The following is a 144179-nucleotide window of genomic DNA, read 5'->3' as shown; positions in this document are numbered from 1 at the left end:
AAATTAGTACTATGGTTATGTAAGAGAATGTCCTTATTTTAGGAAAATCATATTGAGGCCTCTAGAGGTAAAAGGATGTCCTATGTACAACTTACACTCAAACTTTTGGAAAAAAAATATAGAGGTAGAGAAATAAGAAGAGGATACTAAGTCAAGTGGGACAACATTTTAGTATTTGGACAATTGGGGTGAACAACATATAGGGATATTTGGACTATTTTTGTATTTGTCTGAAATCTGAAATTCTTTCACAATAAGAAATAGAATGTCTGGAGCCCCAAAGAGTTTGTTCAAAACCTCTGTAAGTCAGTGTGTACAGAAAAAGGAGATGTCAAATGAGGCCCTTCCTTAGTGTAGATAAGTGAGAAATTCTTTCTCCACTGTTGAAAGTATATAAGGGTTCCAACTGCACTTTTAAATGCACTGATTGCCAATACTGCTTTGAATCACCACCTTCCAGAAGCATCTGCATTCTGATTTTCCAGGGCTTTCCTTTTTTTTCTTGCTCCCTTGGTGAGCATGAGGTCAAACAACATTAACATCATTTTGTGACTTTTCAGATTGTGCTTGGGTTGAGTTTATTAGTCATCAAGAAAACCTTGATGTAGGAAAGATCTTTTCATTATTGCCAATTGGAAGGGAGTGGAGGAGGCAGCCCTAGCCTACAGGCAGATCCCATATTCAGACTCAGTTTTCCTTTTTCATTATTTTATTAACTTCTTATGATTTTACCTCTTACATTTATATCTCTTTGTACTAGAAGAAAATAAGTTACCAGGAAGAGCATTTCTGAGGAATTCTTTAAAAGCAGGATAAAGAAGGAAAATCAATATTTCTCTTAGGAAGCAGGGTTTAGAATAAACATGATATGAGACAGGAGTATAGTCACTTTTTTTACCATATCATCACCTAGTTGTCCTCAAAATTTTCTATTAAAGTGACTCTCCTTTCCTACCTGTTTTTCAATGTTGTTTTGAAAAAAAAATCTAGAGTCCCTATATGGGTATGTTTCTGGACACTTCCAGACCATAGATGCATTCCATTTCATTGTTCTATTTGTTCCTTGAAGCAGTACCATGCTTTCCCTATATCATATCATTTAATATGCCCTGCTACCTTGTGAAAAAGCTCTTATCACTTTGTTTTTCTTTAGGTGGGTATTTGCTATTCTTGACCCTTTTCATTTCCATACAGATTGTGGAATCAGTTATTAATTTCCACTTAAAAACTGCTAGAATTTTTGTAGGAATTATATCAGATCTATAGATCAACTTAGTAACAACTGACATCTTCACAATTTTAGGCAGTTAGCTTCTTTTTTTAACAGTACAACAATATAGAGAAGGTTATTTAGTTCACACAAATAAAAAATATGGAATGCTTCCCGAATTTACAATGTCATTCTTGCACAAGGGCTAATCTTCTCTGTATTGTTCCAATTTTAGTATACATGCTGCCAAATTGAGCCACCAGAGTTAGCTTTTTGATTGCTGATAATATTCCAGATATAGTCTTATCTGAAGTAGCCCAAAATACCAGAAAAAGGAACTGTAGAGAAAAGTATCTCCCAGGAATCCTCTCAAAAGGAAAAAAAAAAAAAAGGAAGAAAATAAACATGTTTCCTTAAGGGACTAGAATTTAAGAGAAACCATGGTTTTGTACATGAAATAGTTTATTTATCAGAGTCCAGACTGGAAAATGAAACCAATAAAGGGAATTTGACACAGGAAATAGCAGGGATTAGAAACATTGAAAAAGCAAATAGGAAAAGGCAAGGAAAGCCAGAGATTAGCAACCCCAGGCAGCTGCTTCACCCCTAGGGATGGAAGGATTAAGGAAGGATGTGTCCTCCCTGCTTCCCAGAAACACAGACCACTTTGTAGAATTGGTAAGCTCTGCCAGCCAGGAAGGCAAGATTCATGGGGAGGAAGAGTTGTCTGACAGGAGCTAGAAACAGAGAAGAGAAGCAGCTCCTGCTATCGATGCATCCTCTTCCTCCCAAGAAGAGAAAGGGGGAGAAACACCTTGGCTTTTCCTTCTTTTCACTGTTAGTGCTTCTTAGTGACTGAACCTATCTGGGACTGAACCTATCCGGGACCTACTGACAAAAGTCTGAAAAATACAGTTTGCAAGGCCAGTTCTCCTATTCCCCAATGATGCAGAATGGCGCAGAGGAGAAAAGTGGAAAGCAAACAGACAAATGAATGGCATATAGATCAAAACCACCCAGGAGTATAGGTATCACTAGTTCATTTTATTTGCTTATATGAATGCTGACTATGTGTCAAATACTGTGATTACATAGTCAACACAAACATTAATGGCACAAGGGCGTATACTCCAACTGCGCTAGCAGAGTCTAGCAGCCAGTTAGGGAGAAAGGCTGTGCGAGGTGTGGAGTAGACTCCATTCGGTTCCAGTGATGAAGGGTGAGAAAGCATAGCATGTTGGGGGACTGATAATTACTATGGAAACTGCCTCCCTGCAAACAGAATTCCCTGTGTTTGTGACCAATGAGACAAACACTTATCTCTTGTGACTATGGTTCTTGTTTTTCCCCCTAATAAAGAGCACCATGTCAACAAGTAATTTTCCTGGGGTAGTTTTGTCCTGGAATACATTTAGAACCTGGTTTCTTATGTCAGGTGAGACTCTTGATGCACTTAGAAATATTTATAAAATCACAAACCAAACCCTCCTCTCAAGAGAGGATAGAAACTTTTTTTTTAATCTACCAAATTGTGGATAATGTAACTCCATACACTTGCATGTAGATATGTATTAACAAAAATTAGCACTTCTCAAGAGAAGTCAAGAGGTAAAGCCACAATCATTGGAGTGTGACAAAGCAGGGAATGTTCCTTTTCAGTTTGAAGTTTACATATAATGGAATATGGCAGATGAATATATATATATATATATACATATATATGAAAAATTAAGATTCTGACATTAGAAAGCTGGCAGGATAATTATACTTTGGGCCTAATGAGTTGATAAGACCATCAGGTTCTTGACAAATTCTAGAGTTAGCAAAACATCACGTGATATGGAACTAGAATGGAGGGCACTTAATGTTCTTTTATATGTCCCCCTCCAAGACATGCTCACTAGGTAGAGTATCATTTCCAAAGCACTTTCACAAATGCTGCACAGTGGATGTTTAAAGAAAACAAATTATGAGGCAGACTGCTTAGGTCTCCGACATTCATTTCACAGGTGAGAAAAATGAGGATAAAATAAAATACAAACTTTCTTGTCCATGGTCACATATTGGTAAGAGGCAGGACTGAAATTTCTTTTTGGTTAACTTCTTAAAATTATTTTTCACGACTTTTTTCTAAAAATTGAGTGTATTAACATAGAACCAAGTGTAAAGCACACAAATATTTAGTGCATAAATCATTAGAGTTTTACACATGTATATACCCACATAGTCCCCATCCAGATCCAGAACATTCCCAGAAACCCAGAAGGCTCCCTCATTTCTCCCCATCAACACTGCCACCATACATAGCCACTCTTCTGATGTCTACCACCAGAGATTATTTTAGCCTGTCAAAATTTTGTATAAATGACATCATACAGTTTGTGCTCTTTTGTATCTATTTTCATTTGATTTTAAGTCTTCTGTATAGCAAAAATTCATTTTTAAAATTGCTGTATAGTATCCCATAGTATGAACATGGAAGAATATGTTTATGTATTCCATTGCTGATGGATATTTGGAATGTTCCCAGTTTGAAAATATCATGAATAAACATGCTTGGTAGACCTAGGCACTTTTTTCTAATGAATATACTCTTATATGTATAGTTAGTAAGTCAGATCTAGCAGACACTACTAGTTTTCTGAAATGGCTACACCAGAGACTGGGTTTCAAATCTGGGTCGTTTAGATGTCACATGGTGCTCTTCTGTGATATAACACTTACCCTGGTGCAAACACCCTGGAGTTGAGGGTGGGACATTTCATTCCAGGATGCCTTGAGTAGAAAAAGACCAAACCACATTTCACTCTCTTCACCTATGTGCTCAAGACTTGGACTTAAAGACAGAAGTTATTCAGTACTAATGCAGAGTCAATGAAGGAAGTGTACTGAAACCCACTGGGAGAATACTTGATTAATTTTCTTCATTTCCTTAACATCTTTTGCTTTAGTATTTATTTCTAGAATTGACAGCAGAAAGACTAGATCAATGTGGCAGAATGAGAGGATGCTTCTGTCTCCTTCAACTTTAGGCTCCACAAGAGACCAGAGAGATGCTTCACACACATGCATCTGCATGGAAGTCCAGGGTTTGATAAGTCTGTTGGGATGGTCCAGAGTTAATGAAAAGACTGAATCATTGTTCTAGGATCAGGAGGGGAGATCCTTCAAGAACATGCTTGAAGGAGGTTGTGAGAGAAGAGTCAAAGATGTTTCCTGTGTGTACCTTCCAAATTCAGCATATGCTGTACGCATAATACAGGATTTAAAAAATGTTTACATAGTTTACAAATATTGGTGCTACAATATAAGAGGAAGTACTCTGAGAACACCCCCAGAATAAAAGTAGATGAATTCATACCAAAGGAAAAAGATCTCAGACCCTCAGATAGGACTAATGCATAAGATTTGGGGAGCTTTGGGGTTCCTTCAAGCCCAGAAGCAGAAGGAGACTTAAAGGTAACTGTTGGGAAGTCTGGGTGGGGTCCCTGGTGGAAGTACAAGTGTGTGGCCCTTCCCTCCTCCAATTTTAGCTGAATGGAGGATATCCCTCATCCCATTCTGCTGGGGTTCTTTCCACCTCTGAGCAGCAACTACTCTGTATCTCTGGTGCCTTGAAACTCACAGCCTCTTTCTCCTCTTCCTCTGAGACAAACCTTCTCTTTATGGCACTCTTCCTAGCGTTTTTTGAAATTTGAGCTCATCCCACAATATGTATTTAAATATGTCACATTTGCAGCACCCAGCCAGAATTGATGGCCTTGATCCAGAAATCACACCACTTGGCAGTCAAATATGGCTGATATTAAGAATCTGAAGCAGATTTATGTTGATTGTTTTGAGGTCTCCCTCTCCTGCTCTGCCTGCTGAATTCCTTCAGCCCTCCTCTCTGCACTCATCCTCAGGAGTCATGAAATGTTAGTTGGTTCTGCCTCTGTGATTTTGAGAGATTTGGCTGACTTTGCTCTGAGAGGAGGCATCCCGCTGATGCAGAATTTTTAATTATTTATGGAGAATATTAGAGCATACTAACTCCCAGGCAGGCCTCTCCTCAACAAAAATGCTTTCTGTAGAGGTAAACTCCAGGAAAACTTCATGTAGGCTAATTTCAATTTTACACCTATGAATATTTTATTTCCCAATAATTCATAATGGTCCTTGAGGAGCCATTATTGTTAAGTAAATATTCATAGTCTGAAATCTACCACAATGTAATTGCCCATATTTTTGTTCTGGGTAACAAAGATAGAGATGTACTGTGGGTCACTTCTAATAAGTTTTGTTAAAAGATTGTTTCTCTCTCTCTCTCTCTCTCTCTCTCTCTCTCTCTCTCTCTATCCATCTATCTATCTATCTCTCTCCTGCTCAGAAAAGCTCAGGAAAGAGTGCCAAGTAATTGTATCCTTCCATAGAAACATGGTCTTCTCTGAAACTGTTAAATTACCAATAAATGAAACCGTCTTAACTTAATATTTTTGTTTTTTTATAAGGTATATTATCTTAAGTGGCATTAAAAAATTAAGAGATTTGCTGAATATGGTTTTCCCCCCACCTCCCAGAAGCACAGTAGAGATAGAATTTACATCTAGCTTTGGAAAGGACGAAAAACATTTGCAGGAATGTGACCCAAGGTGTGGAGTGGTACCCCAGGATTTACAGACTAAAGCAAAATCATCAGAATTCAACAGACCTGGACTCTGCTGGAAGATGAATTGATTTCCAGGTCAGAGGTAAACACAACCCCAGCCCCCCTCATTTCTTAAATTTACCTAAAGCCTCCATGAGATGGACAGACAGCATCCTTCAAAAACTATGAAATGGTTTGTTTGTACAGTAATTCATAATATTTCATTATAAAATTTTGGACAGCATTTTGACAGTGGGATTGTGAAGGGAAAAAGGAAGCAGAGAGTGTATGTAAGAGGCAGAATGTAGAACAGAGTTCCCTTTCTCTGCTCTTGGTAAACATGATCTTCTTGGGAGCCACTCTTCTTACTTTGAGGGTCGCATAGAAGGTGATACAAGGCTCAGAGCCAGTGTTGAAATGCCAAGGCAGTCAGTCATCCCCAATCTGTTTCTTTTCATGTTCTTTTCTTCCATTTCTCCTGGCCTTTCCCAGTGAAAGGAAAATGCCAAGACAACTTGAAGGGATGATGGAGTAACTCAGAGACTATGCTCTGTCTCCTTGTCATTCTGCTCCAGAGGAAGCATCCAAATGAGCCCAGTTGCATCAACTGCCTGCCCCTTGAGAATCTGATTAACATCCACCATACCATATCCAAAGGTGAAAAGGTAATTAGCACAAAATGTGCTATTATGAAGTGCTAATGAATGCTGGGAGGCTCCAAACCCAAATTATCCCTGGAGTCATTTCAGAACAACCTGTTTCAGAAGACATCCAAAGTGGAAGGAGAACATGAGTAGAATTTCAGACTCAGTGCAGAGGTTCTACCAGGGACACCCTTTAATTAAGAAACTTCTTAGGATACTTCAGCTCATAACCTGTGGGTCATGCCCCACTTAGTGGGTCAACTTCACTCTGACTTTACCTGGAAATGATAACTCTCATGGTAACAACCTTGAGACACCTGCTCAAGGGGACATTTCTGTGAGTAGTATAGAGTAGATGATGGGTTGGAAGACCTTCCAGAACTCCTAGGAAGAGGGTATGGGTTCTTGTTTATCTCTGAAGCATCTGACCCCACCTCAGAGATGATTGTTTGGATCAGGTGATCTGCGTGTTAGCAGGCTTAAGAAGGTATTGATCTTAGAGCATCACTTGATTGCTTCTTCGGTTTTCATTTGTCCAAAACTAACACATTTTACCTGACACTTATGAGCTTCATCACATCTGAGTCTTGGAATATCCTGTAGTTTCTGTTAGGAGAGACAAAGAATTCAGCATCAGGTCACACTTGTAGGTGGTCTGGCCCAATCTGGAATCTGAGTTCTTATACCAAGTCTTGTTTCTGATTCATCTCTGTCCTGTTCCTAGTAAACCTCCATTCTAATCCAAGATTATGTCATGTGCAGTTAAGAGTTTGAGACCTCAGACCAAATCGCATTTAGGCTACTCATCAGCTGTGTGTCTGTGGACAAGTAACTTAACTTTGAAACTTGCCTTCCTTATCTATAAAAGGAGGGTAACAAGGGCCAGCCTCAGAGGCCTGGACTGTGCACCAAATAGGCTAGTTTTTGTAAACTTTCTAGCACTGGGTCTGGTATGTGCTAGCACTCAAGACATGGTAGCTTCTATTATGTTTTAAGAAATAACAACTTTATTGGGACAAAACTTACATATAACAAAATTTATCCCTTGAAAGCATACAAGTTGGTGAGTTTTTAAAAGTATTTTTTCAGAGTTGTACCACCAGTGCCAAAAGTCACCACCATCCTTCATAAATGAACAGCCTCTTCACTGGTCTCCCTGCTTTTGCTCTTGTCTCTTTATGCTCTATCCTCCACACGGAGCCAGATGGGGCATCCTAGAATGATGAGGCAGGTATTGTCACTCCTCTGCTGGAGATGCTTCAAAGGCTTCCATCTCACTCACAAAGTAAGTCTTTATGGTAGCTACCACTCTTTATCTCCACCATAAAACACCATACATGATTAACTTATTTGTTTGTTTCCCATCCCTCCTAGAAGAGCATAAGCTTCATAAGGGCATGGAGTTAATCATGCCTGTTTCATTCTACACTCTATTCCCAGTACCTAGAATAGGACTTGGCTTATAGTGGCTCCACAGTGCCTGTTGTTGAGTGAAGCATCATATATAAGCAGATATGGGAACTGTAATTAGGGAATGCATTCAACCAAGAGGTGGTCTAGTGTTGGGGCCAAAACTCTGACATTGAGTGTTTTGGGGAAAGGTGGACATTTAGTACCCACATAAAACAAGATATGGACCCTAGCCCCTTAGCTCAATTCGGTTTGATAAGAAAGTACCTGCTAAAAGTCTGATATTGCATGTATTGTTGGGGTTCAAGGACAATTAGGTCATATAGTCTCTGACCTCAATGAACCTATCAGGAATTTGAGAAGCAGATAAATACCAATGCTCCTTGTTTTATGATGAGATTACTCATGATAAACCTCTGGTAAATTGAAAATCTCACAGGTTGGAAATGCATTTAAAACACTTAATCTGCAGAATACCCTAGCTTAGCAACACAGTCCACTGTGGAAAATCAGTTGTTTTCCATCATAATCATGTGACTGGGAGCTGTGCTTCATGGCTGCTGCCCAGTATTGCAAGAGAGAATTGCACTGCACATGGGTAGCCTGGGAAAAGACCAAATTTCAAAATATGTTTTCTATGGAATGTGTATTGCTTATATATCATCATAAAGTTGAAAAACTATAGGTCGAACTATCATTGGAGTTCAGGGACTGCCTGAAATTATAATACAGGATTCTGAGTGCTACCTTAGAGGAAAACACAAAATATAGGTTGGGACCAATAGAGATGTCGAAGGTTGGCACAGGGACTCTCAAGGTTTCCACTGGTGGTGATTCTGAGCTGACTTTTCAATAAACATATCAGAGAAGTTTATTATTTCATAGGATGCATAACATGGAAGATAAAATAGCAGTTTTCAGGCAGTGGACCACTGGTACTGGATCTGGCTCATATCAGTTGGAGAGCCGAGTGAAACATTTTCAGGGATTTCAAGAGAGGGTTAATATCACATTGGTAGCTTGAACTTTGCTATGATGGGAGAGCACAGAAACTAACTGTTTGAATATCAGGGTTTCCCATGCCTGCCCAAGGCAGGTGATTGCTAAATATTTATCAGCAGATCCCCTAGACACAAGATAGTTATGCTACTGTGACTTGTTTGAGGAGAAGGTTATAGCAGCTGTCAATCAGGGATGGTACATCTGCTGATAGAATGTGAGCAGGGCCTTTATGGCAGGTGACATTGGACAAGTCAAAGTGAATGTACTGGTGGAATAGAGTGCCCCGCTTCTGGTGGCTTATGTTTGCACTGGTTGACTGTTTTAAATGTTCAAATTTAAGCCCTAAACTGTAGCTGAAACTCTTGTGTCTGCCACATTCTATCTCTTTATGGTCTTACATCCACTCAATTCTTATAGTTGGTTACCTATGTGACCTTTGAAATCACTTGCTTCTGTGATCCTTGAAGGGAAGGCTTTGGGTTGTTTTTCCCCACATTTGCAGAATTACTTACATTATCTTGATTATGCTTCTAATCACCAAGAGAGACATTAGTTCTTCATGACTCAGGGTGAAATGATGAGTGGAATTGTTTTTCTCCTCAAGTCCAAAGCCAACCTAGAAGGAACTGAAGCCTCGCTGGTGGGGAGGCTTAAATCTTGGAGGCAAAAATGATGCAGGTGAAAGGTCAAATTGAGTGAGACCAGGTGAAAAAGGACTTGGAGCAATCAGAGCACAGAACCAGGAGAGAGGGAGTTCCCACTAATGAATGATGAGTAGTGTTGCCATGAGAGAAATTTCTTCCCAGCATTTCTTGGGCAATTCATATACTTTTTCTAGTCTCAAATTATGAGCCAAATCAGTGGACAAAATGGGAAAGCATTTCAATTCTCTTTCTTTTTTTTGCAGTGTTGGGGATTGAACCCAGGGCCTTGGGCAGATTGGGCAAGTGTTCTACACTGAATTACATCCCCAACCTCCAGAGAAATTGAAAGCTTAACAATTAATAGAGACACTACTTGTTTGAAGGAATCCACTGAAAGTAAAATCAGGAAACACTGATCCAGGAGTTGAAGGCGGAGGGGAACATTTTTGGCAACCAGAGGGAGAATGTCAGAGAGATCATGGGGTGATGTCTTGCTCATAACTGTTACCCCATTAGAAGCATGTTTTCCTGGCTGTGATATCCACAACTCAGTTGGACCAGGGAGTGGGAGGTGGCTGAAAGGCCGAAGAAAGTGCCTGGAAATAGCATGCAAGACGTGTTATTTACTGGGGAATTGTTACAAGGCAGCAGTTACTGCTCCAAGAAGAGCTCAGGGGTGACAGGTTGAACAGATAGTACCTCCATTGCTCAAGGTGCTTCTCCAAGCAGTCTTCCTCAGTGTTTGGTCCAATGGTGGCCTTGGACCAGCAACACATATCCTTTCCACGGTGCCCACCGTTTCATCCCAGTCACCACTGACAGGGGTTTGTTTATGTTAGGCTGCAGGAGCATCATCAGCATTAACTTACTTAGTTTGCTTGTATTACCAGCATCCCAAGGAGCGACTGTCCTGGTGTACATGCAAGAAAGTAGCTTTCTACAGATAACACTAATCTGCCCTAGTTCCCAGTGTGCATAAGAGAAAGCCAGTGTCTTTCAAAATAGTACGTATCTGGACATCCAGGCCCAGGCTCGCTCTCATTGTTCCATTAATTTGCCTAGGTTTTTGGGAAAAGAAAGGGAGCATTCAGGGACACAGTGTTTTTATGTCCCCCTTTTCTTTAAGGATGAAGCACTGGTCCTGTCTGCTGCTAACTGGGAGTCATACTTGAATGTAAAATAAATCTTAATAACTTCATACTTTTTATAGCATGCCTTACACAGATCCTAAGAGTGGTGTTCCCAGAAATAACTTTTGGAAGCAAAAATGTCCACATATCAGTGACTTTGAAATGTGATTTTTGTACAATGCTATTAACTTGGCTTAATTAGATTCAAATGCTGGATTATTAAAAAATTATTCAATAACGTTTGCTGGCATTTTACAATGCTTGCATATTTGCTATAGGCTAAAGTTCTTTGTAAATGCTACTAAGCAGAATATGTCTTATTTATTTTAAAATGTTAAGAAACTTATAATAATGGGTAGAAAAATTTCTGACTTCTCTTTCAAGCCCCAAGGATTTGGGAAAATTACAGCAGATGAGGACATAAAAAGGTGAGCGAGAGTCTGTTTTGAAACTTTGCCTAAGGCCAGTCTTGTTCTGGGAGGAAAAATAATGGTCTCCAGGAGGCAGCGGATTTCTACAGGAAAGCAAAGTTATCTAGCAAATGTCACAGGCTACAGAAACCACAGGGATTTGTTCTTGCTTATCTTCCATGTTATCAGTTTCATCTAGAAACATCATTTAACTTTAGTCTTGGCTGACAAGTCAGCTCACTTGCCTAAGGAGTCTTAAGTGAAGGTGGCAAACTGGGTTGCCCTTTTGGTCATGGAATCAGATGTCTTTTACTACTCTGAGGCCCAAAGAGCCCGGGGTGAAATAGTAGGTTCTGCAGTGTCCCATGAACCAACTGCATATGTTCTAGCCCCAGCCAATTTGGGTGGAACAAGATGTGATCAAACCATATCAGTTTCTCAAAGTGCAGTGATTGTTCTTTTGAAAAGAAATTATTCTTTATCTCTAGTGTGATAAACTGTAGGACGACATGTCTGTACCAGATGCCCTCTGGTCCTGGGAGGCTGGCAGAAAATGTGAATGAAATTCTTCAGACATGTGCTTACCTTCTCACTCCAATCCAAGTCATATTGGGAGTCTTTTGGTGGCTTATCAGAGCCCATAAGCAATAGGGTTGGAATGTTTAGTAATAAACAAAAAACCAGCAAGATGTGTATTATCATCTTGCCTATGACGGTTGTAGATCACCCATGATATTCTGCAGAGCAAATCTTTGCAGGAATAAAGAAGTCACCATGATATTTGCTTATAATTTTAATCTGGAACTCATGCAAGCATAAGCCCAGTTTATTAAGGATGGACCCTGAGAATAGGCAAACTATGGCATTTCTCCAACCCCTCTTTTGGAAGAGTCTTCAGACCATGGATACCTGTCAGGAATGGTTTAAGTGTGGTGTTGTCTGGAGGGAGAGAAACTGATTGAGATGATCTATGAAGGTCCTTTTTGTTAGAGTCACCCAATCCTGAAATATCTCAGTTTATACTAATACTCAGTTTATACTTGGGTAAAAGAAAAGAGAAATGAATGAAAACCCAAAAGATATCAGATTTCAAGATACCTCCTCATTAATATGAGATCACATAGCAAACTTCAGATGGTCTTTCAACTCATTTGGTAAATGTTAGTAGGCTGTTCATACACCAGACAAAACTGAGCACTTAGCAAGTGTGTTCACATTCACCAACATCCCAGTCTTTTTCTCCAACCTTGCCAGGTTATTAACCCATAACTGACTGACCCATGGTTTAAATAAATGCTACCCATAGTCCTGAAGGAACTCAGTCTCTTTCCCTGGAGAAGAAACATATTCTATTCCATCAAGATCACAGTTCTCCACTGATCTTGAACTCATCATTTTTAGCAAATCATAAATCTCTTCAAATCTGTCAAGGCTGACAAGGACAGGCTGAAAGCACATTGGCTGTGGACTACAGGATTTTGAAGTGGGCAGGACATTAGCCAAATGGAGAAAGTGGGATTTAGTCAGCCAGTGAGCATTTATTCAGTTACTCCAGGGCTGATGTCATAGTCGGTGGGCTGCTAATGAGTTATTGGGTTTGAAGGACAAGTAAACAACACAGTGACCCTGCAATGTGGTGGAGAGTTACTAAGATGTAAGTAGTGAGATAAGCAATCTGTACCCATTGAAAATTTGGTTTTGGGGGTGGTTGAGGATGTGAACCTCCTGACTGATTCTGAGGAGGCTCATGCTGGGCTTCAAATGAGTAGGGGACTGAAAGTTTGTCCATGTGTGGAGGACGAGAGTGGTGACAGTATAGCAGATGCTGAGGGGGTCCCTGGAGCCCCCTTGGGTCTTGGCAGTTTGTACAGTTTAGCCTTACTTCCAACTGGCATCATCTGCCTCTTTGCACCAAGGCTTTGTCTAGTGGTCAAGGACTGCTCTGCCCATGCACATAGTAGGCCAACCACTGTGGAGAAGTAGCCCCCTGCTATTTACAGCTTTCAACCAAAGACTGATGGGAATTGGCATTTAAATTCCCCAGCTCCTCATTTCTTGTGCACGATAACTCGAAGATTTACATTCTGCCCTGGCTGCACTTTCCCAGTGAGATCAATCTCCAGGTCGGGTAAGGTGGCACATGCCTGTAATCCCAGCAATTCAGGAAGCTGAGGCAGGAGGATCGCAGGTTCGAAGCCAGCCTGAGCAATTTAGTGAGGCCTAAGCAACCTCGTGAGGCTCTGTCTCAAAATAGAAAATAAAGAGGGCTAGAGATATGGCCCAGCGATGAGTGCCCCTGGGTTCAATCCCTGAAACAAAAAATAAATAAATAAATAAAATTTTTAAAAAAATCAATCTCCAGTTGTTCACAGTGGTAACTTGCTTGATTGCTTGATAAAGCTCCTCCTATGGACTTCCTTCCTGCTCTGTCTCAGTTCCCCATTCCTCTACTCGGATAAACTATTTGCACTTGAATTTGTGCCTCAGGGTTTTTGTATGAGGGGAACCTAAACTAGACACACAGTCAGGGGGCAAACATTCTGACTCATTATTTTCCATCTTGTAATCTGTGAAGGCATTCAGAAAGCAGAGAAAATGGGGTCTGACGAACAGTGTTACCTCCACCCAGAATATTCAAGGGCATCTTCTCCTAGTAACAAAGAAACCCTGTGCCTTTGGGAACAGCCGTCACAGTGTCAGCTCTGGCCTTGTATTACTTAATCGCACACCATCACCTCCCATTATGGAATTTGAGAGTCATCAGGAAAACGCTGAAAGAATGGTGGCGGAATTCTTGCTGTTGGCTCAACAAATCTCCTTTGTGCCAGTTCATCTCTGACCCAATCTGATATGAAGGAGCATGAAATACTTTTAAGTGCAGATCTAATCGCTAATGGAACCCTTATAGAACAAGGTTTAATGCTCCTGGAAGCTAATGTGCTCGCACTGAGCACCTCAGCACAAGTCAAGTGGATAGATTGATTTTTGGTGTTCCTCCAAGATTGGGCCAAGTGACAATCACAGAACCATGAAGACACATGGAGAAACTATTTCCCCTTTAATGAGGTTAAAGTCCTTGCAAATTCAGCACTCAGAATAGTGCTATTTGGAGGTATAATGCATTTGGCCTTGCTTGGGATAGCAAATGTTGGCTATGTCCATATGCGAACGGAAGTTCAAGTGGGGAGTTAGGGTGGTCATTTGGCATCGTGGGTGGTTGTTATTTAGCATCCTAATGCCCTCCCTTCCGTGATGTGGATCATAATGGGAGGCAGGATCTACTTCCTACTATAGATGGGAGTCAAGCCAGATGCCCTTTCCCTGATCCTGGACCACTAGAGGACAGTCATATAATCCAGACTCAGCAAATTACATGCTCACTCCAGGACTTTTCATCTGGACACAGGGACAATTTACAGTTCCATAGCAGCTGTGGCATCTGGCTCTATGCTCAGCTGTGGTGATGTCCAACAGCCACAATGGCAGCAGGGCCAGAGTTTGAGACATCCTAACCAGATTGTTCTTAAAGCATGACTTTGGCTGTGTCCCTGCTGCCCAGTTTCCCTCAGAACCAGTCTATCATCCTTCTAGTCAGCTACCCACTGTCTCTCCATTAGAGAACCCAGAGTCCAATTCTCTCATGTGCAATTCAGAATCCTGACAAGTACAGAAATTGATATCCCATAGTGTGCAGAGTCTCCTCTGGAGGTCAGAGACCTGGGCTTTTGTCCAGGAAGCATCTAGATGTTGGTGGGGAGGACTTTGTCTCCTTCCCTTTAGCAGGACTAACCACTTAATTGCTTAGGTTTCTTTCCTACTCTAAAGTTTTGGGTTCTACATGAAGTGTTGACCAATTACATCCTTAGTGGTGGTGGGTGGGGATATAGAAAAACATGTCATTATGTGAAAACCACAGCTAGATCAAGCCCAAATCAATCACTTAACTGTCTTTAGTCACTATATGTGCATAGGTCCCCAAAGCAGTGAATATACCTGCTAAACACCACTTGGATATATTGAAGGTAAGAAAATTCATGTTCAATTAATAAAGTTCACAGATGGCTATTATACAAATAGGCCCACTGAAGACAAAGAGAATTGGAGATGATAAGACAGTAAGAGGGACTGGCACTTTTACATCACAGCAATCTAAATAGTTGTGTGGCCCTGAAAACAAATGTGGGGAGTGAGAGTGTGATTGTTAGTATGCACAAATCATGGGACAGGGGTGGTTGTGGATAGGGAGTCATTTTTTTAAAGCCTTCCTATAAGCAAAGGGAAGATCACTCTGTAGCAAATGCAGGAAAAACCAGTGGAAATATGAGTCAGGAAAACTTACGGTTAAGGGCAAACCAATCTATTTGGAGGGTGGTTCTAAAATGGCTTTTGAAGGAGAGGGGAACTACTACAGCTTGAAAGATGCATAAGAAGTATTTCAACCAAACACAATGGTAAATCCTTACATGGCTCCTGATGCAAACAAATCAACTATAAAAGAGGCATTTTGGAGACAATTGGGGACATTTGAGCTTGGACTAAATATTAGATGATGTTAAGGAATTATTGATGATTTCCTTGGGAGTATTCATGGTATTTTAGTTGTTTAAAAAAGTCCTTTTCCATTAGACATACAGAATGAATTTACAGATGCAATAAAAGAAAGCCCAAGGCTTGCATTAGAATACTCTAGAGCAGTACAATTCCAAGCATGGTCCATGGGTTGGTGCGAGTTTGCAAACTGTGTTCTCTTGGTCTGTAATAAGTATAGGAACTGGCAACAAGTACTTTGAAATGTATTTTGAAATCCTTTAACATTGTCATGGCATCCAAGCTGTGATTGGTGGACTCATCTCTTGACCAGGATGGAACTTAGTTTGGGTGCTGTCAAACTCGCATGCCGAGTTGTGTGTGGCATGGACCTGAGCTGTGTACTGGTGTGAGTCCATGACAAACTGCAGATCAAACGAGAGCATCTCTTCCATTGACAGCCTTAGAAATAGTGCTTTAGCATACACACAAGAAGGGAGGGAGGGAGACTGAAGGAAAAGACCATCAGAAAGCTGATGACTGTGGATGCTGGGTGATGTGCACGAGGGGCTCAGTACTCTTCCCTCTACTTTTGTGAATATTTGAAAATCTACATCATTTGGTAGATTTAAAAAGTTTGAAAAAACGGCCTGTTCATGAAGATATTTTAAATATATATGTTTTAAGCGTATCTTTATGTTTAAGCATATATTAAGTGTATATTTGTAACTAAACGTAGAGTACATCCGTGTGTTTCAAATGAAATAACATGGAAATGATGTGTGGAACCTATAGTCCACATAAAGATGATATGTAATGATTTAAGTAAACTTTGTTTTCCAGAAGAAATTTTAGGTAAACAAAGAGTAATTTGCTGCATCATGAGCTTGGTAAGTTTTATTATATAATAAACTCTGATTATATAACAAACTCCTCCGGGCAATGGATCCTGTGTGATACTACTTCTGTATCTCCATAGCACTCAGCTCAGACTATCACAGAGTAAATGGTGCTTAATAAATATTGGTTGATAGGCTGAACTCAGGAAATGAATTGTTAAGAACAGCAGTTTAGTTCTTCCTACAGTAACTCCATGCTGCTCAATCAATTTGAAAATCAGTCTCCTGAATCCACCCTCTTGGAGATTTGTCACAGAGTGTTTGAGCTTGATGGGGATTTGGAGTTATGTTAATGCCCTCATTTTGCAGACACAAAAATGAGGTCCAGTACACGAGCCTCTCTGGACATACTGCTTGTTAATGGTGATGTTGTTGCCTCTCACGCCTACAGTTGAACGCCTCCTTCTGCCAAAATCTCTCTCAGAGGGTGCAAACCTACCTCCTACTCTGGCAATTGCCCTTGGTTTTAAAATTATATGGTTTTAGTTGTAGAAAGAAAGAAGTTGTCAAACTGGTTCTACCAGGAGGTTGAACATGAGACTCGAATACAGAGCAAATTCAAGTCAAAATCAATATTTACCTGGCACTGGTCCATGCCTGGCCTTGGTAGGATAAGCTCTCTAACCTTCAGGAACTTTCTGTCTATTCAGGGAAGGAAAACATACACATGTGAATAGCTAAAAAGATGGTCCTGCAACTAAAAATGCAAATGAATTTTGGTTAGAGCACTGGGGATCAAAGAATGGAATGTTCTGGAGGGTCAGGTCCCAGAAACGTGGAAAGGACAGATCACCTGGGTTAGATCCATGTGTATTTGGGTTTTGTTTCATCCTGTTGGTATGAAGCAGCTTGGGAGGTTTCTGTGGGGCACTGAATGGGATCTCGTCAGAGATCTGGGAAGATCAATGTGGCAGCAATGGTGTATAGGAGAACCTTGAACAGGAAGAGCTGGAGGCAGGGAGAAAATCAGGAGGAAGAAAACTTGAAGCTGGGAATGACAGTTGGAAGGGAAAGAAAAGATAAATGCAAGAGTTTTGGCTTCTTTTTTTTTGCGGTGCTGGGGATCGAACCCAGGGCCTTGTGCTTGCAAGGCAAGCACTCTACCGACTGAGCTATCTCCCCAGTCCTGGCTTCTTTTTTAAAAAAAAAAATTTATTTGTTCTAATTGGTTATACATGACAGTAGATTGCATTTATGCATTTGATAAATCATACATAAATGGGGTATAATTTCTCATTTTTCTTAATGTACAAGTTGTAGAATCACATCAGTCATGCAGTTATATATGTACATAAGATAATAACATCTGTTTCATTCTACTATCCTTCCTATCCCCATATCTCCTCACCTCCCTTCCTTCCCCTCTATTCTTACCTAGTGCCCCCACTCCCTTATCGTGAATTAGCATCTGCCTATCAGAGAAAACATTTGGCCTTTGGTTTTTTGGAACTGGCTTATTTTGCTTAGCATGATGTTCTCCAACTCCATCTATTTACTGGCAAATGCCATAATTTCATTCTTCTTTAAAGCTGAGTAATATCCCATCAATATATATACTACATTTTCTTTATCCATTCATCTATTGAAGAGCACCTAGTTGGTTTCATAGTTTCCTATTGTGAATTGAGCTGCTATAAACATTGATATGGCTTTGTCACTAGTTTTGTCTTCTTAAGATGTGAAAAACCACACCACAAAGTCAAGTGCCAAATAAACCTGAACTGATTTGCATCTCCTGGATTGAGTACAACTGATATTCCTATTTTACATATGAGTAAACTGAGGCACAATAAGGTTAAATAACATGCCCGAGGACATACACTAATAAATGGCAGTCAAAATTCACACCCAGGCAGTTTGTGTCCCACGTCTCTGCCTAAACCATCACTCTGTGCTATAGATGGTGAGATATTTAGAAGTCAGTCATAATGAGTCTACACTTTGTCCATCATGAGTGACATAGGAAATATTAATGTTGATGATGGATTAGACACATCCAATGAGAATATCAACCTGTGGGAAAGAGGATACACTTGACTTTTTAAATATATCTTGTTTAAGGTGGCATGGACACATCTGAATAGAATGTCTCATGGGAAGTTAGAGCTATCAGACAGGAGCTTGGTCAAGACTGGAATATTGGCAAATGGATAATTGAGGTTGTGAGAGAGGATCAGTTCAAAAGAATGGCATGTGTGAAGTTGAACCCTATGAAATTGCAGGTACATGGCTATTTGGACCAACAAATATGGTGGTTTCATATGAATCCGTCAGGGCTCAAGGTTGTGCTTTGGGGCAAGAAAGAGGAGAGGTTCAAGTCAGGAGAGAGAGGAACTGTTTAGTGGAGGGGGAGATTTTGTACAAACACATGCATCCACATTCTTTTACACTATTTATTTTTAAATTGCATTTTTGTTTATTTTTGAATAAGCAAGATGGCCATATTATGGCTGATAATTCAAAAAGGAATTTTATCCATTAGCATTACAAGGTACAGAAAACAGAACCTACTCCAGCTAGTTTAAGCAGAATGGGATTTGCTAGAAATGCATCAAAATGTAGCAAGATCTGGGGGAATAAGCTGTAAACTGAGGTTCTAGCAACAATCCCTCTAGTCACAACATAGAACTAGAGAGAACCAGGGAGGTATGGCTGTCCACCTTCTGTGCCAGGGTTCCTCCACTATGGTCAGCAAATCTCTCCCCTCACCATCACCAAGCCCAGAGTCACACTGCAGCTGCCTCAGTCAAGAAGATATTGCCACTCCTCGTAACCTCAGAAATATGCTGTCTTTTCCTCCACTCTTAACAAAATGGATACCCCTCTGCCTGTTTCTTTGTAAGTCATTTTGAGTCTCACACTTATGTCTGGTTGGTGGAACCCAAGTCACATGCCTGTAACAATAGCAAGGGAAGCTGGGAAAGGTGTATTCTCAAGGCTGGGGGAATCTCTAAATATAGAGAGGTATTAAAAAATATCTGGGCAGACGCAAATGATAGTTGAGCATGAAGAAATACAGTTGAAAAATCCTTCTCACCCTTGGTGGATGGTCATTTAAAAAATGGCACCCAATGAGTCATGACCCTTTATGTTCATGCCCTTATGTAGTCATTTCCCACAATGACTCTGACTGTGGTCATGTGACTTGCTTTGGCCAATGGGACATCAGCAATGTAATGCAAGCAGAGGGTTGAAGAATATTTTGTGCAGTGGGGTGGGGGTGCTCAATGCTCTAAACTGATCTTGGGATGTCTAGCATTTGGGGCTGGCTGTTGTCTGGAACTCTCTACCTCCAGGTAACACCACCAGCCAGTCCCAACCGCTAGTCATCCCAAGGTCATCTTATAGCATTTGGCACCAATTGATCAGCCAGTTGACTGAAGCTACATGAGTAGCCTCTAGCTAACTGATCAACTAAGTCTGGCACAAGTTGATACCCTAAAAAATTAGTAACTAAACCTTTAATTTTGAGGTAACTAGATGTATGTGCAGTTGTAAGAAATAGTAGAAATCCTGTATATCCTTTACCCAGCTTCCATTAATACCAGTATGCAAAACTATAGTATAATACAACCAGGGTGTTATCACTGAGACCAACAGATTTTGTTCAGATCTTTCTATTTGACTTGTACTCATTTGTGTATATTTAGTTCTATGTATTTTTTCTTTATCTTTTGTTTTGTTTGGTTTTTGTGGTACTAGGGACTGAACCCAGGGGTGCTGTACCACTGAGCTACATCCCCAGCCTTTTTTATTCTTTTATTCTGAGTCAGGGTCTCACTAAGTTGCCAAGTCCTTACTCGAACTTGCCATCCTCCTGCCTCAGCCTCCCGAGTTGCTGGGATTACAGGCATGGGCCACTGTGACCCGCGGTTTCATGCAGTTGTGCTACATGTGTAGATTCTTTATCCACCACCACACAGAACAGTGATACTGGTGATTCATAAGGTTTATTTATTTAATTCTTTTGATACTTTTGAAGAATCAGGGTTTTATTTTGTTTCATTGATTTTCTGTATTATTGTTCCCAGTTTCATTGATTTCTTCTCTTAATTATATTATTTCCTACTTTTTGCCTTATCACGTCCTTTTTTATTTATTTATTTATTTTTACAGACTGCATTTTGATTCATTGTACACAAATGGGGTACAAGTTTTCGTTTCTGTGGTTGTGCACGATGTAGATTCACACCATTCATGTAATCATACATGTACGTAAGGTAATGTGTTCTTCTTTTTCTAATTTCTTTCTTTCTTTCTTTTGTGATACTGGGGAATGAACTCAGGGATGCTCTACCACTGACTTTCATCCCAAGTCCTTTTTTATTTTGAGACAGGATCTCACTAAGTTGCGGAGGCTGGCCTTGCATTTGTGATCCTCCTGCCTCAGCCTCCTGAGTCACTGGGATTACAGGCATGCACCACTGTGCTCAGCTGTTTCTAATTTCCTGAAGTAGGAACTTAAATTTTGCATTTGTTGCCTGGTTTCTAATGTAAATATTTACTCTCATGTGTTTGCCACTCAACACGGTCAGTCACACCCCACTCTTGTATTTTTTTTTTTTTATTTTTCCTTCATTCATGTGTCCTTTCGTCTCATATGTGTCTCTTTGACTTTTAGGTTTAGACATTTTTGTTTATTTTGTTTGGAAGGGTTCTGTTTAATTTTCAAGTATTCGAAGATATTTCTGCTGTTCTGTTATTGATTTTCAGTTTGATTCCATTATGGAAGTTCTTTAAAAAGTCCTTCTAGGATTTGAGGAGTTAACTTGTGAAGCCCTTATTTTTAAGGGAGATGGCAGCTGATCACTGTCATGGATGTGAGGGGCTTCAACTGGGGAGTAGTGACCGCAGAGGCTGGAGTAGAAAAAGATAAGAAACTGCTGAGCATGGAACAAATGGGGCCATCTCACAATTTCACTACACCCCACAATTTACAAAGCATTTTCAGGCATATTTTGCATATATACATGTTACATAGTTATTAACATATAAAAGCCTCATGAGGTCTCAGACATAGCAATTACCTCATAATGATAATTTGCAGATAAGGAAACTCAGGCTCAGAGACGTCAAGTGACTTGCCTGAGGATGCACAGTGGCAGAGATGGATCTCCAACCTAGGTGGTCTTTGTCTCCAAATTATGGTGTCTTGTTGTGTCATAGCTATTTCCTGATACAGAAGATGGGAACAAAGGGAAGAGGAGGAGCTGGAGAGAAGATGCAAATTATGATTAAATAAAGGCTGTTTTGAAGGAAAGGGTGTGTGTGTGTGTTGTAAAGGTGTGTGCAATTATTATTTTTAAGATAAAGGAGATCTGTAAATATGTGATAGGAAAGGGAGAGGACAAGGGAGAGGGGTTAGAATGTGAAAATCAGAGGTTTAGGCATTATTTCATCTTTACTGCCAAGGATTCTAACCAGAGCATCCAACAATTGCACTGCAGATGTTCCGCACACTATCTAGAGAGCCAATGCAGCAAGCATGGATCAGGATCTTAGAGGAACTTGCAAAGGCAACCAGGAAATTTTCAAAGTTTGAATATACATCAATTACACTCTCAGGAAATAATACAGGGTGTTGAAAGCATCGGACAGTAAGCTGCAAATACTGAAGGAAGCAGAAGAGAAAATAACAGAGAGCAGAGATGCTAAATCTAGTCTTCTGAGAATGTACTGCCCACTGAGACAGCAGCTGGAAAGGATTCACTTGGGGGATTTGGAGGATTCTTGGATCGGTTGCTGGTAGAAACACTATCTGTAATGCACAGCTCTCAGGGATTAAGAAAAAAGTAATGAAAGAATAAGGCCAGTGGGTCTCAGACAAGCACACAGGCCTGCTCTGGTTCCAAGCACAGCTGCCAAGAGGATCATTTATGCTGGAGAGATTGTCATTCGGATTGCCTTAATAGGTTCTTTTCTCTGAATGTGAACTTGCTCTGGGTGAGGACTGAGTTCTCAGATGTGCAAGGAAGACAATTATCCCCTAGAGAAGAAAACAGCCTAAGAAAGACAAGCACAGTGACATGACCTAAGTATGAACAGCAATGGAGAGAGGAAAAATAAATAAATAAGTACTTTGGGTTGAAATGCAGGAAAAAAGGCATATCTGTCATTTATTTGAATATACACAGACCAATGTGCACATGAAATTGATCGTATCTGCTTCATTTTGCTTCTGTTGAAGTATTTTAAAGTAAGTCACATGACAATTTTTTACCTCTAAATCTTTCAGTAGATATCGCTAAAAATAAGGACATCTTCCTACATTTTGGTTAATAAATATAAATGGTTGAGCATCAGTGTTTGCTGGACTGGGTTTGCTAGGCAAGGGTGAACCTAACAGAGCTCATGTTCCTTGGATGGGGTGGGGGATATGAGGTGGGGACACTCAAAGCACATGGGGCATTATTACCTTTTTTTGGTATAATTAAGTTACAAAGGTGATGCTCATGGTGCTGTGGGGCTTATAAAAAGGAGATTCTCCTCAGGGGGTGAAGAAGTGGTCTGGTAAGACCTTTCTCAGGAAGGGACCCTTCAGGCAGAGGGAACTACATGTGGTATGGCCCTGAGGGGTGAAGAGGGGCAACATCGTGGACGGGAGAATTAAGTTTGGGTTCTGGGGCCACCTCTGCCACCTATAGCTCTCTGTATTTCAATTTCCCCTGTCTAAGTGGGCATAACTGTGGTGTTTGAAATGCTGGCTGGCACTTGGTATGTACTCAACCATACTATCCTAAGACATGTTGGCTAAGGAAGTGGCATGTGGGCAGAGGCTGCCAGTAGCCAAGGGCAACAAGGAGCATGGAAAGGACTATGTCACAAGTCAGGTTGTACATTTTCAATTTTCAGGTGTTTACTACATTAAGAAGGTGATGTACACTTGCACATTAGAGTACCCATGTGCCCACATCTTTGTCAACACTGGTTAGGATTGAACTTTTCAATATTTGGCTAGCCATAGGAATTTAAAAACTCTATTTCTTTATGCTAGGTTGACTGACTATTCATAGTTATTGACAATTTGCATTTCTTCTGTGAAATGCCTGTTCCTTCTCTTAGTTTGTTTTTCAACTTGTCCACCATTTTAATATCTATTTACAGAAGTTCTTCAAATATGACATTGAACTCGTTTGTTAATGTCTGTAGCAAAATTTTGTCTCCCAGTCTGGCTCTGTCTTTCGACATTTTTCTCCCTTCAAAAACTTTTTTTTTTTTAACTTTAAAACTTCATATATAAAAGATTAAAAAGAAAGCACACCTCCACGTACTCATCACTTTGTGATGACTCAGTACTTTGTGAACATTTTGTGTATGTGTTTTATCTCATTTCTATTGAACTATTTTTTTAAAAATTTTAATTATTTATTTGGTATTGGGCATTGAAACCAGGGGCTTTTTGCCACCGAGCTACATCCCCAGTCCTTTTTATTTTTTTATTTGGAGACAAAGCCTCCCTAAGTTGCCCAGGCTGGCCTTGAACTTGTGATCCTTCTGCCTCAGCCTCTTGAGTCACTAGGATACTAGGATAATAGGATGGTAGGTCACTATTTGTGCCACTGCACCAGGTTATTGAAGTATTTTAAAGGAAATTATAGACATTAAGATAATTTATCCTAAATACTTGAGTATTTTGTCTCTAAAAAATATCACAAAAACATACTACCATTATCACAGATTTATAGCTTTGAGTCCAAGTTTTTTCATTTTTATGTAGTCAAAATTGTCAGTCTTTTCTTCTACTGTTCTACATTGCCATCTGTTTTAGGAAAGACCTCTTCATGCAAAGATCATAGAAGCGCTTACCTATATTTTATCTGTAACTTTTATACTATTATTTTTATATCAGGATCCTTAATCCATCAGGAATTTATTTTGGTATATCATTTGAGATGGGAACCTCCCCATTTATTGGATATTTAGGTAAGTCATTCTTTCTAAGCAATTGAAATGTTATCCTTAACAAATACAAAATTTCCATGAATATGGTAACTTATCTTCTTCTCTTGCTTAAAATCCTCTTATCATTTCCCATTGCTCTTAGAATAAAATTCACATTCTTTACCCTGGCCTAAAGGGCCACAGTCTGTAATTCTGAAATTCATCCACAACTCTGTCCTCAGCAGACTGTGTGCCAGATAGACACTTGGGACTTCCTTATGTCCAGAGGTTTCGAGCTTATTTTGGACTGAGTTTCACAGGAACTCTACACATACTGTTCCCTCTGCCTGGATTCTCCAGCCACTGTGCCAAGGCTCCTGTGATTCCTGCAGTTCTCACCTTGAATGCCACTTCTTCAGTCTTCCTTAGACCACCTACATCAGAGAGTCCACCCCAGTCACCACCATGTCATTCTTTATTCTCCCAGAATACTTCTTACTCTTCAAAACCATCTTGCCTTTGTCTCTAAGTGCCATGAGAGCAGGAGACCTTTTGGGTCTGCCTCACTGCTCTATGGCTACTCAGTCCCAGCTGAGGAATGGATGGGATGTTGGGTCAAAAAGGTGTGGTTTTATAATTTTGATAAAGGCTGCTGAATTGCCCTGAGAAAGGCTAGCCCAATTTACTCTCCAATTGTTGCTAACCAGTGCACCTGTCTCCCTGAAACTTCTCATACACTAGATATCTTCCAACTTTTTTTTCTTATTTTATTTTTCCAGATATATTCAATTTATTTATTTTTAAATTTATTCATTAATTTTTACAGTACTGGGATTGAACCCAGGGGCTAACTACTGCTGAGCTACATTCCCAGTTCTTTTTACTTTTTTCTTTTTTGAGACAATGTCTTGCTAAATGCTGAGAGTCTCACTAAATTGCTGAGACTGACCTTAAACTTGCAATTTTCCTGCCTTAACCTCCCCAGTTGCTGGGATTATAGGCATGTGCCATCATGCCTGGCTCCTGTCAACTTTTGATCATTCTTTAAAATAAAGAAAAAATCAAGACACAAAACAAAAAAACAACAAAGCATATCATTGTTTTCTACATGTCAGTTTTTTACTTTTAAGTGTAATTAGGCATGGTTTCATGTTTATTAACCATATCCATGTGTGTGTATACACATACACACAGATGGTCCCCAACTTACGATGGTTTGACTTAACAATATTCTAAATTTTTGATGGTGCAAAAGTGAAACTGTATTTAATTCACATTCTATACACATTCATTAGAAACCAAACTTCAAATTTTGAATTTCTGTCTTTTGCAAAATCAACAACTTATGATACTCCCTTAAGATGCTGGGCAGAGGTAGGTAGTTAGCCACAGCTCCCAACCAACCAACTGGTCCTGAGGGAAAACAACCAGTACTTTACAACATACTGTGTTGTTGCTAAGTATGATGATTGGTAGGTTAGGTGTAGTAAATGCATTTCTGACTTCCAATATTTTCAGCTTAAGGATGGATTTATCAGGGCATATCACAAATTAATGAACTTACCAGGTATATCAGGATCTGCTATACACTGAGAAGCATCTCTACAGTTTTCCTAACTGTTCATATCCTTTGCCATTTTTTTCTCTTTGATTCTTTTTCTAATGATTTTTTAAGAATTCTGTTTGTTGAAGAAAAAGTCTGTTATATGAATTCCAAGTGTTTTTCCTACTTTTGATCTTGTTATGCATTTTTTTTTGCCCATAGAATTTTATGTTTTTAGGCAGCCAACTTTAGCAAATTTTTCCTACATAATTTTTAGGCTCTTCCATTCTTAGAAAGATCTTCCCTATGCCAAGATATCCTGCTCTCTCTCTACATACTTATGTTTTAATCTAGGATTTTTATGATTTGGGTTTTTTTTACTTTGAAATCTTTAACCCATCCAGCATTCATTTTGATAAGAGAAGATGGGGAATCCAGTCTCTTTTACTCTCCTTTCCCCAAAGTGGGGAGCCGATTTCTCTAAGATCATTTGCTTAAAACTACCTTTTCCTTATAGATTTTAAATGCCCCCTTCATGTTCTATTATTAATTTTTGGATTAATTCAGTTTATTTAAAAATTGTTAGACACATTAAGCTTATCCTTCCTAGTATTTATGCAAGTATGGATTAAACATAGTAGTTGTATTTTTCAATATATGAAACTGAACAAATTCATATTTAAAATAAACATTGTCCATAGGGCATCAAAAGTGATTTTGTGCGCTAACAGCTGTTTGAGGAAATTGGTCAGAGCACTGCTATTAGTTCTCCAGATGAAAACCTCCACTTGGAAGCAGGCTGTGGGGCCTGGCAGGTAATTGGATCTGCCGCCTGAGCAGAATGCTGGTTGCCCAGTGGGCTCATTTAATGAAAATCACCCAGAGGTTCAGTGATATGATATATGCATTTTTTCTGAATAATTAAAATCTAATGAAAAGCCTTCCAAGCTTTAAAAAGTTTAAAAGTATCACTGTACTGTTTTATGCTAATTACTGGTAATACAATTTGTTGCATGTGCCCTTAAATACAAAGACAGAGTTAGGGGGCAGGTAGCTCAGGGCAAGAGGGGCAGGTAGTTCAGAGCAAGCATGCAGGCTTAGCAAGTGAGAGACTCCAGCTGGGTTCCACCCCCAGCACTGATTACCTAAAGAAATAGCCTAATGAAAGGAATAATGCTACACAAACTTAAAACACCAGTAGAAGTTCTCTTCTTTAGAGTTCTGATGTTTCTAAAAGCAGATTCATCCTCACAAAGGCCCTGATAGGTCTGAAAAGGGCCACAGATGATATCAGAGGCTGGTCACAATGTTCGTGGGATGAAGAGATGTCAGTGAATTTATCTGCAAGATGGAATCAGACAATAATGCCAAAGGCCAGAGTCTCAGTATTCTTATCTGTTAATCTTTATTAAAGGTTCACAGAGATAAATGGAAAATTCTATCCTAACCTCCTGGAGATCAAATTAAGGAGCATGATTGCAGGGAATCAAATATCTTACACTGACCTGTCACAAATACTTACTTAGAAGCAAGTAAACATGTACCATGACGTTTTACCCTAAGGTGATTCTGGCTTTTAGGCTTCCACGTTCTCTGCTCTCAGAGTCCACCTCTTGCTCGGCACTGATAGTCATGAAGAGTACACACTTTGATACTAAGATCTCCCTGTGAAATAGAAGCTGCTGATTCCCAACATGGAGATTCAATTACTTGTATTTTTTTGTCCTTTAAAAACAGTATAAAGTAACCCAGTTTCCTTCTGTTGGTAGCCATGGAGACTAATTGCAAATATTTCAGTGGCTGAATAATACTAAAAATGACAACATTCTTCAAGGGCATCTATTAATATGTTTCACATTAAAAAACAATAAAGCTAGCAACCTTAAAATTCCACTGGCGGGTGTTCAGTTATAAGTCCCACTGGTTTCACAACTATTTGGGGGCCTGTTGATTAGGAGAAAGAGGCAGATGATGCTTGTCAAAGGAAAAGCTGGAGTCTTACTTTCTTGAGTACCTCTCAAAGGCCTATTCATTTCCAATTTTCTACAATGTAGGTCTGCTTCCACTGGTGTCTCTGCCCTTCAACTTGGAAGTTTCTCACCTCTGATCCTCCCTGAACTGGTAGACTGAGTATGTCATTGCTAACATTTAAAAGGCTCCTCTCTCCATCTAAGAATCCTCAAAAGACCATCCTGAGATGGTGCACTCACTTTTAATGTACACTTTTAGGCTGCCCCATTTGCATAATCTGCTTTCTGGAAAGCTTTTGGAGCCTTAGCGCCAATTAAATCACACCTTGAGTTTCTCAAAATGTAATGGTAGCAGGTTGCCAGCTTTTGTTGTTTCCCAAAACAAATGATATAACCCTTTCTGTCAAGGTAATTTGCTTGAAGAACTGTCAAAGCAGGGATTAGTATGAGGCTTCCAATTATACTTCAAGAGAGCTCTGTGCCAGGTGATGTAATTCTACCAACAAAGTCTCAAACCAGCATTCAGGACACGACCCGCAGAGTGGAGCATCTGCCAGTGCAAGCCTGCATGGGCTATTTAAAGAGCTCCAGGCCTGGCGGACAGGGGCAGGGTGGTAGCGAGGCCCTGTTCTGGGCAAGTATTTGTAATGGAGCCCAGAATGTTGGAGACAAGGATAGGAGAGGGTTGGGGCAGGGGACTGTTCAGAGGATGACAGAGGATGCTGGCAGGCAGAAGAAAAAATAAGAGAAGGACCCTCTACTTGGGTAAAGGATTCTTTATTCTCTTCAAGCACAAACTGACAAGCCCACATGGTGTCAGGCTAGAAGATTATAACTTCACTTACACATATTTTAGTGGGTGTTTGTTTCTCACCTTTCAGATTGCAATATTGGAGACAAAGAAACCATTTTTCTTTAATTTGTGAATTTTAGTTGTTATTTTAGATGGTACAAATTTTCCTTCCATATTCCCTTAGTATTATAAAATGGAATTCTGGCTCTTAGAGAAGGGGCAAGGCAAGTGTGGTTTACTTTTTAGAACCATATTTAAAGGCCAGGCATGGTGGTGCATGCCTCAATCACAGCAACTAGGGAGGCAGAAGCAGGAGGATTGTGAGTTCAAAACCAGCTTTAGTAACTTATCAACGCCCTAAGCAACTTAGCAAGACCCTGTCCCCAATTAAAACATAAAAAGGGCTGGGGATGTGGCTCAGTGGCTAAGTGCCCTTGGGTTGAATCCCTGGTACCAGAAACAACCAACCAACCAAAACAACACCATATTTAAATCTCTATATTATTTTAGGACTTATGATCTCAAACATGTGGTCTCCATCTTACAACTTGATTTAATTTTATACTTGATTCAGTACAGAGCATTGTCCCTACATAAAACTTACCCCACTAAAGTCTGTTCTCTTAGGTTGGACTCTGCCAGGGGTAGACCCTGAGTCAAGGATTCAGATATAAGAGGTTTATTAAGGAAAGGCTCCCAGAGACACCAGTAGGTGGAGTGGGAGGAGGAGGATGGGGAAAGGGATGAAGTAGAGCAAGGGTGTGATATCCTGCAAAGTCCCAGTCTTGGCCTGATCCGGAGAAGAGAGAACTCTGGAGCATAGATTGAGGCAAGGAAGCCAGGCTTCTGACTCCTAACCCTGACAGTCAGTGGCCTTGGTCAGGGTGAGTGGTAGGTGGCAAGGGAGGTGGGGTAGCCACAGGGTTCTCCATAGAGGCCGACTGGCTTCAGGACAGGTTGCAGGGGCCAGTGTTTAACTGCAAAGCATTTAGCTGGGAGTTGGGCACACACAGCTGGCAAGAGGCCCCAAGGGTTCCAGGGAGGTGGGTACCAACAGCACTGATCACAGTGCTGCACCTACAATGCTGCCTGCTCTCACTGCCAGCACCAGTTATGGATCTTTCATCACATTCTGTTGCAAGAGGAAATAAATAATATCTTTTGAAAGTCCTGGGGTGGGCTTTTCATTATCTAGAGAAGCACTTGCCTCCCCCAGTGGGTAGAAGTGTGTGTCCCTGGAATGTCTCTGTAAGACTGAGCAGCCATCCCGGTTGAAGATGACCCGGGCCATCTGGAAACAGCGAAGGGCATACTTTTGGCTCTCCTGGTCCTCCAGTTCAGTGATTTTCTGAGACAGGCAATGGCAGACAGATGCAGAGAGTGGATTCCCAGAGACTGACGGCAGATGGCCAAACACTTCATAGAATCTATCCAGGGATTTCCGAAGTTCATCTTCCTCTTCTGTGGTCTCTGACTGGCCTTTCACAGAAGGGTCAAACCAGATGTTCTCAGAAGTCCAGGAGGCTTTCTGTTCAGTATTTGAATTACTGCTTTCTGCAAGACAAAATACATTCCAATACTGAGCACACAATAAAAAATATTGGAAAGCAAGCCAAGAGCAGATGATGTCTCTTTTCAGTTCAACACACATGCTACTCCTGGGGAACTGGCAGTGGCAGAATCAGCTGATTTCAGAATCTGTTCCTACCAGCCTCAGGCCATGCCACTTGCTTGCTCACCACAAGAGCACTTTCCTTGCATGTATCAGGGGTTCTTAACCTGGGGTTCCTGCATGGCAAGGCAGGTGGTTGTGAGCTTGGACAGGAAAGAATCATTTTTATTTTCATCAATGCCTACCTGAAATTACGCATCTCCTTCCATGATGAATGCAGGCAACAAACCACATTATTAGTAGCAATCCTTATCACTTTGTCACCAATAGATCACATATATTTTCATTTCACATTGTAATCTGTTAAAGATGTTTCGAAATATTTATTCTTATCACTATGCTACAGACTGAATTGTATTAACACAAAATTCATGTGTTAAAGCTCCAACCCCTCAAGGGATGGTATTCAGAGAGGCCTTTTAGGAGGTAATTAAGGTTCAATGAAATCATAAGGATGGGGTTCTAATCCAATGGGATTGGTGGCCTTATATGAAGAGGAGAAGGTGGAGGAAGAGGGAGGGGAAGAAGAAATAGACCAAGGAAAGACATGAGCACACAGTGAGAAGGTGGCCATCTGAAAGCCAGGAGAAGAGCCCTTGCCAGAAACCAACCATCCTGTATCCTGATCTTAGACTTCCAGCCTCTGGTACTGCTGTTTAAGCCACCTAGTTATGGAATTTTACTATGTCAGTCTAAGGAGACCAAGACACACTACTTTGAAATGATCATTTTATATCCTTCAACAGATGAATGGATAAAGACAATGGAGTTTTAGTCAACCATAAATAAAACTGAAATTATGTCATTTGCAGGAAAATGGATGGAACTAGAAACCATTATGTTAAGTGAAATAAACCAAACTCAGAAGGTCAAGGGTCATAATTTTTCTCTCATATGTAGAAGCTAGAGAGGAAAAAGGAAAAGAAAGTGGGTGTGTGGGTGGGTGGCAGTGTGGATCTCATAGAGGAGAGAGGACGAGAGGGAAAGGGAAAATACTGGGAAATTATATTGGCCAAATTACATTTTTATATTGTGTGCATGTATGAAAATGTAGCAGCAAATCCCATCACTATGTACAACTATAATGCACCAATCGAAAAAAATGTAAGCTACAGTATTTTTAGAAATTACCACAATTATTAGTCCTGATATTAGATCTTATGATTTATGCATTAACTGAAAGCATATATTCATTATAGGAGCATACATTTGTTTAAAAAATATTCCAATATTTTTTTCTTGGTTATCCTATATTCAGTATTTTACTTTATGTATTAAAAAATATTATTCTGAGAAAGAGTTGACAGGCTTCAGCAGACACTAAAGGGGTCCATGGCACAAATACTGTGCAGTCCCTCGATTAAACAGTTCTGAGCATTTACACAATTCAGATATTCTCTTTCCTGACATCCTATAATAATTCTAGAGGCTATTTATTTCTAAATTAAAATCACCATCTTTGGGCTGGGGTTATGGTTCAGTAGTAGAGTGTTTGACTAGCATGTATGAGGCACGGGGTTTGAGTCTCAGCACCACATATAAATAAATAAATAAAATAAAGGTCCATCGACAATTAAAAAAATCATTTAAAAAATCACCATCTTTGTGTTTTTTCAAAGGCACATAAAAAATAAACTGAGTCCTTTAACCATAGACAATAAGATATCAGAATGAAGCCAAATCCTAGTCTTTTATTTATCTTTCTAACCTCTCTGACCACTGTGATTCTTAACATAGGGATCTCTTAGGTCTTTTGAAACACAGGGTTTTCTTTCCTATCAATGAATTCAAGAAAAGATTTTGTACAAATAATTAATCTGCATTATACTTTGAAAAATTTTATTTATTTTTATTTTTACAGACTGCATTTTGATTCATTGTACACCAATGGAGTACAACATTTCATTTCCATGGTTTTACACAATGTAGATTCACACCATTCATGTAATCATACATGTACATAATCTGAATTATTTCATTTGCAGAGTTCCTTATGTATCTGTTTTATTCTATAACATTTTATACTTTAAATCAATATGTTATGTTTTCCCTTTTGTATAGATAAAAGCTTTCATAAAAAGCTTGGAAGTTCCTTGCTTCTGTTAATGACTATGATTAAAATATTTGTATTAACTAATGATGAAGGGTGTAGTGCTTGGTGTAGTGGGTGGAGCTTTAGAAAAAGGGAGGATTTGGAGTTTTGCCCTAGTTTTTCCAACAGATATGTCACCTTAGCCAAGTCATTCAACCTTTCTGAGTCTTAGTATTCTCATCTTCAAACCAATGTTTTACTAAATCATCTCTCTCTCTTCTAGCATGTCTATGGTAATATAAGGATCAGAGAAGTAGATAATCTGAAAAGAATGTGGAGACATGTTCTGAGACACGCACACCTGGGCAAGCATTTATGATCCAACACACATTTATAGAAAGCAAATATTAAGGCAAATTATTGCAAGTTGCTGCAAGACAACTTACAGAGCAAAGGATGGCAATATGGTTTGGATCTGGACTGATATACTTCTCGATATCAAACAACTGAAAAGTAAACACAGGACATACAAAGATACATAATAATGTGATGACATTAACTGGAACAGTGTGGGTTCAATAGATAAATGCAGTGCAAGGCCACTTGGAAACTTATCCTGAAAGAACCAAAAATCAGAGACCACAGAAACAGAGGAAGGCTAATAAAGACCAATTTGCAAAAAGAAACAAAAACTACTCTGTGACTGGTTCCAGTTCTCCTTGTTTACCAGCTGACCATGTTTCCAGCACCCTGAGACAGCCTGGAGGCAGGAAAGTGAGAACTCAGAGCTTGCCTGACAAACTACTGTGAACAAGATAGAAAGCACAGCTTTAAAAGAATTCACTAGTAAGGGATGGTATTCCCACCACGCTGGCTCCCAGAAAGCCTAAAACCATGTTGCATGCCCCTCAATCATGGAAGGAAGGGAGGAAAGAAGAGAAGAAGAAGCAAAAGGAGAAAGAGGAAGAGAAAGAGGATGTTTAGGAAACTTCCCTTGACCTTGATAGGTCTGGAGCTTCTGCCCAGTTCTCCTGCCTGTTTCTCCCAATAATCCTATTGCTGAACTGATGTGTCATGGATGGGTGGAAGGAGAGGGAGGCAGACACTGGTCTCTTGATGGTCCTAATGTCAGAGAAACAACAACTGCTTGTATTTTTCAGAAGTGCCAAGTTCATGAAAACCCAGGAAAGATTGAGCAACTACCCAAGAAAGCAAGAGACTAAAAAGAGACATGAAAACTCAATGCAGCAGGTGATTCTGAACTGGATCCTTTTCTACAAAGTACATTTTGGAACAACTGGAGCACCAGGAGTGGGGCTGGATGATTAGATGGTAGTAACGTATCACTACTAATTTCCTGATGTTGCTATTTCAATTTCATTCTGTCTGAGAGTATCTTTGTTGCATAATCAAGAGGTCAGGAGCATCAGGTTGGCAATTTACTCTCAAATAATCCATAAAAAGTTATTTGTATTGTATTTGCAAATTTTCTATGAGTTTGAGGTTGTTTTTAATAAAATTTTTTAAATTTGGAGGGATAATTGTGAAAACTTCCCTTGGTATTCTATTTTAAAATTAAACAACTTAATAGAAAAAGCCTAGGAACTTGGCAAAAAGCACTTGCCTAATGAATGGTATTGCTATTAAAGAACCAAAAAGAGAAGGGAGGGGGATAAGGGCCCACAATAGCAGGAGGAGGTTTCCCTTGCCACCTTCTTCTCCACAGATGATCTGGCCTTAGGAAGGTAAGAAGATGGAGCCGAGAGGAGAGAGATCCCTGGAAATTCTGGGGAATTTGAAGAATTCCTGAAATTTACCCACCCAAGGTAGTCACTTATATAGAACATTCCAAATAGCCCAGCATGTCCTGGTGAGTAACTGGTCAATAATATTTTCACATAAAAGACGTCAAATATTCATGAGAGTTTCATTTTTAGATTTAATTTCATTTTAATTCTCAAATCGAGTGTCTACAAAAAAAAGCCTCAAAACTAGCTTGCCTCTTGAATTTTTCATAAAAATGTCAAGCAGAATGAAAGAAACAGCCCTTCCCCTTTCAAAAGAACAATAACATATGGTTTGAGTCATTTACTATGTCAGTCATTTACTGTATCAGTTCTTTCTAACGCTGCCTCCGGTCCATTTTAACCTTTGATTCCCTTTAAAACTGTGCTTTACTATAGCTACAAAGCCCTCTCTCTAGTCATATGGCTGTTGTGGTCTTTCAGATGTCACTGCTTCTTTGTCAGCGAGTGAAGTTCATCACCTATCCCTTCCTGATACAATTGAGCATGAGGAGAAAGGTGGATCTTCCATAACCTGGTCAGTTCCTGCTCAGAGGTCCATCCTCCCAACTGTTCAAACCCCATTTTTTCCCACCTGCAAATTTTCAGGGCTCTCAATTGGCGACAGACAACTACAATAGGGAGAGTCTGGAAAAGTTTTGGTGTCAGTGATTGCAAAGTGCTGCTTGCATTGAGGGGGTTCAAGGATGTAAACATCCTGCAGTGCATAAGTCAGTCCCACACAACAGAGAAGTGGTCTTCCCCCAAATACCAATAATGTCCCCACCTCCGTTTACTCCTATCCTGAAGAGGAACACTGATGCAAAGGATGGATTTTTGGAAAGAGAAGGAAGTGAGTGCTGAGTCCCACCACACTGTAATAGACTGGCCTTGAACTCCCAAGGCAGCTTTGCCATTGCTCCTCCTTTGCTGCCCAACACCCTTATTACTGGTCCCCATTCACATTACGTGTTCTTCCCTTCTCTGATCTTGAGATAGTTTTTGTTTCCTTCTTAGCAAGGACCTCATTCCCAATGATCCTGGCATTACCTAAATTAGATGGAACTTCCCTTTCTCTTTCAACATGCTTTCCATCATGAGCAAGATTTCTTTAGAAAATAACGAGGAGAAAAGGAGGATGGCAGGGCTTGATATCACAATGCCTTTGCATGCACTGTTTCAAGGTACAGCATCCATTTGTTAATTTTCCTCTTGGGGTCGGGGGAGGGAGAATACATAGATGTTTGAGATGCTTATAAAAGTAAAAATAGTTTATGGCTTTAGGAATTACCAATGATAATTTGAATTTGGTAATGTAAGACAATCAATTAGCACAGTTGTATACTGTGAGAGATGTCATTAGCCTTCAGACACCTATATATCTAATTGGGGAATTCTTCCAGAGAACCTTCCATGGCTACATCTGTGGTTGATAAATGCACAGCAGGATTTTATCTCTGTAAAGTTTAGCCTTCAACTTTAACATGTTTCTACTAAATAGATTTGATATTTAGGATTTTGTCTACATGTATCTTTATGGATAGCCATCCACTCACCTTTTCCCCATTTCTTTTACTCGCAACAGTTCATTAGGAGAATCTGTAGTTTCAAGGCTGTAAGAGCTAAAAGAATCTAAGACTTAATTTAAAAAGCTGGGGAAGCATGACAATCTAAGGAAAGAAGGACTACGTGGTTTCTAAGTCTCTTTCTGTGCTGCTCGATGGGAATCTGCTCATTTCAGGGTGCTATCTGGCACACTCCCAAGTTCCCAGGCCTGGATGCCCTGGTTTTTCTGCTGGAGGCTCCCTGGGTTTTGTGTGGTTTTAAAAGAAAGTCCTGGGCATAAAACAAGGTGAATAGGGGTGTGGGGTGCATTTCCTGAGAGTCAAATCATTTATTAGTACACTTTGATACGCCACTCATCTTTGGGACAGAAGTTAGACTTTGGAAGCTTCAAGCTGCCCTGGACAACATTATGGGCTATGGCCCAGAGATCAGGCTCTCTGCTCTGCTACACTGCATCTTCCTACTCTGGACCTTGCTTTCTTTTCCTTCATACTCTTTTCTGTTCCTCTTACTCCTGCTACCCTACTCCATACTCCATGGAGGAAAGGATCATAGAATGAGCACAATTCAGTGCGACCTCAAGCCCAGCCCTATAAAGCTGCACGAGTGTCTAACTGGCACTCACACCTCTGACTGCATTACCACCTTGAGAAACCTGGTTTCTTTCCTGGCCCTTGAATACATTAAGCAAGCTCCCCTTTAGAATCTTCACATTTGCAGTTCCTCTGCATGCAATATGTTTTCTTCGTAAGTCTACACGATTTGTTCCCTCATCTCCTTTCAGTTTCTTTTTAGTAAACTTTCAGTATCAGTCAGAATGGGCTAAGTTATACTGCATAACAAATAAGCACCGAATCTCAGGGGTGTGAAATAACAAAGGAATAGTTACCACTACCTATAGAACTGTACCACACCACAAATGTACACATATACAAATAGATCTGTTCACCTTACCCTTAATCCAGAACCCAGTCTGAAGGAGCGGCTACTCTCCTAATTGCTCAGTGATTGTATGTAACAGAGCTAAAAGAGCACATTGAAGCAGGCAGTGTGTGAGGAAGCTCTTTACTTCTTGTTTCCTGCTATATCCTGATGGCCTAATATGATGCCTAGTACATGGCAAATACTCAGTTCATTAAAATATTTTTCCTTTTATTTGATGAGTTTCATTTTCAAAGACATAATTAACCTTTAGTATACAAAGACCTATGTATTCTATGTTTAATAAATCCAGAGCCCCATACACTAGTACATTTGTGGAATAAATAAACAAGTGAATGAAATTAAGGTTAACAAAATTCTAAATGAGACATGTAAGCCAAGAAAGTATGAGCAGTTGAATTTCTACTCCCCACATACCTACAATTCAAGGTCATTTCCACACAGCATAATGAAGGCTGATCTGGAAATATACATCTCTCTGTGCTATGCAATGCACTAGCTACTAGCCACAGGCTGCTATCCAGCACTTGCAAAGCAGTTAGTCTGAATGGAGATGCAAGCATAAAATCATATCAAATCCAAAGGATTTAACGTGAAAAAATATATACCTCAATAATTTAAAAATATTTTGCTGAAAATGTTCAATGTATTGAGTTAAATAAAATCTATTATGAAAACTTTATGTTTTTTAATGTGGCTACTAGAGATTTTAAAATTATATCAGATTGTATTTCTGTTGGACAATGGCTGGTCTACCCATTCTTTATAGTTGTGATTTAAGAAGACTGGTTCCATATTTATCTTTACTGAAGATTTTTGTTGATTCTCTTGGAGATCAGGTGATATCCTGAAGGCAGGCTGTATTAGTCTGTGTTTTTTTTTTTTTTTTTGGTGGTGCTGGGGATTGAACCCAGGGCTTTGTATTTGCGAGGCAAGCACTCTACCAACTGAGCTATATCCGCAGCCCCTATTAGTCTATTTTATGTTACTATAATGAAAATACCTGAGGGTAGGTAACTTTATAAAGAAAAGAGGTTTATTTACCTCACAGTTCTGGGGGTAAAAGGGCTCACATCAGATGATGGCCTTCTTGCTGGCAGAGGTCTAAGGTATTTCAGGGAATCACATAGCAAGAGACAGGGAGAGCCAGTGAGAGTCTCTTGTGTGTGACTTTCTTTTCAGGTCTCTCTCCCTCTTCTCATAAAGCCACCAGTATTCAATCATGGGGGCTCCTCTCTGATGACCTTGCCTAATCCCAATCACCTCCTAATGGCCTCACCTTTAAACACCATAGATGGATTTAGATTCCACCCTCTTAACCCCTCACAAATGAAGCTGAATGTCAACACACAAACCCTTGGACAAACTCAAACCATTCAAACCATAGCAAAGGCGCTGTCCCATACTGTTAGAGAAGCATGAGATGTCCACACCCAGGTGATCCGTGTTGTGTTATACTCCTCTGCCAGCTGTCCCTGCAGAACACTCCTACAAGGAAGTAAGGACCAGCTTTCTAAAGTGGCCCAGATGTCTCTGCCTTTCAGATTCAATAATTACAGACCATCTACCACCTAAGGCACAGAGTTTGGCCCAGTGATGGCTACTGATGTCCAGGAGGCAAAAGCTGAGTAAGGCCAGGATGAACAGGAAATACTGAGATGGAAAGATGAGTCATCTTCAGACAGAGGAAGGAAAGCCATGCCAGTTGGGGGAAGGCCTGAAGCAAAGATGTCCAAGAGCCTAGGGTGCATCGATCTGGCAGGGGCAGAGAATTCTTACAAGAGAGCAGATTAGGCTCTGGAGGCGTGTGTCAGGTGGAGAAGCCAGGAAGCACTTCTGATAATCAGCCAGCTTCAGCCATTCCCTACTGTAAAAGCATGCTATTATTGAGGTGACCAGTACTAACTTGGGGTACTAACTTGGAGGTTTATCCAGGACAGTCCTGGTTTATGCTTATTGTCTCAATGAGTTATTAATAGTGCCCTCTTTCACTCTGGGGGGGGGGCCCAGATTACATTATTCACAACACATGTATAAGCATCATGACACATTGATGGGCAGATACAGCTGGGTTAAAATGACATGTTCCAGCTGGGAATGTGGCTCAGTGGTACAGTGCTTGCTTAGCATGTGTGAAGCATTGAGTTCGATTCTCAGCACCACATAAAAAATGAAAAAAAAAAAAAAAGTGACATGTTCCTACCACACATCCTATGTTACTGGGTAGGGCGGGGGCGCTGAGATGGAAGCTGGAATAATCCCAGTCCATGGTGTAAATATATAAGGTGTGTACAGATTTTGCTTTTTCTGATAATCTTGGATTTGTTCTACAACTCCAAGACAATCTTCCTTTCCTTTTCCCGCTTTTCATAACTGGTATTTCTTCTAGTTCCTTGCTGCCTGAGAACCTGGTTACTACCAGTAAGTGAAGGCCCCCAGTCACTCTACCCATCTGCCCCTGGCAGCATTCCTCTTTCTGGTTTCACCTGCCTCTCCCGATTCCCTTCTGTGCAAGAGCAGCAGCGTTGGCACTCTAAGGCACCTTATAGCCTTTCTTATTAATAATAAACTTAATGATCCAAACATCAATAAGCTTAAGCTTCCTTTTTCCTGATAGCAATCCTGCCAAGCACAGTTTATACCTTTTAGAATTTGCAACTGTTCCTTTAAAGGACAAAAACCACATAGTCACAAAGAGAGGGTGTGTGGCTATCAAGATAATTTAATTCAAATTAACACTTCAAAAGGATGGATGCTTTTGTCAGGTGCTTTTGAAGCCACTGTGTCTGTCTGTACTTGTTTACATCTGAAAGCTAAAAGTGGATGAATCACCTAGAGGGAAGTGGCATATGCTGTCACCCTTCATCCTAATGACAAACAGATGCAATGCAAGAGGATGAGGTCCTCTAAGAGGCCACTGTTGAGGAATAAAATGAACGCTGGAAAAAAACAGAGATATGTATGGACAGTAAAGACCCCCCACAAATCAGGTGCCAGGATCATTTAGTGATGCCAATGGTCTGATTTATAAGTTATTTTACTTTTGCAAATTTTATATTTTCTTAAGAAATTAAAATGTTTCTTTTTCCATATTTTTGCTAGCACATTATAATCATACACAATAGTGGGATTCATTGTTACATATTTGTACATGCACACAATATAATAATATAATTTGGTCAATATTGTTCTCAAGTAAGACATAAAATGTTCTAAAAATTACAGAGAACTAAAATATCCAAGTTCAACTTCCCCCAGTTGACAATTTCCATAATGTCACATTTGCTTCAAATCTTTTTCTTACTAAGTATTTTAATTAAAATTGACTGCTCTCTTACAGATATGAATGTTTCCTTTCAGTCCATTTTTATCTATCTGCCATACAGTATTGTTTGCATATGGTGGTCATTTTAATTTTACTTTCAATACACAAAGTTTTGCATCTTGCTTTCAAGTTTTTTACTTTCCATATGCAAAGTTTTGCATCCTAGTTTTTTAAAGATAAATGTTTCCTCTTCTTTTTATTTTTTAGAAATTTATTTTACTTATTTATTTATGTAGTGCTGAGGATTGAACCCAGTGCCTCACATGTGCCTGGCAAGCACTCTACCACTGAGCCACAAACCCAGCCCCTGCATCCTGCTTTTGATACACAAATACTTGCTTCCAACTTTATAATTTTTTACTTCTAGCCTTTGTTGATAGATATGAATCTCCTTTATAGTATTCTAATATAGAAACATGCTATTATTTTTCATCCATTCTCTTGCTGATGGACATATAGTTTGCTAATTTTTCACAGTCATGAACAAAGCCTCAGTGAGCTTCCTTACACATACTTCTTTGTGCACACTTGCAAGACTTTCTCTGGAAATACATTCAGAAGTGGAATTACTGAGTCAAGGGGAATATGCATTTTTAGTTTTACTAGACCCTGCCAAACTGCTCTCCAAAGTGATTGTAGCAATTACACTCCCACCTGCAAGGTCTGGGTTTTCCTGTTTCTCCACATCTTTGCCAAACCCTGATATCGTCAGACATTTTGGATTATACTGCTTTATTTGGTTTGCGTTTCCCTGATTACTAGCATGGTTGAGCTGCTTTCCCCACACTTATGGGCCCTTTGAGTTTCCTATTCGGTGAACTGCTTATTCATATTTTGTACCATTTTTCTTTTTTTTGTTCTCTCCTTTTATCTTCTTTTTTTACTGGCATACAAAATGAATTATTAAGAAAACATTTTTGTTTGACTTTTCTTTGATTAATCTCATAAATAGATTACTCCAGTCTCATACAAGGAAGGGGATAAAAAGAATGTGAGGGAAAAATAAAGACTTCTGAGAAGATACAAGTTTGTTTTTGTTTTAATGACAAATCTGAAGCAATACATGGCTCACAGTGTCAGCTTATCACTAGCAAAAGGTGATGATATTGTGTTTCAGCTTCATTTAATACAAGAGTCAGTACCAAGCTGGATCCAAGGGCAGGGAAAACATCTGGCTCAATCAGGACTGGTTTTTCAAAGAAAACTGAGACAAGGACCAAATTTCCAGATTCACTGGATGAAGGGGCAGACAATTAAAACATAAAAAGGTCTATCTGCTCATTGATTTTCCTAATTCATGGAACCTTCATATGGTTATCATTTGCCATAATGAGAACCAGAGGCAGGGTTACATGTTGGTAATAGTGGGCCGGGCAGTGGAAAAACAGGGCCCCTGTTGATGATTCAGATAATAAAAGTTTAGGAATTACTGGCTTGGATCATAAAAATATTTTAACAATTCTCTTCTTTGTTATGAGATTGAAACTTACCCTGAAACTAGATTTGAAACAGCCTGGTTTTATATTTTATCATAAATTAGTAGGACCAGAATTTATTTATGTATGTATGTATGTATGTATTTTTGTGGTATAAGTGATTGAATCCACAGTCTTGCACATACAAAGCACACACTCTGCCACTGAGTTCCACCCCAGCCCTATAGAATCAGACACCTTTGTACCTAAAAAAGCCATTGAAAATTATCTGGTTCAACTCTTCTGCACTAGAATCTTGTAGCTAGAGTTAAGACAAAGAACTATAATCCCCAGACCAGACCTTGTGCCGGGGAATAGTTCTTGGGCGCTTCTTTACCTCATATCCTAAGAAGAAACAATGAGGGAGGTTGTCAAACAAGGGGAAAAGAGACAATTTCCTCTAGGAGTCATTTGGAGTTCAGAGCATCATCAAAACACTTAAAACAATAATTTAAAAATATGTGCCCTCAAATGGTTTTTATACTTTAATTTCACATAGGAGGTTTCTGCAGATTTGTTTCATATCCTGGCCTAGATGGTAAGGAGCCCTTGTGAGCAGAAAGGAAAAGCCAGTGATTTGGATCTTGGTTGCTATGGCAACATTGCTATTTTGATTATGACTGTTTACTGTAGCAGAGTTAAGTTAAATGTGAGCAGCCAACTAAGATGAGGCTTGAAAATTTAGCCTTAACTGTAAGAAAAATATAAGCACTTTAAAAATGATGCTTGAAGCATGGTTGATGGATATATTAAATTTAGCAAGGAGATTATTCCTCTTTTCTGAGGAAGCAGAAACATGATCCTTTCTTGAAGAGGAATGGGGGGCTCACACAATTTGCTCAAATCAACAAGTCAATATTTGGCAATTTTAAAACCTAAAGAAAAACTGAACAAAATTTCAATCCATGTCGACATTCACTATAGGGGTTTCCAAGAGAATATAACATCTGGGATAAACCAGGGAAGTCTGACATTTCTACCTGCAGTGGGATTTTTGTTAGAAAGATTTTTGTAAATGGATCTCCACATTGATCTAAGAAATCACAGACTGAATTGTAAACAAATATACCAAGGGCTGGGAATATAGCTCAGTGGTGGAGTGACCTTCAGCACTGCAAACAAAAACAAAAACAAACACCCCCTCCCTACTGCCAGAATGTACTTATACAGTTCAGAGTTCCCCCTCCAAAAGCATCACCCTAGGGGTCAGGTCTTATTTATAAAATGCTAACGCTGCTCAGAGCATGTCAGGAAATGTCTTCACTCCTTCTGGAAATTTCCTCCAAATGTCCTCCCTGGTGACAAATCTCCATTCTCAGAGGACAGAGTTGCCTTTTTGGAAACTGTCAAGAGGCATCAGCAATGACATCTGGTAAATAATGTAGGTGACTGAGCAGAGTAACATGGCACGGGGTCAAATGCAAGGTTTATCTACAAAAGGAAATGATTTTCTTACGTTTCACGAGCTGGTTTTAAAAACGATCCTCACAAAAGAATTCTAAAATGTTCTGTGCAACAGCAGCACAGTTTTAGCATGTATAAACTTTCAAATTGTTGCATTGCAAGTTCTGGTCTTGTAAAAGTTCATGGTCACAGATCACAGACATTTGTGCCCTTGCTGAAGAGATGTTTGCAAACACTGACTTTGGGTTTACGAGATGAGCTACGTGACCTGAGCAAGTTACTTAAACATCTCTGAAACTCATATCCTCATCTATATAATTTATATACTAATAGCTCTTATCTCATAGGACTATTGTAAGAATTAAATGATTTGTTAGCATAAAGCTTAGCACATAGTAAACACTCAATAAATATTTTGTAATCATTACCATAGTAACAAGTGTAGTACCCATAGCAGAGTTGTTATATCTAGGTATTAAAGTGTTGATCATTTAACATCAGGGGTTTAAGAAAATAAATTATAAGTGCTTTTGTATTTCTACTACATAGCGATAGATGCACATTATATGGAAAGTCCAGATGGACAAACGGTTATGTGTGACTAGAAGGAACATCACCTTTACCAATAGCTATAGCTCCACTCTGGTAACACAATTGAAGGGATGAATCACAGTGAACACTACCCATCTCATAGCAGTGAGACTATGACTACAGAGAGGTCCCAAGTGCACCCACTACAAAGCAAACACGATCCCAGTGTGGGCAGAACAGCAGGTGCCTCACCGTGTGGGAGTGTCAAATATTGAAGCTCAAGCTGGTGGAGCCCTCCAGCTGTCCCCAAACACATCCTCCCAAGGGGACCAGCACCAGAGTGTGGGTGGGTCTGAAATGATTCAATCTCCAGAGCTTGATGGTGGTAGAAGTTTTTGTAAGTTGAGGGTAACTACAAATCAGGCAAAGAGCTTCAGGGAAGTTTGGGATAGTAAATACACCAAAGTAGAATCAGGCTATATTAAAACAAAACAAAACAAAACAAAAAAGATTGTGAAATTTGGTAGAAAAGATCCAGGGTTCACAGAATGATTGCAGACTGAGTCAGAAATGCAGTGGAGTTAAATTTAAAAAGGCAAGATGAGACTGGAAAATACAAGAATAGATATAGGAGTCAATTCTGAACCCCTCCCCCTATTTACACTTGAATTTGAGGAGAGGAAAGCTTTGAGCCTTCTCTTCTACAGCACATAACTGCAGATAACATGGAAAACTCAGAGAAATTGGAAAAAAAGTTTCAAATTTAAAACTTCCATAAAACAACCTATGCAGAAACTCATTATAGAGAGCAGAGAAGTATAAACCTGGGTTGCCTAAACAACAGAAAATATCAGCCAGGATGGGTTTGGGATGTATTTGTGTTGAAAACATTTCTAATGAGGATTTCAAATATAGAGTTGAATTTCTACCTTTGAAAAAACACGTGTAGCAAGGTTTTAGAGGTGTTATAAAGTTTTGACAAATATGGTGGATAAGATATCATGAAAATCTCTGTTACCAAACATCTAAAAGTATTATATAAAATATTTTTAAAAGTCTTTCAAGTCAGATACAGTGGCTCATGTCTATAAACCCAGAGCTCAGAAGTCCAAGACAGGAGGATCACAAGTTCGAGGTCAGCCTCAGAAACTTAGCAAGCCCCTATGAAACTTGGTGAAACCTCATCTCAAAATTAAAATTAAAAAAGGGCTGGGAATGTGGCTCAGTGGTTAGGCACTATGGGTCCAATTCCTGGTACCAAAAAAAAAAAAAAAAGTCTTTCAAGATACATGACTGAGCTAGCAATTAAGTAAGGACAGTCCTTAGAGACCAGAAGCAAAACAAAAGTGGGAATTCCAAGAGGTTACTCAGACCTAACATGTCAGCTTTGATGGCTATACGGAGCTTAGGACATGAAGTCTAGAGCCATGGCAAGATAGGGTGCTTAGAAGAAGATTGATAAAAGCCAAGAGTCCTTAAGGTACACCTTCAAAGAAAAGGTGAACCAGAAAAACAAAAAACAAAAAGCATAGCTCTTGCAAAGGGTCATAGTAGGAAAACTTGTCTTGGCCTTGATCTAGGAGGAGAGAGAAAAAAAAAAAAAAAAAAGAAAGAAACAACTCCCCTGAGGTTTAACCACAAGCCAGAACTCACATTTGTGACCTGAATTGAGACTGTTTTTGTGGTCTAAAAACCTCCAAGCCAGGTATTTATTTTAATAGGAATCCGGATTGATGTGCCTTCATATGTCCAGTGAAAGCAAATTTTAATCTTAGAGTAATGTGCTTCCAACCTGCAGCTCAAAGACCCTACACATGAAATTCCACTAACCAGAAGCTCACAATAAAAACAATATTCACAAAATCTACACTGTAAAAAACCTTTATGGAGAGAGGGAATAAGCAAAAAGAGTCAACACTAGAATGAGACCCACAGAAACTTAAGATATTGGAGTTAATGAATGTAGAATATAAAACATATGTGCTCAATAGGTTGAAGAAATAAAATAGAGAATTGGAGGTTTGAGTAAGGAATAAGAGACTACAAAAAGTGAAGAGGTAAATGAGGAAAAGAAACAAAAAGAACAATTAAAAAAGGCAATTATAGAAAAAGCGAAAAATTACAGTACTAGATATGTATTCAAATGGGTAAAACAGAAGTCTAGACATAGTTGGAAGGAGAAAAATAGAAATCAGAGTTAAAGATATTACTAAGAATTTAGCATAGACACAAGGTGATGGAGGAAAAAAGTAAGTAGTATGTTAGTCAAAGTGAGATAGTCTAATATGCATCTAATTGAAATTTCAGAAAGAGAATATGGAGAGGCAGTGCACAATGAGTCTTGGCCCTGATCTAGGAGGCCGTCCACAATGGATGGGAATTTTCCAGAAACAATGAAAAGCATAAATTCTCAGATTTAGTAATATGATGTTTTGGAAGCAGGATAAAAGAAAATTTATAGCTAGGTACTAGATAAAACAAAATATTACTAAAGGCAAAGGTAAAATTCTGCAACCAATGAAAAGAGGAATTACTGGTGAATGAATGGCAATTAAGTTGGATGAGACATCTCCATAGCAGCATTGCAAGCAGACAGCAATGGAATAATGCCTTCAAAGTTCTACGAAAATAATTACTAACCTAGGGCCATTCAGGAAATGGTAAGGAAATTAAGACATCAGTTTCAAAAGTGACCACCAACAAAATCATAAATGTCAGAGTCAGATTGTCCTTGGCTCACTTAAGAGATTAACATGTTCAAAATTCATATCACTTACGTCAATTTATGGAGATTTTGCCTGAAGGCAGAGGAAAGAGCCACATGGAATTGTGGAAGACTATTAAGTGGACATAAGTCTGCTTATTTCCCCAAGATGGTCCAGCTATCCTTGAAACAGTATTCCAACACTAGACTTTGATCCCAAATCACATGTGATCATTTAAAAAGTATAGTTCATATCCATCCTATATTTTGCTCTGAAAGTTTCATTCCATAAGTCAATTATGTAAAATCATTCAAAGTTGTTAAAGGTTGGTTTTATTTTTTTTAAAAAAAGTGAATGTTCTTGATGTTTTGCAGATGATATTTTCTCTCTCTCTGTAATCAACTATTTCCATTTGCTTTTCAAGTAACTACTAATTTTATCTTCCTGACTCAGCTGATAACTGCTGCTCTGCACTTCAATACTTCACAGCCTTTGGCCTTCAGACAAGATACCTGCTCCAAACACTCTTTTGGAAAAAAGAGGGAAATAGTTATTTTTACCCTTTCATGGTATTCACTGTCTTTGAAGAAATCATGCAAAAGAAGTTATACAGTTCAGTTTGAAGAAGCTTCCTTTTAGCCAATAAACTATGTTAATCATCAGAGGATATATATATATATATATATATCAGAGCATCATGAAGTTATTGCTGGTAACATTTACTACCTTATTGACATTTTAGAATTTTCTGTTACCTAATATCATTCTTAATTTCATTTCATTTCACATATAAATGCATAAATCTAAAAAGGAATAAAATCTTGAAGGGAACTATGAAGAAGAAAAAAAATAGAAGAACAACCTAGTTATACTGGTCAATCTGGATGACTTAATTTTTTTTAACCTCTAAGTGGCAAAACTTCAAGTGCATTTGATACTTTAGCTCCTAAAAGGAACCTTCAGAATCCATGTGCATAATCCATCTTTCATGCACATTCTGTTTTTCTGTATCTTGATCTGGGTAGTGGTCACGTGCATAGATACAAAAGTAAAAATTCACCAAGGTATAACACATATTTATGTACTTCATATAAACTGTACCTCAATTAAAAATATATCTACAAACACATATACTCCATGTCTTCAGTAAATCTTGGAGAGAGCACAGAAATTTAGTTTTTCAAAAAGATTTCTAGATGGTTCCAATGTTCAGTTAGGGTGGTAACCAGTTAATGTTCTAAGTACTTTAAATGTCTTGCCTTATTAAATCTTGGAATAATTTGGGTTAGTATTCTTCAAATGTCTTGAAAGACTTGGTTCCCAGGGTGGTGTTACTGGGAGGTAGTGATATCTTGGGAGGTGGGGCCTAATGGGAGGTCCTTAGGTCACTGAGGACATGTGCTTGGAGGAAACCGTGGAACCCTGGTCTCCAGTATTTCCCAACTTCCTGACTCATGATGTGAATGGTTTGTTCCTCCACTGCTCCCATCATGACATGCTGCTGTGGTCAGAGGCCCAGAGCAATGTGGCCACCCAATATTTTACTGGAAACTCCAGAACCATAAGCCAAAACAAATCTTTTCTTTTTGTAAGTTAATTGCCTTGGGTAATCATTATAGTAACACCATGCTGACTAACAAAAAAATCTCAAATGCCCTATGAGGTAAGTTAACTGTTCTGTGCTTTTGGTTACAACCAACTTAAATCACTATAGTTACTATAAGCAGAAAGATACATTAAGAAATTTAATACGATTGATTTTACTGTTGGGAGAACTGCAGAAATAGGCTATAGGCTGAACTTTTAGAAATCATTCCTCAAAACATATAGCAGAATGGGGGGGGAAAGGGAAAAAAATAACAGAATGAATCAAACATTACCCTATGTAAATTTATGATTACACAAATGGTATGCCTTTACGCCATGTACAAACAGAGAAACAACATGTATCCCATTTGTTTACAATAATAAAAAAAAAATCAAAATGTAGTGAATTTGAGAAACGAATAAAATCAAATCAAAAAGAAAAAAAAAAAAAAACATATAGCAGAATGGGATAGCCAAAGGGAATGCTGTCCCCATCACTATTAGGAACCTAAAGGATTAGGAAGCTGCTGCTACAAATGATGTTCCAAACTATCACCATTGCTTAACAACCAAAGCTTGCAAGTCAGAGAAATATACCACAGTGAATCTCACTATCATGTATATCCACGAGACACTAAGTAAAAATAAAACAGAAAAAACTATAAGAGCCAAAAGATCAGTAGAGGGACAGGAATGGGGGAGGGAAAAGGGAAGTACTGGCGACTAAATTAGAGCAAATTATATTCCATGCTTTTATAATTATGTCAAAATGAACCCTCTGTTATGTATAACTAAAAGGAACCAATAAAAAAAAAAAATGGAGGAGGGAACCTTCCCAATCAGGAAGCTGCCTGCTGAATCAGGGCACAATCAATATAGCCGATTGTTCTAGAACCATGATGTCTTTGCTGCTACCAGCTAAAAGTGAGGGTTCCATGCCCCATCTCTCTTCTACATAATCTAGGTCTGAATTCAAAATGTTTATGGGAATACATTTGATAAGCAGATCTTGACTTATAACCAGAACACTAGTTACTAGAGATTATGGAAATAGAAAGTTCACATCCTTTGTAAAACAAGAACTCATGCTACAAGGGAACTGGAATAGGCGCTGAGTGGGCTAACTGATAGATGCACAGATAATGAAACTGAAGCACAGAGATTAAGAAGCTGTTCAAAGACACATAGCTAGCAAGTGGCAGAGCCAGAATTCAAACCCAAAAAATATGTCCCCAGAGATTAAGCCTATAAAAGAACAATAATACAGCACACAGTCTTACTCATAGGTAGGAAGTCTCCATTCCTGTCATACAAATTTCCTCATTAGTATAGTATTGAATAAAATTTGTCTGCCCCACTTAAAAAACAAAAAACAGCATATGTGTGTGTGTGTGTGTGTGTGTGTGTGTGTGTTACTGCAGATAAAACACAGGGCTTTGTGCATGCTATTCAAGCATTTTACTACTGAGCTGCATCTCCAGTCCTTTTTATTTTTTATTTTGAGGCAGGGTCTTGATGAGTTTCCCAGGCTGGCCTTGCACTTGTGATCCACCTGCCTCAGTCTTCTGAGTCACTGGGATTACAGGTGTGTGCCATCACGCCCAGCTTGTAATTAGCAACTTCTAACTTACTGTATTCATTAATTCTGATAATACTTGTAGGAACTGAATCTCACAGTTTCTCATCTTCTAAATTCAAAAGATGTTCATTTATGTGGCTATTTTACCTGTGGTCTAGATAGTGATCTCAAGTACTGTGGGAAGACGGAGGGGGATCCAAAAATCATTCTATCACCACACAGTCATTCTCAGGCTTTGCTATCCATCTCCAACTCCAGGTCCTCACATCAGTGTCATGGTACAAATAAAAAATATCCTTAAGTTATTTTAAGACTTTCTAATACAGCATATTACTGATTCTTCCTGTAGCAGTAATTCTTGGGTACAACAGAATGATCATTATTTAGCCTTTGCTCTGAAAGCTGACCATTATACAGATTTTTATGGACTGGAAACCTTAACACTAACATGTGCAATGTATTCTCTGCTACCTGAAACTGTATTTCCATACATTCGGTCTGTCCGCCTGCTTGACTGCCTATTTGTCTATCTAATCATTCATCCATCTATCTACCGATCTCTATTCACTCATTCATCCATCTATTCATTCCTCCTTCTATGACTCAGTTATCAGAATAAAAACGTTAAACCATATCAAAAAATGAATATATCAATAAGTATATACTATGGTTGTGAGGAGAAAGAAGGGTAAGTTCCAAATCATAGGATGGAAATGTTGAATGTTCCCCACAAAAGAGAATGTGTCAGCTATTTTTCAAAGATAATTTTGAACAGAGATCCTTCTTGGGGGTGGAAGAAAAAGAAAATGCTTCCTTTGACACGGCAAGTTATAAATTGTAAATATGTCAGTTCGGGAAGGTAAATATTTGCTAAACATTAAGAACATGGCAAGGGTACGTCATTAAAACGAAAGTAATTAAAAAGCTCAATTTACTATCACACATGTCTATTCCATTTTTAATAAGCTTATAGCCTTCACCAACCATAGCCCAATCTGTCTCCATGGTGTAGAAGGAAATGAAAAATATCCTTAGCATGACTTCCAACAAGGTGAGTCTGAGTTAATTATTCCGTGTGCAAGTGAAAATGGATTTGGTTAAATAAATGAGCCTGCCAGGCAAGTTCATCAGCCACATGCTGGACAGAATTTCCTATTAATCAAACGTACATCAAACTGTATCAGTGATGCGCTCACAAGGAGAGCTTCTTAAAACTTATATTTTGATTAATAACTAACTTTTAGTTCTAGCAATGTAATATGTGCTCATAGATTTTAAGATAAGATGAGGCTAAAGTTCTTATGATGAAAAACAATAGTTCCTTACTTCTTCTATTGTCTTTTTTCCCATTCCTCACAGTCTACTATAGAATCTTAACATTCTAGTTTTAAAAATATTTAATTAATATGCTCATCTACAATAATGCATTACTTTTAGATAGTTTACTGATATATTATAATGGTAGGTAAGAATTTAGGCCTCAAGTTAGGCATAGTGGTGCACACCTGCAATCCCAGCAATTCAGGAGGCTGAAGCAGGAGAATTGCTAGTTCAAAGTCAGTCTCATCAACTTATCAAGGTCCTAAGCAATTTAGCAATAAAAACTACTTGAAAATAAAAACTAAAAAGGGCTGGGGGTGTGGCTCAGTGGTTAAGCACCCCTGGGTTCAATCCCTGGTACCAAAAAGAAAAAAAAAAAAAAAACAGAATTTAGGCCTCAGACACACTGATATGTGCAGATACAAAGACTTCCCTTTCCCATTTTCTAAATATGGTTATGTTAATTTTTAATTAAAACAATATTCATTGTTTGTATTATTGTAAAAATAAAAATAATGATCACTGCTAAACAGCCTAAGACCATTTTTCTTTATTGTATAATACTATTATATTAGTATATTGCTGCTTCTATGGTAACTAGTTTTTTTTTTTGTCTTCTGCATTTGCATGTTCTACAGCTGCTGACCTGGGACTACACTCTGTTCCTCTGCTAAATTTCTTGATCAGTTCTATGATGATTTCCTCTGTCTTGTCTTCTGTTTTATTTTTTGTTTATTATTCCTCCTTCATTATTGTCCCTGTTTTTTTCATGTTCTTTATTTCTTACTAGTCTTGATCTCTGTATTTTGTAATAGAGGATCTCTTCAAGTAGCTGATCTTTGGCTGTGGGTTCATATTTAAGGGTGAGGCATCAAAATGTTAATGGAAAAAAACTAAAATGTTTACTGGAAGCTCTTACTATGGGTAGGCTTACGGATTGAGGAGATTTCTACAGTATGTCTGAACAGTTTTGCCAGAAACAGACCTTCCTACTGCTTGGCTAACCAGAGAAAGATGGGTAAGGATACTGTTTCAGACAGAGAGATTCAAAATGTCCTCTTTGTGGTGATAGTGTTTAACCAGAGAACTAACTAAACAAAGGTGGGAGCAATGCTATGATCTGCGGCAGGCTCTAAACAGAGGAAATGACAAAGGCCCTGACATGGGGACAGGTTAGCAAGGATGAGAACTGCCAAGAGGTCACTGTGGCTAGTGCCATGTGAGCAAAGGAGATCAGGAGGAAGGATTGCATTTCTGATATCTGGAAATAATTTTTACATAGATTTTGTCAGGGACATTTAAAAGTCAAACATTAAAATAGTTCATGACATTTTGTAAAAATGAATCCAAATTATTTTAACAATATTTGATATCAGACACAGAAATTCATCAATAGTTTTCCTTTGGTGAAGCAGGCAGACTAACAGTTATGTAATATTTTTTTATCCCATTCGACCTATTAAGATTCTGAAAAACAAAAAAATCCATGCCTCATAAACACTTATACTAGAGACTCTCTAAATAAGATACAAATCTCTACACAGAGGTCTCAGCTATACCAAAGGAAGCAGCTCATATTGTTGAGAAAAATCAAAAGCTTAAAAAAAAATAACCAAGCAGTTGTCAAGGCAACAAGAAAAATAACTAGAAAAAAACAGTTTCCAACTCAAGAACTATTGCATTCGGAAATTGAAGTTTTATTTACCCCTAATAATCCATTTTAGAAGATGGGGTGTGAATGAAGAATCCACAATATAGGGGAGCCTCACTAGTAAAAAGTCACTTATGAAAATAAAGTGAGTGCTACAGTTCGTAGACTAATTCATGAGAACTTTTATTTTTCAATTTAAAAATGATTCTGCAACTTCCTGTATGACACAATTTTGCAGAGAACTTCCATTTATTAGTGTGACACCAAATGGTTATTGAGAGACCAGAAGGTCAAATAACTTGCTGGAGGGTTTCCAGATCCTTCTCCTTGAATGTCTATAATTTCAGAGTGACTCAGAGTTGACTTTAAATGCCATCTGTGCTCCTCTACCAACTACCCTGCCAAAAATCCTGGCACTCACATGACCAAAAAGGTTCCTGACTCTCCCCTTCCCTGGTTTTTCCACTTGGAGGCCCCCACAGTTCCTGGGGACCCTGTATCCTCCTCCTATGGAAAGTCTTCCCCAATTCCCCAGGTGACACTGGCCAGCCCTCATCCACATTCCACAGCATTCAGTACAGGGCATCAACAGCTGTTATGTCCTACTGAAAGTTCATGTGTCTCTTTTCTTATTCTTTAGTTCCTAGAGGCAGGGACCCTGTCCTATCTATAGTGTCCTGGCACAGTGCCCACAATAAATGTGTTTGAGTGAATAAGAAAGAATGAATTACAATGTACTGCCCTAGTTTTCAATGCTAAAGAAAAATCCCAAATCACCATCTACTCAATTACAGGAAGACTCTGGAAAACTAGTAATAGAGCAGGAGGCAAATGTTGTCTGGTTCTAGCTCAGCTCTAGCTGGTGATTTGAGTGCTGAACCTCTCATTTTTCAGTGTGTCTGTAGAATACCACCTGTGTCCTCTGAATGCTAACAAGTATCCCACCAAAAAAAAAAAAAAAAAAAAAAGTGGACTAGTTTTCTAATATGTTTGAGAATAGCAGGGTGCTATGTGTCTTTTCCAATTTCCTATGTTGAAATCATAACCCCAAGTTGATGAGATTAGGAGGTGGGGCTTTTGGGAGGTGATTAGACCATGTGGGAGGAACCCTCATGAGTGAGATTATGCCCTTATAAAAGAGACCGCAGACAGCCCTGATGCCCCCTTCCTTTATGTGAAGATATACCTAGAAGGCAACATCTGTGAACAATGAATCAGGTCCTCACCAGACACCAAAGCCACTGGCACCTTGATTTTGGATTTCACTGCCTCCAGAACTGTAAGCAATAAATTTCTGTTGTTTATAGGCCACTTGGTCTATGGTATTTTGTTATAGCAGCTCAAAGAGACTAAGAGAGTAAACAGATCTTTTTACAGCAGACCTCTGCACAACAGCATCTTGCCCCTAAAACTAGAGGAGGATGGGAGGAAGTGATGCAGAAGTGCTACCAACAGCTAGATACATGCAAATTGTTTTCCTTTATTATTACTTTTCTCCTCCACTAAATTCTGTAGATTTTTTTTTCACAAGAACAATTAAAAACTTTTAATGTTTAAAAGAGCTAATTTATTCAAAGAACTAATCAAATTAGAATGCAACCCAACTGGATGAGTTTGTAATATTTTTTGCTTGTATTATTATATAAATGACCCCTTTCCTTGTTTTTCCTCTTCATGAAAGCTCCACACTGCTAGTTTCTCAAATACAAATGAATAAACAAAAATCTTTAAAAAATTATATTGGAAGAGAAGGACTCAGGATAGAGAAGCACTTCCAGGAAGCATGAAGATCCTACCATAAACCTTCCTCCTGTAGGCAGCTATTCCCCAGGATTTTCAGGCCTCCAGGAGAAGGCTTGGATGTGAATGACAGCTCCCAATTTGCTTTCCCAAAAATTGAGCACTGCCTTCCTGACAGCCAGCAGAACAGAAGAAATATCACCACTACAAACTCACCCTCATGCAGGTATCTGGACCCTGATGGTCACAAAGGAATGAAATGTAAACAATCACCTGAAGTTTTCACTCCTCAGCACCAAAGGACAGCAGGAGCATTGCAGATGAATGGGAGGTTACAAGAGACAGGACTACTAGGCCACTTTAGGTACTGAGCAAAGGCCAAGAGTTAGACAAAACGGAAATGATGAAGATACAAATCCCAACTATATCCTGTTTTTCTTTCCTTCTCTCTATTTCACAGACACATACACATAGACACACATATACACACACACACACACACACACACACACACACACACACACACACACACCACACAGCAGGGTACTCACTTGGATGGACTGTGCTCAGGACAGGCAATAATGTATAGTAACCCAGTTAAGTAGAGGTTTAGAGATAATGCAAATGTCACATTGCCCTAAACCAGAGCAGAGCAGAACAGAACAAATGAAACAATGTACCCATTAAGGTAATTTAAAGGTCAAGAGAAACAGTCTATCAGTGTTAGGGGGATGAATAATATAATTTAAATGAGGATTGTTTAAATACTTTAGGAGACAAAGGAGAAACTAGGGACAAAGCTCAGAGGAGTCTGGAAGGAAAAATCTGGAGAAAGTCAAGGAGAGACGCCTAGGAGTCTATTTTAAGACAATCTTAGGACTCTATTTTTAGGAGGCAAGAGCAAGAGTACAAACGCTGTAGGTTGTATGCACCCAGGAGCCTCACAGCTCCAAGTCAGAAGAAGGGGGCCATGTCAGCCACACAGCATTGGCTGGCCTCCACATGGTTCCGGAAACACAAAGAACAGTGCAGCATTGCACAGCTGCCCAGAAATTCAGGTGGGACCTGGAGAAGCAAATCTTCAGACTGTAAGGCAAAGAACCAGGAGTCATGAGATTTTAATCTAAAAGCTGTTGGATCCAGGCCTCTTTCAAGATGAGATTGAGGATGGTAATATTAGTAAGCAGTATGATTCTATCCTGGAGGAATTCTTTCTCAGAAGTTTGAAGTATATGATATATACTGACCAAGCTAATTTCAAAAGTTTAAGCCATGGACAAGAGGAGTTTGAGTTTGAGTTACGTGTTATGTGATATGATTTTCCAGCAAGACATGAAGGCCCAGATCTTAAAACAAGCTATACCTTTGTGTGTGGTGGAAAGAAAATGCAGGCAGCAACATACGCAGGTCCCACTTGACCCAAGAACCCTACAACAGTGGAGAAGTTTCTCTCCTGAACTAACTTCCACTTGTATTAAGAAATGAAAACAAGAGGGGGTTGGACAGGAGAAAGGAGGACAGAGAGCATGAAAGCAATAGAATTACAGGAAAAACAAAAGAAGAAAAAATATAACAAAACAACATAAGAGTTCCCCTCTGTATGGAAGGATTATAGTGTTTGTCTTTTTCTTTTTTATGTTTTTTTTTTCATATTTCCTAATCTTCTACAATGACTGCATAAACAGGGAAATTTTGAGAGAGAGGTCAAAGGGATTAATCAAATTGAGACAACTCAAGGGAATCAACAAAGCTACTGCTACATAAAAGCTAACACTTGTTCCTGCTTCAGGTAGTGCCTCCGTTCATCTTCCTGTTTCTCCATGGGCAACAAACAATCACTTATTGTATTTTTATTAAATGTCCACCAAATTCCTGATCCTGGATAGAGAAATTAAAGATGTGGCTGGTAGTTTCAACAAAATTGCAGTCAAGTACCAAAAGAAATGACTATATACTAATACATATATATATATATATGCTTATATCATCATATGTTCTGAATCATCATAAGCTCTAATAATTTTCATAAACTGAACATACCCAGGGATAATCAGCACTGAGATCAAGAACCAAAACAGCACCAGAGCCCCAGAAACCCTCCTGATGTCTGTTTCCAGTTATTACTCTTCTAAAGTACTTCTAAGGACTCTGAACACCTAGATTGTCTTTTTAAATACTTTACATATATGAAACCATACCATATGTACTCCTTAGTATCTGGCTTCTTTCATTCATCCTTATGATTGTGAAATTCATCATGTTGTACACAGCAGCAGTGTGTTCCTTTGCAATGACAGATTTCCATTGTGGAAAAACATCACCATCCATTACTTATCCATTCTGCTGATGACAGGCATTTGGGTAGATTCCAGCTAGGGCTGCTATGACCTTTTCAGGGCATGTTTTTCCATGAACACATGGATGCACTGCTGCTAGGTACCTACCTGGGAGTAGAACTATTGTATTGCAGTTATACATATATTTTGCTTTTGGAGATACTGCAAATGGGTATGAGAGCTTCTCAGAGAATTAAGGGCCCAGTTCTACTTTTATCTACATCATAATAATGGCATCATATACCAGGTCTGTGCCAAATCCAATCTATCACCCAAGTTTGAGAGCCTACCCAAACCAATCTATTTTAATCTACCTTAAAAATCCTATCTTCATAAATATTGCCTAGGTTTATTTTTCCCTCTAAAGAACTAGCTATTAACTAAGAAGGGCAGAAGAAATTATATTGTAGCTAAAAGCAAATCATATCACAAAAGAATAAGCTGCCTAATAAAACACAACTTGTAATTACTATTCACTTCAAATAAATCAAATTTTCCATATAAATCAAGTACTTACTGGTAAATTAATGAAAAATATGACAGTATTGAACATTTAATTGCTTCTACTACAAAACCTCCAAACTTAAGCTTAGCTTATCAGACAGGCAAGAGGAAATTAGTTAGCAACAGATGTATCAGTAAAAACCTGTTAGAACACAGCTCCAGAGTTAGTCTTCCCCAAGTTTATTAAGACCATCTGCCCATTCCTTTTTTAAGTTTTCACTTTCGACAATCCTACTTAGTACCTCTAAACAATGATTTTTGGTTTTTTTGATCAGTATCTATTCTAATATCTTCAGTTTATAAGTTTCTGAAAGCCCTGTTATCTCAAACTGCAGGTTTAATTTCCTTTCCAGAATGTTTTTTTCAGAATATTAAGCCTCTGGAAAATGGCAGATGAAAAGACCATTGAGCAATGATAGGGCTTAAATAAATTAAGGCTTCTAGGCTATGTTGCTACTTCCTGTTTCCATAAGGTAATCTTTTTTTCAGGTTATTAAACATCACTTGTGACCTTTAGAAAGAACTCCCTGAAGTCATTTAACAATAATAAAATCTGGTTTGATTATCGTAATGGTGAATAATATAAAAAGATGCCAACTTTCAATCATAACATGTAATAATGCCTATTATACATTTTCAAATTACTAAATAGGTTTGAGGTGGTCCAAATTACAATTAAATATATTTTACTTGGCACCACAAATTTAAAAAAAATACAAATAAGCATAATTAGTAAAGACAAATGAGAAGTAAAAATAAAACATTTATGAAAGATGTATTACATACCACACACTATTCTAAAGCCTGGAGAGTCCAGGATGAACAACACAAATATGCAGCAAGCACCCTGCTTTCATTGAGCTAAAGATGCCAGAGAGGAGTGAAACAGAATAAGTAATTACACGAATAAGTGATATGCAAGGTGCTCCTTGAGGTCACAACATCAACTAAATGTGGGTGGGTAGCATGTATGTCAGGGAGTGACTAGATTATGTACAATAGGTGATACAGTTAATGAGCGTAAAATGTGTTGGGTCTACTATCCATAACTAACACCATTTGCAGTCAGGTAAATGATACTCATCATATCTTTCCATTAGTCATTTCAATGTAGGTAATTTCTTGAACACTCATTTTTGGTTCAACTACCTGGAAGCAACACAAAGGAATGCAGACATGACCATGGTGTGGTCACAAGGAGTGATCTAGTCTATAGGGAAGCAGTCCCACAAAGGACCAGCAAGACCACAACATGAAAGGTACCACACTGAGTTATGCATGGAGTCAGGTGTAAGGGAACCTAACAGGAGGCAGGGAAAGACTTCAGAGAACAAGGGTATCCAATACTGGATGATTCTAGCATTTCTCCAGGCTTAGAAAGGGGGCAGAGCACTACTGGGAAAGGGACTAGGAATGAAAGGTTGAAAAGAAGTTGCAAAGGTCATGGTGTGTTTGGTGAGCAGCCTGTAGATGGGTGGAATGGTAGAAAAGGAGACACAGCAGTCTTGGCCTCTTGGCCATCTGTGTAGACTGCTGAAGAAAAGTTACTTTGGGAAAATCTTGCTATCCTAAGCAAACTCCAGCTCAATGACAATACCTCGTTTTGTGTAGGTAGCAGATTGCAGTAATTCTCAACTAAATTACCATATCCAAATAAATTAATTAGTTTTGCTATAAAGTCATAATTATGTCTTAAAGAAACCTCACATTATTAAAAAGCATATTAAAGAAACAGCTATTTCCATATGAGGAAAGGAGGGTTGCACTTGCAGAGAGTCAAACTAGATAATTTTTCCTACAGGAACTTCAACAATAAAGAGTAGAATTACTATGGAAGTCAGTATGGAGGGTCTTCAAAAGATGAGGAATGGAACTACAATAAAACCCAACTACACCACTCCTTGGTATTTATCCTAAAGAATTTAAGTCAGCATACTATGGCAATACATGTATACCCAATGGATGGAACTTCAGAACATCATGTTAATTGAAATAAGCCAAACTCAAAAAAGTCAAGGGTCTTATATTTTCCCTTACAAAGGAAATCTAAAGAGGAAAAATAAAAGAAAGGTAGAGGGGGTGATCTCATGAAAATAAAAGGGAGATCAGTAGAGTAGAGGAAAGGGATGGGAGTGGGAAGGGAAAGGGGAAACACTGGTTGATGATATTGGCCAAATTATATTGTTATATCATGTGCATATATGAATATGTAATAACAAATCCCACCTTATACATGAACAGCACAGAAAACCTGAGCCAAGTTCACACCCACTCACAGCAAAGAAGCCTGTGCTGCCAGCTGGCCTCCCTCCAGGCACAGAGTGCGAGGTGAGCCCTGTGCTCCATGGGCAGCTGCTTCCTTCCTACAGGTCCAGGGCTCCCTCAGGTGCTGAAATCACAACCACTAGTAGTCCAGAATATTCAAACCCTGCTCCCCGCTCAGTCAGTTACATAACAGCCAGTTCGCAGGATAACAGTTCTCAGAATGAAAATTTACACTGTAAGGAAAATATAGTTAATAATGTTTATTTAAGGTCTCTTATGGCAGATAAGATCATGAAAACAACAGTGCTCTGGAAAGTGAGGAATGCTCTGTAGGTGTGTAACAAGAGCAAGACACATCCTGCTACTTGTTTTAAAAGGCATCTCACCATCTTAACTCAGGCTGTCTTTGAGCCAAGCCAACATGCCTATTAATACCAGAAATAATTTCCACAGCAAGCACTTTCTTCCCCTTAAGGAGGAAGAAAGAAAAGGAAAATGCTCCCCAGTCAGACCCATATCTTTCTTATTTGCCCTGTGGGCTGCCAAACATATCAGCTCAGCCAAGACTGAAATGAGGAATCTAATAACTGGCTCTTTAAAAGGTTGCCAGGAGACTTTAGTTGTGCAGTGGGCTTTTGATAACAGTGACTGACTCTATCCACTGGCCTTGACCTCATTCTGTGCTTCCTGAATGTCCTCATGCAAGGTCTCATGCACAGCAGTGACAAAACTGGAGAGAACAGTCCATTTCTGCAATTGTTCACTCAGCGTCAAAGGCACCTTGCCATGATTACGCTTAGTTTTTATGTGCAAGAAAGGGTAGTGGGCAGATGACACTTGTTAGTCAGTGATGTTCCACACACTTATATTAACAGAAGCCCTGCAAAAGCAAGTACAAACTTCTATTTTGTTTTAAAGGAGTACACCTTCTCCTTTGGGGACGGTAGAGGGAGGGATTCAATAAAGTAGTAAAAGAACATTGTTTAGCTAAGCAATCCTGTGGTTCTGAAAGGAAAGCTAAGGTCTCTAATGATTACAATGGTCAATGTAATCAATCCACAACTTTAAAGTATTAATCTAAACATCAGGTATTGGAAAAGGCAATCTCGTTTAAGATATTCAAATAAAACTGACAAGAACAAAGTTCAATCTACATTGTAGAAAATTGGAGATTTTGCCATAAAACTGTTCCATGGTGCAGTTTTTTCCTTAAAAATGCGACCTTCACCTAAAATTAAGCTTGGGCACTAGCTGCTGGGAGAAAGCATGCTTTCTGGTCTGTTGCTCTGTGCTCTGACTGTACAAAGGCAGCCCTGCCTCTGTGCGTGGGGCCTGGGTTATCCAGAACTACCTGGGTTCTTCTTGAAATCCTCATTACAGTTGACAGGGAAGAGAGTGTACATTCACATCTTGCTTCATTCTGTTTTTAGTAGCTCTGAGACCGTTTCCCTTTTCACTGTGATATTCCACTAATTGTCCCCTGCAAATCTGACTTTTGCTTCTTTGTATGCACAACTTGGCTGCATTTCCAGCCAAGTGTGGCCAACATGATTATGGCCTCTCCCCTGGAATGAGATCAGATGTGATAGGTGCCCCTTCCAAGAATGGCCCATAAAAATACTGTGCTCACTCCTTCACACTCTTTCCTGTTTGGATGGTTGTGAATAATGATAAAGCCTGGGGAGCCACATGACGGAAAGAACTGGGTCCTTTTTTTTTTTTTTTGTGGTACTGGGGACTGGGGATCAAACTCAGGGCCTTGTGCTTGCGAGGTAAGCACTCTACCAGTTGAGCTACCTCCCCAGCCCAGAACCTGGGTCCTTGAGTGGCTGCTTAGAGAAAAACCACCTTGCTGACCTGCCCAGGAGTTTTATGTGAGCAAGAAATAAATTTCTATTGGGGTAAGCAAAACAGTATGGTATTCACATCCTATTCTTAGGTTATTCAAAAGTTTAATAAAACATTAAAATGTCACCTAAAAAAGCTTACAATTGATAATTCAAAATTCTATTATCAATTTCCCTGTATAAATTATAGCTTCTAAAAGAAGCTTACATAGCTTCTAAAAGAGGAAGCTATGGAGACAGTAAAAATATCAGTGGTTGCCAGGGGTTGAAGAAAAGGAAGAAATAGGTAGAGAGAGGATTTTCAGGAAAGTGGAACAACTCTGTGTGATACTATAATGGTACATATAAGTCATTTAACATTTGTCCAAATCCACAGAACGTACACCAAGAGCCTCATGTAAACTTTGTACTTTAGGTAATAATGACATATCAGTATAGCAAATGCACCACTCTGGTGGGGGATATTGGTGAGAGAGGAGGCTATGCATTTGTGCAGACAAGACCTCTGTACTTGCCTCTCAATTTTGCTGTGAATTTAAAGCTGATAGTTATTTTTTAAGTTCAATGAATAAAGATAACAGACTATTTATATAGCACTCTGCAAAAGCCATTAAGCCACTAGAAGGAAAGTTCATTTTTGTTTCCTTCATTTAAACCAGGGTTACCCAGGAGAACTTTGCATGACAGAAACGTTCTCTATCCATTCCATCTAATGTGGTGCCACTAGATCATGTGATCATCAAGCACTTGAAATATTACAAGTACAACTATGGAAATGAATTTTAAACTTCATTTAATTTTAATTTAAGGAAACTTAAGTAACTTCTGGCTACCATATTGAATAGGGCCACTCTAGACTGCCCCAGAATCTTATGGCTATCCAGCTCAGAATGGTGACTGGATGACCCAGATTCTATTTCTGATATTTGGCATATAAGATAACATCTACATTTTTAATCTCTAAAACTTAAGAAAGAGGCAATACTTGATACTTCAACAGCTTCTCTTCTAACCATCAAGTCTCAGATCCACCATGAGCTAAATGTTCTACCTGAAAATGGCTAAAAATCTTCCTGCATAAATTAATCTTACCTGTTATCTCAGATAATATAAATAATTACATTACACTTATGTTTTCTTTTAATATCACTGTTTAGGTTTATGTGCATTTCAGTGTACTTTTATTTAAATATTATCCAAATAATTTTACTGTTTAATTATAACTTTGAAAGAAATGGCAAATGTGTGTGGGGGAAGCCATTCTTTAGATTCCAAAGAACGGACAGAATCCTAGCCTGTCAGGGCAGCAATCATTTTAATTCACGAGTGATATGCCATGGAGCAGCAATACAAATGCTTATAAAACAGTGCTTATTTTGTGTTGATAACATTTTTGGTACAGAATGTTTTTATAGTATTTTGTCAAATGACTTAATTGTGAAACAAAAATAAAATATTTATATTTTATTTTAATGTAGCCTGAAAAATCAAGCACCTTTTTATATTAAAACTTTAGAAAGTCACTCATTTGAAATATGTAGGCTTAACCTTAAGGTAACTTAAAAAATTAAATTATAGGTTATTCCTGTGAAATTAAAATTTGTTAACATTTAAAATGCAAAACCTTTCAACACAACTTTTAAAAAGTTTAAAAAGTCAATAAAGTGGTTTCCAATAATATAAAAAAAGGTAGAAAAATTAACAAATAAAAAAACAAAATTACTTTCTATAATCAGAATTACATGAGAGTGCCTGAAAGAGAAGCGAGCTAAATCAGTGTATCACTGTATCACATATACATTTTCCTATAGTTCTCCAGATGCTGCCTAGGTGGGCATGCTGAACACCATAGCAATTCGGAATTCCTCAAGTCTACAGCATAGGATTCCCCTGATAGTCGGATGGGGCTGGGCTGTTATGCCAACAACTGCTGAAGCAGTTACAGAGGCAAAGGCCAGGAGAAGCGATCTCCCTGCCGTGATCCATATGCTCCAGGTGACCAAAACCAACTTCTAAATGTAGGCATGCTTGGAAATCTAAATGCTGCATACAAAATGGTTTTTACAGGGAAAAAAAAAATCACTCTGAGTTCTAAACAACTGACTTATAAAAGGTATTTTTAAAAAATATAATTCATCTATATATAACCTTAGGGTTACCAACATACAGATATTTAAATAAATTCTACATTGGGAAGAATTTTTTTTGGCTAAATATGATCAATTTATATGCAAATGTTTATAATTTTAACTAAATTTATTTCCCAAATAAATTTATTGATCTATTTAAAAATATTTATTCAGATTCTTTTTCATGCCATTTATCCAATGACTGGTAACATCTCTTTTCCTGTGAGCTCTTGTTTTCATCTTCCTCAATTCCCTAAGCCACCTCCTTTTCCAGGAAGGAAATGTCTCCTTTCACTTAAGCCATGGTCATAGGGGAAATCCATGTCAAAATTCTGGTCTACTCCAAATTATGTTTGATAGTTACCATAAAAAATAGCACTTCCAGTCCTCTTCACTAAAAGGTAAAAGTAGATGCTAGTACTGGTAGGCTTTAGATCCCTCACATAAGCAGAATCCTATAGATTCTATGCTGTCACAGCTTCACATGACAAATAACACTTTAAATCAAGGCAAAAAGTAGACATATAAGCAAATAATTCATCTCAGAGATCTGTACTATTTTGTTTAAAACACAGCCTTTCAATTACAGTAAAAGAGAAATACTCATTTATTCGTTCATTCATTCATCCAATATTTAGCACATATTTCTTGAGCAGCTACAATGTGCTAGGTATTATTCCAGGTGCTAGGGATATAGCAGTGAACAAGACAGGCAAAGTTAGCAAGGCCCTAAGCAACTTAGTGATACCCTGTCTCAAAATTTTAAAAAAATAAAGGGTTGGGGATATGGCTAGGTAGTAAAGTGCCCCTGAGTTCAATCCCCAGTACCAAAAGAAAAAAAAAATGGAGGGAGAGACAAAGGGCTTGATATCATGGAACTTAGGTTCCCAGAACTAAAACAGACAAAATACATAAAGAATTGTATCACTGAAGGCAGTGATAAATGCTATGATGAAAGAGAAGGCAAAGAAAGTATATAGGAGACAAATGAATGGGAAAGCCAGGTTGGATGGGTGGGCCAGGAAGACTTCTTGGAAGAAGTTATATTTGAGCAGCTATCTGAAAGAATGTTGCATGGGGGAAGAACATTCTAGGGTTCAGTGGTGCATCCTAGAGGTGGCAATCAGCTTGAGTGTGGAGACTAGAGGAAGGTCAATGTGGCTGGGGACAAGTAGGAAGAGCAGTCATAGCCTGAAGCAGACATAGCTGAAGTCATAGCTGGGAAGCAGACAGGAGAGTAAGAATAGTCTGCAGACCAGTTAGGAGGCTTCTACAGGAGTTTGTGTTAGCTGGTATGGCTTGAGTTTGAGTAGAACAGAGGAGGTGGAGTTGTTACCTTACTTGAACACTTCTGGAGTTAGGGCCAATGGGACTTGCTTATATTGGGTACAGGCCTAAAGAACTGGATGAAGCCAGGTATGGTGACACATACCCGTAATCCCTGTAAGTGCAAAAGGATGGGAGGCAGAACTCAACACATTCAGAGAAACCTTTATTCCTCTGCGGACACGGGTGCCGTTGGGACCCATTTTCCAAATGGGGAAAATGACCATCAGTTACAAGGAGGATTTTGGTTTTATAGGGTACAATGATGTAATCATTGGAAGCCATGTTCATGCAGTTTTGACCATCAGGGACTAGTTGTACAGGTTAAAACTTTAACTTAGGAGGGTGGTTGTAAAAAGGTTGAAACTCATTGTTCTTTCTCTGGGATCCATTGTTTCCCACAGTTTCAGTATTTGCTGTGCCTCCATCTAGGGCTAATTTTTGATGGGGGAAGGTCTAAGTTCAGGGCCCATTGTTATTAGGAAAGGGTGCCCTGGGAGAGGCTTTAGCCAAATTCCCCTCCTTCCTCCCAAGTCACACTGTCCCTTTGTTTTTCTTGGGGAGCTGTCCTTTAGGAATATTATTTTCCATAACCCTTCAATCCCAGCAACTGCGGGGCAGGTGGGGTGGGGTGGGGCTGGCAGTGAGGGTTGAGACAGGAGGATTCCAAGTTTGAGGCTAGCCTCAGCAACTTAGCAATACCCTGGTCTCAAAATAAAAAGTAAAAAGGGTTGGTGAAGCACCAGGGGGGTTCAATCTCCAGTACCAAAAAAACAAAAACTGGGTGAAGAGAAGACAATTAAGAAAGAGCTAGAGTTGTCTGAGGGTATCAAGAGTTCTGTTGGAACCTGCCAGGTCTGAGGTGCTGTTGGATGCCATCTGGGGATACTGAGTAGTCACTGACAGTCCACGTCTAGGGCTCTGTGGAGAAGACTGGCACCACAGAGGTAAAAAGAGATCACCAAGAGACAGAGGAAGAGGGAAGAGCCTTGAAGAAGCAGCAGAAGAAACTGAACAAGAGCAGCCAGTGAGGTGGGAGGAGAAGCAGGAGAAAGGGGTGGCCCAAGAGCCAAGGGAAGGACAGGGAAGGAAGGGAGTCACCAAATGCATCAAATGTCACTCTTTGGTCTAACATGATAAGGACTGAGAACTATCCACTGGATTCTAGAAGACAAAATACACCACAGCAAAGCTGTAAAAATGACAGTGGTGGAAAGTGTACAGGGGGAGGGGAGAAGGTTGGGGTGGGGAAGGCAAAAGCTTGACTGGAGCGGGCTGGAGAGAAATTGGGAAAGGAAGAGGTGGAAGAGTGGGTATAGATGAATTAGGCATATCTTTCACAGCCTTTTGCTATAAAAAGGGCAGAAAAACGGGCCAGTAACTAAAGAGAAATATGTGGTCAAGAAGGATTTTTTTTTTTAAGATGGAAACTTATGTCATCTTTGTATGTTGCTAAGAATGAGCAGGTCAAGAAGGAAAAAATCAGTAGTGTAGAATTGAGGAGATTATTGCAGGTGTTATGTCCGTGACCAGGAGACAGGAAGTGGGATTAAGTAGAGCGACTGCCTTCAATAGGAGCACAGACAGTTCATCCTCAGTAACAGTTGGGGGCATCTGGGGACACAAGCAGGTGGTAAGGGGATGAGAAAGATTTTTCAGTTTTCCCAGTAAAAGTAAGAAGCAAGGTTTGGGTTCTTGGGGTGATCCCTAGAAAAGGCAGAAACAGCTTTCTATAGAGGAGACAATAACAAGCCTCAGGCTGGATGCATGGGGGCGCCAGAGCCCACCTGGCAGCTCAGCTCCCAGCAAGAGACTGCAAAGCCCATTTCTAAGGAGAGGAATACCTTACTAAGCAGCCAGGAGACAAAAGGCAAATCTCTCAGGAATCAGGACCAGGCAGAGAAATACTAACATCCTTTTAACAATGCTTTAAAACTAAAATCTTTGATCCATTCACTCTCAATAGTCCCAGAGAATTCATCCTACTCAATGTGAAAAATGTCTCAATAGGAAAAATAGGCTAAGGTCATTTACAAAGAATCCATATGTTTTTTTAAAAAATGTGAATGGCCAATACATATGAAAAAAATTGTATTTTATCCATAGAGACAAAAAGTGGGTGGTGGCTGCCAATGGCTGGGGTAGAGGTGGGGCAGGGAATTAAGTGCTTAATGGGCACAGAGTTTCAGTTTGGGAAGACGAAGAAGTTCTAAGGGTGGATAGTGGTGATGGTCATACAATAATGTGAGTGTTCTTAACACCCCTGAACGATACACTTAAATACGGTTAATATGGTACTTTTTGTTAAATGCATTATACAACAATTTTCTTTAAAATTGCATTTTATTGGCAAAAGAAATGCAAATTAAAACAATGAGGTGACATTTTGCACATATACTGTGTCTTTGGTGAGGACACACAGTGGGCAAGGAGATCTGCAGAATGAATGAGTGAATGTCCCCCAGGGTTGGCAGAGGTGGGGGATGAGCCCCCTCCCAGCCTACTGGGTGCAGGTTAAGCAGGTGTCATTTTCCCAGAGAAAATTGTAATTTATCTGTCAGGAATCTATTCAAGGGCTGGGAATATAGCTCAGTTGGTAGAGTGCTTGCCTTGCAGGCACAAGACCTTGGGTTCAATCCCAGGCACCACACACACACACACACACACACACACACACAGGAATTTATTCAAAAGAAATAGTATCCAGGCTCAGAATAACTAAAGGCATTTGTCTTGATCCACTGTGTTGGAAGGCCAGAGCATACCTCCAGTGGACAACAACTGGAAGAAATGTCACCAAATAATAGTGGGCAAGAGACTGGGGAAGCTACCACCCTGCCCAGTTCCAGTTTCAGCAGAAACTGAAATTGTCCTAAAATCAGAAACCAGAGGAGCTGGAAAGAGAAAGAGTGGGGAAGGAGGTCAGCAGTCCATCTGGATATTATTTAAAGAGATCAGAATGATTGAGTCAGGTGTCTCTAACACACTTTATAAACTATCATCTTTTCAGACTTGCCGGCTCTGGTGTGTGTATCAGTAGGATACAATGCAAAATATGTGGGACATTGTGTTCACAGTGGCAGTATCTGAAAGCAAAAATATTAATAATAGGTGACAAAATGGTTACTAAATTGTGGCACATTTATATATTGGAACATTACTTGTCACTAAAAATTATCATACTTCAGATTATAAATGACCTAGGAAAAGGCTCATAATAATAGCTAAACTGAAACATCTGGCAAAATTTGAATCAGGTCTGTGGATTAGATAATTCTGTATCAATGTTGATTTTCCTCATTTTGATAATCATGCTATAGTCAAAAAAGGAAGTAATGCTGGGCATGGTGGCACACACCTATAATCCCAGGACTCAGGAGACTGATGCAGGAGGAGCATGATTTTGGTAAAGTGTCCCTGGGTTCAATCCCTGGCGAAAGGAAGGAAGGAAGGAAGGAAGGAAGGAAGGAAAGAAAGAAGGAAAGAAAGAAAGAGGGGGAAAAAAAGAGAAAATTTCCCTGTATTTAGGAATACACACGGCTTCAAAGTACTTAAAGGGAAGTGGGGATCATGAATATAATTACTCTCAAATTATTTCAAGAAAAAATAATATACAGAGAGAATGATGAAGCAACTGTGCAAAATGTTAACAATGGGACAATCTGTAGAGGTTATATTTTTAACAAAAGCCAATAACCCAATTTTGGGGGAAAAAAAGAGCTAAAGAAATGGATAGGAAACTTACAGGAAAATAAAGATGTCTAACAAAATTACATGGAGTAATCCTCAGTTTCACTAATGAGAGAAATATAAATTAGAACAATAATGAGTTCTTGTTTTTCATCCATGTCAGCAAGGATATTAGAAAACAGACATTCCCACACATTTTTGGTACTGACTTTCAGAGTTAATAGCAGTTCTCTAATGAATTTGGAAATGTACATGCCCTTTGATGCATCAAGTTCCTAGCACTGCTAGGAACCTGTTCCACAGACTCAAAGTCAGGTGCAAAATCACATGGACAACATAATCCTTACTAGGTTAATTAAAAAGCTACAAGTAAATTACAAAAATGGTAACAATGATTATCTCTAGCCTTTAAAAAGGAGACTCTCCTCTGAATTCCTTAAAAAAAAAAAAAAAAAGGAAGCATTCAAATAACCAGAATACAAACAAAAGCAAATTTAGTTAACCTCTACATACCCACCACCCATCATTATTATTATTATTATTATTATTATTATTATTATTATTATTAATTTTGGAGGGGGAGGGGACAGAACCAGGGATTGAACTCAGGGGCATTTAACCACTGAGCCACATCCCCAGCCCTTTTTTATATTTTATTTAGAGACAGGGTCTTGCTGAGTTGCTTAGGGCCTCACTAAGTTGAGGCTGGCTTTGGAATCGTGATCTCCTGCCTCTGCCTCCTGAGCTGCTGGGATTACAGGTGTGCACCACTTCACCCAGCTCACCCAGCATCATTAACAAATATTGATGGTTACAAGGAAATAAATCATTAGATACATTTGAAGACCATCCTATCTTTCCAACCTTTTCCTTCTGAAGTTCCTTCTTTATTAGCCTTCTTTAAGCTTTTCTGTATGTCCCAATGACAGCATTACTCTTATAACAACTAATGCCTTTTGGAAAGCAACATTGGCTCCATGTATGTGTAATATGTCAATATAAACTCTACTGACATGTATATCTAAAAAGAACAAATTTAAAAAAAAGAAGAAAAGCAACATTGGATCTAAAATATAAACAAGCAAGTGGTCTGCACACTGCTTATTATGTTGGGGGACTTTGGAGATTCCCTCCAACTACTTGTTACTTTGCAGTGTTACTGGATAACTCCACTTGCATACCATAGGATTGGCTGGTTGCAGGGTTCTGAGTTGAAATCAAATATCATTTGGAAGCCAGCAGCTTTCACATTTGAGTGCCCAGGTAATTGCAGTAGAACTCTGCTGTGGAATACTTGTTAACTAGCAGCTGCAAAATGTCGACCCAAAAGGAAGGAATGTGCTGATCACCTTTCTGGTTCAAACACTTGGTCACTGTGGAGGAAATTAAGGTCCAGAGCAACCATGGTCTTGCCAGACCTAACCCCAGGACTAATGTGGAAACGGGCGCCACCAGCTGCCTGGGACTGGATTCTCTTACTTTTCCCTTTTTGAAAAACGAGGATGAAAAGGCACCCAGGCCATATTTGAGACAGTGTTCCCAGAATAGTTCCAATGAAAAAAGGCTCCCTCCTCAGATCTCTCACAGGGTTAGCCTGGCCAGTGCCCCCTGAAGTGAACCGAAGAATAGAATAGAAGGGGCTTGTCCCTCATACCTGGAGCATTGTTCTTGTTCAGGGTGAGATTTAAAACTTTTAAAGTCTTCTTGTGGACTGATCCCTGACTCTCAGGAGTCAGTTCTTGAACCCCCTAGAATGATAATTATACAATTGGTCCTATTGCTGGGATTCAGAGACACACAGCCACATAGCTCCTGGTTTGTACTTTAAATCTCTCGAGAAAAAAAATGCAGTATATGTTAGTTCACCTGAGCCAACACAATGAACCAATTAACTAAGTGAAATTCTGCCTGTCCAATAGCCCATGTGGTGACCAACCTCCAAGATGGTTCCCACTTCCTGGGATTCACACCCTGTGTATTCCTCTTTCGCACTGTACCTAGGCTGGTCTGTGTGACTTACAGAATACGGTGGAAGTGATATCTTCAATCTGTCTCCCCTCTCTCTCTCATGACTTACTGTCAGGGAAACTGACTGCCATGTGTTGAGGATGCTCAGCAGCCCTGGGGAAAGGCCTCTGGAGAAGAACCAAATGCCCGCATGTCACCTAATGCCCTCATAGAAGCAGATCCTCCAGCTCTGGTCCAGGTTTGACAACAATCCCATGAAATAGCCTGAGCCAGAAGCACCCAGCTAAGCCAGCCTGGATTTCTGACCTCAGAAACTGAGATGACTAATGTTTGTCATCTTAAGCCACTGATTTGGGGAATAATTTGTAATATCTCCTAACAGGTAACCAAATTTCCTATCCCTCCACATCAAGAATGTTATAAACAAAGTCTTCACCAAACTGTGTTTTACAGTAAAAAAGTGTTGGCCACTGACTTGCATGCAATTTTTTAAAACCTCATAATTAATACATTTATAATTGATGGATTCATAATCTAGTTTTTCAACTGATTAAACTCAAGTGCTAAAAGATAGTTCAAAGGACTACAAAATCATTGCTAGAATATCCAATACCCAAGCAAATTATGTATGTCAAAGAAGAGTTGGGAAACTCTTTCTTTTATGGGGCTTGAGGGGAACTACCTTCCCAGCAGGCTCTCCCTGAGGTAGCTAGGATTTCTGGATCTAGGACAACAAACACATCAGGGGTTTAGGTACATCCTAGCTGGTTTTGTCATCTCTGGTCTCTTTCTTCAAAACACTGTAAATCAAAGGCCCAAGTTAAACGTATATGTCAAACCTGGAGATGAAAAGTAGACAAGACCAAAGGGAACATCTTTCCCTGTGGAGATAGTATGGTCAGCTGGCTAAGCTATCACTTAATATCAGTCTCAAGTAATATTTTTCTTTCCTTATTTTATAAACTTTCCCTTGTCTTTTGCAATGATTCTTCTTTAAACTTTCCCAGGTGAAAATATCACTGTGGGAGTGTTTTTTCTAACCTCAATATTTTGGGGGCTAGTTTGTTGAGTGTTCCATCACTAGGTAGTAAACTACAAAATGGCAGACACTGATTGCATTTAACTCACCCTTCATCCCCCTTAATATATGCCAGGCACTGTGATAGTTCATTAATATCTGCTGAATAATGCACTGAATTTGCTTTCCATCTCTGAAGGCCTACCAAAGAATATCTGTTGAATGCTTACAGGCTATAGCACAGTGCAAAAGCTGTCAGGGCCACAAAACTTACAGTAAAATATTACTTAAGAGTATTTAGAAGGACTCCCAAGTTCTCATTGTTTTTCCACTGGAACCCAGTAGGTTTTTAGGCGTAAATGCAAAGGTATGGTTTTTTTGGTAAGTCACGTGGTATTTAAATATTCTATGCCATTCCTATGGTACCTGAAATCAAAAGGCATTCATTGAGTACTTCCTATATTTGATGGAGGCAAAGCAATTCTGAAGGTGAGCATTACAGTTAATACACAAAGTTGGGACTGGAAATAATAGATAAAGGTAAGAGTATAAACAACTCTTTTTTTTTTTTTTTCTTTTGGATGTTCTGTATCTTCAAATTCTTCTTCTATACTTAACATGGATTGGTTTTAAAGTCAGAAGAAAATAAATGGTCCTCCAACAGGGATGGAAGGAGGAAAAACAGTGTTTCAGTAAAAATGAATACAGAGAAAAGTAACACCTGGTAGTATACCACAATGATCAAAAGCATGAGCTTTGAAGTCTGGGTTAAAGTCTTAGCTTTGCTGCATATTAGCTGGGTCTCTGGGCAGACAGTTTTGCATTTCTGAATCTGTTTCCTGATCTGTAAAATAGTGATAAAGGGTCCTCTATAAAGAATGAAGATTTGAAAAGATGAAACAATGAGGGATCCTGGCATACTGATATAGGTGCCTACTATTTCTATATCATTATGGGTGATGGGAGTGATATTGGTTGCAGCTCTTGGGGTTCCTCTTCCAGTCCCAAAACTCTTCCCTGACACATTATAGAGCCTTTTCCTGCCCTGTTTTCTATCACCTTTCTGTCTTACTCTTTCTTCTCTCCTTTTTAACTTCATGGGCTTTGTCTCTGCCAGTGGAAACCAGTAATATACAAGGTGTGCTCAGGTATGCAGAAGGAAAGACATGGGATTAAGTCTAGTGGGGCAAGGCCCAGGTCATGTAGTCCAAGAGTTCTTCCCCACCTGCCAACCCAATATGTGTTGTCAAACTCTTGCTCACTGTTGGCAACTCTGGGTTATCTAACCTATAAAAAAAGGAACTGGGCCAGGCATGGTGACACACACCTGTATTCCCAGTGACTCCTGGCAATTCTGGGTTATTTAACCTATAAAATTGGGACTGGGCCAGGCATGGTGCATGCCTGAACTCCCAGTGACTTTGGAAGCTAAGGCAGGAGGATTGCAAGTCCCTGGTCAGTCTCAGCAACTTAGCAAAACCCTGCCTCAAAATAAAAAATAAAAAGGACTAGGGATGTGGCTTAGTGTAAAGCACCCTGGGGTTAATCCCCTAGTACCCTGCCCCAAATGGGGACTGAATCCCTGACTTTAATTACAAGAGAAAAATATCAAGATGCTGGGCATGGTGGTGCATGCCTGTAATCCCAGTGGCTTGGGAGGCTGAGGTACGATGACTGCAAGTTTGAAGGGAGCCTCAACAATTTAGCAAGATCCTGTCTCAAAATTTAAAAATAAGGGCTATGGATGTAGCTCAGTGGTAAAGCATCCCTGAGTTCAATCCCCACTATCAAATATATTCATATATCAAAAGAAAAATCTAATTAAACAGCCTCCAGCAATGACATAATAACTGGACCAAAATAACCTTTCTCTTCTGCAATAAACAACTAGAAAGCTGGGTGAAATATATAAAACAATTGTTTTCAGATACTGAACTCTGGTGGTATAAACCTTGATTGCTGAGCAAAAGGAAACAAGTAAGGTGTGCCTACAATTGCCTTACCTTTCTGCCTGGAAGCACCATCTGGACCACAGTGTAGGAAGAGAGAATCCAAGCAGAACACAGCAGACTCACTGACTCTCAGCAGTCTCTAATTTCCCCACTGAAGAGACAGAGATTAGAGATTCAGATGCTTGGATGTGTGCAGTAGAGTCCTGGGGAGAGAGAGCCACCCAGAGAAAGGGCTCCAGGAATCAGCAAAGGGATTCTTCTGAGTCTTCCTCAGCACTAAACTGTTCATGTTTAGGATGAAATTCCATAAAAGCAGACAAAGCCAGGGGAGCTGTGAACTGAACAACTCCCAGAACTCTCACAGGGTTGGGAGAAATGCATGCTCTAACAGCCAGAGTGGTGATACTGGTGAAACACCTGGATTATTCTGGAAGAAATGCCACACCTTAGTAGTAAGTTCTAGTCAGAGAGTAAATGCTACTCTAAAATCTCCCTAGTGATCACAATGAAAGGATCCCAATGATGAATGAGCAACTTAACTGTCTTCCAAAACAAACTTTAATACTTTTTGAAGAAAAAGAGCAAAGTCCAGACACACAACAATGTAATATCATTATGTCCAGAATCCAATACAAATACTAGACAGGAGAAGCAGGAATATAGGATCTATAACCAGAAGAAAAATCAGGCAGTAGAAACAGATGTTGAAATTACAGACATGACACAATTTGTAAGCAAAGATTTGAAAGTACAGTATTATAAATACCCTCAAAGACTTAAAGAAAAGCATGACCATAATGTACAAAGGAATAGGAATATCCATGATAAGTTTTTAAATTGGTCCTTTTATACTGTCATACATTTTAGTCATAAATTAACTCTTGAGTAGAATGTGATATCATAGAAAAATTATGAAATGGAATTAAATTAGAACAAGTTCCAGTTCTGCCAATGTCTTGCTATGGTCCTCAGATCCTTAACCTGAAATTTTTAAAGTTAGTTTCCCTATCTGTGAATTGTAGATGTTAATCTTAATAATTTTCCTTTTTTTTTTAGACTCATACTGCCTCTTATTCACCCACAGACAATGAATTCCTAAAGCACCAAAATTCACTTATTTAGCATTTCACTTGAATTTCACTTTTCATTCTTCAATCAGGTTCTGTTTGCTAAATCCTGGGTTCTGTTTGATCAGATTCTCTTTGATAAATCCTGGATTTGCAATAGTGGAACTGTACTGTATCTAAAGAGGAATCTTCAGTGATTTTTGAATCCTTCTTCTCTGAGAACCCTTATTTAAAACCAGAAAATTACCAGATGCAGTGGAAAACAACTGTAATCCCAGCTACTTGGGAGTCTGAGGTGGGGGAGGATAATGAGTTCCAGGAAAGTATGGATGATTTACTAAGACCTCCTCTTGAAATAAATTAAAAAGAGCTGAGGATGTAGCTCAAAAGCAGAATACTCCTGGGTTCAATCCCCACTATGTATGTATATATTATGTATATATTCATCTCAGGGATGAATGGATTCCAAAACCACAAAATCATCACTCAAAGAGCAGGTGTCTTTTGGGCACTACATTTACAATGAAATCACTAAAGAATTTTTAAAAAATAAATGTAGTGATTAGGCATAATGCATGCCTGTAATCCCAGGGACTTCAGAGGCTGAGGAAGGAGGATTTTGAGTTCAAAGTCAGTCTCAACAACTTAGTGAGGGCCTAAGTAACTTAGTGAGATCCTGTCTCTAAATGAAAAAAAAAAAAGTAAAATAAAAAGGACTGTGGTTAAGCGCCCTTGGGTTCAATCCCTGGTAACAAAACAAAACAAAACAAAACAAAAAGGTAGTTATAGTAGATATTTCCTTTGTAACACTTATATTTGTAGTCAGTTCTATGACCAATAATTCATGAGCCTCAAATTCTACCAATAATGCCACTTCTCTTATATAAAAACAAATTCCTAAGTATAGGAAGAAAAGGGGTCGTAGAATCCAATGTAGGATAATCCTGAGAAGGGATTTTCAGTGATAATGTGCAGCTGTATCAAGAATCCTTATTCTGGGGGGTGGGAGGGAGGGAAGAATAGAAGTCCATTGGATTAGATAAAAGGGAATGAAGGGGAGAAAGGAGAATGGGAATAGGAAAGACAGTAGAATGAATTAGACATAACCTGCTATGATCATATATGAATACATGACCAGTAAAACTCCACATCATGTACAACCACAAGAATGGAAATTATACTTCATGTATGTATAATGTCGAAATACATTCTACTGTCATGTGTATCTAAAAAGAAGAAATCAAAAAAAATTTTTTAAAGAATCCTTTTCTAGAGCAAGGGTCAGCAAACATTTTCTTTAAAGGGCCATATATGTGCTCTATACTACTTCTCCTCCTTCTCTTCTCTTTTTTTCCTTCTCCTCCTCCTTTTCTTTTCTTTCTTAAATAGCTCTTTTAAAAGTATAAAGGTCATTCTCGGCGGACAGGTTTTTATAAAAACAGACCTCAGGCCAGATCAACATCCGTGCACTGTAGCCAGCCAACTTCTGCTCTGCGGTCTTATTTAGATATCACAGCCTTAGCAACTTAGAGAAGCTAAGTTTAGGGAGACCCTGTATCTAAATAAAAAAATTTTTAAATGGCTTTGAATGTAGTTGAGTGGTTGAACATCCCTGGGTTCAATCCCTAGTACTGCATGTTCATAGAGAGAGAAAGAGAGGGAGCAGGAAGGGAGAAGGAGAGGGATGGGGAGAGAGAGAAAGAGAGAGACTGACTCAATCAAATCAATCATCAAGCTCATCTGGTTAGTAGGGAAAGCAGCCCAATTCTCTGCCAGGGCTAGTTCTTCTCAGGGATGAATGGATTCCAGAACCACAGGGTAGTAAGGAGCAAGAGGGATGACAAAGAACATTAGAGAAAATTCTTGATGTTTCTTTTCAAGGCTCTGGTGGTATGTGTCACTAGAAAAAGCACTTTGGGAAATACAGAACTTATTTAAAAGGATATTAGCCATTTCAGCCTCAAAAGTTTAACATTTACCTAAAAGTAGACAACACATTCATCTTTTTCAAGGAACTATTTAAAGGACCTAATTCAATCCTTTAGGGCTATGCTCAGAAATATTTTAAATTTTGGAACATTTAACTGAAAATATTCAGTTATTCCTAAATAGGCCACCAATGAGTGGTCAGTATGTTTCTCCAAGATACTTAGATCCTATACAATTTCACACATGAGACTTACTTTATCCAGTGTTAATAAATATTAAATACTCTTAAAAATAGTTCTAGAATCTATACCAAGGCAGCCATAGTGAATAAATAATCTATTTTGAAAAAATAATAATGCATTTTGAAAACAAGCAGTCTCATTTCTTGGCAAGAAAAAAAAAATCAAACCTAAAACAACCAATTAGTATGTGTACATTTGTTTTTCTTTTCTTTGTAATGTGAGGAAATAGTGCTATAAAATATATGACTATTTCTTGTTCTCATCTAATATTTGCATTTTCTCTTCCTCCACAGAAGAGTGGCATATCATAGAATTAACCTCACAAGCAAAGGGAAAATATATGAATTTACTCCCTTACTCCCAAAGTTCTTCCAGGCTCTACAAATGTGTCATTTTATCAGAGAGGCCCTTCCTGGACACCTTGTTTTAAACACATCCCCATCCTTAATACTGCTTTCCTTTTCTTCATAGATATTTCTTTGTTCAGTTGTCCACCCCCTATTCAGTACCCCACCCCAATCCTGGATAGAATAAAAAAGCCCCTTTGACATCAGGGTCTTTGCTCTGTTCACTGTGTATCCCCAGAGCCAAGCATGGGGCCTGGAACCGAAGAGATACTGAATAAACATGTCTCAAACAACTGAATGAACAACATCCACTGCACTAAAAGAATCTAGTCATGAAGGGGATCAGATAAACATCCCAATATAATAAGGAGAAAACGGAAAAGAACTCAGTGTGTTGGTGAGACACAGACCCAGTGAATGTAACACAAACAGCAAAGCTATTTCTCATTAACCTCGTGATTTACTTTATAAAGCAGAGAGACACTTATGAGATCTTTAAAGATCTGTATAATCTAAAAAATATGATCCACTAATCTGGTCAGAAAACAAAACTTGTTTTCTTGCAAGAGGCCACCCATTCATTCACTTGTTCAATGATTGTTAGATCTTTAGAACTGAAAGAAAGGACTCTTAAGTTTTTATGCATCAAAATCTTTAAGCAATATAGGTATTGATGATATTTCTTACCACCTTCCAGTAAGCACCTAGTACAGAAAACAGTGCTAGATATGCTACATACATATGTTTCCCACACATTGGCCTGTAGATGATGAAATTCTTACCAGCCATGGTCAAGTAAAAGAACCAGGGACTACAGAAAGCTGGTCTTTAATTAGGCCCTTCTTTCATTTTGGATATTAAAATATCATTTCTTTTATGAGATTATGGTGGATTTGTGGGGATAGTCATACAGGCTATTTCTAAGATCTTTCTGTTGCAAAATAAAAATTTGGGCTAATCTACATGAATTCTGTTTTAGTCAGCTTTTTCGCTGCTGTGACTAAATGATTTGACCAGCACATTTATAGAGGATGAAAGAGTTTATTTGAGGGCTCATGGTTTCAGAATCTTAGTCCACAGAAAGCCAGCTCCATTCCTTGGGGCTCGAGGTGAGGCAGAACTTTATGATGGAAGGTTGTGGCAAAGGGAAGCAGCTCACATCATCAGGAAGCAGAGAGGGAGAGGGAGAGGGAGCACAGGAGGGGGAAGGGGAGGGGGAGAGAGGGGTAGAGAGAGAGAGAGAGACTCCACTCTCTAGATACAAAATATATACCCCAAAAGTTATGCCCTGATTCCCACCTCCTCCAGCCATCCTCTACCACTTCAGTTACCACTCAGTTAATCCCTATCAGGGGATTAACTCACTGATTGGGTTAAGACTCTCACAACCCAATCATTTCTCCTCTGAACCTTCTAGCATTATCTCACCTGTGCATTTTTGGGGACACCACATCTAAACCATAATAGATTCTCAAGAAAAAAAGGAGGGGAGAATAAAAAGTCTAGGACTCTTAAATATAGATTACCTCATAGTAACCCTACAAATTATTGTATTTTTCCATATTTTTGTTTTTGTTTCTTTGTGGTGCTGGGAATTGAACCCAGGGCCTTAAGCTTGCAAGGCAAACACTCTATCAACTGAGCTATATCCCCAGTTCTTTTCTCCATATTTTATTGGTGCATTATAATTATACATAATGTTGGGATTTGTTTTTACATATTCATACATGCACACAATGTAACAATATAATTTCGGCAGTATCATTTTCCAGTTTTTCTCCTTTTCCTTTCCTCCTCTCTCCCCTGGTCCCTTTCCTTTACTCTACTAATCTCCCCAAATTAAATATTATTCATTCCCATTTTGCAGATGAGGAAATTAAGATTTAGAGGTTAAGTAACTTGCTGGCAAATGTAGAAGATGGAATTAATGCAAGACTCCGACTCCAAAATACATGGGCACTTTACCCACTGAACCACATCCCCAGACCTTTTTATTTTTTATTTTGAGTCTGAGTCTCACTAAGTTGCTTGCTAAGGCTAGCATTGAAATTATGATCCTCCTGTCTCAGCCTCCCTAGTTGCTGGGATTACAGGCATGTTCCACCACAACTGGTCAAATACATGTTCTAATTCTGTTGCCAGAGAGAGACCATTTAGGACTAAAATCCTTAATAACAAAGATGCATTATCTAGAATGCATTATTTACAAAGGAAATTTAAAACACCTGAGACTTTTGTCCATTTTGTGAGACGTCACCTTTCTGAGGGCACATGTTTTCTAATCTGATCAGTAAAGTCCTCGACTCAGATGCAACTGGTCATGGTTCTGCTGTCCTGTGACTTGATGGAACCACAGGAGAAAGACGTTCCCTTTTGAGAATTAAGGGGATCCAAGAGATTGCCACCCTAGAACTGTCATTTAGGGGGCCATATGACTGAGACATTTCTGTAAGCTGTGATTCTATACTCTAATTACAGAAGAATGAGCTCTTTTCTGCCTGTCTTCAGCCTTGCTGTATGGATCAAATACTTGGCAGAGATCAGTGCTCAGTAAGTGTCTGAAGAGTGGATGCTGAATGAACTAATGCTGCGTTACTGTTGCAGGAAAACTAAGGGTCGATTGTGATATATTATTATTAGGTCATCAGAGCTTCTTAGAGTTGGAGATCTAGAGTCAAAGAACAGGATGATCTTAAAATCCTGGACACTGCAGAGTTAGCAAAGGATTAGAAGACAGAACTATGTTTGGTGACAGGGGAAACAGAAAGAATCAATGGGACAGCACATCTGTATATACCTACTGTTCATCCTTACCCTACCTTGGAAGTACATTTGCAATGGTAGAGTGATAGGATATTTTAAGCCTTAAAGAGACTCTGCAGATAACTCAGGCAAATGCCCTCATTTCAGAGAAAAATAATTAAATGGCTTGCCAAAGGTCCTGCATCTAATTAGAGGCAATAATGAGCTTAGAATTCCTATCTCCTAATTGCCATCCAGCCTAATGCTAATATCACTCCACTGAAATATCAGTCATCTTAGTTACTCTGAGTCTAAGGTGGTCCATTATTGAATAACACAATTTTTGATGAAGGCACAGTACACAATCAACTAGATACCAGAAAATTAAAATAGCAATGAGACCCCAGTATCTGGCAGCACTGTGTACAGCAAGGTTTCATAACCCCAGGACTACTGGATTAGATAATTCTTAGTTGTGTGTGGGTTGCAGTTCTGTGCATTGTAGGATGTTAAGTGGTGTCCCTGCTCTCTACCCTCGAGATTCCAGTAGCACACCTGAGGCCATAACAACCAAAAATGTTGAGTCCAAACTCTGTCAGATATGCACAGAGGCAAAATTGCACTGAGAACCACTGGTGGTGTAAATACTTGAGCTAACTTACACGGAGGGAGGATGGATGCAGTTGTTGTAAGATGTTGGATAAGGAGCAGTTAGCAGAAAACCAGTCCAGCTGGAGCTGGGGCTGCTGAGGGCCAAATGCACTGGGCAATTAGTGGTGGCAGAGTGGCGGTCCCCTCAGGAACAATCTGAACTATGGTAATGGGGGTCCACCTCACACGAGACACTCAGCTCCTACCTGGAATCTGCTAATCAGACACCTGACTATAGGGATGTGACATAAAGGGAAATGGGATTTGACTGTGAACTCAGAGCAAACAAATCTAATTCTAAGGATCTACTTAAAAACAGTCATATCCCAGTGGCTTGAGAGGGTGAGGCAGGAGGATCACAAGTTCAAAGTCAGCTTCAGCTACTCAGTGAGGCCCTAAGCAACTTAGCGAGACCCTATCTCAAAATAAAAAATTTAAAAAGGGCTGCAGATGTGGCTCAGTTAAGTGCCCCCATGTTCGACCCCTGGTACAAAACAACAACAACGACAACAACAAACCAGTCATATCTATTAATGTTTTCAAGATTCACTCTGAACAATAGTTGGTATTCATTTCATGAAATTAAGATCTTTCCTATTTTTGTACAAATACATACATTCAGATCCTTTCTACTGTTTAGTTCTTAAATAATTTTTAAAAGCTGTCATTTTAATCATGTATAAATACACTTTTAGAAAGAAAAGTCCATCCCCAACATTTCTCACCTCCTCTTATGAGAAATTATTCATTTCAGTTCCACCTCTGGAAGTACAGTCTAATGTTGCATGTGCCACATCTCTGTACCTGCCACCACAGCAAGGTCTGGAGTAGTAATGTGACCCTCTTAAACTTCTGCATGGGGCATTTATTTGATGTTCTAAAATATTTTACTAAAAAAAAAAAAAAAAATTTTACTGAAATTATTAATAAATTAATAAACCTAACTAACCTAGATTCTAAACACCTCTACCATCTGGAAATATGTTTCCTATACATTTTTAGGGACATCTTTTCTTACTTAGTCATTAGGTTTCAATATATTTTCCACTAAAATCTACTAAATTTCTAATACTTAAAATATAGTAACATCGTGTTAACGTTTAACTACATTAATGAGCATATTCATTCACCAAATGCATCAGGTAAGAGATCCACCGCAATATTGTTTATGAGAGTGAAAAAGCAGGGGTGACTTAAACATCCATTGGCAAACATCACATTAACTTCATTGTGGCCGAGTCATACAATGGAATACAATGAAGCCCCTAAATGTATGAGTAATCTACATGTACTAACATAACAAGGTGCCTTGATAAAGCATTAAATGAAAAGAGCAAGATACAAAATGGAAGTATGGTAAAATTCCATTTGTAATTTTTTAAATAGATGTGTGTTATTTGTGTGTGTAAAATATGTGAATAGGTATAAATGTGCCTAAGTATGTCTGTCCATGTATAATGTGTATGTATTTATATGCTTATAATTGCATGGAAAATACCTGAGTGCTTTGTTTTTGGTTTTTTGTCCTTGGGATTGAATCCAGGGCTTACACGAGCTAGACAGGTGCTCTACTACTGACCTATACTCCTATCCCACATGGAAAATATCTGGAAGAATATATAGAACTTACTTCTAATGATTATTTCTAGGAAGAAGCATCGAGGAGACCCAGGACTTTAATATTTTATTTCATTCTCTTCTGTACTATTTATAATTTTTAATAAAAGGGTGATGAATGCTTTATCATTAGAAATAATTTTAGGAACTGGGTTACGTAGCTCAGTGGTTCAGCACTTGCCTAATATGTACCATGCTGGAGGAAAAAAAAAAAATCACAAGTGTGATAACTATCATGAATATACCCAAGTGGGTACCTCCCTCCAAAGACTAGTAGCAGTGAGTCTACCATTAAAAAAAAAAAAAAAGAGCTACTATATAGCTCGTTGCCTAAAATTGCTACTAGTTTCTAAGCAGCATGAGTTCTGAATCCTGACAAAGGAATGTAAGGGAAACCTCTTTCCCAATAATTCTGGGATTTGTGATTTAGCAAATTGGAAGCATTCCATAGCAATTGGACTCTGTAACTTATGAAACTGTTTTAAAGGACTGGGATAGGTATTATTATCAGAAATATTCTCAGAAGTTAGGAGTCTATACTGTATTTCCAGATTTTTTTTTAATGAGAGTGATATCATTGTGTCAATTTTGAATTACAATTCAAGTATAGTCAAACATGGCCAAGAGCACTCAGCCTGGCATAGGAGGGGAATGAGGCAAAGGTTGATCAGGGAGAGGCACAACCCTGCAGAGTTCCAAAAACGCACTGGATACAGTCCTGGCACTGGATACAGTCCTGGCACACAGCTACCAGGTAACTGATTTCTAAGCCAGAGTGTGTTCATGAATAAAATGAGAATTCAAGGCAGAAAATTACAGGCAAAAGTCATAAGATCACTCACTCACTCTTAGGTGCTAAAATGAAGTTTTTTAGTGGAAAGACACAAGAAGTGGCATTCTTGTAAAGAAAGTGCAGTCATTACTGCCACTACTCCAAACCTTCTCCGACACACTTTCTGGGTACACAGAAACAAAACCACAGAATGTAAAAACAAATGTAGGTGTCTTAACTGATCTGCATGTCACGGGCAGACAAGATGATTGAAGCCAACTCTGCCATCATTCTACAATAACATGGTGATGCTGAATTTCTATCCACGGTCAGAATTTCTATCTATGGTCAACAGCTCCTGGGACAGCACTACAGGCCTCTGTGCTGCTTCTTTCAACATTCTATTGCTTGGTTTCTGCAAGCTATTCCTAATTATTTCAAACGTTGGGAGGCAGTTTATCAAAACCCATGTCTCACTAGTAAGAGTAGAAATGAACAGAAGGCTTTTATTGAAGCTAATCTACTGTCTCACTGTAATCTTACAAAGGGAACATGCACCCAAAAGCTTATTTTAAATTGAAAATATTTAAGTTGAAAATGCATTTAATAAGTTAAACTCAGAAGGTTAAAGGTTGAATGTTTTCTCTCATATGAAGAAGCTAGAGAGAAAAAAGAAAACAAAGGTGGGGATGGATCTCCTAAAAATCAAAGGGAGATGAGTAGAGGAAAGGGTAGGAGGCATGAAGTGAGAGGGGAAATCCTGGGGAGTGATACTAGCTAAATTATAGTGGTAAATTGTGTGCATGTATGAATATGTCACAACAAATCCCATCGGTATGTACAACTATAATGCACCAATAAAAAATGAGAAAATAAAAAAATAAAATGCATTTAATACCCTAATCTACTCCACATCATAGCTCAGCAACACAGTATGCTATGAAGTATTGGGTCCTCCCCCACTTCCTGTGGTCATGGGACTGACTGCCATGCCCACCCAAAAGAATACATACCACATATTGCTAGTGTGGAAAAAGATCAAATTTCAAAATTTGAAGTATAGTTTCTATTGAATGTGTATGGCTTTTACACCATCACAAAGTCAAAAAATCACAAGCCAATTTGTTGTTAAGATGGGGACCATTTATTTAGGAAAATGATCTGTTCTTCATAACTGTCACAAGGGATAGGGTAAGTGACAGAAGAAAATGAAACAAGCAAATATTCTAATTTTCAACAGAGAGGATAAAGATACAACCAATGAATCCACACATTAAGTAACCCTGAATGTGATTGTTTTGCAAAAGTTTAATAGTATGAAGGTGAGAATTGCCATCTATGTCACCTCTTAGGTATTCAACTCCACAGGTATGGAGATGTTATTATTCCTATAAGACGGATTAAAAAGTAAGAGTTCAGATAACTTGCCTAAGAACACTAAGTAAAAAGTGATAAAGTCCTGTCAACTTCAAAGTCATGGTTTCTCCCCACTCAAAGTCCTTTCAACTTCAAAGTCATGGTTTCTCCCCACTCAACAGAGAAATGGAGGTTACCAGGCTAGCTAGCAGTCCTGCCACATTAAGACCACCTCAGTCTGATTACAAATTCAGCAGACAGTTATAGAATTTACATTCCTATATTGCTGTATGCCCCAAATAATTTACTATTTATTTATGTATTTCTACTGGGGATTGAATCCAGGTTTGGGGATATAGCTCCGTGGCAAAATACCCCTTGGATCAATGCCAGGGGTGGGGGGTGGCAGAGGACCATAATCATATTTACTGCAGCTTCATGACTCTTAGACCAGGAGTTGGGCAGGAAGTACTCTCCTAAGCCAAGACTATCTTTTGGGAGGGAAAAATGATATTTGGGTTAGTGTTGTAGGATTTTGGGTTCTTCTTTCTTTTTGTGGTGCCGGGGATTAAACCCAGGGCCTTATGCATGCTAGGCAAGCTCTCTACCACAGAGCTATATCCCCAGACTGATTTTTGGTTTTTCCTCAGCTGATCACTATGGACTGTTAGCAGGGCTGCTCTGCCTGAACCCCACCAAGATGTCCTGGGCAAGGCAAAGGTTTTATTTCAACACCAGCAGACAGCTCTCTGTTCAACAAGCAAACTGCAGTGGGGTCTGAATATGTAGAATCTCTTTGGTTGCCTCTCCCCAACACTGCCTCCTCCCCATTCCACCCCACAACAGGAAGCACCTCATGCAAAGTTGAACAAGATCCTACTTTTTAATGTAAATTCCTGTCCTGGAGAACATGAACAAATTTCCAAGCCAGTCTCAAAATATATGGGGACACTGGCATACAGGATTAGGTGACAAAAATAGCAGGTGGCCACCTTTGCCAAGTGCAAGTTCTACAGTGGAATTCTTGGGTACACACTATGTTAAGCCATAACTGAAATGTTCTTATATAGTCACAAATCAGCTCTAAGATAATGAAAGATCCCAAGATGTGGCAGACCCTGGACAAACAAAACTGACCTACAGGGACTGTAAGGTCATTTAAAAAAACATATAGGAACTAGATTTTTTTCTTTAACTATACTAATGTTTTACATTAATTATATTGGTCCAATCATAGGAGTAGGTAAGTTCCCCTTTGAAGAGTCTGGAACCAGGCCTCCAAACCCCAAACAGCAAGCCCGCCTACTTGCTCTTTTCTCATTTCGATTGTATTCCTTTAAATGTTAAACCCAAGGCCTAGGTTTCTGGTGGCTCCCCTAAAACCACATACCTCCATGTTTGAAACCCATCCCCACCAACCCAAAAGCTTTTATTCTATCAGATTTTCAACATGATCTGTAATCATATGAAGTCAATATCAAATGTCCTCAAAGGGCTATCTGGTCTTCAAAAAGGTCATATTGAAATATAGTCCCCACAGGTAAGAATAAACCTAGGATGGGGAGAAGGTAAAGCCAGGACTGGGAATCAAGCCAGATGAGTGCCAAAGCAAAATGGAACCCTCTTACTTTATCCCAACGCTGGCCCTGGTCCTGCAGTGTAAGCAACAGAGAATTCTGTTGTGGCACAGCTATCAGAAGAAATCTCCAGAAGCACTGTTCCATATTAGGGTGTGAGCTAAGAGAAACTGCTTAATCAAGGGGCAGTGTTGCATATGATGGTCTCTGACAAAGCTCTGAGTTAAGACTGTTTAATTCTACCATGTTCTTAAGGGTTCAAATGAGCCTACCTGGGCCTCAGTTTTGTCGATTGTGAAATGGGGATAAAGATAGTATCTCTACCTTTGCTTACTAAAGGATTATCAGAGATAATGCCAAGTATATATTTAATAATGTCAAATATCATGATTACTATTTTCAGGAGATTTAATATTCCCTTTGTAATAATTTTTGTGACCTTTGCATTGAAGACTATAGATTTAGTATGATCTCTATGCTAATTCTTCCATTTCAGAACCTTGTGACCACATGTTTTAAAAGTATGTTCTTGGGCTCGGGAGATAGCTCAGTCGGTAGAGTGCTTGCCTTGCAAGCACAAGGCCCTGAGTTCAATCCCCAGCACCACCAAAAAAAAAAAAAAAAAGTATGTTCTTAGTTCTGCTAGCAGTAATAATGTTATCAGCTACCTAGGCATCCCTTAGGCCAGTCAAGTTGACCCATAAAATTAACCATCACATTATTTTTCTTACATTCTATTTTCTGTAGATATGACATGAAGTCTAGAGTGACTTGGATATTTCTAAGCTCAAAGGACATAATGACAAAGTGGATTTTCCAACCTCTATAGCAATAACACTGCCTAAGAATGTCTTATATATAATATGTATGATGCTTTCAGTTTCAATGCTTTCATAACTACTCTTTTTAAATTATTTAAATAATTAATTAATTTATGTATATTCCTATTTTTTCCCACGAAGACTGAAGATGGCTTTAAGGATATACAGAAGTCTACAAGATGGTAAAATAAAGCCTGGAGAAAGAAACAAGAACCAAAAAAAAAAAAAAACCCCAAATCCAAGAGCAAGGGGAAGAAAAGGTATTTCTCATTTTTTCACACAGCAAAAAACAGACATAAAAAAAAAAAAAAAGACATAGTCACTAAATAATTTTCTGAAGGTACATGAGGTTAAATGCTAACAATGACTTGATACTAAGCAAGTTCTAAAAATGATATCCTGGGTTCTGAAGTATTGAAAAATGGACTTAATAATAAACAAAATAAAAACAATGTCAAAGAAATTATCATCCAGAATAAAAGGGAATGGAGAGATGAGGATTCTTCCTAGGAGCTGCCTTTAAGAAGTCCTAGGAGCTGGATATGGACATAGCCTGGTGCAGTAGTGACCAAATTATGACCAAATTATTACAGTACCAGGCACTGTTCCAAGCACTTTTTAAGCATTATCTAATTTCATATTCACCACAGTACCTTATGATGTATGCAATATATTTAAACTTTACAAATGAAAATGAGACCCAGAAAAATATGTCAGAACTAGTGAGTAGCAGATTTGGACTCAGGCAGTCTGACTCCTGAACCCACTTCTATTGTCTTCAGAAATCCAATGCAGACAGAAGCCACCAACAGGAAAGCAGGGCCTGGAGGACAAGGACATCCTTTGCAAAGCTGAGAAGGTGAGAAGAGCAGCTATGGTGAGTGGGTCAAGGAACTTACAAGGAAAAATAGGACTCAGCTATAAAATAAGGGAAGTTGGAGTCTAAATCCTCATGCCAGACATGCCTTTTATTTGGATCCTAGCAGTAGCCTGCTGAGCAGAAGCAATTCCTTGAAGTAGTGTCCTATCACAGGGGTCAGGACTCTGACTTGTTTCCAAACAAACCTTGTCTGTAAGAAAGAATAACAGGTGATGATGATGATGATGATGATGATGATAAGAACAATAATAGTTTTTAAAACTAGCATTTGCTTTTTCCTAAGGTAAGTTTACAGCTATCATTCAATTCAGTAAATATTAACTGAGTACATAATATGTACCAGGCACTGTACCCTAGCCACAGTAATTTTGAACACAAAACCTTTTAGGAAAGGCTTTGTGTAACTTCTATAGCACATTAAATACTTACTAAATATTACAAAATTTCTAAGTTAAAATAGAGCACTCATCCTAAAAAAAAAAAAAAACTGCCATTTCTGTAGGTCAAAACCAGCTGAATATTAGCAATATCATTTGATTCAACCTAATATAAATATACAAAGGATGAGATTCTTACAATTGTTCAGAAATAAGTGAAATGGATTGAAATTTATCATCACTAAAGGTAATTTTTAAAAAATAAATATCTTTCAATTAAAAAAAAAAATAGAGCAGTCATCCTAATTCTCCCATCTCTGGGATACAGGTGGATACCAATCTCATAAGCATTCCTGTTACAATGCTCTAAGAAATAACTGTGTTTTGTTCTCTCCTCCTCCTCATGACTTTAGGAGACACTGCCACCTTCTACCGTAGTCCTGCCCTGTGCAACTTTGAGCTGTGGCTTCTTCCATCTATCAGATTCTGTCTCCCTGGCTCTTGAGGGAGGCAGTAGAGCGGTATGACAAACATTTCCGATCCTCCCTCTCCAGCCACTGTCGGGATTGCACTTCCTCATTCCTTTATGGAAATGGGGCCATGTAAATAGTTCTAGGCAATGAACTGTGAATGGAATTGATGCTTGACGCTTGCCGTTTCCAGGGTAGATCATTTAATTGCCAGAGTGAAGCTCTCTAGAGTTCTCTCTTCCTCTCTACATGGCAATAACAATATTGAGGATGGTGACTGCTACATCCCTAAGTGATTAGAATTCCTTCAGCCCCTGAGTTCCATTCCTGGCAACCAAAAAAAAAAAAAAAACAAAAAAAAAACAAAAAAAGTCAACAGCCTCAACACTTGAGTCTGAGCTGGCCTGTGACTGCTTTGACCTATAAAGACATGAGAAGGGCTGGCCTTTATGAGGATGCCAGTTTTTGTTTTCCTTCTCTTGGGAGGCTCACTCTTGGGATTTTCCCTTTCAGAATTCAGCTGCCATATGGTTAGAAGCCTGAACCTCATGGGCGCGAAGAGGCCATGGGAGCTTCTCCATTTGACAGCCCAGCTGGGCTCCACGGATGGCTAGCATCAGCAGTCTTAAACTTACCAGACCATTCTACCCACCAGGTGACGTGGCTCCAGTCAACATCATATAGAGCACAAAGATCACCCAGATGAATCAAGTCAACCCACAAAATTGTGAGAGATAATACAATGGTAGTTGTTTTAAATCACTGTTGAGGCAGATAGAATTAATAGTGTGACTACTAGCAGGAGGAAGCAGTACACATCATCCAGACCTACCATCCATCTCTACCTCTTTCCTTCTCTCCCTTTCTGCCTTCTTCTTTCCTTATTTTTCCTTCTTTCATTGAGAAGGATAGTTTCAGCCAGGCGTGGTGGGTACATGCCTGTAATCCCAATGACTTGCAGACTGAGGCAGGAGGATCACAAATTCAAGGCCAATCTCAGTAACTTAGTGAGAGACCCTGTCTCAAAACTGGAAGTAAAAAGGGCTGCAGATGAGACTCAGTGGTAGAACACCCCTAGGTTCAATCCTAGGTACCAAAAAAAAAAAAAAAAAAAAAAGGTAGTTTTAAAGGTTTGAAGTTACATTTTACACTGTTAGAGAAATAAAGTTTCTTGTCATTACTTGGGGCAAAAATAAAAATAGAATCCACAGCTCTGTTTGTTATTTCTTCCCAGTTGTTTTCACTATGCTGAAAGACATTCGATAAACCTTCTCATTTTCCTAGCCAGTTACAAACAACTTCAACCTCTCATGCCTGTTGAAGGTTGAGTTAATATTTGAAAAGTGATATGCAGCCAGATGCAGTGGTGCACGCCTGAAATCCCAAGTTAGGGATGTAGCTCAGGGTTCAATACCCAATACTGAAAAAAACCCAGGCCACTGAGAACCATGTATTCCCACTGTTTCCTATTACCCTACATCTGTATCATAGTGCTTGGTTAAATTAGGACAACCAAAAAACTTTTTCATTTGACTAATTAGACCTATAATAAACATGCTATATAATATATTCTTACAGATGTGGCTCTGCTGAAAGACACCTTAAATTCACTGGGATCCTTAATCCTAAGATTATTTGTAGAGCCAGGTATGGTGGCACACCCTGTAATCCCAGTGGCTCGGGAGGCTGAGGTAGATGATCTGAGGCAGGAGGATTGTAAATTCAAAGCCAGCCTCAGCAATTCAGAGAACCCCTCTCTCTACATGTTAAAAAAAAGGGGTGGTGGGGGGCTGGGGATGTGGCTTTATAGTTAAGCACCCCTGAATACAATCCCTGGTTAAAAAACAAAGATTATTTGTAGAGACTGTATAGGAACACCTTTCAAATACAAGTCAAAGCACTTTGCATACTGCACAATCCTCGCCTGTACTTAAATCATCCTTAGGTTATAAGTAATACAATGTAAATACTGTGTTGTTATATCATTTAGAGAACAATGACAAGAAAAAGAAGTCTGTATATGTTCAATTTCAACACAATTTTTAAAAATATATATTTTTTCAATCCACAGTTGGTTAAATCCACATATGTGAAACCCTCAGTTACAGAGGGCTGGCTATAACTAATGGCAAATGCTTGAAAGTAATTCTACAGATACTTTGGGTCAGTATTAATCAGAATTTCTTCTCTGAAGACTCTGTTCCAGGACAAATCCTTTTTTTTTTTTTTTTGCTTTGTTCTAAGTAACATAAAGGAATTTGACCAAGAAATGCAGACCAGAAGCCAGTGCTAGCAGTGCTAGTAGCAGTACTAGTCATAACAACAGCTAGCCATTGCGAAGTATACTGAGCTCCAGGTGAAACAGGCAATATTATCATCATTCTCACTTTACAGATGAAGAAACTGAGCAAAGCAAAATGTGGCAACCTGCCCAAAGTCAGAAAGCTAGTAAGTACAGAATCAAGGTCGAATTCAGACAAGCCTGGCTCCAAAACTGAAAATAAAAATGTAGACCATGATTTTTTTTTTTTTTTTAAAGTAAGAGGAACCTTTAAAAGCAAAAGGAAATCAGGTGGTAGCAGGAGATTGAGGCAGGAGGATCACAAGTTCAAGCAACTTAGCAAAACCCTGTCTCAAAATTAAAAAGTGTAACAGCTCAGTGGTAGAGCAACCAGGTTCAATCCCCAGTACTGACATAACTTTCCTATGTTCATACATGAATATATGACCAGTGAAACGCCATATCTTGTACAACCACAAGAATGAGATCATAATTAGAGTAAGTTATACTCCATGAATATATAACATGTCAAAGTACACTCTACTGTCATGTATATCTAAAAAAATACATTTTAAAAAATATATATATATTAGCCTTCATGTACATGGTCAAATGATCTCTGACAAGAATGTCAAGACCATTCAATGAGGAAAGGAAATGGTGCTGGGAAAACTGGATATCCATATACAAAAGAATGAAGTTAAAACATTTATCTTATACCATATACCAAAATTAACTTGAAAAAATTAAAGACCTAAACAAAACTATAAAACTTCTAGAAGAATGATGTTGGAACTGGCGATGATTTCTTGGATGACACAAGAGGACAGGCAACAAAAGCAAAAACAAACAAATGGGACTACATCAAATGTAACTTTTTTTTTTTTCAAACTTAACTTTTAAACTGTGGTATATACATATATACACACAATGAAATATTACTCAGTCTGAAAGAAGAATAAAATTATGGCATAACCTGTAAATGGATGGAACTAGAGAATATTATGCTAAGCAAAATACGCAATCCCTTATTGCTTATTCACAATAAGGGCGGAGGGATGGGGGATAGAGGTATTTTGGACTAGACAGAGGGGAATGAAGGGAGGGGAGGGGGCATGGGAGTAGGAATAATAGTAGAATAAATCAGATATTATTACCCTATGTACATATATGATTACATGAGTTTTGTAACCCTACATCATGTACAACCAGACAAATGATAAGTTATACTCCATTTATGTATGATGTGTCAAAATGCATTCTACTGTCATGTATAACTAATTAGAACAAATTAAAAATATATTTTAAAAAACTCAACTTTTACATACCAAAAGACACAAAAGAGTGAAAGGGAAAAAATGTTTGATTAGGGGTTAATAACCAGAATATATAAAGAACTCCCACAATTTAACAATTAAAAAAAAATCAAGTAACTCAATTTTTTAAATGGCAAAGAACTTCACCATTAAAAAACAGAAAATAAGTAGTGAGGTGAGGATGTGGAAAAACTAAACTGGGTATTGTTTTATAAAACTGGATTGCATAAATTTTGAGGGAGTTGAGTTATATGTTCTAGATACTAGTCCTTTGTCAGATACAGAATTTGCAAATATTTTCTCCCTATCTATAACTTCTCATTCTCTTCACATGGGCTTTCACAAAGTAAAGGTCTTTAATTTGAAAAGGTCATATTACTAATTTTTGGCTATTGTATTTTTTAGTTTGATCACTTCCATTTGTTTCTTTAACTTCTTTTCAGATTTTGGTTTTTTTTTTCACTTGTTTCAAGAGAATTTATAATTGCTTAAACATTTTTACAGTGGCTGCTGTAAATCCCTTGTCATATTCCATCTGATTCCTCTGAGTGTTGGCATTTATGACTCTTATTATGCTCAAATTGTGATTTTTCAGTTCTTAGTGTGACAGGTGATCTTTGGTTGTACCTTGAACATTTCCAACTATGAGGTTTATAGATGCCAAAGTAAATGACTTTTTAGTCATCCTGTTTAGGTTTAGTATACAGGTCCTCACCTAATTTTGAGGGTTGTGGTTTCAATGATTGAATTTTCTGAGTATCTAAGGCTTATTTTAGTCGGCTTGCTTTATCTGGTATAGTAGAGGTACTGACTCCCCCTGGTCATTAATCTAGGTGTAGTGCCCAGGCTTTAGTCTCAAGGTATGGATATCTCTTGGTGGGAAAAGGAGATCTCAAGGCCCCTCAAGGGGAGGCTTCCCAGACCAGGCTGCTTTTTGTGCTGAGATCCTCTTTGCCTGTGTCCCTGGCTGCCCCATTGAGTGGGTGGGGAATAGGAGTCTCGGGTCCTAAAGACAAAGAGGCTTCCCAGGCTGGATCATTTGTTTTGGCCGAATCTTGTGTGTCTCCTGGTCCCCAGGGTATAGCTTAGCAGGGGAAGGATGTGCCAGAGAAGAGTGTGTCCTTTGGCCACTTGATCCCCCTTGCTGGGTGCTAGCCTTTTCCATTGATGGGTAGGTAGCCAGTCAATCCTGGGGAGAAATGAACCTACCTGGGACACCTTCGCGTTGCTAGGTTGCAGGTCTGGAAGCACAAGGTCTGAATCACCTTCTTTAGTTGGGTAAGAGGACATAGACACCCTGCTGCTCCAAACCAATTCATCTTCTTCTTAAACTTTTTTTTTTTTTTTTTGTGGCAGTGCTAGGGATTGACTCTAGTGCCTCCTACATGTCAGGCAAGCACTCTACTACAAGCTGCAACCCCAGTCCTCACCTTCTTCTTATCATATCTCATTTAGTTGTCTCTTGTATTTCAAGTTATTTATAGTTGTACTTAGCAGGGAAAAGCAAGGAGAAATAGGTTCATGCCATTTTGTTGGGTTAGAACTCTCAAGAGTTTTTAAATTTCATGAGTGCCCTTAAATGCTATTATAATTTCCTCAAAGAAGGAGAAACTTAAATCCCTTTGGACTGGTCAAAAAAGAGCACAACTTTTACTCGACAATGTACAAAGAAAAAAATCAGACATTACTATCTATATTTTGCATCCTAGTCTGCAATCAACTGAGCAGGATAAATGAAAAAGGTCTCTTCAAATCACATAACACATGCACAGTGAATATTCCTAACAGTGGTGACCTTAAGAAAAATTAGCTTCTCAGATTTCAGTAGAGTAAAATAATCTCTAACAACTTTTCATTTTATCTCTAGTAGGCACAGAACTCTGCAAGGAATAAATGTTAAAGGCCTAACACATCCAGGACATTTAAATTCCTTTTCACTGTAAGGTTCAAGAATGTGCAAAAAACAGCCCCTAGAGGGCAGTAGATTCAAACACTGCCCTATGTAAAGAAAGCTAGGTCCTACCTCCACTATGCTGTTTAGAAATTACTGGCTGAAACTATTTCAACCAATTTCCCCAGAACTCTACTTCTAAAATGATGTTGGCCAGTAAATAACTTCCTCATCTTTTTAATTATACTGCACCTAACATTACCTAATATTTTCCAAAATCTTTGTGAAAGGAAATTCTGAACAACTCCTGAATATATTGTATAAAAACAGGTGTACATTTCTATTTGTTAGATTTTTAGAATTTACTTAAATTTTCACCTCAACTGTATTATTTTTCAATCATGAAAAAACTCACAATGCTATGTGATAGGAATAGTTAAGAAAGTTGCATTAAAAGCAGTCTTTCTGCATATCCTTAAAGCCATAACCTCACACATTATGACTAGGGAAATATCTACCGAATAAATAAATAATCTACTTGGGACATACTTTCTTCAAGAGGAAGCAGAGGGATATTTTACTCTCAGGAGCACTGTCTCTCCTTACAGCTGTTCATTTTCCTGTTTTGTTTTCACAGAAAAAAAAGCCAGGGGTAGTTTGGGCTAATCCAGACTTTCTAAATAAGACTTTTATATAAACTCAAGAGTTAAACAGTTAAGCAGGGCCTAAGTAGGAGTATACAGTTTTTAACTCAAAAACTTTTTCATACTCTCCTACACAAACATAGCTGAAATTTGCTGATAGTTACAAATTGATGAGCAAGGCATTTGATAAATGCTATATTATCTATTTTTAAATCTTATCAAGTTTCCCTTATATGTGTTTTTCATTTATTCAGTCCACCAGCCTTTACTGAGCACCTACCAGTGTCAAACACTGTCCCCTTATTCTCTAGTCACACGCCAGGGTCTAGGTTTAGCAGATGGCAATTGTAGGCGCTGTGTGATCAGAATTGGCAGAAATCAGAACATGAATTCTGCCAGTCAAGCTTGGGGAACTCAGGAATGAATAAAGCACTTACCCTGAAGAGTTATGTTCCAATAAGCTGGGTTTTGTATCTTCAAGTATGTCAGCACCCAGGGAACAAAAGGGCAGCAACTCAAGGAAAAAAATAGAACAATTTCAAAGGCCAAAAGGAAGAATAAAAACAGTTCTGGAGCCAGAAGTCAGGTGCTGTGGCGTATGCCTCTGATCCCAGTGACTGGGGAGTCTGAGGCAGGAAGAGCACAACTTTAAGGCCAGCCTGGGCAACTTAGCAAGATCCTCAATAACTTGAGGCCCTGTCTCAAAATAAAAAGTAAAAAAGACTGGGGATTTAGTTCAGTGTAAAAAGCCCCTGGGTTCAATCCTCATTACCAAATAAACAAATATAAAGGTTTTGGAGCCAGATAAGAAAATTCCTTCTGGGTAGAAAAAGGGTTTCATTCATTCCCACAGAGTTAATATTTCTATTTTCTTCCCTGGGTTTTAATATATCCTACCTGGTGTGGAACTGAACTGGGGAAGCAATGCCTTCTCTCCAGTTAGTCTGCAGGTGCTTAGAGCTTCTTCCACAATGGAAAGATTAGAGGTTGAGAGTTCTGTGGACAGTGGACACAAGGCTGGCCAACTGAGCCAGGAGGCATGGTGGACCCTGAGAGGGTATTGAAATCACTTTGCAAATATTCAAAGTAAGCAGAAAAGAGCCAGCAGGGACCTGAAGAGGTACCTATAAATGGTTAAGGCTTACTGCTGAATATACAGCACTTAAGCGTATCTCATGTTTACATTTCTTTAAAGTCCTGCCTTTGAAGTCAGCCTGACCAGACTGAGTCTCAACTTTCTACTACTCTTGGGTAATGTATTAATATATAACCAACCTCTCTAAGGCTCTGTTTCTTCCTGGGTAAGATGGGGATTATAACAGTATTTACTTCTTGGGAGTGGCTGTGGGACTCAAGGAGACAATGCCTATAAAATGCATTTGGCACAGTGCCTACAGTGAACATGTACTGACGACTGAGAAATGATCAATCTTTCAATCTTCCCTTAATCACAGAGTCTTGTTCGTCCTATAGATATATAACAATGAATTTTTTAAACTAGGGGTGGCGTCTACCTGGCTACTGTAATCAAGTTGTTTTCTAATATTTTAAGAAGACACAGCTGAGTGACAAGTCATAGATGAATGCTCACTTGGCGAAGACTTTGAGGAAAGTTGTTGGGTCAGACCATGAAGTCACTCCTGTAGACGTGGACTCTGCAGATAAGTGCCCTGCAGGTGTGACTGGTGACAGAAGCGCAACCTGTTTTTCAACTCCATTGGGATTTCTTTTAAATAAAACTGTAACTGCAGGCAAAGTACACAGAAGTAAACAAGTATCTCTTCCAGTAGCAGGTATCCTTGAAGAGCCATCAAAGATGTCACAGATGGCAACTAGCATTCTTTCCTTTTTTTTTTTTTTAATATTTTTATTAGTTGTTGATGGACCTTTATTTTATTTACTTATTTTTATGTGGTGCTGAGAATCGAACCCAGGGCCTCACCCATGCTAGGCAAGCACTCTATCACTGAGCCACAACCCCAGCCCCTCTTTATTCTAATTTTTTATTAATTTAGAGAATACTTTATTAGCAAGTATCATTCTTGAACTTTTAAAAATAATTCTCTGAAACAATACCATCTCCAATGATTGTCTGATGTGAGCTACAGTTTAGCAGTCTAAAATAGAGAACTGCCAGGCATGGTGGCCCACACCTGTAATCCCAATAACTGGGGAGGCCGAGGCAGGAGGATTGAAAGTTCAAGTCCAGCCTCAACAATTTAGTGAGGCCCTAAGTAACTTAGTGAGACCCTGTTTCAAAACAAAATTGAGAAAAGGACTGAGGATGTGGCTCAGTGGTTAAGTGCCCCTGGGTTAAGTCCCTGGCACAAAAAAAAAAAAAAAAAGAAAAAATTAAATAGAGAACTATATTGTTTTTACTAAAAAAAAAAGGGAGGGGCTCAGAAGTTACATAAGTTGTGTACTCAGGAATAGGACTTGCCAGGTTGCTGTGACCTTGGGTGATTTTCTTCATTACCCTGAAATTCAACTTCCACATGTGGAAAATAAGAGAATTACTGAAGGTTGGTGGTTCAAACTCCCTTTGGTCATGGAAGTTGTTCTTTGGATGAATGCTGGCCTGGAAGCCCAAACTGTAAACAAGCTAATAAAGTATGCACAGGTAGAGAGACCAGGGTCCCTACAAGCTCTCAACTCTCTCCCAATTCCAAATTTGTATTTATTAAAGAGCTGTCCAGAGCATACACCAGCCCAGAAGCTCTAACCTTGTGACACTCAGTCGTAAACATGCTTGTTGTTTCTTTCGTTACCTGGGCCACACAATTAGGACCCACTATTGTTGCTTTCCACCAGCAGCAGGTAATGCATTCAGAATCCTGTTTTGAATCTGAAAATTCAGTCTAAATGGCTGAATCTGCATAACTCAATCCAGCAAGAGTCAAAAAAAATGCACTGCCATATAGAAAACCTGAATCTTCTTTATAAAACCCATCAATTTGGCATATGATAGGAAACAAGCTAGTTTTATATTCAGTCATATCTCAGAGAATTGGCTTAACAATTACTATCCTGTTCTTTCCTTTCCTCGTTGTATCTTGGGTCCAGTGTAGAAGGTGCTGGATCATTAGCTACTATATTGGATATTACTGAATGTACCTATAAAAAGAAAATGTCTTTAACATTATTTACATGTCTGAAAAATACCGATTACTATTTAAAAACAGTAAAAACACAGCCAGAATATTGTAATATTTAGAAAACTTTTAGCCTGAGTTTTTGACTCAAGAGCTTATAACTGCTTTTACATGAGAATAAAATTTTATAGACTTACAAAGAGATACCACATGAATTATATTTATTCATTCTTAAATATTAAATGCCCTGGATGAAATATCTCAAGATAAAGGTTATAAGTGACCTTTAAAGACTGGGATGTCGACAAATTAAAAAAAAAAAAAAGAATAAAGGGGCTTTAAACTATTATTTAAACTTATAGCCGCCTGCCAGCTAGGGCTTTTAATCATCAAAGACTTATTGTGTTTAACATTCAGATCTGCTGCACACATTCAACTAATTTCCCCAACACTGTTCTTAGACAGAAGTTCAAGTTTAAGGAAAGGGCTGAGATTTCCTATATCCGTACTGCAATGTCTAAACAACAACTTCAGAGAAACTCTTTGTCCTGTATTAGAATTCACCTTGGGTGCTCTGCAGGACAAAGGTTCCACAGGCCCTGATAAGATATGCCACAGAAGCTACCAGGAGCTTATGAAGCCACAGCAGTATAAACAGGACTGTGCTCCCAGGAAACCTTTGTGACACTGCTTATGAGAGGTTGAACCAAGAGTACCTGTCACTTAACTGGGTTATTCCCATTCTGTATACTCTTTGCTTCCCTGGAGGCCAGCAGCAATGGAGAAGGGACCTAACAGGGAGTTCAAGTCCATCTAGTCTGAACTTGTTCAAGTCCATCTAGTCTGAACTTGGGACTAATTGATGGATCTAACAAGCACCTAACAGGGAGTTCAAGTCCATCTAGTCTGAACTTGGGACTAATTGATGGATCCAATTCAGTAGCCTCTGGAGTGAACTAGAGTTGATCAGGGAAGAGAGGACACATTGTAAGGAATTAAAGGTTGGCTCAGCCTAAAAGCAGAAGCAGTGGGCCTGTGTTAATCAGTAGTTAGATAGAGCCAGGCCCATGTTCATTCAGCTGATGTGCACCTGCACAACCTGACCAGTTGCTAAAATACTGCCAAACTGCATACCAGCAGCTAACTACTTTGAACAAATACCCTGAACACCAGATTATAAAGAGTCCTAAAAATGAGTCAGAGGAGTTTTGACTGGAGCTGATAGTTATGAAGCAGTACACACAACATCTCAATGCAATTTAAACAAGGAATGCAATGGAAGCAGTATCCTGGGAAGACCTTTTTTGGCAACAGTGGGTCTTCTCCCTGATCTCACCAGAAAGGGCAGCTGGGAGGAGTTTCATAATCCTGTGCCTGGCTCCAGTGAAAAGTCATTTCCTCAACCAGGGCTTCATGAGAAGTGCTGCCTCCAACTTCAGAATGGATATATGTTTACTAAGACATCTCAGCCCAGCCTTACTGGCCTTTGCATACCAGAGTGAAACAATCAAGACTTTTGAGGCTTTTCTGACTGGGATTCTTATCAACCCATTAATTTCTTGGAAAGTGTTCTTAAGACTCATGTTTCTTGCCACTAATAGCCTCCTCCAGGGCATGAACAGTGACATGGTAGTTGGACACATAAGGACAGGAAAGTGTCCATTAAATTTGGCTCTTAAGTGCAGGTTTAGTCCAGTGGGTAGATGGGGTAGAGGGCATGGGCCCAGGCAAGAGGAATAATCATAAGATGAAGAAGCAGAAAGGAGTAGGGCTGGGGGGTGTAGCGTAGCATGCCCAGCACCAAAAATCTTAAAAGGGTAGGCAGCCCCTTCACAAAGAATGGCTGGGAAGAGCAAGGCAGAGAAATGCCACAGCTAGAGATGAAACAGGAAATCCTTTACAAAAGTTAGGCTTAAGCCTGAGCCACATCATTGTAACTAAGCTGTTATAGTGTCCCTGCTGCCTCATAAACCTAAAGTTACTCTTCTCTTGCCTACTACTCTTCAGAGATTAGAAAACTGTGACAGCAACTCCAACCCAGAAGATGGGCCCCTGATACCCACTGATAAGCCACCTGTGCACTACCTGCCACCTACCTGGGTTTCTGAGTGCTCTCTTGCTAGCTTACCTATTGCAGGGCTCTACTCTACTGCCTACCTCACCCCAGTGCCAACTGTGTGTCTGGCTTGTGACTGAAGATTCTGACAACTGGGATAATCTGGCTGAATTCTAATAGTCAACTCCTGGCTCCTATTTCACCTAGTAGCTGGGAGAGTCACGTACTAGGTTCACCTTGGACCCCACCCCCACTGCCACCCCATGCCACTGTAAGTTACCTGCCATGCTCTGCCAATGCTTGAGACAGTCAATTCTATTTAGACCCAAGCATGGCAACACAAATACAGCCAAGACTGTGCCTCACTGAGTACCAGGGCGGGTATAGACCAATGCAGAGTTACCATGAATGACTATCTAACTGGAAACTTTGGTATTCACCAATCTCTGAAAGATTAATTTCCCAAAACACATAACAGCAAACAAACCAAGGATACCAGATTAGCTTGGGACCTGAATGTGTTAAGAATCTGAGACAGAACAGTAGACATCGGAACACCACTGGAGATCAATGTAAAGGTCAGTATGGCTCTGAGCAGACAAGAGTCAGAGTTGTCAGAGAAAAGCTAAAATGTTAGAAAAGTCTGTTGAGAAGTTACAGAAGAGAGAACACATAACTGCCACTATCAATGAACATGCAGTGATAGGAGAGAAAGTGGACTGACCTTGCGAATGGAAAATGAAAATCCCAGGCCCTTATACAATTTTGAGAAACTAGAGATGGAAAACTGTCAGATCCAAGTAAATCAGGCTGGGCTATTAGGACATGGTTCAGGGTTGTCCATCTTAAGTTCATTGCTTGGTAATAGTCGTATCACTAGTGATGACCTTTATAGACAGTCTCTAGGACAGTACTGACTTCGTAGACAGTAGCTCTAGGACAAAAATTAATGTTTCCATGCTATTTACACAAAGTTCCCTTTGGGGTAGATAAACCTGAGCATAAATTACTAGAGATGATATTATTAAGTAAACAGGGTGGCTGGTCTTCCATTTGATTCTAATGTCTTGCTCCCATCATGGTTGGAAAATACTATCTTTACTTAGTTCTGGGAAACTGAATGAGTTACTCCTTTTATTCTTTTTTTTTTTTTTTTTTAACACAGCTAGTAATTATTATGAGTAACAAATGGCATAATACACAAAACTAATGGAGAATGGCAGAATGTACAACACAATCAAAATTGTTTTTCAGTATGAAGTCTGAATAAAATATACCAAAGCATGCTAATTCCTCCTTAACCCCATGTGAGTTGTTTGCTTTATCAACCTAATAAAACTTGCCTAAAATGTCCAGCAGTTCCTTATTTGTACCATCCCTTCAGTCATTTCCAAGGTTAGAAATGTATTATTTTCCCACAAAAATGTGATTTAAAACTCTGCCCCTGGCCAGGTGTGGTGGCCCATGCCTGTAATCCCAGTAGCTTGGGAGGCTAAGACAGGAGGATTTCAAGTTCAAAGCCAGCTTCTGCAATGGTGAGGAACTAAGCAACTCAGTGAGACCCTGTATCTAAACAAAATACAAAAATAAAGCTGGGGATGTGGCTCAGTGGTTGAGTGCCCCTGAGTCAATCCCCAGTACCCCACCTCCAAAAACAAAATCTCTGCCCCAGACAGGCACCGTAGCACACACCTATCATTCAGAGACTCAGGAGGCTGAAGAAGGAGGATTGACACTTTGAGGTCAGCCCCAACAACTTAGTGAGGTTCTAAGAAATATAGTGAGACTCTGTCTCAAAATAAAAAATACAGAGGGTTGGGGGTAAAGCATCCCTGGGTTCAATCCCAGCACCAAAACATAAAAACACTGCCTCTGCATTGACCCACCACTCTCAACTACTTAATGACACTGGACGAGCTTTCTAGCTTCTCCAAGCCTGTTCTCTCATTTACAAAAGGTGGATGATTTTTACTTAGCAGGTTTGTGATAAGAATTTTAAAAAGGTGAAGGGCATAGTGATGCATACCTATTATCCCAGCAGCTGGGGAGGCTGAGGCAGAAGGACTGCAAGTTAAAAGCCAGCCTCAGCCAAATGGATGAAATTGGAGAATATCATGCTAAGTGGGATAAGCCAATCTCAAAAAACCAAAGGACGAATGATATCGCTGATAAGCGGATGATGACACATAATGGGGGGTGGGAGGGGTTAGTGTTAGGGTTAGAGTTAGGGTTAGGGAGTGGGGCAAGAATGGAGGAAGGAAGGACTGTATAGAGGGAGGGGAGAGGTGGGAGGGATGGGGGAAAGGGAAAAAATAACAGAATGAATCAAACAACATTACCCTATGTAAATTCATGATTACACAAATGGTACGCTTTACTCCATGTACAAACAGAGAAACAACATGTATCCCATTTGTTTACAATAAAAAAAAAAAAAAAAGCCAGCCTCAGCAACTTATCAAGGCCCTAAGCAACATAGCAAGATCCTGTCTCAACATAAAAAATAAAAATGTGCTGGGGATGTGGCTCAGAGGTTGGGTGTCCCTGGATTTATCAAATACATAGCATAGAATTAGAAATACAAAATTACTACTTAGAGGTAGTAGGTTCTGGATAACTGGAAGTGATAATTATTAATGGCCTTAAAACATCCAGTGTCTATAGATACAGAGAAACTTATTATATATAGAATCTTCCTTGGATGTATAAACTAATGTGAGTGTTTTAAATATGCTATATAGCTGAGTGTGGTGGTACACACCTGTAATCTCAGCAATTTGTAAGGCTCAAGGTCAGCCTGGGCAACTTAGAGAGATCCTCAGTGCCTCAGCAAGACCCATTTCAAAATAAAAAAATAAAGAGCTGTGTGTAGTTGCAGCAGCTTGGGAGGCAGAGGCAGGAGGATCACAAGTTCAAAGCTAGCCTCAGCAACTTGGCAAGGCCCTAAGCAACTTAGCAAGATCCTGTCTCTAAATTAAAAAAAAAAAAAAAAAAAAAAAATCAATATTTAAAAAGGGCTGGAAATGAGGCTCAGGGGTTAAACACCCCTGGGTTCAATGCCTGCTATGTATATATGTTTGTATGTATGAATGAATGAATGAATAAAGAAGGCTGGGGTTGTAACTCAGTGGTAAAATACCCTGGATTCAATACCCAGTACCAAAAAACAAAAAAAAAAACAATTAAATATGTTGTACAGAATAGAAATTGCTTCTGTTTGGATGATCAGAGATGGTCACAGTGAAGTAGAATGATCCCACCTAGGGCAGACATAGTGGTGTACCCATGTAATCCCAGCTACTTAGGAATAATCCCACCATAAAAGGTCAAGTTAGAGGGTGGGCAGAGAAAGAAGAGAGAGAAAATATGGGGTGGAAAATATAAAAGGTCTTTTGAGGATACCAGAGAGGCAATCCCTGCAAATGTGTCTTCTACCTACCCCTTGATTCCTGAAATCTCACCACTCTTTTAGGTTAAGGTTAGGTACTCATCAATAAACACCTGCCTGGAAAAGGTAGCACTTGAAGCCACAGTCAGTCCTTTGTATTCTATTCTGAGTAAGTTTCTAACTTTTTTGAGAAATTTTAATAAGAGACACAAGAAGGCACTGGTCACCTAGAGCTGGGGAGAAGGGAAGTGAGAACTGGGACTCCAAAGAGCATAGGCAGAGTGACTCACCAGTTTGTGGAGCACACATTACATAAGTTTTCCATCTTGACAGAGTGGTACAGAGTTTACAGCATGGCAGCATACTTTATGACTCACTTTGAACATGTTAAAATGGTTGACAGTTCTGCTGCATATATACTGCAGCCACATGTTTTGGCTTCTGGGAAGCAGAGGTAACCTGATAAGCTCCTCTTCTAACAAGATCATTCTAGGGACTAAATTCAGGCTCCACCTAATTCAGTGCTGCATATGACTCTCACTCCTTTTACATGAAACTTCCCCAAGTTATCCACCCAGCTCTAAACTATGTAAAGTGTTTGAAAAGAATAGAAATTTTTATGTTGTGAACAACTTCAGCCCTAAATCTGATCTGTGCTGGGCACAGTGGCACATGCCTGTAATTCCAGCAGCTCAGGAGGCTGAAGCAGGAAGATCACAAGTTCAAGGCCAGCCTCAGCAATTTAGTAATGCCCTCAGCAACTTAATGAAACCCTGTCTCAAAATAAAAAACATAATAAAAGAGCTGGGGATGTGACTCAGTGGTTAAGTGCCCCTGGGTTCAATCCTTGGTACCCCACCTCCAAAAAAAAAAGCTTGTAAGGCGATAGGGCAGATGTGGAAAAACTATTTAGGAGAATATAATAATAATTCAGAAAAGAGAGTAGCTGGGATCTGGGTGGCAAAAGTGGAAAGGGCAAAGGCTGTTTAGATTCTAGATTTATTCTAATAGTAGAACTGAATAGGATGTGAAGTTTAAGAGGAAGAAAGAAGTAGAAGTTAATTCCTAGGTTTTATGGCTAAGTTAATAGAAGGATGAAAATCCTTTTCTGAGATGAGACAATTTCAAAGAGCAGGTGGATGTGTGTGTGTTTTCAGAAGAGGTTGGGGAGGAAGTAGAGGAATTACTAATTTGGCTTAGGACATGTCAGGTTTAATTAGTCTAAGTAGAACTAGATGATGATGTCAAGTTTGCAGATGGTCTAAATGTCAGCCTAGACGTCTGAACTGGAGACAGGAATTTGGAATTGAGCAAGGTACTAAGGGCATCTAAGGCCCCCAGGCTGGATAAGATCCCTCAGGGAGTGAGTGATAACAAGAGAAGAGCTCTGAGATCTCAGTCCTGGGTTTTTCCAACGTTAAATGCTGGAGAGATAAGAAAGAAGAAATCAGCAAAGACTAAAAACAACCAGAAAAGTAATAACACCAAGAGACAAGAAGAAAAAACTCAAAGAAGGAAAAAGTCAACTGTATAAGTGCTGCTAATACACTGAAAAGGATAAGGCCAAAAATAGGGCCAATGAATTTAAAAATGTGGAGATCACTGGTGACCCTGAGAAGAGCTCTTTCCGCGGAGGACTCAGGATAAAAGCCAGGCTGGGGGATTTGGAAGGAACTGAAGAGGAATTGGAGACAGCAGGCGAAGATAACATCTTTTGAGAGTCTACAGAAGAGAACAGAGAAAAAAGACTGTAACTAGAGAGAGATGTAGGGTCAAGGATGGGTATTTTTTATTTAAAGATGGGAGATGTTTTTATCAAATTTTGTAATGCTGTGACCAAAATACCTGACAAGAACAACTTGGAAAAGGGAAAAGGAAGTGTGTTTAGAGCTCATGGTTTCAAGAGAACTTAGTCCATAGACAGATGAGACTCCATTGCTCTAGGCCCAAGACAGAGCAGCACCTCATAGGGGAAGGACCCAGCAGAGGAAAACTGCTCAGCTTATGACAGGAAACAGAGAAGGGCCACAAGGAAGATGCACTCTTTCAGGGCACACCCTCAGTGACTCACCTCCTCCAGCCAATACCACCTAGTCAGTCGTTCAAATTAAAATGGAACAGATTAGGTTACAGCTCTCACAATCTGATCATGTCACCTCACTCCTGCAGGAACAGCAGTTTTTGGGGGAAACCTCATCACCAAACCATAAAACCCTGGTACGTTGTGGAGGTCGAACATAAGGGTTATGGAGTAGTTTACATGGCATAGAGTCATTGCCCTGAAGTACTGCAATAGGCCAACACTTCAAAAGTTCTGTTCAATTACATCCACTAACTTGTAGGAAAAGCTGTTGATATCAGAGATGATGAACAAAATCCGTTTTAGAGGTTCAAAGTAGAAACAGTACTATAGGAAGAAGAAGAGAAAAGGTTAAGGAAAATAAGATGAAGTCAATTCTTGGTCAGGAACTAAATTAAATGGGAGGCTTACTGATCCTGATTACTGTACATCAGAACAGAATCACAAGGAAGTTTAAAATTTTTTCATAGAATACTTCAAGACAATGACAAGTACTTGTGCTGTAGTTTGGATCTTAAATGTCCCTCAGAGGCCCATCAGTCAAGGCTTGGTCCCAGCTTGGTGCTGTGGGGAGATGGTAGAACCTTTTAGGAAATCAGGCACAGTGGGAGGTCTTGAGGTCACCTAGAGCATGCCCTGAAGAGGACAGTGGGAACCCAGCCTCTCTCTTCCTCTTTCCCTTTAACTTTCTGGTTATGAGGTGAGTAGTTTTGCTCTGTCATGTACTCCCACCCTCATATTCTATGCTCCCCAACCACTCACTAGAGGCTTAGAAGCAATGGGTGCACCCAACCATGAACTGGAATCTTTAAAATCTCTAAAACCATGAGTCAAAATAAATCTTTTCTTTTTATCAGTTGGTTAATTCAAGTATTTGTTCTATGGCAATAGAAAGGTGACTAATACACATACCCTTGCCACAGTCACCAATGAATTTATCACAAATGCCTACATTTTTCTTCATACCCAATGAGTGCTCTTTAAAAATATGTATTTTAGCCAGGTGCAATGGTACATGCCTATAATTCCAGCAATTTGTGAAGCTGAAGCATGAGGATTGCAAGTTTGAGGCAACCTCAGTAACTTAATGAGACCCTGTCTCAAAATAAAAAATAAAAAGAACTAGGGAAGTGGCCCAGTGGTAAAGTGCCACTGGGTTTAATCCCCAGTACAAGAAACAATCAATTAATTAAAAATACATGTTTTGATTTCTTAATAACAATAAAAAAACACAGTATGAACACCCACATATGATAGATACCATGGTAAGTACTTTACATTATTCCTTGAGTTAAACCTTATTCTACAAGCATTCTGGTTATCATTTTATAGAGGACTCTGATATTCAGAGAGGTTAAGAAAAAATGCCCCAAGTCACACAGCAGTAAATAGCAAAGCTGAACTTTACAGGTTTGTAGACCACCAGGATGGATAATGAATAGGTAATAGATGAATTTTCAACTAGAGATGGTCACTAGCTCTGTCAGGGAATTATCATTAAGCTTAAATAATAAACTTTTTGGCAATTCAGTCAGAATCAGGGACCCTTACAGAAAATTTGTTGTTTAAACACAAAGTACCTCAAAATATACTCTACTGTCATGTGTATCTAAAAAGCAATAAAATAAATAAGTCAATATTTGTTTTTAAAGATCCAGAGTAGCTGGGGGTATAACTCGGTGGTGAGAAGTTGACTAGTATTCATGAGGCCCTGGGTTCAATCCCCAGCACCATACATAGAAAAAAAAAAAAAAAAAAAAAAAAATATATATATATATATATATACATATATACATATTAAGTCCAGCATATGCTTCATTATAGGAATAATAATCTCAATTACTAACAATAACACCTTTAAAAAAAACAAAAACCAATTCTACCCTCTCCTTGTTGAACAAAGTGCTTGCCTGTCTCTGAGTACATTTGGATAGAGATCAGAAAGGGACCCAAGATTAAAAAGAACTCCAGGAAACAGCTCCTCCTCACTGTCACGTCAGGGAGGCTGTCCTTTGAAGTCTCTTCCTACAGTTTTTCTTGGGTTATGATGTTTTTCTACATAGGACAATAAATCATTCCTCTGAGATCTGCTACTAGAAGAAGGAGAAACAAACTATTTCATACACCAGTGCATCTGCTAAATTGTTTTTATGTTAGATTGTTTTAAACTCTGCTTATTACCTGGATCCACATCAGAAGAGCAAGGAAAAGAATGGAATTCCACAGAACTGAGAGTCTCACTGTTGATCTCCTGGCTGGGCCTCTGCAGCACATAGTCTCTTATGTCACATGCTGATGGTAGGTCCAAAGCACAACTCTCCCCTGACTGGCTGCCTGAACTGGCTTCCTGGGCTGCCATAGTTCTGCTCTGGAAAGAAAACAACGATTCTCACAAAAGGTACTAATAGCAGAAACCTTCATTAGAGTCACTGCCTGAAGAATCTTAGAGATCAAACATCAGTAAAACCAGAATAATTTCCTTTCCCCTTTTATTAATGGTCTTCCTTGTCTTGCTTCAGATCTACTATTTGTTTACCATGTTTTCTTCATCATGAGAAAGAAATACTGTGGACTGAAAGACACCATTACTCATTTCAGCTGGAAAACAGGCTATATTTTTGAAAATGGGAAAGGTTCAAACACAGACCACTTCCTCACTGAAATGCTATATAAGACTGATTCAAAGGCCACAGGAATATTTGATAGCTAGGTGCAGTGTCATATGTCTATAAACCCAGCAGCTCAGGAGGCTGAGAAAGGAGGATCACAAGTTCAAAGTCGACCTCATCAACTTAGTGAAGCCCTAAGCGATTCAGCAAGCTCTGTCTCAAAAAAAAAAAAATTAAAAAAAAAAAAGACTAGGGAAGTAGTTCAGTGGTAAAGTATCACTGGGTTCAATCCCCAGTGCCAAAAAAATAAAAAGTAAAAAATAAAAATAATTTTTTGATGAAGGGAAATGTTCATAATATAGTAAATTATGGGATGGTTTTAAGGTTTGATCTGAATTTTATAAAATAAAATATTGCATGCATGTATGTGTGTGTGTGCACGTGTGTGAAATAGAGATGTAAAGCTAGGGGCAAAAGTCCAAAAGGATATATATATTCCAAATTAACTGCAATGAGGTGAAGGCAATTTGCATGTTCCCCTGTAGCTTATTCAAATGTGCAGTCAGCCAGTTAGTTAGCATACCAGGCTTGGTGCCAAGCTGGGAGGATACAAAGGTGAATGTAACAGACACTTCTTTCAAGAAGCTCTTAGTTTGGGGTGATCCAAACACAGAGACTTATTTTGTTAACATAGTGAGTCAAGACAGAGAACGGCCCAGAAGGGGACCAGAGTCTTTCCAAAAGAATTTACCAAGCCAGGCTACAGCCATGGTCAGAAGCAAGCATGAACTCAAAAAGAACCAGTTTAGACAACCACAAGTAACATGGGGTATTGGGACTTTCAAGGGAGAGGTAAGTACTGATCATGCACTGAGTGGGTAGGGCCAAACACTGCTGTCTCCAGCTGAAAGGCCAAGGAGCCCTCCCCCTCCTGTACTGACTCTAGAAAGGGACAGTAAGGCCTTGCTGCTATCAGTCAGCAACTTGGAATACAAAAACTTTCCAGCTGAACTCTGGAGGCTTTGAAGGTGAATTGCTGGGTTCAGTATTTAAACATTCCTTGTGTTCCCTCCCACTCCTGGGTCTACGTTTACTTGTGGGGACCTGGATTCTTACTAGAGGGCTCTGTGCAGTGCACCCAGCCCTGTGTACCTCTCTATGAAGTAACTACAGGCCTGGGCAGATCTTGGATCTTTGCTACTCTCTGCCCTATTAGCTGCTGTCATCAATAAATTTTATCATGGCCAGTACGAGGTGCCATGAATGCCAACAGCTACCATGCACCATACAGAGAATTTATGTAGTCATACCTTCATGTTTGGTAGCTGGATGGCAGGTGGATTGAGGCTTAAGCCTGCTTAATTATGGCAGAAGGCAGTCTTGAAATAGGAAATCACTCACATACATGGTACAGGTGAGAGGAAAACCATGTGAACCAGGTCAAGGCCCTACAAGTCAAGAACAGGAGAAACATTAAGAATATATTTAAGCCAGACGTGATGGCACATGCCTATAATTCCAGCAGCTTGGGAGGCTAAGGCAGAAGGATCACAAGTTCAAAGCCAGTCTTAGCAATTTAACAAGGCCTTAAGCAACTTAGCAAGATCCTGTCTCAAAATAAAAAATAAAAATGAGTAGGGGAATGTGGCTTAGTGGTTAAGACCCTCAGGGTTCAATCCCTGGTGCAGAGAAAGAAAGAAGAGAAGGGAAGGGAAGGGAAGAGAAGAGGAGGGAAGAGTGGAGGAGGGGAAGGGGAAGAAGAAAGAAAAGAAAAGAAAAGAAAAGAAAGAATCAAGCAGAGAATAGAACTTAGTAACTGAATGAACAAAGGCATTAAAGAGGAACTGTGTCAGTGAGGTGAGACAATTTTGGTAGCTGGTTTAATTATCAACTGAATTAGGAATAGATTTGGGAGGAGGCAGTGTTCCCAATTAAGGAATACTACACTGCTGTTAAAAATAATAAACAGGGGTTGGGGATGTAGTTTGAGGACAGAATGTTCACCTAGCATGCACCCTGGGTTCAACCCCCAGCCCAGGATGTGGGGCAGGGCTGTTAATCAGTACATAAAGATCTAAGACATGTTTGATTAAAAAAAGCAATTTCAGAATAATATGAGCAGTATAATAAGAGTACTTGACATTTACTGAATGCGCGTTAGATTCCAGTCATAGTCCTAAGAGCTTCATCTGCAATAAACCTATGAGGTAAGTAATCCTACTATTATCACCCTCACTTACAGCCAGACCTAGAAAGTAGCTACACTAGGATGAGCCCCACTTGAAGGTACAGCCCCAATGCTGCAGCCTAAGCTACACCTTATAGCAAAGACAGGAATCATACGAAAACAAATCAACGCTGAAACCCAGGGAGATCCTTCTTATTTGCAGACACCCAGTCATGTGCTGTTGTGGACAATCCTTCAGGCAGAGAGGGAGACAACATATCAGCTGATTTCTCCTGAACTGAGTGGAATGATCAACGTTCCCAAAGAAGTCAGAATGTCCTGTCTTTTCACAAGTGCTATATTAGTCAACAACCCTGAGGTTTCAGCAAACACCTCTGCAGCAGGCACCTTTGGCTCCCCTTCCCCTCCAGTTACCTAACACTGTGCTTCAGAGGCTTCCGGAAGGGCACAAACAGCAATGATATTGGCATATCCTGCCTGTTTTCAAAGGTGCCTTGAGTGAACCATCAACTGAGAGTCTGATGAAATCAATCAGCAAGGTCTATGCACATGTCTGTAATCCCAGTGACTCTGGGGGGAGGCGGTGGGCTGAGGCAGGAGGATGGCAAGTTCAAGACCAGTCTCAGCAACTTAATAAGATCCTCAGAAACCTAGCAAGACCCTATCTCAAAGTAAAAATAAAAGGATGTATCTTGGTGGTAAAGCACCCCTGGGTCAAAAAGAAAAAAGAAAGGAAAGGAAAGCTTTCTGCAACAATTAGCACAGTGATGTGGTTACCTATTCTTTGCTTTTAGAATTGCTTACATTAAAAGCCAAGTACATTACTCACTGGGCCCCCAAAAGGAAAGCCTACCGAAAGGTGAATCCTTTTAATTACAAAATAAGCATCTTCTTCTTCTAAACACATCATTTGGGAAGCAGTGAATACGTACAGGAAAAAGCAAGCAATGAGACAGAGGAGCCCCTTCCTGTGGTCTGAAATAGCATGGCTGGCAAGGAGGATGCAATGATTATCCTTTGCCTCAAACTCTTCTTTTTTTTTCAGGGCTGGGGATCAAACCCAGGGTCTTGCACCTGCGAGGCAAATGTTCTACCACTGAGCTACATCCCCATCCAGCCCGTTCCCCCCAAAATCTTTTGATAGATGCTTCAACTTCTCCCTCCAGGAATATTTATCTTCCACTCTTAAAATTTCCCTAATTATACAATCTAAATAATATTATTTTTCAATACTGGAAGTCTAGTCTGTCCTGAAGTTGGGCATAAGAAGACCTTAATTACATAAAAGCCTGCTTACCAGAAGGAAGCAGCTAGTATTCTATTACTTTACAGAATCTTACAAACCTACCAATATAAGTCCATAAGGGTCACATACGAAAAGTGTTTTAACTTGACTTACATTTTTGCAATTAAGTCACTTCCTTCCCAAAATTTTTGGAGTACTGGGGAACCCACAGGTGCCTTCCCCTGAGCTACACCATCAACACGTTTTTGTTGTTGTTGGTACTGGGGATTGAACCCAGGCATGCTTAACCACTGAGACACATCCCCAGTCCTTTTTATTTTATTATTTTGAGACAGGCCCTAAGCTAAATTGCTGAGGCTGCTATACAGATTTAATGCAATTCCAATTAAAATCTCAATGACATTTCTCACAGAAATAGAGAAAGCAATCATGAAATTCATCTGGAAGAACAAAAGACTCAGAATAGCTAAAGTGATCCTGGGCAAGAAGAGTGATGCAGGAGGTATCACAATACCAGACCTTAAACTCTACTATAGAGCAATAGTAACAAAAATGGCATGTTATTGGCACCCAAACAGACAGGTAGACCAAAGGTACAGGATAGAGACAAAAGCACATAAGTACGGTTATCTCATACTAGACAAAGGTGCCAAAACTTACAATGGAGAAAAGATAGCCTCTTCAACAAATGGTGCTGGCAAAACTGGAAATCCATATGCAGTAAAAGAAACTAAATCCTTATCTCTCACCCTGTACAAAACTCAACTCAAAATGGATCAAGGATCTAGGCATTAGACCTGAGACCCTACACCAAAGAAAAGGAAAAATAGGCCTGAATCTCCATCATGTTGGCTTAGGACCAGACTTCCTTAACAAGACCCCCATAGTGCAAGAAACAAAAGCAAGAATCAACAAATGAGATAGATTCAAACTAAAAAGCTTTTTCTCAGCAAAGGAAATAATCAATAATGTGAGAAGAGAGCCTACAGAGTGGGAGAAAATCTTTTCCACACACACTTCAGACAGAGCACTCATCTTCGAAGTTTATAAAGAACTTAAAAATCTTTACACCAAAAATACAAAGAACCCAATCAATAAATGGGCTAAGGAAATGAGCAGATACTTCACAGAAGAAGATATACAGGTGATCAACAAATATATGAAAAAGTGCTCATCATCCCTAGTAATTAGAGAAATGCAAATTAAAACCACCCTAAGATTTCATTTAACTCCAATTAGAATGGCTATTATCAAGAACACAAGCAATAATAAGTGTTGGCATGGAAGTGGGGAAAAAGGCACACTAATACATTGCTGGTGGAGTTGCAAATTGGTGCAGTCACTCTGGAAAGCAGTATGGAGACTCCTCAGAAAACTTGGAATGGACCCACCATTTGACCCAGCTATCCCACTCCTCAGTTTATACCCAAAGGACTTAAAATCAGCATACTACAGTGATGCAGTCACAACAATGTTCATAGAACTCAATTCACAACAGCTAGATTGTTGAACCAACCCAGATGCCCTTCAATTGATGAATGGATAAAGAAACTGTGGTATATATACACAATGGAATATTACTCAGCCATAAAGAAGAATAAAATTATGGCACTTGCTGCTAAATAGATGAAGTTGGAAAATATCATGCTAAGTGAAATAGGCCAAGCCCAAAAAACCAAAGGCTAAATGTTTTCTCTGATAAGTAGATGACAATATATAATGATGGCGGGTGATTGGGGGAAGAGAAGAATGAAGGAACTTTGGATGGAGTAGAGGAAAATGGGGTGGGGGGTGGGGAATGGAAAGATAGTAGAATGAAACAGACAGTATTACCCTGTGTATGTATAGGATTACATGAATGGTGTGAATTTACATTATGTACAACCATAGAAATGAAAAGTTGTACCCCATTTGTGTACAATGAATCAAAATGCAGTCTGTAAAAATAAAAAACATTTTTAAAAAAATTAAATAAATTGCTGAGGCAATTGTGATCCTCCTGCCTCAGCCTCCTAAGCTGCTGGGATTATAGTCAATGCTACCACACCTGGCCCCTCCCAATATATTGCATGAAAAATTTCAAACTTAAAAGTAGAAGGGGTAGAGTGTTTGCCTAGCGTGCACAAGACCCTGGATATTTCAATCCCCAGCACTACACACAGGCACACAAAGTAGAAAGAATTATACAATGAACATTCACAAAGCAACTATCCAGATTCCTTAATATTTTATTATAATTTGATTTATTTCATAACTACCCATCTATTCAACTCTATTGATTCATCAATCCATCTTACTTTTAATAGATATTTTCATTAAATCTTAAGGAAGGTTGAACTGGAGTGTAATATGATCAATTTGGAATTTCAGATGCTCACTCTTAGCTGAATGAAACACAAACTGGTGGACCCTGAATATCCCTGGAGTTAAAGACCCCCAGGCTCAAGCCCTCTTGTCACTGTTTAACTGTGTCACCTTGGGCAAGTAACTTATCCTGAGTTTCCTCATCTAAATTATTATTGTAATTATTATTACATATAATATAGTCATATTTGTTAATGTTTTATTTCTCTCTATAAATATATGAGAAAGAGAGAAAGGGGGGGGGAAGAAATGGAGGGAGAAAGATAAAGTAAAAGGAACAAACGTAGACAAAGAATCTGGAAAATGTTGTTTGGGTATTCCTTGAAATTTTTATTTTTCTTTTGTAGTGCTGGAGATTGAACCCAGAGCCTCACACAGCTAAGCAAGACTCTACTACTTAACTATACCCCAAGTCCTAGTCTTACAATTTTTTTAAGGTATAAAAGTATATGAAATAAACAGTTGCTGGATATGGTGGCACCCACCTGTAATACCAGCAACTCAGGAGGCTCAGCCAGGAGGATAGCAAGTTCAAAGCCAGTTTCAGCAACTTAATAAGGCCCTGTCTCAAAATAAAAAATAAAAAGGGCTGGGGGTGTGGCTCAGTGGTAAACTCTCCTTGGGTTTGATCTCTAGTAACTGCCCCTCAATAAAATAAAATAAAAAAATATAAAGTTGTCAAGAAAGAAAAAAAATCACAATGAAAAACCTGACACCTCCTTTCCCTCCACCAACTTCTCAAATAGCCTACAAGTGGCTCATGTCCACAGGTCCACCAACTCCATCACTCCACTGCATAATTTCCAGAAACTCCTTTAAATACTCTTTTCAAGAAGTCTGTCTCTTGGCTGTTCTCCCATCTTGTTGCCTGTTCCTGTCCTCCTTTCCTTTCCTCTTGTGGGGCAGTAATGATCAGCAGTAACCTCTCTCTCCCTCAACTCCCCCTTGCATGTCTGGCCCCCTCTCCTTCCCTGCTTCAGGAATAACAACTTTCCTTCAGGTTCTCCAATATAGTCCTCCTTCCAACAGAAGTGCATCTTCCTCTCCTGAATTATTACTCTTCTAAAAACTGAAGGAGAGTCAGGAACAGTGCCACAGGACATAATTCCAGCAACTTGGGAGGCTGAGGCAGGAAGACCACAAATTTAAGGCCAGCCTAGGCAACTTAGGGAGACCCTGTTTCAAAAAAAAGGCTAGGGTTGGTATATTTCCCTAGAGTTCTATTCCAAGTAATGAATGAATGAATGAATAAATAAATAAATAAGACAAAAAGGGGGAACATTTCCTTTTTTCTTTTATTACTTCCTTTTCTTTCAATCTTTCTTTTTTTTGATTCTTTTACTTATTTTTTTTTCAATATTGGGGTTTGAACCCAAGAGCCCTTTACCACTGAGAGATACCCCAATCCTTTTTATTTTTTGAGTCAGAGTTTCTCTAAATTGCTCAGGCTGGCCTGGAGCTTGAGATTCTCCTACCTCAGCCTTCCAAGCAGCTGGGCTTACAAGGATGTAGCACCAGGTCTGGCAGGAGGGAACACTCTTCAATTTACTCTATGCATCCAGAATTACACTGACATCAAAACTGGAAAAAGACATCACAAGAAAACTGAAAATCAATATTATGAACACAGGTACAAAAATCCTCCATTGAATACTAGCAAACTAAATTTAGCAAAATGTAAAAAGTATTACACTCCAGGGGCTGGGGGTATAATTCAGGGGTTCAGCTGTGCTTATAATGCATAAAGCCCTGGGCTCAATAGCCAGCACCCTCCCCTCAAAAGAAAAGAAAAATAAAAGGATTATATTCCATACCTAAGTGAAACCCTAGGAAATTCAAAGTCATTTTAATATCTGAAAATCAAAGTAATATACTATATTAATAGAATAAAGTATAAAACCCACAACCCTCCCCCACATCACACACACACACACAAGTTTTCCACAAAGTCACTCTTTCCTAATCAAAACCCTCAACAAACTAAACATAGAAGGGAACCTCCTGAGTCTTTTAAAGAGTGTTCTTGAAAACACATAGTTAACATACTACTTTATGGTAAAAGACTAAATGATGTCCCCCTAAGAGCAGGAACAAGCTAAGATGTCTGCTCTCATCATTTCTATTCAACACTTTACTAGAAGCTTATGCCTGGACAATTAGGCAAGAAACTAAAATATAAAGCATTCAGATTGTGAAGAGAGCAGCAAAACTAACAGTAAAAGACATAAGCTTATGTATAGAAATCCTAAGGAATCCACTTTTTAAAAAACTAGAATAAAGTTGCAGGATACAAGATCAATATAGAAAAATCATTTGAATTTATGTACACTAGCAATAAACATCTGAAAATGAAATTAAGAACACATTTCCACTTATAGTATAAGTATAGTATTTCCACTTTATAGTCTAAAAAGAAAAAATACGAACACATTAAATGGGTGTAAGACACATACACAAAAACCTATTTTTAAAATGTTGGAAGAAATTAAAAAGCTGAAGGAGGTTAGTGTTAGGGTTAGAGTTAGGGTTAGGGAGGGGGGCAAGAATGGAGGAAGGAAGGACTGTATAGAGGGTAAATAGGGGTGGGAGGGGTGGGGGGAAGGGAAAAAATAACAGAATGAATCAAACAACATTACCCTATGTAAATTTATGATTACACAAATGGTATGCCTTTACGCCATGTACAAACAGAGAAACAACATCTATCCCATTTGTTTACAATAAAAAAAAAAAAAGCTGAAGGAGGGGAAAGACATCCCATATTCATGGATCATGATATATGCAAACAACGGAATATTGTTCAGCAATAAAGAAATTTAGTTCTGATAACAAGTGACATGGACAAGTTTTAAAAACATACCTACTTGAAAGGCACGAGTCACAGATATGATTCCATTTATATTACATTAGAAAAAGCACACCACTAATTGCCTAGATCCGGAGGGTCATGGTGAATGAAGAGTGTGATGCTACTTCGCACAGGAACTCACTACAGTCCCCACGGATAGTTTTTCTTTGGGGTGACGAAACTATTCTAAAATTAGCTTGGAATGATAACTGCACAGGCTGAGAACCACAAACCTCACTGAATCTTACACTTTAAATGAGCAAACTTTACAATTTGTGAAATTTCTTAAGAAAACCATTTTTCAAAAGAAAAAGAAAAACTGAAAATCACCCCACTCCACCGCTTGTACATTCCGGGGAGTCCCAAAGCCCTGGCAGCCGCGGGGCGTCTAGGGTTGAAGCGGAGGGACGAGGGGGAGGGGAAGAAACGGTAACGGCCTACGGAAATCGTTATAGCTTTCTAATTGTGAAGCTGGAATGATCGAACACATGGCTGTGACCTCTTGTCCCCTTCCCAAGGCGCTCCTGATTTGATGGATAAAAGTGGCAGAAAAAATCAGGGACATTTCAATTACACTCACCGCCCACAGCCAGGGTCCGGAAACCGGAAGTGGTGACACCATCTTTGTTACTGGAAAACCGAGGCGTGAAAGGAAGTCTCTGGAACCATTCTTCCTATGGGCAGGCGAGGGCAATAGATAGGAGTGCGGCCATCTTAACTGAGGGCATTTTTTTTTTTTTTTTTTTTTTTGCGGCCTAGGAAGTTCACCGCACTTGTGTGATTGATTTGTAGAGGACGCTCATTTTTAAATGCATTTGGTAGATACCAAGGGAACAGAAAAAAATATTTAAAGTCTTTAAAAAGTTAAATTCCTACTATTTAAAAGAAACGTTAAAAATAGTGAGAAGTTAAGTAAAGAGCATGAAAGTATTTTAATACATTAATGCATTCAGACAGCTAGACACAACTGCTAGAATTGCAGGACCATAGAAAAGAGACCAGGCAAGGAACTGTTAAAAGACAAAATGACAACAAAGTCTAATCGATGTTTTGAAGAGCTAAGCAGAGGAGGTTGGCTTTAGAAGAAGAAAGGGGCTAAAGAAAGCAAAAACAAAACAAAAAACGAATTGTCGGGTTCAAAGTTACTTTTCATTTTGCGTGATGGGGTGCACGCCAAGTAATCCCAGCAGCTGGAGGGGCTGAAGCAGGAAGGATCGCGAGTTCATAGCCAACTTCAGCAACTTAGGGAGGCCCTAAGCAACTTAGTGACACTGTGTTTCAAAATAATAATAATAATAGAACTGGGGATGTAGCTCAGTGAGAAAGCGTTCCTGGGTTTAACCCACAGTACCAAAACAAAACGGAGACTTCCTTAGTACACTGACAGGTTGAATAGAACTTCCGGTTTGGGGAAAACTGATCTCTAAGTTTCCAAGTTGGTTTATGTGGCACTTAGTACAGGTGATTACAGTATGGTTGAGTTCTGTCTGCTGGGGCCTATACAGAAGTCCAGAATAATGGCCTTACAGTAACTTTAACAAGAGTGAGAGCAATTTTTCTATTTTAGCTTCTTCTTGAAACAATCCTAAATACTCGTAGCCTCCTGGAAATGTCTTACTTGGGATAAGACCCACAAATTAGGACTCCTGCATTTAAGATGAATATTTTTAAATGACCCTGGCTGGGGTTTGACCAACCACATGCCAGCTGCCATGAAGATACACAGGAACTATTCCCCTCACTATCCCCCAACCCTCTACCCATACAATGGCTGGGTTTTTGTTCTTTTGTTTTCTTGTTAAATACTACATGTTTACCCTCTCTTATCTCTGAGTTTTCCCCTATACAACTTTCCTCCCTTAGAAACATTCCTCTTTTCTTTGGTCTTCCTCATATCTCAACTTTAGGGAATTTTACCTCTGATTTGTCAAACAGGAGTTAGTTGTCCACATTCCTCTATTCATCCTGATGACTCTAAATTCCTTTGCCCTTTCCACTTTCCCCACCAAACTGTACCTGCCTCAGGGGCAAGGACCAGGCCTATCTTGTCCTCCAGACCCCAGCTCAATGACTCACATATAACTGCTCAGAAATTGCTGTTATGTGTGTGAATGATTATATCTCACCCAGGAATTCTTCATTCTCCCCTTTCCAAACATACCCCATTACAACTTCTCAGAAGTCTCAAAGACATGATTTCTTCCTGACCTGTTCACAGTGAAACAAACCTTGAAGCCTTTTTGCCATTGTCACCAGTACTAGAGAGAAAAAAATATGTCTAACTTAACTCTCAGGTATTCTCTGGTGGTTTTCCCTTAATGAGGCTCATCTTTCCAATGAGCTTCTTGGAGCATATTTCTAAGTCTAGAGTGACTTTCCTTGCCATATAGCATGCCTCTGACCATCCTCTCTAACTCCTTTCAGTCCACAAAAAATGCAAACTAATTGAAGTAGTCATGCAAACATAATCTTAATTCTGCAGAGACAGTAAAATAGTTTGTTGCATTCCAAACAAAGTATAAATCATTTTGGATTCCCTGATCTTTTGTCATTGATTGTATAGAAGCTATGAAAGTGAGTTATGTCACAACTTTATCATGCTCTTTAAATTTCATGCCATCTACCTTCAACCAAATCTCTTTTCAGCAGAAAGAAGTCATTTTAGTTGAAAGACCAAAATAGCTTTTTCAAAATAGGGTGAGGTTTTTTGCAATTATCTTGTCACTCTTTGTCATGCTGAACCTCGATCTGTCTAATTGCTCTCTCACTTGAGAACTTAACTTTAAGAAAGGAGAAAGGAAACATCCCAGAGGTTCAAGGGTTAAAAAATTAATGAGTCTCAAGGTATTTTATTTCAATCCATAGCACAAAAGAAGAAGAAGAAGAGGAAGAAAAGAAAAGAAAAAGAAAGTCAAGGGGTGGGCAGCGGGGGAGGACTGGAAGATCCACAAGGGTGGTAGTATGGACTTTATTTCCCCATAAATTTCCAGCACTTGGACAATGTTTTAGTCAGTAACTTCTTGTATATTTACAAAGAACAAAAGCTTGGACTGTAAAAACTAAAATTAGTACTAATACAGTGCTAGGTAAATGGTAAAGACTTTTAAAATGCTACTTGATGGATGTTCCATAATGCTAGGAAGAAGAATTTCCTGGCACCTCAAGTATTCAAGTGCTTAATGAAGAGCACAATTCATGATGCTAGGAGCAGGCGTGTCTGACTCACAGTCCAGAGCCACCCTCAACTGTCTGTACTCAACAGCAAAACAGCAGGTGCCCTGAATGTGGAGTCAAGAATATACTCAATGTGGATTCCAGCCCTTGAGTTCTGCTCTTTTACCAACCAATTATATGACTATGGCCATTTAACCTCTCTCTGAGCCCTGATTTCCTTATCCGCAAAAAGGGAGCAATAAATGCTTTCTGGTGCTGGCATATGCCTATAATCACAGTGACTCAGGAGGCTGAGGTAGAAGGATTGCAAGTTGGAGGCCAGCCTCAGCAACTTAGTGAGACCCTCAGTAACATAGTGAGACACTGTCTCAAAATAAAAAATAAAAAGGGCTAGGGATAAAGCTTAGGGGCAAAGTGCCCCCTGGGTTCAATGCCCAGTAAAGAGAGAGACAGAGAGATTTGCAGACTTTTCTTTGCTCCTGCTCCTTTTTATTTTTGGTACCGGGGACTGAACCTAGGGTTACTTAACCACTGAGCCACATCCCTAGTCCTTATTGTTTTTATTTTGAGATAGGATTCTGCTTAGTTGCTTAGAGCCTGGCTGAATTGTTGAGGCAGGCTTTGAACTTGTGATCCTTCTGCCTCAGCCTCTCATGTTGCTGGAATTACAGGCATGCGCCACCACACCCGCCTCCTCCTCTTTCTTTGCAGGTTCTGGGGATCAAACTCAGAACTTGCAGTATGCTAGGCAAGTTTTCTACTAATGAGTGATATTCCCAGCATCAGGGCCTTTTTTTTTTTTTTTTTCCTTTTTCCATATTTTTTAATTGGTGCATTATAGTTCTACATGATAGTGGGTTTTTTTTGTTACATGTTTGTACATGCACACAATATAACAATATAATTTGGTCGATATCATTCCCCAGTATATCCCCTTTCTGTTCAGGACTACTTTTTTTTTTTTTAACTTCTTAATGAAGTAAATAACTTGGGGGGACTGAGGCAAGAGTATCACAAGTTTGAGACCAAGCTGAGCAACGTGGTGAGATCTTGTCTCAAAATTAAAAATAAAAGAGGCTAGTGGTATAGTTCAGAGGTAAAGTGAACCTCGGTTCTTATTACCCAAGCAACCTGTGTATTCAACACAATTCCTATCAAAATACCAACAACATTCTTTATAGAAATCAAAAAACCAATCCTAAAATGTATATGGAAATAGAAAAGACTATGGATAGTCAAAACAATTCTCAGCAAAAAGAACAAAGCTATAAGCCTGTCATGGTGACACACATCTGTAATCCCAGTGACTCAGGAGGCTGAGGCAGGAGGACTACAAGTTCAAGGTCAGAGTCAGCAACTTAGTGAGGTCCTAAGCAATTTAGTGAGACCCTGTCTCAAAATAAAATATTAAAAAACTGACTGGGAACGTGACTCAGTGGTTAAGTGCCACTGGGTTCAATCCCCAGTACCAAAAAAAAAAAAAGCTATAGGCATCACATTGTGTGGTTTTAAAATATGCTACAAGCTATAGTAACTCAAACAGCACAATACTGGCATAAAAATAGACACGGAGACCAATGGAACAGAATAATCCAGAAATAAATTCACACATTTACAGCCAATTGATTTTAAGCAGAGGTATCAATATTGGGACAATCAAGTATCCACATGCAGAAGAATAAAATTATAAAAATCAATTCAAAATGACTAAAAACTTAAATGTAAGATCTGAAACTACAAAACTACTAGAAGAAAACAGAAGGGAAAAGTTCCATGATGTTGGTCTAGGCAATGACTTTTTGGATATGACCCCAAGAGTACAAAAGCAAAAAATAGACAAATGGGACTACATCAAACCCAAAAGCTTCTGCCCATCAACAAAAATAATCAACAGAGCGAAAAGACAGTAGAATGGAAATCTATGCATCTGATAAGTGGTTAACATTCAAAATACCTAAAAACTCAACAAGAGCAAAAAAAAAAATTTTTTTTTTTTAATGCACCAGGGGACTGGGTGTGGTGGTGCACATGTGTAATCTCAGTGACTCAGTAGGCTGAGGCCAGAGGATCACAAGTTCAAGACCAGCCTGAGCAATTTAGTGAGACTGTCTCAAAACAGAAATAATTTTAAAAGAACGGTGATGTAGCTCAGTGGTAGAGGACCCTGGGTTCAAGCCTCGGCACTGCAAAAACAAACAAATAAGCAGTAGACATAGCTGGGCATGGAGTCATATGCCTGTAAGGTCAGCCTCAGCAACTTAGAAAGGTCCTAAGCAACTCAGTGAGATCCCGTCTTGAAATAAAAATCAAAAAGGGCTGGGGATGTGCCTTGTGGTTAAGCACCCCTGAGTTCAAGCCCCGGTACCCCACCCCAAATCAAACAAACAAACAAAATACCAGTAGGTATAAGGAAAAGAATGATGACTTGACTACCCAGAAATGTGAAAGGGGGAATGAAATTGACCAAATTATACTATTATGTTGTGTGCATATGTGAATGTGTAAGAACATTCCACTTTTAAGCATAATTATAATATACCAATAAAAAGGAAAAAAGAAAAAAGAAGTGTGAAAGATGCCCTAAACACATATCAAAACCACATACAAATCAGATAAAGAGCTAATACACATAATTATGTGAAGAGGTACTCCAGGAGTTGACATAGAAAGAAGTAATAGTTAATTTGCTAGATGCCACAAGCAAAATTTTAAAACAATTGCATGAATTTTCTGCAAAAACTACGACCAACGGACTGTGGTTATTTACAGAGTAGAATTGGGTAGGACTGACTCAAGAATGGACGCTAATACTTTTTACTTTATAATCTATGTTTGGCTGAGCACAGTGACACATCCCAGAGTTACTGACTCAAGTGTGGCCAAAGTAGGATTGCAAGTTCAAGGCCAGTCGGGGCAATTTAGCAAGATCCCTGTTTCAAAATTTAAAAACAATAAGCCAGACTCAGTGTCTCACACCTGTGATCCCCAGAGGTTCAGGCAGGAGGATCACGAGTTCAAACCCAGCCTCAGCAAAAAGGGAAGCGCCAAGCAACTCAGTGAGACCGTCTCTAAATGAAGAATACAAAGTAGAGAAGGGGATGTGATTCAGTGGTCCAGTGACCCTGAGTTCAATCCCCTGTACCCCCATCCAAAAAAAAAAAAAAAAAAAAACTTTTATATTTATTTTGTTTCGGTATTTTTTTATAAGTCTATGTTACTTTTGTAATGCAAAAACATTTATAATAATGCTAATGATAGCTAAATTTGGTAGAGTACTCTAGAGTGTACTAAGGGCACTAATTATGTGAATTTCCTTATTTAATCTTAATAACAAAGGTGTGATAGGCTACTATTAGTATATCATTGCACAGATGAAGAAACTGAGGCGGAGAATATAATAACTGTGACAGAACTCACGAATAGCCAAACTAGCTAAGAGATATTAAAATACATAAACTAGGGCCATGGATATACCTCAGTTGGTAGAGTGCTTGCCTTGCATGCACAAGGTCCTGGGTTCAATTCCCAGCACACACACACACACACCCACACACACACACACACAAATACATAAACTGTAAAGAATGCTATTATCCAAAAATAATCATAGTTACTGCTACTCCTAAATGTTCCCCAAAGGCTCACATGACAAAGGCTTGGATGCCAGCCTGGGGAGGCAGAGCAGAGGCTTACCGCGTGCAGGGCAAAATGGAACCAGGAGCAGATATACCAGCCCAGTCCACCCAGCTGTCTTCCCCATCTGACTGTGGTGCTTCTGGCTATCAGCATGTTCTTCACCACCTGGTTCTTCGTTTATGAGGTCACTGCCACCAAGCACACATGGGATAGCTACAACGAGCACCTCACTCCTCCTGGGTAATGGTGTTCCCTACCTCCTGCTCTGGGTCAGCCTCTCTGTATGATCTCTCAAAGGTACTTACCAGGTAGCTTCACTAAATCCCTGCTTTTGTAAAATAATGTTTTAACTGTTGCTGGAAGTGTCCCACCTGCTGCTCACAACACAGACAGATGTCACACACACATATACATACATATATGGATATGGATATTTATATATTTATATGTGTATATATTAATTTTAACGGGAGGTGATGTAATTTTTAGGAAGTGATGCTTAATGGAAGAAAGGTAGGTCATTGGTGGATGTACCCTTGAAAGAGACATTGGAACCCAGACCTTACTTTTCTCTGTTTCCTAGCTACTATGAGGTGAATAGGCCTCTTCTGCTATGTGCTTCTGCCATGAGGTACAATGCCGCCACAGGGCCAAGCAACCATTGACCGAAACCCATGATCCAAAATAAACCTTTCCTCCTTATAAACTGATTATCTCAGGTATTTGTTACAGTGATGGAAAACTAACACAGTTACTATTCCCACCTTTAGAAAATAATTTAAAAGAATGTTTTGAGTTGGGCATGGTGGCCCACACCTATAATTCCAGCGGCTCAGGAGGCTGAGGCAGGAGGATCAAGAGTTCAAAGCCAGCCTCAGCAAAAGCAAGGCACTAAGAACTCAGTGAGACCCTGTCTCTAAATAAAATATAAAATAGGGCTGGGAATGTGGCTCAGTGGTTGAGTGGCCCTGAGTTCAATCCCCAGTACCAAAAAAAAAAAAAGTTGGAGAAGTCAGGTGATACACACCTGTAATCCCAGAGACTTGGGAGGCTGAGAGAGGAGGACTGTAAATTCAAGGCCAGCCTGGGAAATTTAGCAAAATCCTCAACAACTTAGAGAGATCCTGTCTCAAAATGAAAAATTAGAAAGGACTAGGGAGTGGCTGAGTGGTGGTTCAATCCCCAGTACCAAAAATAAAATAAAGTAAGTTTTAGTTAAAGAAAAATTGACTCAGACCATACTGAATTCATGAATTTTTTAAAACATTACTAAAGTAGATACAGTAGGGCAACCCTGTTCTCAATATCTGTGACCCAAATCCTGTGTATGTGTATGTGTGTGTGTGTGTGTGTGTGTGTGTGTGTGTGTTTTCAGGGCTGAGGACCACATCCAGGCCTTGCACATGCTAGACAAGGACTCTGTCACTAAGTTAAATCCCCAACCCCTTCTTTATGAGTTTTATTTGGGGAAAAGGGAGAGTACGAGGGGTTGAACCCAGAAGTACTTTAACCACTGAACCATATACCCAGCTCTTTTTATTTTTTATTTTAAGACATTGTCTCACTAAGCTGCTTAGGGCCTCCATAAATTGCTGAGCCTGGCCTGGAATTTGTGATCCTCCTGCCTCAGCCTCCTGAGCAGCTGGGATTACAGGTGTGCTTGACCAGGCTCAGCTCTCTTGGTGAGTTTTAGAAGCATCACTGATGTGTGCTATAAAACCCCCAACGTCAGAGTACCTCATTGCTAAAGTGGCTTGTTTAAAAGGCAAGAGAGGGGAAAATCACTAATAAAAGAATAAATGAGAAATGTATAATTATGAAACTAACATGCCTCATGCTGATTGATGTAGAAAATAAACATATGAAGACAGCCCTTCCCATGGGCTTATTATCTTAAATTGGCTCCCTCTTTTGTTGTGGATGGCCATATAGACTCAGGAGAGAGGCCAAGTGCTAATCTCATGTCTGCAGTGGTACTTGAGGTGGGCAGTACCTTATGGCTTCAGAAGTTCCTGTTCTATAAAACCAAGGTAATAAAACCTATCTCACCTAGTACTTGAAGGCAGGGAACTGTGCATGAAGCATAGTCTTCCCGTGCCATCAAAGGGACTGTCCTTGCTACTCCCTTTTCTCTGAGAGAAGCACTGACGTACTGTCTACTGATAGCATCTATTATAAATACCCATTATTGGACTGGGGTTGTAACTCAGTGGTAGAGTGCTTACCTAGGATGTGTGAGGCACTGGATTTGATCCTCAGCACCACATATAAATAAATAAAAAAATAAAGGTCCATCAACCACTAAAATATATATGTGATTTTAAAAATTTCACAATAAATACCCATTATCAACAAGTTCTTGCAGCTGCTTGAAGTCAGTGAATTTCTCAGGAGCACAGCCAGCCAAATGTTGCTGAAGTTCCAAAAGGCAGAGCCAACCTCTCAAGAGAGTGTTAATAAAAACTACGAGGTCATGATTTTGGACTAAGCTTCTGTATTAGGCCCTGACAGACAAGGCTAAAAATTTAAATGGAGTCAATTCATGTTTAAGTTTCCTTCATTAAGCTATAACTAAGCCATTCATCTGACCTTCCAAGAAATCAGGATTAGAGGGATTAAGCCAAATTTCCCCAGTGAACCAGTGTCAGTTGGGAAGATAATTAAGGCCTCTGCCTTAATCCTTACACCAAAAAAGTGACCTGATATCAACCCCATCAGTTATTTTCCTATTGTTCCATCTCCCGTCCTGCAACTAAGAGAAGTAAACAAGAACTGAGCACTGGTCAAGCATTTGTGAGGCCCTGGGTTTGATCCCCAGCACTGTGGCTAAAAAATATAAAATAAAAATAAATTAAAAATTTTAAAAATTAAGTAAGCCAATCTGCTTTTGGTTCTGTTTCTGTTTTCTTCAGCCCTTTGCTGTCTATAAAATCAACCTCCATCAACCTCCTCTACTTGGCTCATTAGAACACATATCCTATTTTATAGAATAAAATGTTGCCCGATTCTATAATTGAAAATAAAGCCAATTAACTTCTCTGAACTAAATTGTTGTAATTTTGTCCTTTGACAAGGGTGAAGGTGGTGGCCACCTGTCTGGCATTTTGAATAGCACAAGATAGAGAATACCTCAAATTATCTTTGTCACTGTATGTATTGAAGTTCCGCCATTAGAAACACATTCCTCTGAATCCTGTAGAGTCCCCTTCAAAATGCAAATAGTCTCACATCAGCCCTACATATAAGTGGTGAGTTCCTTTTTTTTTTTTTTTTTTCTTGGTACCAGGGATTGAACCCAGGGGCACTGAACCACTGAGCCACTTCCCCAGCCCTATTTTGCATTTTATTTAGAGTCAGAGTCTCACTGAGCTGCTTAGCACCTCACTTTGGCTGAGTCTGGCCTTGAACTTATGAGCCTCCTGCCTAGTCTCTTGAGCCGCTGGGATTACAGATGTGTGACGCATGAGCAGTGAGATCTAAATTGGGGTTAGAGAATGGTGTTTCAAAAGCCCCATGAGAATTAGAGGGTGTAATTCTCCCCAGAAAGGAGACACAGACCATCTTGCTTAGGACAAGCCCTATAGCTGAGGACTCTTAGACTTCTAGGTAGGTAATTATATCCCACATGATCAAGGCCAAGTTGATGGTCTACTTTCTAACTGCATGGAAACCTCAATTCAGGCTGGTCTCCCTCTGTGGTCACCTTCCTCCCCACACTGAAAAGCAGTTTCCCAGCAAACAACAGCCACCAATCAAAGCACACTGGTGACTCACTGGCATCACTTCTCTCTTTGGTTTGAGGCCCTGCAGACCCCTGGGACTGGGCTCTGTCACAGATCAGATGTAGACAGGCAAGAAATCTAGGGACTTTTCCTTCCTCTGCACCCCAGAGGATTGACTTTCTTTTTTTAAAAATTATATTGTCACTACAGATTTTAAAAATCTTTTCCATGGAGAATGAGTCAGTATTCTGCTCTGATTAAGAATCCCAAGGTCCTGTCTTTTCCCTCTTGCAAAAGAACTAATTATATCCACATTCTTTCTTTTACCATGATTGGTACTGTCCTCTAAATTCCAACAACACAAAACTAAGAACCATTCCCATCAACCCTGAATGCGAAGAGGTTTTCATAACAGAAAACTTTTAATGCATATTTAATTTACAGACTGCAGAAGTTGGCAGTGCGGGGAGGCGGGTGGCTCAGTGATAGAGCACATGCTCAGCTTGTGTGAGGCCCTCTGTTCAATCCCTTGAACACACACACACACACACACACACACACACACACACAGGCAAATTGTACGGGGCTGGGCACAGTGAAGCACACCTGTAATCCCAGCAACCCAAGAGGCTAAGGCAGGCAATTCACAAATTCAAGGCCAGCCTGGGCAACTTAGTGAGACCCTGTCTCAAAACACACAAACAACAACAACAACAAATTTGCATGGGGTTGCAGGGTGGCCAGAAAGAAATTCACAAGCTGCTGATGTTAAGGCATCTGCTGCATCCATGGTCCAGAGGCAGACACTCCCACACGCCCCTTCTCCAGGCAATCACCTCCGACATTAATAGCATTAGAACTTTCACCCACCATGTTAGGAAGAGTGGAGAACAGAGACAAGATTCTCATCACTAACCTTCTCCTGATGGTCGTCCCTAACATTCTTCTCGGAATCTTCTGGGTTTCTCTGCCTCTCTCTGTGTCAGACATTGCTCACCTGTCTTACATGAAAAATTTAATGAGTTGGACATAATATTTCTAATACAAATTCAAGTGCTTCTTACTGACCATTCCTCCATTTCCTCCCTTTGGGTGGAGCTATAGGAGGCAAGTTCCCATGATTATGGTCCAAAGAGAAGGCACTTCTTTTCCCAAGAAGATCATTAAAAGTCAAATTCAGTTCTCTGAGAAAGGCCAGGGAAAAGTCACTTATGGGGCACAATGGCTCCTTTGTAAATTCATCCTCCCTTGCCACCTGTGCTCACTCAACAGGGACTTCCACTTCCAGTTCAGTTAGCACACGTTCCTCCCCTCCACCATGATTATCTCAGATTTCCCTCCTCTCCCTCCCAGTTGCTGACTTGCTTCGTAATGCTATTAAATCTCCAAATCCATACAAGTCCAGACCATGGCTCCTCCTTCCCTCCATTTAGCTCAGAAGTTGCAGGGTCCCTTTTTGTCTATCTATGCCTAACCCTCTGCCCCTGCATGTTCACAGTACACTCACACTACTGGTCCTCCCTCCCCTTGCCAGTTTCTCCCTCTCAACTGGTTCCATGGATAGATAGATAAGTCACTTTATCTATAATACTTAAAATAGATAAAAATGTGTGGTACATATTCACAACGGAATATTACTCAGCCTTAAAGAAGAATGGAATTATGGCATTTGTTGATAATTGGATGGAACTAGAGGCTATCATGCTAAGTGAAATAAGCCAATCCCCAAAAAAACCGAAGGTCATATGTTCTCTTTGAAATGTGGATACTGACTCACAATAGGTAAGTTTGAGGGTAGGAGTGTGGAGCGAAGGTTCACTGGATTGGACAGTGGGGAGTAGGGAGAAGGGAGAGGGGATGGGAATGGGAAAGATAGTAGAATTGGATATAACTTTCCTATGTTCATATAGAAATACCCCACCTGTGTAACTCCACATCACGTTCAACCACAAAAATGGGAAGTTATACTCCACATATCTATGATATGTCAAAATACATTCTGTTGCCATGTGTAACTAAAAAGAACAAATAAAAAATTGTAAAATAAATTTTTAAAAAATAGATATAATGTGCGGCAACTATTGCCTTCAAGTTTGTTATTTTCCTCTTGACTTTGTTTATGGTGATTTTTCTTTTTTCTTGCAGTGCTGGGGATTGAACCCAGGGCCTTGTGCTTGCAAGGTAAGCACTCTACCCACTGAGCTATATCCTTGCCCCATGGTGATTTTTGTTTGCTTGCTTATTATATTTGTTGCTATACAAATCTTTCTTTCCTTCCTTCCTTCCTTCTCTCTCTCTCTCTCTTTTTCCTAGTACCAGGGTTTAAACCCAGAGGTGCTCATTCTACCACAGAGTCACATCCCCAGACATTCTTACTTTTTATTTTGAGACCAGGCTTTGCTTAGTTGTACAGGCTGGCCTCCAACTTGTGATCCTCCTACCTCAGCTTCTTGAGTCGCTAAGATTACAGACTGTACCATGGTGCCTGGCTTCAAAATATTTTTAAGAGACGTGGAATGAAAATCAGCTGTGGACTCTGACACTATGATCAGGATATTGAGAATGAGAGAACTCTACTTCAAACTCTAGTCATAAGTGTCAGTGGTGAATTCAGAAAGATTTCAAATTTTGTGGACTTCCTGAAGGCATGCAAAATATAGCTGCTTCTATTTCACTTTCATTACATTAGTTATTTCGATATTTCTCTCTTCTACTGGGTTCTCAGATTCTTTTTTCTTTCTTTCTTTGCAGTATTGGGGATTGAACCCAGGGGCACTTTGTCATAGAGCTATCTCCCCTGTCTTTTTTTTATTTTTGAGAAAGGGTCGCCCTAAATTAGCCAGGCTGGCCATGAACTTGCCATCCTCCTGCCTCAACCTCCTGAGCTGCTGGGATTACAGGAATGAGCCACCCCTCCCAACTGGGTTGTCAGGTTCTCAATAGATGACCTTATGTCTTACTGATTTTCGTATCCCTGTGGGGAACATTACCTCAACACATGGAAGATATTCTATCAATATTGCATAAATGAATTAACAGATGCAAAATATATGATGGAATTGTTATTAATAACACTATGAAAATCATACTAAAAATAACTGAGTAATGGTTTGGGGAATTTCTATTGCAATTTAATCAGAAATAAAATATAAGCAGAGGTGCCCCAAAGGCAAACATGACAAAACTTTGCTCAGAGATTTAAATAAGCAAAGAGGAGATCAGGTTAAAACCATAAGGTGACTCCCCTTTTCCTTACAGTAGTAAGGAGTTCCTAAAACTAGAGGGGGAAGTGAAGCCAAAATTGAGGACAGGCAGTTAGTGTAGACATAGGGGATCGGGTCAAATGGAGGAAATGGAGGTCATGAAAGCCATCTGCCTCTGGAAGTTGGAGACTGCCCCTGGGAGAATGGAATGTCAAGGATCTCCAGAGCCCATGATTACCTGCCCTTATGGGGGACTACAGACAGAGTTGCTAATTAATGCCCCTGGGCCCTTACCTGCCCTACCTCTGCCCATCTACTTTTCACTTTTTGCATCTCACCTGCAAAACCTGGTCTAGTCACATAGGCAGGAAGGAAAGACATAAGGGGGAAGGAACAGGAGAATAAAACCTATAAAAAGGACAAGATTTGCTTATCTCATGGATTCCGCCTTTGGGTTCCCTTATTCTACCAGGGAGAAGTCTGTTTTTACTTTTCTTTAATAAAACTTCTTACTTTCTACTCTTAAAAAAAAAAAAAAAAAAAGGTAGATGTTGAAAAAGACCTTAGAGGAAGATGAAACGGTGAGCTGTGGAAGATGTAGGCATCAGAAATAGATTATCAATGAGTATGAACAATTCAGAATGAGCTTCAGTTACATATAACATAAAACTTACTTAAACATGATAGAAGATTTTTCTTCCCTTAAGTGAAATCCAGAGGCTAGTGTTTATATATGGGCTCCAAGATTAAAATGGGACCAAAACTCTTATTTTGTTACTTTGCAATTAAACGTGTGGCTTCTTCTTCATCGAAAATGATTGCTTGAAATCATATTATTGTGCCTGCATTCCAGCCGGGATAAACAGGGAGCTTTGTCATCCAGGTGGAAGACATGCTTGAAAGTTTAACCGTTATTCAAGGAGCTATGTGCCCAGTTAAATGTCAGAATGAATTATGGGGTATAAGAAACAGTCTGCCTCAACATATAATTAGAAGAATTGAAAGAAGAGCTAGTTTGTAGGGAACCAAATTTGGAGAAAATTCACAAATGGAGCCAAACTTCACTTATTTTTTTTTTTTTTATACTGGGAATTGAACCCAAGAGCACTTGACCAATGAGCCACGTCCCCAGGCCATTTTAAAATATAGCTTACTTAGAGACAGAGTCTCACTGAATTGCTTAGGGCCTCGCTAAATTGCTGAGGCTGGCTTTGAACTCTTGATCCTCCTGCCTCAGCCTCCCCAGCCGCTGGGATTACAGGTACGTGCCACCATGCCCGGTTTTAACTTCACATTTCTTGTCCCTACACTCAAGACTGCTAAACACTACATAGCTGCACAGGTAGTGGTCAACTGAGTGATGGCTGAGTCTCAGGTGAACCTCAGTGCCTTAGTTAATCCTGCTCTGATACTGAGTTGGCTTATCCTTCCTCTTCCATAGAGGCTATTTCAAACCTTCACCTCTTAAAAGCATGGGCCTTTTCTGACCTCTAACAACCTGACAACCTCAGGTTCAACTTCCCATTCGTATATTTGCAACTTATCTCTGTGGTTCTTCCCCATAACACTGCTCTAATTTTTTTGTGTTTGTTTTGTTTCATTTTTTGTTTCATGTTGCCCTTTCTCCTGGTTAAGAGATAGTTATGGTTTGGATATGAGGTGTCCCCTGAAAGCTCATGTGAAAGACAATGCAAGAAAGTTTAGAGGTGAAACGATTGGGTTATGAGAGCTTTAACTTAATTAATTAATTAATCAGTGCACAAATCCACTGATACGGATTAACTGGATGACAACAATTGGCAGGTAGGGGGTAGCTGGAGGAGGTGGGTCACTGAGGGTGTGTCACTTGTGAGAAGTTCTCTCTGCTTTCTGACTGCCGTGTCCTGAGCTGCTTTTTGTTATGGGGCTCAACTTAAGAACAGACTGATCACCACTGAGAAGTCCAAATTTGAGAGTCTTTATTAAACCGGTCGGCTGACTGTCTCACACAATGCCCAAAAAAATGGCTATTGGGAGAACAGCCCGGACCACCGGGTTGTAGGGGTTCTTATAACAAAAATCACATTAATCGTAAATGTCTGTTGCTATGATTCAAAATTACACATTAACATCATGAGATCATCGACAGAGGGGGGAGTGGGGAGTGGGTCACCTAGGTACAAACTAAAGAATGGTTACTAACAACCACACAATTACTGCTCCATGGTACACTGGTTAGGAGCAATAGAGATCAAAAGAGAGCAATTTTTCATTACCTAGGAATTGTCATTTTATATTGTTAAACATGTCACACCAAGTAACTGATGATGGGCACAGAGGCAGAGTGTTCCCATGGGAGAAACTTATTTCCCACATAACATGGAGTCTCAGAGCAAAATGGAATCTGTTTAGTCATTTCCCTCATAGTCTGGCCTGTAACATTCTCATGGAGCCAGATCTGTCAGCCCATCACACTTTCCTCTGCCATACTTTTCCGCCATGATGTTCTGCTTCATCTTGGGCCCAGAGCTATGGAGTCAGCCATCTCTGGGCTGAGAACTCTGAAACCATGAGCCAAACAAACTTTTCTTTCTCTAATTGTTCTTATTGGGTCTTTGGTCACCATGATGAAAAAAGACATGTTCTGCTTCTCAGAGACCAAACCCCAATGATCTCTAAGACTTTTCTTACAATTCCCTTTCCCAACACTTTCTAAACAGTTTTTTTTTTACTTAATTGCTTTATTTAGTTAATAATTAAATTATTATTATTTTTTAATTAGAATATTTTTTATTTTTACAGACACATTTTGATTCATTGTACACAAATGGGGTACAACTTTTCATTTCTATGGTTGTACACAATGTAGATTCACACCATTCATGTAATCATACAAATATATAGGGTAATACTGTCTGTTTCATTATACTGTTTTTCCATCACCACCCCCTCCCACCCCTTTTTCCTCTAAACCATCCAAAGTTCCTTCATTCTTCTCTTTCCCCCATAAGCCCCCTTGTTATATATTGTCATGCACTTATCAGAGAAAACATTCGGACTTTGTCTAAACAGTTTTGACCCATTCTGACTTAGAAGAAGAAATTTTAAAAAGGTCCAGACCTGCTTGGATGTACTTTTGTCTATCTACCATCCCCTCTCTCCATTTTCCTAACTCCTAGGATGAATAATCTACTTCCTTTCTTCCCACTTACTCTTCTACCCATTCAACATGACCTTCGCCTCCACTGCCTGTTGAAATGGTTCTACACAAAATCCCTAATGACCTACCAATGGCTCAATCCAATGTCCTCTTTCCAATTTTCATCTTCCCTAACTTTTCCTGGGCACATGGTACTACCAATACCTCCCTCTCTGGAAATTCCTCTTATGGTTTTTTAAATGAGATTTATGATAATTCCTTTACATTTTACTTTCTGCCTTTACTAGTATGCTTGAGATTGCTTCAAGGCAACCTCATCCTTTTTTATAGCTTCAAATTTCCCCTCTCTGTTAATAACTCCCACATCTTTATCTTCAGTTCCAGATCAAAGACTCCAGCTACTTCCTGGGCATTTCCTCAGGATATTAATTTGCTCATAATTCTGCGAGTAGCAGTACAAGCTGGCTTTGGCTGGGCTGCTCTTCCACTGAAGTCGCTGGAGCTCACTCATGTTGCTGCAGTCGTCTGGTGGCTCGTCTGGGGCTCAGTGGCTTAAAATGGCCTCACTTGCATGTCTGGTTTGTGCCAGCTCTTTGTTAAGATATCTCTGTTCTTGATATGGCTAACCACCAGGTTTGTTTACATCTCTGCCTCAGTTTTCCAACTCCAGCCTCAATGTGAAGGCTTTTTAAAATCTCTCTTTAGGTTTCCCTTGCTAATGTCCCATTGGCTAATGCACAGCCAAGCCCTGATTCACAGGACAGAGAAATAAAACTCTATTTTTTTTTTTTTTTTTTTTTTGATGGTACTGGGGATTGAACCCAGGGTCCTGTGCATGCTAGGCAAGCCCTCTACCAACTGAATTATGTCCCCAGCCCCCAAAACTCTACTTCTTTTTGGAAAGAACAGCAAATACATACAACAAAAGGTCATGTATTCAGAGACAGGAGAGTTACTGAAACAGACAACCTACCACAATGTTCTTCCTTTTCCAAACTTGTCTCTTCTGTCTCTTCTATCCCTGGGAAGGTGCCGGTGTAGTGCCCCCACCCCCATCCCACCCCACTCATTCCAGCCAGAGATGTTCTAGTCTACACTGTCATCCCTTGCAGCAGATATAGGTTGGAGAACTTGATGTCAATTCCCATCCCCTTTCTCTATTATGTAGATATTAAATAGATGTGCTTTTTCACACAGTTTTGAAGCTACAGTTCCTCATGTGATGCAATGCTGGCCAACACACTGAAATCTGCTACAACTTTTCTTTATTTCAGTGCTGGGGATTAAACCCAGAAGCTTGAGTATGCTAGGCAAGCACTCTATCACTAGGCTACACTCACAGTCCTCTGTGACTGGTTAGTGAACTTTTGCTGTGTAACTTTTGCTTTCTTGTTAAAAGGAACAGATTCTGCCTTTATTTCCCCCTTCCAATCCTGAATAGACAAAATGTCTGGAGCTACAGCAGCCTCATAACCATTAAGTGATAAACATTAAGAAGGGTCAACAGCTGGGCATAGTGCCAATCACCTAATATCCCAGTTATTCAGAAGGATTCCAAGTTGAAATCCAGCCTCAGCAACTTAGTGAGGCACAAGGTAACTTAGCAAGACCCAATCTCAAAGTATATAAAAAATAAAAAGGACTGGAGATTTGGCTCAGTGGTTAAATGCTCCTAGGTTCAATTCCTAGTATCAAAAAAAAAAAAAAAAATATATATATATATACACACACACATATATACATTAGCCTTAACAGTATATACATATATATATATAGTATATGTATATATTAATATATACATTAATCTTAATAGTGTTGAACCATTGAACCAAAGACAGCAATTGCCTCAAGTCAAACTTCTTGTAGAGGAAAAATAAACTCTTTGTGAGAAAGCCACTCTAAGTTGGGAATTTTTTTTTTTTTTTTTTTTTTTTTTTTTTTTTTTTTGCAGTGCTGGGGATTGAACCCAGGGCCTTGTGCTTGCATAAATTGGGATTTTTTTTTATCAAAAGATTTCCAGAGATGCTAGGCATAGATACTTAAGAGGCTGAGACAGGAGGATTGCAAGTTTGAGGTCAGAGGGGGGCAACTTAACAAGACCTTGTCTCAGAATAAAAAATAAAATAACGTGCTAGGGGATGTAACTCAGAGGTAGAGCACTTGCCTAGTATGTGGGAGACCCTGGATTCATTCCCAGCACTGTGAAGAAGAAAAAAAAAAAAAAAAAAAAGAATTCCTGATATACCTTCACTCCATTTCCTAATGAGTTGTCACATCCTGCTCACTCTAGCATCTGAGGTTTTCTCCCATGTATTTCCTTCATCTTATCCCGGCAACCACTGCCTTGATTCATATCCCCATGGAGTTGTTTCAATAGCTTTGCAACTGACCTCTCTACCTGTAATGTTTCTCCAACTAAATTCTTTTTTAAAATTTTTTTGTAGTTGTAAATGAACAGAATGCCTTTATTTTATTTGTTTATATTTATGTGGTGCTAAGGATTGAATCCAGTGCCTCACACATGCTAGGCAAGCGTTCTGCCACTGAGTTACAGCCCCAACCCACTAAATCCTTTTTATTGCCAGCATCTGAATCATTCAGAGGCTCCTGGTTTCCCAGTATGCAAAGTTTTTATTTATTTATTTATTTAATTTTGCAGTACTGGGGATTGAATCCAAGGGTACTTTACCACTGAGCTACACCCCTAGTCCATGTTTATTTTTTATTTTGAGACAGGGTCTTGCTAGGTTGCTGAGGATCTTGCTAAATTGCTGAGGCTAGCCTTGAACCTATAATCTTCCTGTCTCAGCCTCCAAAATTGCTGGGATTACTGGCATGTGCCACTTTCAACCTCATTCCCACAGCCACTGTTGGTCAGTATGTAAAGTCTTAATGACTTAGAATGCCCTCCAGTAGAACTTCTAACGAAATCTGGAATGGTACTGAGCTGCTGAGAAGTGTTGGTCTGGAGTTCTTTTTCTTCAGAACATTTGTCTCAGCATCTATCTGTTGACAGATACCTTTCATTCCTTAATTAAGTGGTTCTCACACATTAGTGTGCCTCCAAATTCCCTGGAGGAATTGTTAAAACACAGATGGCTAGCTACCATCCTGAGAGTTTCTGATTCAGTGGGTTTAAGTAGGACCTAAGAATTTGTGTTTGTAATAAGCTCCCAAGGAATGCCAGTGCTCTTTGTCCTGGTATCACACAAGAATCATTCTTAGTGCAAGGTTTCTTAGCCTTGGCACTATTGACATTTTGAACCAGATAATTCCTTATTGTGGAGGAGTTGTTCTGTACTTTAATGGATGTTTAGCTTCATCCTTCTCCTCTACTCAATAGATACTGCCAGTGGCCCCTCCAGTTATGACGAAAATGTCTCACATTATTCCCAAATGTCCCCCTAGAGAACAAAAGTGTCCCTCATTTAGAACCACTATTGAGAAGTGACTATTTAATTTTTTCCTTTTTTTTTTCTGTTTTCTTCTCTCTTTTCTTTCTTTCTTTCTTTTTTTTTTTTTTAAACTGGGGAATGAACTCAGGGGCTCTCTATCACTGAACTATATCCCCAGCCCTTTTTGTTTTTCACTATGAGACAGGGTCTCACTAAGTTGCTGAGACTGATCTCTAACTTGCAATTCTCCTGCCTCAGCCTCCCAAATTGCTGGGATTACAGGTGTGTACCACCATTCTCTGCTGACCATTCGATTTCTGTGTATCTTCTTTTATCTCTAAATTTTATAATGTTTTCATATTCCCAATGCCCCAGGTAGGGACTCTACTTGCTTCATGAATGAATACATCTAATTCCAGCAGAGTTAAAGGCCCTTTGATGATTTATTCTCTCTTTCTTATATCCTTTCTCTCACCATCAAAAAGCATAAAAAGAAATCTCCCTGTCGCTACCCTACCATGATTGGAAGGGACAGACTCCTGAGTTTCTTTGGACAGGAACAAAGACATTTCTAGTTTTAGGTCTTTGTTCAAAAAGTCTGGTTCATCCTAGGGAATTGCATCAGTTATTCCAGAGAGAGAAGAGAAAAGGGTTTTATTTTTCCTGGACAAGATGCGTGTGTGTGTTGGGGGGTAATGTTACATTTTCATTTTCCTTCTCTAGTCACCCTACCCTCCCACTGGGAGAAAAGACCTACAGTAGGTCCAGCACCTGCCTCTGCAAGAGTTCCTGGGAGGTGGCAGACCTCCATGGGACAGGTCTGTGGATGAACAGTTATGGAGGTTAGAGGGTCAGAAAGATTTCAGTGACCAAGCCTGTGGTCACTGAGCTACTCCATGGCCCACCAGAGTGGCAGTACCCTAAAGGCAGAGACTATGCTGCCAGTCTTCTTTCTGCATTTTTATAGTATATTTATGTTCTTAGTAGATGTTCTTTATAAATAATACATTAATCAAAAGATAATTCAGTAATGAGAATTTTATGAACTATGATAAAAAAGAAAGATATTTCTGGTCGAAGTACAGATGCTAATAACACATCTCACTGGGAGCTGCCTATTCTACCCACACATCCAAGTGACTCAGTAGCAAAGGCAGGGAAATGAGGATTTGGGAACTCTGGTGGATAAAGCAAGTAGGAGTCTGCAGAACTGGCATCCCAGCCCGTTCCTCTTTCTGCATATTTGATTTCCCCAACTCCATCCCACTGCCGCATATCTCTAAATCTGGAGCAGCTTGGTGAGCTTGTGCTGCCTCAGTTAAGGTAATTAGGGAATAAATTGTATCATTCTGGACTGTCTTAGACCACAAGCACTTTGCTCTAAGTGCCAGCCAGGTTTTCAGGTCAGGTCTTGTGAATGCTGGAGGGTAGCTGAGGGTAGTTAGTTGTTCATTCACCTGTGGGGAGATTAACACTCATTGTGCCTTAGGGCTGTGAGGAGGGAAGTCTTATGAGGAGTGTAGTGGAGCAGAACTGTCTGGCACACTGAGTATGGGTGTGCTCTTCTGGATTAATTGACTCTTTGATTGATTAGCCTGAGAGATGAGCTATTGTTATACGTATATTGACATAATTCATAGACCAGGACCAGGAGTAGGGCTTCGGGAAGACAGGAAGCCAGCTCTGATTTCCTCACCTATCCATCTCCTCCCACCCAGACCAGCTTTCTCTGTTCCTCCTCCTCACGTGGTACACTATGACTTTGCAAAGTTTCTGAGTTCACGTGTAAGAGCCCCAGCCTCCTGCAGACACCGACATTCTCTGTGTCCAACATGAGAATTTAAAGAGAATCTGATGGGTTCTGCTTGGGTCAGGTGCCCAGCTTGGGTCCAGCCAACTCTGTGTAGTACAAACAAGGATGCCTAAGGGAGGAGGGCAATTCTCAGGTGCCAAGCTGTCTTAGACTGGGCTCCCCCAAAAGCAGACTCTAAATCAAGAATTCAAGTACTAGGACTAGTCTACTACTAGACTAGTAGTAGTCTATTGGGAAGCAAGTTGAAAGGACATATAATCCTACCTGACCCTCCTTATTCCCAGATTACCTGCTGGGTCTCTCCATTTGCCAGTCTGAAGGGCAAATGGAAGATATAATGCAGGCTTTTCTCAAGAAACTCTTGTTATTATATATCCTCGTACACATTTGGAAGATAAAGCATTTCATTTTTTTAAGTTGTAGGTAACTCTAGCATTTAGGCATGCCCAATCTCACAATTACCATACATGAGATTTGAAAGGTCTGTCCACACAGCTTTCCCCATTGTTTTGTACAACCTTGAGTCAGAAGTGTCAAAACAATTTTTCTGGACAAATGTGAACATATTTAGGTTTATTTAATATGAGCTAGGCTTGCTATAACAAAAGTCACCAGTGCAGGTATCTGGTACAATAAGTCTATATTATATCTCATGTGAGTAATTGTGGCTTAAATAGGAAAAAAGTTGATTTTAGAACAGTAAACTTGGATATTTTGCTGTCCTTGCATATCTTCAGGTATTGCTTTCAGAAGTCAATGTCCAGAGCTTCATTTAATCCCCCCTAATACTGAACCCATTTCAACCCATAAAGACTTAGAGAACTGATTATGTCACAGAACTGCAAACCCAGTGACTAGGGAGGCTGAAGCAGGAGAATTGCAAGTCCAGTCTCAAAACAAAAAATAAAAAGGGCTGTAGCTAGGTGACAAAGTATCCCTGAGTTCAATCTCCAGTACCAAAAAGAAAAAAGAAAAAGAAAGATAGTAGTGTATCTTTAAATCTCCCTCCCTCTCTTCTCTTCTCTGTTTCCCTCTTTCCCTGTGGCCCACTTCTGCTTGGTTATTACATCTCCTTCTCTGACACTCAGCCTCCTACCTCCCTCTTACAAGGACTCTTGATCCCAGCCAGAGAATCTAGGAAAATCTATCTCTCATTCACTTAATGACCTCTGCAAAATCCTTTTGCCGGGTAAAGTTACATACTCACAGGTTCCAGGAATGTGAAAGTGAATATCTGTGGGCAGGGGAGGGCATAAGTCTGTCTACCACATTGTTCTTAGTGTTATTCCCTTGACAATTTATGAACACCCCAAACTGCTTCAGAAGGAAGATCTCTAGCCAGGTGTGGAGGTGCATACCTATAATCCCAGCTGAAGCAGGGTGATTGCAAGTTCAAAGTCAGCCTCAACAACTTAGTGAGGCCCTAAGCAACTTAGGGAGACCCACTGTCAAAGTAAAATTAAAATATAAAAAGGGCTGGGGATATGGCTCAGTGTTTAAGCACCCCAGATTCAATCCCTGGTACAAAAAAAAAAAAGGAAGATCTCCATTACTCTACACATTTTCAAGTGGTTGCAGGAACCCCTTATAGTAACCAAGGAAGGATTTCAAGTCTATCACTAGCAAAAATTTATAGGAAATGCAGCAAGGTGAAAGAGCAATCTCTCCTGGCAATTTGTCTAAGGAATTTGCCTGAACTTGAATCTAGATAGAGTTGGATGCTGCAGAACACAATAAGAAAGAGGAGGAAATATTGGTGCAGAGAAATTTACTGGACTAATTGCAAAAACTGGTTACACTGGCCCTCCCTAAACACTTAGGAAATTTGGTTCTCAGAAGAGGGAAAGAATGGCAAGCTTTAAGGCTACATTAAACCCAAGAATTCTCTTGTTAGTTTGGGCTCATTCCTCAGAGAAGCTTCTGCTTCATTGATACTTGGCTTTGTCAAATTGGGCTTTTCTTATGCCAGGGTGCTATTTATCTAATCAAACTTCCTCTCCTAGTCACCATAACTTTTTTTTTTTTTTTTTGGTATGGGGAATTGAGCCCAGAGGCATATTACCACTGAGTCACAACCACAGGCCTTTTTAAAATTTTTTATTTTGAGACAGGGTCTCACTCAGTTACTTAGGGCCTTGCCAAGTTGCTAAGGCTGGCCTCAAACTTGCAGTCCTTCTGCCTCAGCCTCCTGAGACTTTGGGATTACAGGTATGTGCCATCACATCCTGTTCACTGTACCTCATTTTTGCCTAGATCTATTATATTCTTGGGTTCCCTTATTATGGAACTATAGATTTTTACCTGTAATTCTCACAGTCTCTATCTTGGCTCTGTGTTAACAAAAGATTATTTTCCCCCTCACCAGTGCAAAGAGAAAAGGGTATTAATTAATTTTGTTCAAACTACACAAACAGATATGAAGGTTAAAGACGTTGTTAAACTCTATACTACTTGAGCCAGGCCTGGTGGCCCAGGACTGTAATTGCAGTGGCTTGGGAAGCTGAGGCAGGAGGATCACAAGTTCAAAGCCAGTCTCAGCAACTTAGCAATATCCTGCCTCAAAATACCAAAAAAAAAAAAAAGGGGTGTGAGTGCTGGGGATGTGGTTTAGTGTTAAAGTGCTCCTGGGACCAAAAATAAATTTAAAAAAATAAACTACACTGCTTGAGAACAACTGAAAAGTATCTTATGCCCGAAGTTGCAACTCACATTTTCTAGAGATGGACACAATAATACCTGCCTTCTACTTCATCTTACGATGTAAAGGACCATCCTCTTATCTGCCTTGCTCCCTCCCTTTGAATCACAGTGGACTTGTGACTGTGGTGGAAAGGATACTACATGACTTCCAAAGCCAGATTATAAAAGAGGACAGGTTCCCCGGGATTTTCGTGGGAAACTCAGTCTCAGAACCCTGCCACTGTGCCATGAGGAGGCCAAGCAGAGGCGTGGAAAGGCCTTGTGCTGCTGTCCCAGACAAAAGTCCAGTTGAGTTCTTAGCTGACAGCCAGGACCCACTGCCAGACGTGTGAGTAAGCAACTTTCAGATGGTTGCAGCCAAACCTGCAAAGTCACTCCCTGCTGTATAAGTCTTCCCAGATGAAGTCCCACCCATTGCGAGGCAGAGACAAGCTGTCCCTGCTGTTCTTTCTCTGAGTTCCTCACCCATGGATACACTCAAAATAAAAAGCTGATTGTTTTATGCTAACAAATTTGGAGCAGTTTTTGCTGTGGTACTCCTTCCCAGAATACTCAGGTACATGTAAGTATTGAAAGAGAGCAGGTATGCTTCTCAGCCAACACAATAACCATAACAAGATGTCTGAAGCTTTTCCAGCTTCCTTCCTTCCTTCCTTCCTTCCTTCCTTCCTTCCTTCCTTCCTTCCTTCCTTCCTTCCTTCCTTCCTTCCTTCCTTTTTCTTGGTACTGGGGATTGAACCCAGGGGCACTTTACCACTGAGCACAATCCCAGCCCTATTTATTATTTTATTTTTAGACAGTGTCTTATTAAGTTGCTTAGGGCCTCCTTAATTTGCTGAGGCTAACCTTGAACTTGCGATCCTCCTACCTCAGCCTCCAGAGTTGCTGGGATTACAGACATGCACCACCATGCCCAGCCCCAGTTTATTTCTTAATAATAAATGTCTCAATTCTACTAATAGAATCTAGAGCTGACCTTTCCTCCTTCCCCCAATTCAATTCATCTTTTCCCAGCAACTGATGTGGTCAGAATTCAATGCTCTTAGAGATTTTATGGAACCTCATGGAAACTTTTCCTTAAAATTTATTTTTATAGAATGAAGCATCAAACAATAACCCTCTTTTGGCAGGGTTTCCAGATGACAAAACTTGAGAGTGAGATTGCAAATAATGCTCAATTGGGAGAAAAAAATAATCCTTATTTTCACTTTTGAGAAAAAAATAATCCTTATTTTCACTTTTCTGAGGTTTCCCCATCCTTAAAATATCAGCAATGCTGTTGAAATGAAATCTTTTTCCGAGATAATTTTCTTATCAATTTTGCTAGCATAAATCCCTCTTCATCTCTCTTCCCACCCTTCAACAATATCTGTTGACTCAGACTTCACGGAGTAATCATTTCCTCATAGAGTGTTTTTTGAAATCAGTTACATTGAGGAAACTATTCATTCTTTCATTCAACAAATATTTGTGTTGGCTCTGTGGAAAGAAAGGACATCAAGGACGTATGAGACAAGAATCTGGGGTAGTACGGATGGTTGGTTTAATCAACCTAAAATAAAATGCTATCTGATTTAATGAAATGCTCCAAAGCTAGCCCCAAGGAATTTACTCATTCTTCTGTAGAGTCATTTAATCTTTTTCTGTTTTGTTTTCTGGTACTGGGGACTGAACCGGGGATGCTTTACCAACTGAACTACATCCCCAACCCTCTTTTATTTTTTTATTTTGAGACAGGGTTTCATTAAGTCGCTGCGCTGACCTGGAACATAAAATCCTCCCGCCTCAGCCTCCTAAGTCACTGGGATTACAGGCATGTGTCATCATGTCCTTCATGTAGAGTCATTTAATCTTCATTTGTGTTCCTTGAAATTCATTTAGAATTTGCTTATTTAGTAATGCCTCCTGAATAATTTTTGTATACCAAGTATTTGTGATTTTTAATGATGGCTACTTATTCTTTCAAATTTTACTGTTTTGTTGTTTGTCAAGACGGGGTCTCACTACATGTCCCAGGCTGGACTCCAACTCCTGAGCTCAAGGAATCCTCCTGCCTTAGCCGGAGCTATGGGAACGCACCACGGTGCCCAGCTTACGATTTCTGTGTTGGGTAGCTCAAGAAAGCCAACGTAAGTCTTATATGTGTGGGTCGAGTCTACAGACTGTGATTTTCACACTTTATTAACACTCCACTTCACCAAAAAGCACAACTTGAGGAATTAGATGATTGAAAAAGCATAGATGATTGAAATCTTCTGACATTCTCTAGCCACAGTGTTGACACTGCCATCTCTTCCCCATCAGTCTCAAAAAGCTGATGGCGAGGTGGGTACCCTGGTGCACGCCTGTAATTCCAGCAACTCAGGAGGCTGAAGCAGGAGGATCTCAAGTTTGAAGCCCACCTCGGCAACTTAGAGATACCCAATGTAAAAATAAAAAAGAGCGGTGGCTCAGTGGTCAAGTGCCCCCTGGGTTCAATCCCCAGTAACCAAAAATAAAAAAACAAAAAAAAAACCCTTCAAGTTGTGTCTCATTAGTTTTATCCAAAGCAGATGTCAGAATTTCAAAATTTCAGAAACATAAACTTATATAGTCCTTTTAAAAATCGTTAGCGGTGCTGCGCATGGTGATGCATGCCTGTAATCCCATTGATTCTGGAGGCTGAGGCAAGAGGATCACAAGTTTGGAGTCAGCCTAGGTCACTTAGTGAGACCACTTCTCAAAATAAAAAATAAAAAGGGCTGGGGATGTGGCTCAGTGGTTAAGCACCCCAGTTCAATCTCTGGGAATTGAACCCAGGCCTTGTGCATGATAGCCAAGTGCTCTATAGTTCAGCTACACTCCCATCCCCTCATGCTCATTTTAAAAGCAAAGAAGCTGGGCATATTGGTGCATGTCTGTAATTCCAGTGACTTGGGAGGCTGAAGCAGGAGGATCACAAGTTGAAGGCCAGCCTGGGCAATTTATGGAAACCCTTAGCAATTTAGTGAGGCCCTGCCTTAAAATTAAAAAGTATGGGGGGCTGGGGAAATAGCTCAGTTGGTAGAGTGCTTGTCTTGCAAGCACAAGGCCCTGAGTTCGATCCCCAGCATTGCAAAAAAAAAAAAAAAGTAAAAAGTATGGGGATGTAGCTTGGTGGTAAACACCTTTGGGTTCAATCCCAAGTACAATAATATAAATAAAGGCAAGGAAAGGAAGGCACAGATTATGTTAAACTACTTGTCCCAAGCCCACAGTGAGTGGGCCAGTGAATCTGAACCCTGAACTCTGAATTCAGAGTCCATACTTTTAGCCATTATACTATGTTGCCATTGAGAGTTGATAGTCCTTTTATTTAAAAAAAAAAAATTCCAAAACAAAAATTCCAAGGCCAAACTGCTGGTGCATTTGGTTCCTGCTCCAGGTTTGCCTTCCCAGTAATCAATAGTCAGAAACAATGATTCTAATCTTTTGTACTCGGTTTTGATCCAAAGAGAAATAGGACGTATTGTTTTGGCGAGCACATTCT

General features: G+C 39.4%; 1 protein-coding gene and 1 non-coding gene across 10 annotated transcripts; both read right to left on the bottom strand.

Annotated features, from left to right (window-relative positions):
- Window positions 1–1366: 1366 nt before the first annotated feature.
- On the bottom strand, window positions 1367–1469 carry LOC124978383 (U6 spliceosomal RNA). The gene has a single exon (XR_007107416.1). It is a non-coding gene; the product is annotated as a U6 spliceosomal RNA (small nuclear RNA).
- Window positions 1470–25359: 23890 nt separating this feature from the next.
- Shld1 (shieldin complex subunit 1) lies at window positions 25360–116512 on the bottom strand. 9 transcript variants are annotated; one of them, XM_047542303.1, is made up of 5 exons: window positions 116470–116486; window positions 114517–114622; window positions 108554–108691; window positions 106816–107002; window positions 25360–30244 (listed from the first exon to the last, which is right to left on the bottom strand). In XM_047542303.1, exons 3-5 carry the CDS (start codon window positions 108557–108559, stop codon window positions 29802–29804), a joined length of 636 nt encoding a protein of 211 aa, XP_047398259.1. In that variant the 5' UTR covers window positions 108560–108691; window positions 114517–114622; window positions 116470–116486; the 3' UTR covers window positions 25360–29801. The 9 variants fall into 9 exon arrangements, with proteins under 9 accessions (XP_047398259.1, XP_047398257.1, XP_047398258.1 ...); XM_047542301.1 differs by lacking the exon at window positions 116470–116486 and adding an exon at window positions 115902–116189; XM_047542308.1 differs by lacking the exons at window positions 114517–114622; window positions 116470–116486 and adding exons at window positions 80742–80906; window positions 115902–116408 and having other exon boundaries at window positions 30123–30244.
- Between the last annotated feature and the right edge of the window lie 27667 nt (window positions 116513–144179).

The sequence above is a fragment of the Sciurus carolinensis genome, chromosome 2 (genome assembly GCF_902686445.1).
Source record: "Sciurus carolinensis chromosome 2, mSciCar1.2, whole genome shotgun sequence".
NCBI classification, from domain to species: Eukaryota; Metazoa; Chordata; class Mammalia; order Rodentia; family Sciuridae; genus Sciurus; species Sciurus carolinensis.
Note: the sequence above shows the minus strand (reverse complement) of the source record. Positions and strands in the feature narration are given on the sequence as shown.

Bases quoted from the DNA above. Each gene is read 5' to 3' on its own strand.
- Shld1 (XM_047542302.1), bottom strand. The intron at 30,245-106,815 runs GTAATAAGCAGA...TTTGTCTTGCAG, and splicing joins CTCTTCTGATGTGGATCCAG to AAAGCAGTAATTCAAATACT.